Consider the following 141,711-nt stretch of genomic DNA (forward strand, 5'->3'; position numbering starts at 1 on the left):
CGTACCGTCTCGCCTCCTCCCGCGTGCGTCTGTTGCACCCGTGAAAATTAGTTGCGCGAGAAATCCACGCTAATGTCGGCTAATCGGCCGTAATCAGCCGTGAGAACAGACGGCTGTCGCGCGAGTCGAACGGACGAGTCGCCCAGACGCGTCCTGCTGGAGGGATCGGGACGGGTGGGAGGAGGGAGACACCTTCTCCTCGGGGATCGATGTCGCGATTCGATCGCGCGACGATCGACGCGCGATCGAGCGTCGATCGTCGCGCGATCGAGCGGATCCGCGCGTCGACGAGAGCGCGAGCGTGTAACCAAGAGACAAATTGGGACCTCGCGGCTTGACAGTTCCGAGATGTAAGTAGATATTGGCGGTTTGCTCGTGCCGAAAAATCTATCACCGCCGTGTCGACTCGTTGTTCGCGCGATCAGCGAGCTGAAACGGCACGTTCGAAACGTGTCCGTTGAATCGCGATTAATTGAGGCACCAATTGCGCATAGTTAGTTAACCTAGATTTTCGATTATGCGGTTAGGAAACGAGCGTTTGACGCGCGCCTGTGTCATGAGCGAGTTTAAATTTGGTAACTCGCGATAAAGCTACACTTATCGTGAGTGAAAATTCGCGAGTCGCGTTATGGTTAAACATGAGAAACGCACACGTGACGAGCAAATCACCGCTGCGTCGCGAATACCCGAATTGCGGTGTGTGACGTTCCCTTTCGTTTAGGAACAAACAAGGGACCGAGGAGGAGCGAGGCAGCGAACCCATCGATGAAGAGTTCTATGATCCTCACTTACATCGTGTCACTCACAAACCGGTGTCGTATGTTCGTCAACCTTTTCAAACTAGATTTATTCGTGGGAAATTTTCCCTCCTCTGCTGCCCGAGATGATTATCTCAGAAAATAGCGAAATTACCGAGGAAATCCTATCCCTCCTATCTTTTCCTTCTCTCCTTCTTTTCAATTCAGAGACTTTGGATCTCTGGCAAATTTGGTGAAAAGCGCGGCCGGAACGGGCCTGTTTGCCATGCCACACGCGTTCGCGTGCGTCGGCCTCTTCTTCGGGATCGTCGGCACGGCGCTCATGGGACTGCTGATAACCGGCTCCCTTCATCTGCTCGTTAGGATCCATCACTCGATGTGCGTTCGTCTGAAGAAGCCTGTCCTGTCGTACGACCAGGTGGTCGTCGCCACTTTGACCACGAGCGCACAGAAACCGTGGATCTCCGCGCGCGCTTCAACGTTCGTAATTTCAGATAAAAATCGCGTCGTTATTTCGCGCCGCAATAACAATCTACGCGAAATACGGTCTCAAGGCTCTTATCTTAAAATATAAATTATAAACGCCATTCATTTGCAGACTCATTGTTGATGTCGTGATGCTGACGTGTTACATCGGAATCGGTTCCGTGTACGTTGTCTTTATCTCCGGTACCGTGCAAGAATGTCTGAACAGTGAGAGAGCGGTCGGTCAGAGCTACTACGTTCTCGTAATATTTCCCTTCCTCTTTCTAATGAACATGGCGAGGAACCTGTCGGACATTGCGCCTATTTCCATCGCCGGGATTGTCTTGATCCTCGTAGCCGCAATTATCGGGATGGTTTACGCGTTAAAAGACGGGATTGGTGATACGTGGACCACGATCGGACCCAACATCAACTTGTATCCCAAATTTATCGGCTTGGTATTCTTCAGCTTGTGTTCGCCGGGAGTGGTGAGCCTTCTGCCGAATTCTGCGATTTCAAAAACGACTCCGCGATTGTATGACGACTGAGAAATTATTGTGTTGGTCCCTGGATGAAAGAATTAATTGTTCGTCATACGCGATAAGTGAGGTTACGTTTAATTTCGCGCGACAGATTCGCGGTTCTTAGCGGATCGTTCACGCTCTGTAGATACTGGCGATAGAACACAGCATGAGAAGGCCTGGGAATTATACGAAACTCTGCGGAGTCTTGAATTGGGGCATGGTGTTCGTGGTTTTGATATACATCTTCGTCGGTGTCGTCGGTTACTTGAAGTGGGGCTCCGAGTCGCTCGGCAATTTTATCCGCAATCATCCGGAGAATGACGGGTAATATTACGTCGTCGCGCCGATCGATCAATTAATACGTCAAGTATCTTAATTCAGAAAGAACTTGGGGGAGGTTGCGAAAGTCAACCGTGTATGAAGAACGTGGCATTTACCTTGTGCTTTTTACAAACGTTTAGAACGACAATAGCGGCACTGATAATGCAAATGCTGGCGATATACTTCACGTACGGGCTGCAATGTTACGTGCCTATTACGATCTTGAAGAACAATTACGTCATGCCGGCGATCGAAAGGGGCACGTGCAAGGGCTCGCCGTTTCTCTGGGACCTGATCATTCGTTTCCTCGTCACCTCCGTCATGTGTAAACGCCAACATCCCTCAGATATCTCTTTTTTTTCGTAAATCTCGCGTTCTCCTCTCTCTCTCTCTCTCTCTCTCTTCCGTATTTTCAAGGTAAACTCGTGCAAGTTCGACGGGTCGCGGCGGATTGAATCCCGCCTTTGTCCCGGAGCGACCAACTTCGCGAAATCGATCAATCCGTCCGATTACAGTTCGCTTCGGACCCAGATATTACTAAAGTTGGGGAATCCACTTTCGTGGAATTTGATATAGACGCTCAGTTTTGTCGGAGTCTCCCGTTCGACCGAATCGCTCCGCGGACGATCAGCCACCCCGACGACAATAGCCGCTCATTATTGCTATAATTTGCTCTGATCAATCCAATCGATACCGTTTACCCAACCACCTTCGCGCCTCGAAATTTCCCAAAATTTGCGAAACTCGTCGCGTCTCGCAGGCGTCCTGGCGGCGGCGATCCCGAAACTCGATCTGTTCACCGGCCTAGTCGGCGCAATATGCATCTCCGCCCTGTCCACGTTAATTCCGACCACCTTGTACATCCTCGTGCATCACGAGGATTTCGGGAAATATAAATGGAGGCTGATCTTGGGCGTCTTCATGTTTTCCGTCGCTTTCTTCGCGGCCGTGTGCGCCGTGACGACCAACATCATCCTGATTGTGAAATTTCTCAGATACGGGTATGATTCATCATCATTATGCCTCGAACGATTTTCTCTCAGTCGAGACTCAAGATGACACCTTAGACGCAAATTACTCACGCGAGCTGACGTTGCGTAATAATGATACAGTCGCTAAGAATGTCGTTTCGGTCGAGTAAAAGTTTACTCAGAATCGCGGGAACTTGAGACGGAAAATAAAGACCTCAATGGCTAACACTTTAAAACTGATCCGGAGACTGGCTCGCGAATACGGCTAATGTGATCGCGGTTACTTCGTCGCTGCGGGGAATAAAACCGCGTTAACGATCCTCCCTCATCCCCCTTTTTTCAGGGACTAAAGCCGAGGCGCGCGCGCGCACACGAACGCGGCGGTGTTATCTTAATCTAGTCTCTCTGTTCGTAGTCCGCAGCCCGATGAAAATGCCGTCGCCGTCGACTGGCGTTTTCCACTTTTGTCTTCGGGCGCGGCTAAAGCCGCCGTTTACGCGCGATTCAGCCTAATCGCGGCAGCGGCGACGGCGTGGCGGCGTTGGAAAAACCGCGAAAAAGGCGTGAAGCAGAGGCTTCACGCCTTTTTCGCCCCCGTCCCCCTGTCCCCCCTCCCCCCCCCGTCCCTCTGGACGGAGGGGACAAAAAGCGAGAAGAGAGCGGAAAAAGGGAAGAGAGAATATAGCGAGAGGAGAGAAGCGCGCGCGCGCTCGACGTATAATCGCGTCAGATCACCGAGGCGTCAATGGCTGCTGGGCTTATCACGCACACACGTGACGGATACGAAGATGAAGAGAACGAAGGGAGCAAAAGAGACAGATGGAGGGAGGAAGAGAGAGAGGTAAACAGAGCGGGAGAGAGAGAGAGAGAGAGAGAGAGAGAGAGCGAACGCGACACACGTGGAAACTGGCAGACACGTATCGACGTCGAATACACGACCGTGTGGGTGCACGCGAAGGCCAGGGGAACGGCGTTGTACAAACGGGGATGAAGGGTGGACGGGAAGCTTTCTCTCTCTTTCTCTCTGTCTATCCACAGGAAAAGGAACCAAAGCGGCGGCGGCGGCGGCGGCGGCGGCGGCGGCGGCGGCGACGGCGACGGCGACGAGAAGAGAGAATCTCTATATAGCGGGATACGGAAGGGTGCTTTCATCACATAGAGAGAGGACACAACCCCTTTTAGTGGCTAACACCGTGTCCCCGCTGCCCTCCACGTCCTAAACCCCCCCCCGCACCCTGGCCGCTCGTTCTCTCGGTCTCTCTCTCTCTCTCTCTCTCTCTCTCTCAGATTTGCCCTTACAGACTGCCTCCGCCTGGCCGCTCATCCGTTTGCCAGTTCAAGGTGGCTGCGTTCATTACCGGAGGATACACCCGGTATAGTGTGGGACTCCACCGAACCCGTCGGCTTCCCTCGTCGGCTTGTCGGCCAGCCCCCCTCCCACCCCTCGAGAATACGTCCCGGTTAATAATTATATTCGATAAATCGGCGGCGAGGCCGCAGCGTTGGCCGCGACGGCGAAGAGAGAGAGAGAGAATCGCAAAAGTGCTGGGTGCCGTTAAAATGAACGCCATCGGAGATATTTACGCTGACATTGATAACACGGAATGCAGATAATACAATAATTACATCAAACGATGGATTTTTTTATCAAACGTTTATCAAACGTACGTATATCTCGGCGTTCAACTTGGAACATCATCGTCCGGAAATGGCGCTTAACAGTCCAGTAGTTTAAGAATACTTGGCGTATCCTCTCCTCTCCGTGTTTACACCAAGGCCGCTACACCTGTTGGAACGTGCAAAGACAATCGCTAGAGCGCGTGAAAGTACCGAAGCGAAATTGGACGAGCACGTGCGCGTCTCTCTCACGAGCAAGTAATGACCCGCCGAACGAAAGGCCGTCACCGAGATTTTTCTTTCTAATTGGAACGAAAAAGAGCCGCTTCCGCGCGCGAAATTGCGGGGATTAACCGACGGCACGAAGCGCACGTGCACTTAAACAGCCTCTAATTGCTAAACCGGCAGGCAGAACTGCCACATTGAACGTTCCCCCGAGTTTCCCCGTTTTCTCGCCAGCGAGAAAAAGTCTTTTCTCCCTGTAGAAGCAGAAAATATTTACTTGATACGGATGAGAGAACTTTGTAGAAAAATAACACGATCATACAACAATTCACCAATTATTCCAGCAACCGATATAACGGGCAAAGAAAAATTTAGTATCAGGAAAAACATGACAGTACAATAAGTGGAAAAAGACAGGGTGACCGGACGTAGAAAATAATTCTTCCCCTTGAGAAATGCGAATATCCGGGGCTATTGTCGTATCATTAAATCTGTCGTTTTCTCGCGTCTCTCTAGATCGTTAAGCGTTTTTTCGCAAGTAGAACGCCATTCTCCAAGGGTAGAGTTTTCAGATTGAAAGTAGCAAAGGCATACTGATAGTCAAGCAGCCGCCTCGCAAGCTCTCGCGCGCACACGCGTACGTGTCGCGTCGTCAAGTCCGTGAGATCTCGCGGGAGCGAACAACGTGACGAGCGGCGAGAAGGAAGCGAAACGATCGAAGGAGACGGATGGTAAGACAGGATAAGCAGATATTAACCGGGTTCATGGAGGGTGCGACGTGGCGCGGCGCGGCGCGGCGCGCCACGGCGCGGGGTGGCGAGCGGGATACTGCGTAGCAACCAGAAGGGGTTTGCTCGCGGCTTTCCTTCCGCCAGCATCCTCCACCCTCGTGTGCGAAGAGGCCGAGGTGGGCCGCCGAGGTGATGGCGGAGAGGAGGAGGAGGCGCCTTAGCTCTGCCGCTTTCTCGCTGTCGGAAACGGGGAACCGGGCTTCCCTTATCTCGAGTCTGCAAGACTGCCTCCGGTAATACCGTGCGCCGCTGGAAACCCTTACGAGCGAGAACCCCGTGAAATATCGCTAAACGGCTTGGTACCCCTTTCCCGCTGCCTCTTCCACTTACCTTCGATCTTACCAACGAAGCGACGATCCACTCTCCCACCTTTTCGAACACTTGGCGCGGACGAGCGTCCTTCCACGCGTGCATCGGCTCATCCTGCCCCGACACTCTCCCGGTGTCCTCGTTATCGCCTCTCCAGGAAAGACTCAGCCGCTGGCTCAGACTAGGCAGCGCTGACTACGCGCGCTGCTCCGATAATGATGGATACGCCGCTGTCACGCGTCCGTATTATTAGTCTCCTTGCTCGCGTCTAATGACAGGCGAGGCTCTTTCGTTGTCTCATCTCGCTGGAATATCGCTGGAAAATTGGAGCGTAGAAAAATTGTACTTGTCACCGGGAAAATCACGCCCGTCGTTGCTCCCTGCGCATTTCCAGGTTCTCTGCTTCGTGGTTCGAAGTTGAGGCTTGCAGCGCGACGATCATTCGCGCGCGACTCGATGTCAGTAATATCCCAGGCGATTCCTCTCAATCGTTCGGATCCACGGCTCGGTATTGGCAAGACGACGAAAACGCGATGTCGTGGATTCTTCTACAGCGTCATCTACTGAGGAATCTTCGGGGGTCACATCGAGTTTAGATTTAGAGCCGCGCCGGCGGGCATCTCCTTGCGCGGGACGCGAAGGCAGGCGACAAGAAACCGGCGCTGCCGAGGAAACGAACGAGCGCGCTTCATTATACGCGACGCCGACACGCTTCGTTTGTCCCCGGAAGTTGTGCTTCAGGAGGGGCGACGTCGGCAACGTCAACGGGGCGGAGGGCGAGACGTGGCGGACGAGGACGAGGCGGAACAGAAGGGAGAGCGAGGTGTAAATGGGGAGCGGGGGCGGTGGGGACGGCTTGAATTAATACAATCACACGGGGGTGGCTCACCACTCGCAGTCCGTAGCGAGGGGGGTGAGAAGCAACGAGAGATAACCACCCCTTTGCTTGTCATCGAAATTATACGCTGCCAACACTCGACCTCGTTTACCATGCCATGACTTTCTCTCTTCCTCTCCTCCTCTTTCTCCATTACGCGGCCGTCTTGTTCGTCGTTGTCCTCGTCGTCTCGCACACGCGTTCCTTTCCCCGCTTCTTCCCGGACTGTGTATGTAGCAGATTTTCGGCATCCAGAGAATACACTCCACCTGACTCCGAGCCGTCGGGGTTATGAGTTTCGAAGCCGAGGATGCGCGTCGCTACGTAACGAACTGTGAGAACGTCAACGTCATTAACAAAGTTGCCATTGTCGCGACAGATTTTCGGGGGTCTCAGTCGAGTCCTCGAGGAGGGAATTAGCTCCAATCGCGAGTCGTGAGGAGAATAAAGAAATGCACCGATTACCAGTCGATCGATTCTCATTCGACTAAATACGAGATGGCCGTTGGCGAAGAATCCGTCTCCGACGTGGATAATCGCGCGCGAACATTCGCGACGAGCGACTCCGCGAACCTCACGGAGGAAGAAACATTTCACTCACCCCCCGTGGGAGAGCGCGCGTGGAATCGGGTTACGGGGGTTTTTAATAAAATCAGGAGCCTGGCGAGGCGTGCCAAATGAAAATATGCACGTTCGGCTAAGAGATTTTGCGGGCGGGGTGAGGCCTGCCCGTTTGTAAAACGGGGGTGCGACTCGATAACGATGGAATTCATCCATCCATCCATCCATCCATCCATCCACCCTGCGCGTCGCGTCGCGCCGCGCCGCGCCGCGGCACAGCACGGTACGGCGCGCTCAGAACGGATGGGAGAATTTTTTTCTTCCTTCATTTCCTTCCGCTCCCCTGAGCTTGTATCGTAATCAAGAAGACGCGGGGCGAATTAGCAATTCGATATCTCGCGCGAGATTTGCCGGGCGAGAGCCGGCCGGAGAGAATTTTCCGCGAGAGCGGCGGCGCAGTGTCCCATGCAACGCGCGCGAGTCCATCCAGCGAAGCTTCTTGAATATCCATTAGACATCCGCGTGCCCCGCGGCGCATGTCCCTTGATATATCTCGTCCTCACTAAAATAATAAAAAAAAATGTGCAAGGAAACATTTCACCTATGCAAGTGTAATAATCGCGCATCGAGCAAGTCTCACGAAGAAAACGCACGTTTTACGCGAGAAAAGCGCTCTCCCTGCCTTCCTCCTGTCTATCCATTGGACAAAGGATCTGTTTTCTTTCTCTATCGTAATCAATAGTCATACTGTCGGCAAAATACTCAGAAAGCTTTGCCCTGAACGATCGATCGGCATTTTCGTAATTTCGTGTCGCGATAATACGAGCCTCCGCGACTTCAACGCGGATTCAACACAATTACATCGTCCCCGACTTCGGGCCGATTTATCGGCAGGCTTTCGCGCGGCGATAGAAAATTTGTAGCGGGTACCGTCGTAACGGGTGTGCCGGTTGGATAACGGCTAAAAAGGCTTTCGCGCTTCGAAAGCATCCTTCCGGTTCCGACGCGCGACGCGCCGTGCGCTCCGTCGTCATTGTCGTCATCGTCGTCGAACTGTGTCACGGTGAAACCGTGTGCGGAATACACGGCGCGAAGTCGATAAACGTGACAAATGCGAGATATGGCCCCGACGACCGCCGCGCCGCCGAGGAAGAGGCGTCGAAGTTACGCCGCGAACACTTATGGGGTGCCGTTCGTTTTATGGGGCTCCTTATCGGCCCGCTGCCAGACCATAAACGCATTTTCGATGTATACAGCGCGTGACTCGTTTACGTGTAAGCTGTGTTTCCTTTTTTCTCCGCCGAGCACCCGCAACCACAACGGGAGCGAACCGTGTTGCATGCGCGTTTATCGAGCGCATCGCGGAAAACGTTTTTCGTTCCGCTACAAAAAACCGAGGAGAATTATATAAAATTTTGTTAAAAATTCCATTAACACGTATCCGGGTCGTCGGAGGGTCGAAGATGCTCGGTAAGTAGGACAATAGGACGATCCAGCGACAGTAGAATCAATCGCTGCTATTTCTGACATTTGTCACGTCGGGGCGAAGACATATTTTACAATAGAGTTTGGCGTAAATGCCGAAGCGACATTCGTAAGGAAATAAATGAATTTTTGGAAAGAAAAAAAAAGGAAAATTACTCAAGACACACGCACGAATGTTGAGTGGACTGTTTTCGCATTGCGCGCACTTGATAAATATCTGAGAAAATTCGCCGCGTATCTTCGTCGTAGCGATACATTCGTTTCCTTAATAAGGACCACGCGAAAAGCGATACGCCGGAGGGCTGAAGGGGTGGACACGTGGACAGCGCGGGAAGATCGAGCAATCGCGAGAAACGGGTTCTGAAGATTAGATACCCGTGACGGAAACTCTTGGCTTGACCTTTTTCTTCCGTCGTTTATATAGAACTCGATCTTCGAGTTTCACGGAGCTCATCAGCCGCTGCCGCCGCCGCCGCCGCCGCTCAGCCGCTCTCGCCGTCCCATTCTCCCCCTAGACATCGCGTCTCTCTTATCAGCGACCTGCAGGTTATCACTGGCGGTCGAAGGTTATGAATTAAAAGACGAAAAAAAAAAACGCGGGGAGCAGGGATAACAACCGCCATCGTCCTGTCGTCATCCCGGCCTCGAGTGAGCGGAGTGCGATCGCGACGCGGAGAACAGGGAGAGAATAGCAGAGAGACAGAGAGGGAGAAAGCCGTCTGTCGTCTTGTATATCTACCCTCGTACGGTGGAAATTTCGCTACGGGGGTGATTTTCTGCGGGGGATGGCCAGCCCCGTCCCCGCTTTAAACCTGATTGGATGCAGAGTTATCTCGCGTTGCGTTACTTCCGGATGATTGGTCGCTGCGGTCGTCATGACTACCTCACCGCCGCCGCCGCCACCGCCACCGCCACCACCGCCGCCGCCGCCGCCGCCGCCACCGCCGCCGCCACCGCCGCCGCCGCCGCCGTCGCCACCGCCGCCGCCGCCGCCGCCGCCGCCGCCGTCGTCGTCGCCACCACCGCCGCCACCGCCACGCGAGCCACCTCCGCGCAACTTCCTCCCCAGCTCCGCGCCTCGTTTTCCGCACCCTCGCGTCGTTCGTCTCGCTCTGTCCCTCGCGTGCAACTCTGTCGTTCTCGCTTCGCGTTCGCCTGCACACTCGGATAACGGGTTCGCGGTAGTGTGTGTACGTGCATGGGTGCACGACACAATCTTGCGCGCATAACTCTCTGCATTTTCGCGGAATCGCACGCGCGAGCAAAGGCCGCTTTTTATATCTTCCCTGGCCGCACGATGTAATGCTCGGGGTGCCGAATGTAATCCTGCGATCGTAATCTATGTTTAACTCTCGTTCAACTTTCGCGAGAATTAATTCTCTTCTTTTCTTTTTTTTTTTCCGCAATTTACTCGTGCTCGTTAAATCCGCGCCATCTTTTGGTGGGAGACGACTAGAGAGAAGCGTGCTAAATATCGTGCTCTCGTGTCGTCCCTCTGTCGACAGGACGAGAGAGAGAGAGAGAGAGAGAGAGAGAGAGAGGGGGGGGGAGAGGGGGGGGGAGATGGACCAGCCGTCCTCCGCGATTCTTCAGCGATGCGTGGGAGATGCGAAACCGCACCCAACGCGCGCGTGTACGCGGAAAGTAGCACGGTGCGGAAATCGCGCGCGGGCCATTGAACATTGGCGCGGCCTGTAATTTGGCGCGCGGATTAATGGCGCGTACGCCTCCGCCGGATCGACGTTCCCGTTTCCTCGCAACACCGTTCAGATGCTAACAACATCGGGCGGCAACACAGTTTGTTCAAACCGTTTGCGAATCGCCGCTGCTGAAGCGGTCCTAACGGCCCGCTTCGTCGAAAACAAAATCGACGATTACGAGAACGTGGACGAGGGGGCGGCTCGGGTGTGCGTGCGCGATTTCGGCGTATATGGGATAACGAGACACTTTTGCTCGGGCGATAAATCTCGTTGGCTCCATGAACGACTGCGAAATATCTCGCTCTCGTTATTGCTTCGGCTCCCTCGCGTATCTCGTAGCTGCACCCCTTCGGGCTTGGATAAGCTCAAGTAGGCAGTCCCGCGATTAGATAATTGAGCGCGTGACTTTCGTTTGAAACACCACCAGTCGACTCCTTGTGCGAAGTGTCGCAGACGAGAGGCTTTATCTCGAGAGGGTGGAGAAATCGGTTTCGGAAAACGATTCGAAGAACCGAAAGTCTCCCCCAATCGCCGACCAACATATAAGTTAAGGGGTTAAGAACAATCGTGCGGCCATCTCGATCGAAACGGAGGAACCGATGGAAGTCCAGGTGCGCGAACTCGTGGGATTTAACGCGATAACCCCCTCGCCGCCCTCGCTCTCATTGGGCTGCTAGAAATTGTGGCAAAAACAAACTCCACAGGAGGGTGGCGAGACGGCGACGGCAACGTCGACGGCGCGACGGTGCGACGAGGCCGATAATCGTCGCGAATCGAGCGTGGATAATGACGAAGAGAGGGCCCCGAACGATAAATCTCGGCGAAACGACGTGCCGGACAGACAATGGGTCGCCATGGGCGTGACCGGTTTGGGCCCGTTTCTCCTCTTCCATCGCTCGATGGAGATGTCAAGCTTTGTACGATTCGTCGCGGGCCGCTGTCTGTTCCCGCGCGCGCCGGACGTGTTTGTCGCGATTATGCGTGCGGCGCGTGTTAAGTGCGGCCGCGATGACTATTTCTTCATTGTTGCCAGCGGAACTCTCGAAAGCGAAACGAATGCGGCCCGAGCGCGATTGATGACTCGTTCCGAGAGCGATTCGCACAACATTCACCCTGACAACGCGGCTTCCTCGGGGGTGGGTGTGCGGAGGAGTTGCTTTGTTTCTTGTAAACGCGAGTGTCGTTTTCGACATTTGTACGTATAATTTTCTCTTTAATGGAGAGATCTGAGAATCTCTATAATTATCGCGAGTCGTCGATACGGGGGGGGGGGCGAAGAAGGGAGAAGGGAATTGATTAATGGCTTTTGTCTCGGCGATGAAATATTTATGGTTCCGCGATACCAGTGATTAGGAATTTGGGTGTTTTCGTCGAGTAAAGATCACCACTTTGTTCCATCTCGAGAGGACTTTTTATTTTTATCTAAGGGCTCAGTCGATCAGGGAATTTGCGGTTGAAAGAAAATGCGGGAAATCTGGGACACTGTAGATATATATACCGTTGATCCTTGAAAGTAAGAGGCGATAAGAATCGCCGGCTTTTCCATCCGCAATGTTCTCTCGCGCGACTTTACTTAGAGGATATATCCTTGCGCGCGTATCCCTTACACGCGCGCTCGCTGCGTAAGAGAATGTCACGGTGCTCGGTTTCATTAACGTCCGTCGAGTCACGAACTCGATCGTCGATCGGTTGTAGTTAGCGATCAAGCGTGGCCTCGTGTCGCCGTCACACTTATTTGCTTCGACACCTTTTTCGCTTGGCACGATTCTGTCATTGTCATGAAATGTAACTCGCACAATGTACAACTCGCGGCGCATATACTTGACGCCCAAAGTCGCGCCCGCAGAGCTAAAGAGCCCGAAGAGCTAAAGAATCTTACTCGTTGAGCGGTGCAGCCCTTATTCATCGTTGCGCAAAACTTACCTCATTCATCGTGAAGCCAAGCCCCACCTTTATCGCGACGTCTCGTTTTCGGGATAATTTCGCCGAGATAATTGCATGTGCCCTTATCGCGACCTGTTTAACAGGCAAAGATAGGAGCCGACGAGCGACGTTACGTGGCCGAAGAGTTGGAGTCGTCGAAGGGACGAGCCACCCAGAAGCGTAATATTACGCCGGGAACCCATAAAGCCTCCGCTGCTTACAACGAGACGGACGATGGATGGATCTCGTGGAGCGAGTCATAGGCATCCCGAGGCGCAAAAAAGTTTGCCGGAGAGTATTGGATGACCCGTCGACCGGTCATCCGCCAGACCGATCGAGATACTTTATACGGAGCCGCGCGATATTTTCCAAGCTGGCGACAGACGATGGACGATGGGAAATGGACCACCGTGAAGCAGTACCGAGGATCGGTACGTCCTTTCGTCGCGGAGGCTCGTCATACGATGGTATGTTTCATATGCAAAAGTGAATTTCCCTCGTTTAATGCGTAAACTACTATCAGACGCAGTCAGTCGTGAATGTAGAGCACTCTAATAACCACGATCGGAACCACACATCGGAATTGCGGAATATGCACAGAGGAAGAAGTGAAAAAAATACGCGGCAGTAATACCGATACAAAAGAGCCAGAGCAGTTTCAGCGAGTTTTTATCGATGGAAAATATCGTCAAAATTAATGGCAAAAAGACCGATCGCAGGGACAATAATTATATAAATTCGAACAATGGAAATTCCACATCGGGTGGGGGGGGGGGAGGACGGGGGAATATCAAATCTGTAATAATTTTATGCGAAATTTGTGGGCATTTAATATAAAACTTTAGGGAACGCGCAATCTCCAAGTCGCTTCACACGCTAGGCTTTTTCTTAGACGCGAGCAGACGTGTAAAAGCACCCCTTTTTAGCGAGGCGCAACGTTACCCTTTCGCCGTTGCGATTGCGGCGCATCGGGCGTCGTACGGCGCTCTTCGGCCTCGCGAACTCGCGCGGGTGAACGGAATCAAACGTAGCGTGAGAGGCAAAGAGCCGATATGAATCCCAAAAGTCTCCTTCTCGCCCATCGTAGGAACGAGTCGCTAATTATATCGCGCGAGGATCTCGAGTAGTTAGCACTGTCTCTAATTACATTTCCCGTCTCCTCGCGTACGGTCGCGCGCGCGCTTTGAAATTAAATTACTACATCGGCGGTGCGCGGCTTCCTCTTTTCTTCTCCTTTTTTTCTCTCTCTCCCCTTTTCTCTTTTTCTCTTTCCTCTTTTCTCTCTCTCTCTCTCTCTCTCTCTCTCTCTCTCTCTCTCTCTCTCTCTCTCTCTCTCTCTCTCTCTTCTTCTTCTCTTCCCTTTCCCATCGCGTAAGGGTGGAGAACGACACGTTGGTTCGTTTGAGGCTCTTCATTTCGAATTACGATGCCGCGCGCGCATTTGCCACCACTCGACACGCACACTCTCGCCTGGTTATATTCCTTCCGCGAGAAGGAGGATGAAGACGGCGACGAGGATGAGGAGGCCGACGACGTATTTACACGCTTACGTTACAGACTTGAGTCGAATGAGAGAGGGAGGAAGGGAGGAAGGGAGGGAGGAAGAGAGCGGGACTTTGACGCGTCGCATCTGCGGTTACCCAAGAACACCCCGCGGTGAGTATCGTGGAAATAGGCGGAGAACTTTACGTAGGCACTCTTAATCCCTTCGCACGCTGCGAAGGGTGCGGAGACACGTTCGGTAACGCGATTTCGAGTGGAGCCCGGATTTTAAATCTGGAACTTACCCATTCAAAGACACCCCCTCAAGCCCCCGTCGGTCCGTCTCCCCGCCTCCTTATTCCGCGCCTCACTCACGGGGTGAGTTGTCGTGATGTGAGCGTAGTTTGAGGTACGTTTGAACGCCGGGCGTTGATACTGCTCGCTGTTTATATCGGTATTTATCGCTCGAATTTTCAGACACACTCGCGATACTTTTTGTCACGCCTGTATTCCGTAAGAAGAATTTTTCATTGAAAAGAGGAGGATGAAACATGTATTAATGTACTCAGGTGAGATAAAAGGAAAACTTTCCGTTGAATATCAGCGTCGTAACAGCAGGGATGTTCTGCATGTTGTATCTACACGCCGATTACACGTGTAACCGTACGCATATTTAATCCCCATTACATTATCCGTAAGCTTGAGGGTCATCTGTGCGCACAAAGTAGCACGAGAAAAAAAACGAACTATCGTATCCGCAATAAGAGACGGATTAATACCCCTCGAGAAGGGGTACTCTCGATTTTAATCCTCTTCTTATCCCACGTGTTCTGCTTCCCTCCCTCCCCCAGCTCTCTCTCTCTCTCTCTCTCTCTCTCTCTCTCTCTCTCTCTCTCTCTCTCTCTCTCTCTCTCTCTCTCTCTCGTCATCTATCTAGCGGCGGACAATATGCGTGTCCTTTTTACTCTTTCGCGTCGTAACTTTGGCCGGACCTTTGTCATCCCCGACATGAATCCCACAACAGTGGCCGAAAATCTTCATTGTGATTTCTCGCGCGACGCGTCCGCCCCCTCTCGCGCGTGGAATCTCCCTTGAGCTTCATGTGGGAAAAACTCTCAACGCCGTTTCTTGGATCTAGAAAGCGACTCTCCCTCTCTCTTTCTCTCTCGCTAGCGAGCAAGCGACGTCCTCTCCTTAAGATTCTACTCGCGAGACAGGTGGCGGATACTTTGGCTTTTTGGCTACTCATTCCCGCACAATAGCCTGCGTCCCTCCCGGCCTCCCTCCCGATATCGCCGCGAGGTGTCCCGCACGCAATGGAATGGACGATGGAACGCGATCGCGGTCGCATTAAGGAGGCAGCAGGATCTTCGCGCACGTGAAACCGCACTGCATGTCCTTGTTGCTTACGTTTTTAATTTAAAAAATATTAGGCGGATGCCGATAAGATACGCGTGTATTTAACAAATCGTTCCGCACGCTCGAATGAACAGAGTACATATTTATTCTCGGGAAAGAAGACAGTACAATCCGATCATTAGAAAATTAATTTTCGTCGAACGGTTTTGAGGGAACAATTTTTGGCTCTCGTGCGAGGGAACGCGCATTTTCGCGTGGAATTTTGCGTGAACGTGTCCCTATTAAAATCTCGCGTGAATTTTGCGCGCTGCCTGAGCGCTTATCTGAGCGTTGCCGAAAAATCGTAATAAAGTTTGGGGACGCGACGGTACCCCATGCGTACTCCGGGGGCATCGAATAATGGGGTCTCCGCGTACACGGTAGTATCGGTATAATGGTGTTTCTCTTTCTCTCTTCCTCGCTCCCCCTAGCGGGACACAATGGGTCGGCCAGGTCAAGTGTGCGCACACTAATCATGTTCCTGGTCAGAGCGGAGGTCCGAAAATGTACTGACGAAATGCGAACTATGCACGAATCACAATGCCCGGCTCGCACTCTCGGCCAGATGCCACGGAGCATTCTGCGTGCTGCTGCCCTTCGGTCGGTATGCGAGGGCCCGGATGTTGGAACGCGTGTTTTCCCGGGCTACATATCGATCATCCTCGTATGATGCTGATGCCGTGGACTATTAGTGCATGTAGTTGACCGCGCTTCATTTTATGCTGAGCGCGATATCTCTCCGTCTTTTTTTCTCTCTTGGCGGAAACTGATGGAAATTTCGCTACGTTGTACCCGGAGGGGGGAGGGGGTAGTAACACGGTGGAGTGATTCCTGGTGGAATCGAAAAATTAATTTTCCGTTTTCCAGTTCCCACTTCTTTTTCTCTTTTTTTTTTTTTAACTACGTTGCTTTATTTTGCCAGATACCCGAAAAAGAACGAGAGAGAGAGGGAGAGAGAGAGAGAGAGAGAGAGAGAGAGAGAGAGAGAGAGAGAAAGGGAAGGGGGGTTCAATGAAAAATTCCAACAATTACAGAAACCGCGAGGGTGAAGTTAGGTCGCTTCAGAAATCGAGTTCGCCTCGGGATGAGAGGAAGAAAATCGTAAACGCAAGCGCGGTTTTAAGGGAAGATCGCGAAACGTAAACTCCGGAGACAAACGAGCCGTGGCCGAGGACGTTATCGGAGGTAATTTTCGCGGGGCTCGCGGTAAACTGCCGAAATGATGAATCGTGCCGTGGGGGCGGAGTGGAACGGCCGCGGCACGACGACGATACCGCCGGCCGATGCCGCCGTCGGTCGCGGCTGGGAGGAGACCGGTAATGTGTGAAATTTTTGAAAGCCACACGGTAAGCGCGATCTCTCGCTCGACCGTCTCGTCGACAAGCGGGGGTTCGGGTTAGGTGTGCGCGTTGCCCCGACAATTTATGGCGTTCTGCGTTTCTCTCCGTTACGCGCACGTACGCGTCCTCCTCTCCTTCACCTCCTCCATCACTACCATCACCAACACCACCACTACCACCATATCCTCCTCATCCTCTTGCATCGTTTCTGCCTTCTCTCTTCGTCTCTCGCCCTCGCGTTGCATTTACCCCCCGTTCGTCCGTTTCATCTCGCCCCCTTCGCCCAGCGTTCGCTCTCTGTCCGACTGCCGAAATCGCGTCAGCATTTAGCGAGCAGTATATTAGGCGAAATACAGGCGGATATCCTCTCACGGGCCATTACTGTTACCTTTGATCATCGCATGACCGGAGAGTGGTTAACGCTGCGTCATCAGAGCATGAATTTCTCTCTATCTGCCTGGTATAATTTACAATCCGCGCAGTAGCCCTCTCGCCGACCGAATCCAGACTCGCTCGGACTCACTAGACAGCCCATTCTCTCCTCCTCCTCCTCCTCCTCCTCCTCCTCCTCCTCCTCCTCCTCCTCCTCCTCCTTCTCCTCCTCCTCCTCTTCCTTTTTCCTTTAGCACCCCCGTGAACGTTTTCGTAACGATTACCGACGAGGAGGAAGGAACTTTTTGTTCCTTCATCGCCATATTATGCTAGCTAACATGCTCTCTCAATCTCTCGTATTATTGTCTTCGACCCATCGGTCGTGAGATATCTCGAGTATCATTCAGCTCTTTGACAAAGAGATTAATGATAAATTAAAAGATGCGACAGAACTGGCTAACTGCTGAATGCAATCTAGCAACAATTGAAGAAAGAAATTCTTTCGAAAAAGAAATAATTTTATGTTTGCTATATGTTGAGAACCATTTTGTTGATCTGGATCCCTAAAGGTTGTTTGTTAGGATATGGCTCATCAATCAATCAAAACTCATTAATTCTTAGAAATTTTAATGATTAAAAATAGGAAGAAAATGTCTAAGAATAAAGTACAGAGGGTTCTTTTGGCACCAAGCGGTCGCATTCGGTAATCCACCATCGCCACCACTACTACCATGCAGAAGTGCAAGTGCAAAGCAGGCACGACTGTCGAAAGTACACGGTGGTACATCGATAGTCTGATCGTTGACCATCGGCCGAATCTTTACGAGAGATGACTCGCTCCAGGTGCGCGTGGGCGCGGTGCGATGGGCAAATTTAAAGACAAACGGGCAAGTCGCGCACGCGATCGTTCGGGGTGGTTTCGGGCAGCGGGAGCAGCCTGTTGCATGCCCGGCATCGGGGGTTGCTGACGTCATTTCCACCACCGTGTTCCAGCCGAACGGGTGGCGGGTGCGGTGGGGAGACGAGCTAGCAGGGGCGTCGATGGTGGTGGGACAGGGGGGCAACGTAACGTTCGGAGGGCGTGCTTGACAAAGGCGTGGTTACCGTGTCCCCACCCAACAATAAACAAGCGACTCTGACGTTAATTTGTTTGTTTTGCCCTTCTCCACCTAGCTCTTTCTCGCCGCTTCGCCATTCTCCCTTCCTCGCTCGTGTGTCGCCGATTTATCTCCCTCTCTCTCTCCCTCCCTTTCTCTCTCTCCCTCTCTCTCTCTCTCTCTCTCGCTCCCTCTCTCGCTCTGTCTCTCTTTCTCTTATCTTCTCTTTCACTGCCTCTTTCTCCTTCCAACCTTAGCCGAGGTCTTTCGCCCCTTCTCACTTTTCTCTTCACCTTCTTCGGCTACCTGCTCGTGCGCTATCGAAGGTAGCCCAAGACCGCGAGAGTCCTACGGCTAACCGAGCCACTCCTGTTCTCTCTCACGGACAAGGAGTGACTCCGTGGAAACCCACGGGATAACTCATTGATCCTTATCGATCGATCGAGGAGAATGGAATGGATCGTGAGAGACGAATGGAAGAAACATCGACAAGTAGCTTTGACGCGTCCAATAAAGTGTTATAAATTTCTTAGCCGCAAATTACTCGCGTTGAGAAAGCCAGCGATCTTCTCGACCGCGACAGGCTTCACCTCGCGCAAACGCCGAAGTAGCGCCGGCGTTGGTACAATATTGGTAATATACAATATTGGTACAACGGCAATTGCGCAAGGCTACTATCGATTTTTCATTATTTTTTTTCAAAGGTAGGCGAGAAGTTCGACAGTGCAAATAGTGTTATCGCGATGTCGCACGAGGACAGATGACAGTCTGTCACTTCAACTTCGGCAAATACTTTTCCCTTCTGCTTTTCGGTTTATTGACTCCGTCAGCACGTGCCACGCTAGCCTCGTTTGTTCAAGTGGCGGTGGACAATTAGCGGATAGCTAGAGCGAGATACCGATAAGAGAGTGATTAAAAACGCTCGGCGAAATTAGTTGAATCGTTTTCAAAACGATCGACGTGCGCGCGATCGGCTTCATCGGTTTTATCATTTCTCACGACATGTTTATACTTTGTGAAATCTTGGAAGATGCTCGCAAAAGAGAGAGAGAGAGAGAGAGAGAGAGAGAGAGAGAGGGCAAGAGCGAGGGAACGTGCATCTCGTATAATTAATTCATTAAAGCGCGTTAATTAAACCGCAACGACCTGCCCTCTCGAGAACGGGACGCACAGCGAGAGGTGTAAACGAGGATAATTGTGTCTCACCTAAACGTCATCGTGCTTTTGTAGCGGGCCACCCTACCCGTATAAAATTGGTTGGAATCGATCTTAAGAGCCCTGCCCGAGTGCCGGAGGGATGCTCGGAAACGGGGAACGACTTGACCTTGGCTGGATTCACGCGTAGCTGAGCTAACGCAAAATCGAAACGCGTTACTTCCACCGCGTGGATCTCCTAAAGCCGGGTTCACATCGTGACCTGCAGCGGCTCTCCGGATTCTCGAATACACGCGGCGACTGTAAACGCGACGTGGCGCACGCGCGCGAATTCGCGTCTAGGATTGTCCAGGTGAAAAGCTCGCGAGGAGAGTCTTTCGTCGACTCTCCGTCGGTCATTTTCTCGTCAACGATCGCGACGCAATGAATCGCATGGAACGCGACGAGCTTTTGACATTCGATCGTTTTCAATCGCTAATATCGAAAAATTATTTTTGGCGAAACAACATCCTATCGCCATTCCAATTTAACGCTCACGAAACGTGATGAACCAGTAATGTTTCTCTAAGGTCTCTCTCCCGTTAATTTGCCAAGAGTTTATTCATACCCCATGTATTCCCATGTGCGTGGGAAACACGCACTCTTCATTTGGCTGCCGCGTTTGCAGAGTTCTTCATCGTGTCGCAAAGCTTGTTTTCAGCCGCGACCGCGTTATCTTCGCCAAAGTTCCCGCGAAGACAGCTTGAGCAAACTTTTCGAGTTCTTTATGCGTCACAAATCGCGCCAAGGCTGACCTTCGCGAACCGTTCGCGTTCTGTTTGATCAAACTCGCGTAGTAAGGTATTACACAACCGCGGCTTTGCGCCAAGTCGCGCGCCGAAGATTCGGCAGCGCGTATTTCGCAATGAAATTATCTATATTAATAGATCGGCGCGAACAAGAGGTCAGTGAATATCTCTTTGAACGCGATGATGTATCACTGCTAACTTCGCCGAGCGATGGATCGTCGCGAGACTTTCAATCGTGATCGTCGCTGTTTCAAGGCTTGAAATAAGGGATGCGAGTGTAGAATTGGGATTCAACATTTTATTTCGTTTCAACATAGAATAAGCATCATTAAGTGTGCCGATCTATGTTAAATTCTCCAGCCCATTGTCGTTTTCGTGTCGATGGACGTACGTGAGATTGTTCGCACGTTTTGACCGCGCCGTTATAGTTACTTGGCACTCGCCGTAATCTCTTAATTATAGCAACAGATGCTTTCGCTCTCGAGACGAGCGCTCCGACCCGACACCTTTATATCCTCGTTTCTCGAAACATTCCCTTCGATAAATCAATGTAAAAGCGCTCGCTCCACTTTCTTCGTACTACCCATTACATGCCTCGTTTCGCTCAAAGGCGACGTAAGTCCGGTTTCCAAGTTGCTAGGATCGATAACCACCACGCGTTCGCTTTGTATCCGTATCCGATTCGCATTCATAGCGCTTCGAGAACTGGACCCGCCGTGTACATCGCGCATCTCAAAGTAAACGGCTCGTGTCTTGCACCGTGCGCGTCTCTCCCTCTGTTTCTCTTCTCTGTCTCCCGTCTCATCTCATCGCTAGATATTTCCGTGTGAAACGAGCTTGCGGATCTACGCACCGTCGACAAGGATAGATGCATCCATCTCTCTACCCTCCGTCTGTCCCGTTTCGTCCCGTCCCGTTCTGTCCCGCGAGAAAGACTGTAGGGACACTACGCTACGCTCAGGCAGAGAGAGGGTGAGTCACCCCCGCGCGCGCGCTCTCGGCGTACTCTGGCGTGCATAACACCCACGGTCGCTCGGTCCACGCGTGACTAGATACCGCTTTGCACGCGAAGGGGACAAACGCCAATTATATTTTAATATCCCTCGGCAAGACGGCTTTCGAGCGGCGAAAATTCCGACGACGCGACGAGGCTCTCGCACCCGCCATCCCCGACTCGCCCCCGGTCGAGTCTCGGTCTCGTCAAAGTCAGGAGAAAGAATCGGAAAAAGAATTCGGACTCGAGAGGAAAAACTAGAGAAATAAGAATTATCGGAAATTCCGACGTTCGTGACTCCTCGTTCCTCCTCGTTCGCAATTCGCATTTTGGAAAAATCGAGACAGATCGCCCCGACTTATTTTACAGTGAAATTAAACTGGGGAAAATAATTCAAGAAAATAAAATAATTGCGAAAATATAAAGCTATTATTTGCTTTGAGAACAATTTATTTTTCAGGCGCCCTTTTAAGAGTCTCGCCAATATAAAATTAGGTGAGTCATCGCGAGCTTGAGAAAAGAAGTATCGTGTGTAAATTTGCTCTTGCTCTTTTATCCAACTCGCCAAGATTGTTTCAAGTAGGTGTGAAGATAATATCCGCAGTGTTATCTGCGGATAAGAGATATCAGCCGCGCTACATTCTCAATTAGGATGCAGGAGTGTACCGTAACGGATGATGTTATTTCATCCGTTTGACCATTGTGTTGCGATCCGCCTGTGAAGTTGCCTGCTCAATGCCAATGTTTCTTTTTCCATTTATTATACTCGAACCGCTCTTTCGAATTCGCCAGCTCCTCGATCGTTGCATTATTAATCTCGAACTGGATCCCACAAATACTTGTCACCGCAGCGTTATAGGAATAAAAATTTCCGTCCGAGTTCTTGGGTCGGTTTTTACGAAAATTTCAATTAATTCCTTTATATCGCTCACGCAATTTTTTTAAAGAAATTCTGAGTCATCGACGTCCGAGTGATGAGTACGTTTCAGACGTGCGCGATCTTCAACCCTCCGACTCTGACACCGGACCGAAGAAATGTTCTTTTTCTCTTTTTCTCTATTCTTCTCTCGCGATGTGAATGAAAAGAGGAGCGAGAAACAACGCAACATCGTCGTCTCGTCGTAGAGGTTCATCTCCGTCTGAAGCCGCGCGAGACTCGACTTGTCCCTTTTCCGTGCGGCTCGCGCACGTTGTCGAGTGTGCGCACTGCACGCATAGCACGCGCCCTCCGATGTACCTTCCGCACGGTTGAGCATCTCCACCATTCAGAATCGATGATGTCACGAAGCGGAGCCGGGATCCCCACCGTTTCTCGCGTTTTCCTCGTGGAGAGGGAAGCTGCACCCTCAGCCCATTGGTCCAAATCCAGTCCGACGTACCAACACGAGCCGCGGCCACCACGACGGCACGACCCAACGAGAGTCCGCGAGTCGGTGCGTGCCAGTCCGTGCGTGTGCTTTACCTAATAATATTTCCACGGCTAGTCTCTCCCGCTCCTCTCTTCTTTCGGCCGATACACGCATCTCGCACCCTCTCTCTCTCTCTCTCTCTCTCTCTCTCGCTCTCTCTCTCTCTCTCTCCTCTCGCTCTCTCTCTCTCTCTCCTCCCCCCCTCTCTCCCTCTCTCTCTCTCTCTCTCTCTCTCTGCCTCCCTCTCTTTACGCGTATACACATAGACACATACCTTTCTCTCTTTCGCGCTTACCCTCGTAGGGTTAGGCATCCTCGCGGTAGAAGCTTGCGTCGCGTCGCCACCCTCCTCTCCCGGAGAGATCCGACGGATCTCACGAAAGCGAGAGAGGAGAAGAATCACGCTGCAGAGCAGCACGTGTGCTGCAGTCGCGCGGGTCGACAAGCGCGCGCTTATAGTCATCGGCTCTCATCCGGCGAGGGTCATCGCGCCGATAGTCGATGCGAGTAATAGTTGTTGACCGTGCTCGAGAGACTGTCGCGAGAGCGTCGATCGAGGGGTTGCTTGGCGCGACAGGTTCGTTTAAGCGCGACCGGGCTGCTCGCGAGAGTGAAGGGGTGTCGGGAGAACGAAGTTGCGCGAGCTCGGAGCAATCGGCCGAGTCGGTCCAAGCTTGGCGCATCAACGCAAAACGGAGTGTTCAACCCCCGCGCGAGTGACTGTACGCGCGAGGACAGCACGAGCTCTCGAATAAGTCGTCGGCTCGCGAGTCGCCGGCACTGTGATTGGTAATACGCGAGGTGCGACGAAACAGCGAGATCCGCGAACGGATTCGCAGTGGTGCCTTTGCCGAGCGAGGACGTCGGTGGGAGGACCGACACCGTCGGCCGTCGGCAGTTCTTGGTACGTACAGCCACGTGCTTGACGAGTTTCGGTGTACTTTGCGGGGGCGAAAAGGTGGCTTTGACGGAGACGCGTTTTGCAAAGTTGAAGCACAAAGCCACTCCTTTCGGTTATGTCAGTTGGCGTCCTGTTTCCCACCCTCTTCTATCATGGTTTATCCGTTATAATCCCGAGGGAGGAATAGAAGGAGAACATTCAGTCCCTTGTACGAGATAATATATTTCTTTTTTTGGTTTTGTGCGAGAGGGTTAGTTTATCGCTATATGTCGCTATATGTCGCTCAGCGCGTCGGACAGAAGGGGATGAAAACGACCTCGGACAGATCTTTCGATCAGTTGCCGAATTTCGAGAGAAGTTAAGTTCCCGGTTTCACAGGAGATGAGTTTCTCTTTCGATCCATTTTAAATCACTCGCTCGTCGGAGAAGATCCCTCCATTGTTTATGTCTAGTTCCGCGCTAAAGGTGTGTGTGTGTGTGTATGTGTGTCGCGTGAACGTCGCTGAGTAATTTTCTGTCTTTCCCACAGCGAAGTTATACTCTGCTTCATTCGGCGTCGGCGTCGCATCCTCATTTTGTCTCTTTGTCGGAGAACCAAATTGCCACGAATAGGAACGGGAATGTATTAAGGGATGTTCAGCATTCAAAGTGAGATATCTTAGCTCGATTACGCTCATAGTGCAAATACGCCCGACTAATTGAACATCGCGAACATTAATCGCGCGTTGCAAACAAGCGAGCGAACGTTTGAGGATCCTATTGATTCGTCTTGCCGATTAACATAGTTGGTATCAGGCGAGCGCGCGGGGATGCGAATTGTACGCGCGTAACGCGTATAATGCAAAGCTCCAAGCACGGCAGTTTCTCACCCTCTCTCGCGAAACCTCGTCGTGTCGGAGACGAATGCGATTGAATAGCGCGTCGAATCTCCGCGTGCAAGTCTGCCTGCCTGCCTGCCTGCCTGTCTGTCTGTCTCGTATCAACGCGTTATCGTCATGGTACTCCTCCTCTCATTCGTCTCTTTCCCTCTGTTCTTCCTCCGTGTGTCTCCCACAGTCCTGCTATTATGGTGTAATTAGGCGATAGGCTTTATACGATTTACCGTGTAAAACCCGTCGGAGTGAATGAGCCCGCCCGAAGCGAATGCTGAGCGCACAAGTGTGGACGTCCCGCGGTGACATCCGACGCGCGCATTGTGAACGCTCCTTTCCAGCATCGTGACGGTTCATTGTAAGCGTCTCTCTCTCTCTCTCTCTCTCTCTCGACTGCTCTCCTCTCCTCTCTCCTCCCTTCTCTCCACTTACTTCACGTTGGATGCGAACGCGATTCTTTCTAATCGGGACGAATATATTTGCGGTTGCTAAATAGTCGGTCGTCATCCGAACAAAGTATAGCGTAAAACGTCCAAACTACCCCTCGGATCTCTGAGACAACCCCGTTTGAAAGTTTTGCCAAGAACCTCTTAAAGCCTCTTTTCGATGAGAAAAGCCGAGAGATGTATTTGACATAATTTTCTTTATTTCGAAGGAAATTTATTGTGAATATATCCTCAACTTTTACTGGCGAAGGTGTCACGCTTGGGAGAAAACAGACGCGCGTACACATCGGGTTATGTTTACTTAAAAAATAGAGACGCGAGATGGAAACGTAGAAGGAGATACAACTGTGTGTACAGTGGAAAAAGTATTTAAAGATATGAGAAAGGCTTTTTCTCTCTCTTTCTCTCTCTCTCTCTCTCTCTCTCTCTCTCTCTCTTTCTCAAGTGAGCTGAACGCGTCGTAAGGTCGAGATACTTCAGAGAACAGCATGGAGAAGAACGCGACGCGAGGCGCAGGCAAACGACACGAAAATCCGAGACGGAAAGCTCATAAGTAACGGCGAATTGTTACGAAAGAGCAGAAAATTGGCCGCTAACCTCCTTACTTTGCAGCACAGTGGCGCAATTGCATTGGATTGAATTGTATTATGTTTCGAAGGAAGCCTTCCGTAAGATCTATAACCGTTTAACGCCTCGTTAACTGTTCATTATTAACGTGCCGTTAAACAGGAATAGATCCTATAAACGACTCGCGCGCGCGCGCGTGAATTAACGTTGATCAATGAAATGCCTTTCGACGGTCTACATCTGGAGCGGATTGAGACATTACGGATCGATCGATGTCGAGGTCGAAACGTGTGACGAGGAAAGTATCATTAAGAGCGCGGCTTTCTGTCGCGTACTCATTAAAAAATCGCGGAATTTCTATGAAATTTTGCGTGAGGTGAGTCTCTCTCTCTCTCTCTCTCTCTCTCTTTCTCTCTCTCTCTCTCTCTCTCTCTCTCTCTCTCTCTTATCCACACACTGCAGATAAATATGCAGAGTTGTGAGCAAAGAGATCACGTCGCCGAGCGAAAATCGTGTGTTATATCACTCGACGGTAAATGCGCACATGAACTACATAAAAAAGGTAGAGAGAGAGAGAGAGAGAGAGAGAGATGCGAAAACGACAAAAGAGTAGGTGCCTCGAACGAAAATTAATTAGCACACGTCCGCCGCGTGCGAGCCGTGTTACGATAAAGCGATTTATCTCTCAATCGTCCTCGATTACGCGGAACATCGGCGTATACATCGGCGATAATGCAGATATACGCCGTGGTCCTCGTTCTTCGCCGGCGTAATTAATAATTAATGCACAAACGCGCGCGTGCACGTGCTCACGACGAGTGTAATCGCGGGCGGAAGTCACTTTATACGGTAGCGCGAGCGGTTAATGCCCGCGGGGGTTGGGCGTGTATTACGGGGGCGGATTTCGACGGTGTAGTCGCGGTAGCGACGGCGGTGGGTGCCATTAACAGTGTTTCGCCGGAAATGTAAAGCATAATGCGCCGGCAGCTCGTGGATATGGAACCTATTACCATCCGCGTGTATAATGCCTACCACCATACCCGTCCCCGCCTCGCCCGTCCGTCTCTGCCACCCCCGTGTTGCGCGCGTTGTGTCTCTCGCTGCGCGTTTGCAGAGCGTTCAAGAAGGGTTCAAACTTGTCCCGCGGCATCGTGAGAGAGAGAGAGAGAGAGAGAGAGAGAGAGAGAGAGAGAGAGAGAGGTGGGTGGAGGCGACGGTTCCTGTCCATGTCTCATCCGTGAAAGAGCATCATTTCCGTCGGTTCGCGACAAGGCAAGATTGTCATCGTCGCGACAGCGATAGCGTGTCCGCGGAATTCCGTCGCCACGACCGAATTTTCTCGATTCTCGCCGGTTGCTTTTCTTCCGTGAGAATTGCACGAAATGATCCGATGCATATTAATGATTGGGGTCTCCCAAGTTGTGGTTTTCTTCTACGTTGTCCTTGCTACGATTTCGAGTCAAATTTAACGGGAAATTTCACCTCTCTCTCTCTCTCTCTCTCTCTCTCTCTCTCTCTCTCTCTCTCTCTCTCTCTCTCTCTCTCTCTCTCTCTCTCTATCTTTCTGTCTCTGCAGTTGGACAGTCAAGATATCGGACATTGAAAATGAGGAAGAGAGACTATCCGAGAGGGTGGTATCTCCTCTGAATATTCGTTAAGAAAAGAATATCTTAACGCGATAAGAAACGACGATACGCAGTACATCATTCGTGCTCTTTCGGTACTTGAGCTGAACAATATGCGTACTAAAAAGAAAAGAAGCGCGGGAACTGCTCGAAATGCGGCTGTTCTGATGGCGATTCTGCGCGAAACGGAGTTGGAGTTCGAGTTCGCTAAATCGACAGCTTGGCGTCTTGCAAACAGAAGCGACGTGATCCTGTTTGCGCTCAGTCGGGCATAATCCGAAGTAATCCTCTTGCACAATATGCGAACGCGATGCGCTCTACCTTCGTTCTCGCTCTTACCCTCTCTCTCTCTCTCTCTCTCTCTCTCTCTGTGCCTTTCTTCCTTCCTTCCTTCCTTCCTTCTCATCTGTCTTTTTCTTATTTCTCCTCTATTCCCCTCCCCCCCTTCTCTCTCTCTCTCTCTCTCTCTCTCTCTCTCTCTCTCTCTACACATACACCCACTCATATTTTTTCGCTCTTCGGCTCTTTTCTCTCCTCTAGCTGTATCTCATCTGCCGTGTCGACGTCTTCGCGCGAAAGCGCGTAAAGCGCTTCTCTGTCGCAGCGCAAAGAGCATCGTGGATAATGAAAGGGAAAAAAAGGGGAGCATGTCTCTCTCTCGCGGACGCGTCGGCTGCCTCGTGTTAAATCACGTTGCTCGCGGAAGCGGGACGTCTTATAAACCTTTACATAAATTCGATTTGGCTGAATGAATCTCTCGCGCAAACGTTCCCGCGAAAGAGATCTCCCGGTTGAGCGAAGCGGCGGCTCCCTTTCGCTTTCGCTAACGAGGAGAGAAACGCGTGTTACATCGCGTGTGTCTGAGATATCGTAACTGTCACGAGCGAAAGACGTGGTGATGCACAAATTAAGCCACGTTGCGCGAAATGTGGAAGCGAGTGAGTTTTCGCCGGATTTCACGTTTGCGTTAAACGAGTTCCATTCGGCGTGATTTCAGAGTTGAGAATCTTCTCTCGTTCGGTGACGAGTGACGTAGTTCCCTTGATATTTCATATATAAAGCACGAATGTTCGATATTTATGCTCAACGGAAATCTTTCCGAATCAAGTGGAGCGTCTGCATATACAAAGCTCTCGGAAAAATTTCGCAACAATATTCTATGTTGCACAACGCGAACCACTCACGAGCTAAATTCACAAGCGACGCTCTGTAAATTTTGTAATTTCAGCTACGCGACGAAGTTGATTTTCGCATTCCGCGACTTTATCGAGCTCTCTTCACTTTTTTTGCGGATCGCTCTCCTCGCTGTATCGCTTTTCGTTGTGCGCGTTTCGCCCGTTGGAACGATACAACTCGTACGCTCTCAGGCGACTAACCCTTTCCGACACTAATTATCGCGCTTAACTCCATTTTCATCCCCTCTAGCAGCACGAGCTCGTTTCACCCTCTCTTTTTTTGTCTGCGGTAACGAAAGATACGGAGGGTGTTACGTTTGCGAGGTAGTTCGCATCTTCAACGAGCGCGATCCACGGTAATTAAAACACTTCACGTGTCGTCAATGTTGCGACGTTCAAAACGACTTGATGCGACTCTTGTTTAGGGGTGGTTTACGTTCGCTCGCGTGTACGCTCATACGACGATACAAGCGAGCTCGTTGGCGACGAAAGAGTAGCTGTGAATAATAATTAAGACTCAAACAGGAGGACTGCTGTATTAATTAACAGCCAATTTAAATAACGTCCATTAATCTCACGTTAAAATTGATCAATGTGTGATTCACTTCCCCCGTCGTTGAAATGCAAATTCCGTCAACGTAAACTCGATCTAAAGTCATCCCTCTAACTTCGTCAGCTATTTTTTTTTTTTTTCTTAATAACGCAAAGTTATTCGGCAGTGCGTTACGGCAAGACAGAGAGTTCGTTTTCAGTGATAACGACTCGGCGACGGAGATCGCTCGTGCTTTTATTTGCTGACTGAAGGCGACCACGCGACGCACCCGCAAGCGGCCGCGATATCCAAATGACGCGGATTTACACAGGTGCCGCGGTCGTACGAGCAGTTTTTCGAAATACGCCGGCAAATTGAACGCGACGTTAGCACGCGACGGACGTAACGCGGCCGACTCGTCGTCGTCGAAGTTTCCGCCGAGTGTCTTTGCGACTTGAGGCAAAGAATAGTTCTTCTCAATCGCGTTATTAATTGCTTCTCCGAAAGCTCGTTTCTTAGCGCGTTTTTGGCCGGCGCGGCGCGGCGCTTCGAAAGCCCGTCGTGTCGTGAATAGCTGCAATATTATTGAGCCGACGTCACACGTCGGACGGTCGGTAATCTGTTTGTCGCGAAGAGCGCTTTTCACGCGATTCACACGATTTTCTAACGATATCAATCATTGCGTGTTTCAGTGAACGAAAGTGTTCAAAGGCCCGAAGATTCTGCCTTCGCAGCAGCTGGGCGCTGCGGTCGCTCCATGGCCGGGCGCCACCGGCCTCATAGCTTCAGTCACTGCTGACGACATGGCACACAAAGGTAAGCTGCCTTGTCGCGCACGCAATTGTGCAATCGTCGAGTTTGTGTACGTCCGACCTGCGTACCAGAGACCGTCTTACAAATGTACACACCGCGAGGTAACGCGCGGCAGGCGTCGAAGCGTGCGCGTAACTTCGGGACTTCGAGCGGCACTATCGGATGATGAAAATCGTGAATTAGCGCAAGACTAATTTCACTGGTCGCACGGTTGGTTAATCGCGCAACGAGGGGTATCTCCTCGACCGACGTCGAGGTCTCGATGCCAAAAATACAAATAAAAAATTAAGGAACACGAAATTAGACGAGCTCGATAGAGCGGAACGAGGGAGCAAGTCCGTAACGTCTTCGAGACTGCGACGAGGAAATTGCACGGCGCGCGCGGATCCTTTGCTGCTTCCGAGGTGTATCGGAAGGGCGCGAAGGAACGTCCCTTCTTACGTTCATCGACCATACGTCATTTTCCAATCCGGCATTCCATTACCACGGGCCATCACGAGAACGATTATGGTAAAACCCTTGCGGGGGCGGCGGCGCTCCGTCTAAGGAGCATAAAACTTAACGGCCTCTGGCCGATGGCTACGAAATACCTCGGCGGCGTATAACCACCATACGTGCGACGAATTCTCTTCCCTTTTCCGATTGGTCGCTTTTGCATTAACGACACGGTCGCTCCTCATGCGGCTCGCGTGCACTCCTCCCCCGAGTTCGATCTGCGGGGAGCGACTACGATTTTCCTCGCGCTTTTCTCTCGCGACCCGTTTGACCTCTGCAGCAAGCGAATCGTCGCGAATCACGAGGCGTCTTGGACTCGCGTGAAAATGTCCTCGCGGGAAATTGCAAAACTTGGGAAAATGCGTATCTACCGAAATAATTAATGGGACATTCGAGGTCGCGAGAAAGAACGCTCGTCTCGATTCAGCATTTAGTGGATTAGGAAGGAAATGTGAGGGGTGCTGCACTTTTCCTATTAATTCGCGAGACAGAGGTCTCTCCCCCCGGCGAGCGTATAAACCATGTCCGGAGATATTATGGATAATTCGAATTCGAGTCCCGGTCGAATCGAAACGTCCGAGAATCAAGAGGGAGGCATTCGGTTGATGGCTAAGGCGTTTAACCCCATTAGTCCTGAATGGAATCTCTCGTCTCGCCCTCTTGCTCTCTCTCTCTCTCTCTCTCTCTCTCTCTCTCTCTCTCTCTCTCTCTCTCTCTCTCTTTCTCCTTCTCCTTCTCTTGCACACCCACTCCTTTCGCCCTCTACCCCCCCCCCCCTCTCTCTCTCTCTCTTTCTCTCTCTCTCTCTCTCTCTCTCTCTCTCTCTCTCTTCCTCTAACTTTCTGTCACTGGCGCTTCTCCTTCGCTCTCGCCCGCTCGAGCTCTCTTAACACAAGGGCCCGAAGAGGATGAGCAGACGACGTCTCAAGGCTTTCTAAAGCCGGCAACTTCTGCCTGAAACTGGCTGCTCACTTCACGTATTGATTTCCATTCTCTTACGCCTTCCAACGCTTCTCGCCCGCTCGCCGTGCGTCCTACGTTCCTTCCGCGAGGTCTCTCCTCCCTCTGCTGATCATAATTTCGGTCCTCCGACACCCCGCTGGTCGTTGTAACTGCGCGAAGATTCGTCGAGCTGAGAGAGGAAGGTGGACCAACGTGTCGCGAGCTAACTCGCTTGCTTCCCCTTCTACCGAGAAGCACATCGATGACATTCTTCAACTTTGCGAACGTCGCAGGAGTAAATGTACGCGAGTAGTCGGTCTTCGGATCAACTTGTCGCGTGGAAATTTCCGCAATTTCGAATAGTCGACGATCTCACGCACGGTTTTCACAAAAAAGTATCGAGTTCCGCTTCTCTCTCTCTCTCTCTCTCTCTCTCTCTCTCCCCTCTTTCCTCTGTTTTCGACAAAATGACAGTCTCGCCCGAGTCGAAACTTTGGTTACGTTAAGCCTACAAATTTCGTCCAACTTGGAAGACACTGTACAGGCTATTTATTGTTCTACCTCGACGCGATAAATGGTTCTTTAATGGCACAATCTTTCTCGAGATACTTCCTCGGTCTTTCAAATCCGACGGAATTTGCGGGTTTAATGTAGAACGAAAATTTCGACGACTCGCGGCCTCTGCTTGCAATACGTTTTGCGTAACAATCCGACTGCGTCCGGGATTAGTTCCCCAATCGCGGAAAAAGTTCGCGACACGGATTAAACACCGCGGCGGAATCCACAAGTGAGGAAGCGATCGGAGAATCTGCAGGGTGCTCGAAAATCCGCGAGTTATCTGACCGAGTGCGGCTCAGTGGGGTGTGTAGCGTTAAGTTGGCGTTAGCTCATCGAATCGCCCCGGATAGAGCGGCTCTCTCTGCCGCCGCCGTCTCCTCCGCCACCTCCACCGCCACCGCCGCCGCCGCCGCCGCTGCCGCCGCCACCACCACCACCGCCGTCGCCGCCGCCGCCGCCGCCACCGCCGCCGCCGCCGCTGCCACCTCCGCCAACGTCGTTGCGGTGCCAAGAGACGAAGGTTTGTTTTGATCGATCGCACGTACAAATCGTATTTCCGACCTCGCCTCGCGGGGATGACAAATCCGTCTTTCCTTATTTTCCCGGCGGAGTCGGCCGAGAGCCACGAATTACTCCAATAATGCTCGTCTTGTCTTGTCCTTTTCACGCCCGCTTTGCGCTAATCCGGCCGGGGGGAACTACGTCGAGTAGCAAACGAGGTGCTTATCTTTTTCATTACTTTTCGTCGGCGAGTAAGAGAGAAAGACGAGACGAGAGTAAGTTGTCGCTCGCCTCCCTTCTCCTGTGCGCGCTTTTTCGCGCGCGTCTACTCTCGTTACTTCGGCGAGCTGCGCGAACGCCGCGCGCATAATTGTCGTAGGGCTCTCATAAATTTTTTAGCCGCATATTTGCGGCTGAAACTTTGGCGGAACTGCGAAGCCGACCGGCGACGGTCCCGGTGAGATATCTACGAGACAGTATTTAACAAAGTTTTCACGATCGCGCGGGGTGGGGTTAACGCTTCAAACGTGTTCCGCAACTTTCGAACTAACGATGGTCTCTTAGCCGTAATTCCTGACGAGAGTTCCAAAGTTTGGCAAATCGTCGCGTTTCCGCACATTTGTCCTGCTCCGTCCCGTAAAACGAGGCGGCGCGCCTCCTCGTACTTATCGCGAGTAATCGCGCGAGTAACTTAGCGACCACATTTTCGAAATTACGCCCGCGATTGTGCCCGCCAGTCTCTTCCTGTTTATAACGCAAATAACGCTAGCTCGCACGTGCGTTCTCGCGCGACTTTTGCTTGCGATTATAATTTAATTGAGATGCCGGAGTTACGTATGATTGACTGTTGAAAGAACGATTTGGACGTTTTTCGCGGGCATTAGGAAAATTATGTCGTAAATACGCGTTGAAAATTACTTGCGATACGAAAGTTACAAAATTACAAAATATTGGGGCAAATGAATGAGATAGTAGCCGCGCGAAATGTTTGGATTTTCATGGCAATTATTTTCCTCTCAGCCATAATCGCGCACGATTCGATACACCGGTGTCACACACGCGTCGGTATATCGGTGTCAGAGCCTCGGCCGAATTTTCCGCCGGGAAATCCACTTGGTGACTTTTCGCCGAGCAGGTGGCGGGGGCGGAACGTCTCCCGAAGAAACCCGGAAGTTTGGCAAATCGTTCGACCTCCGCTTTACCGCGTGGAGTCGACTGTCAGCACGACATCTCGCCGACGAATCAACCCCCTCGTGCGGAGCCGCTTTTACGCGTAAGGGACGACACGACGGTGAAGGGTGGCGGTCGCGCGCGCGCGCGCGCGCGCGCGGGGGTGGCGGGGTGGCGAAATAAGAATAAGAAAGGATAGCGCCCGGCTCTTTTCTACTCTCTCGTTCTTTCTCTCGACGGGCGCGAGAGACGAGTCAAGGTGAGAGAGAAAGAGAGAGAAACAAAAAGAGAGCGCGGAAGAGAAGGAAGTATAGAGCAGGCGAAGGAAGAGGAGGCGTAGATGGAGGAGAAGGAGAAGCATTGATCGTTTCTGAATTCCGAGTAGATGGCAACCCCCGGGCGGTTCTTCACCCTCCGGCCTTTCTCCCTCGGAGCTTCAATATATACGTACTCGTCTTTCGTACGTTACCGCGGCGAAAGAGGAAGAGCAAAAATATGAAAACGCCAGAGAGAGCACAGGGGAAGAAGGCGATCGACGATGAGAGAGAGAGAGAGAGAGAGGAGGGAGGGAGAGGAAGAGAGAAAGAGAGAGAGCGAGAAAGAGAGAGAGAGAGAGAGAGAGAGAGAGAGAGAGAAGGAAAGAAAGCGCGAGGGTCGTGTCTCGGGGTGCGCTCTTTAAAACGGTTCTTGTGCTCGTCCGAAACAGATAGAACTTGTGCGCTTTTGATCCTGCCGCTTTCGCCTCGTCGACGACGGGCACATGCACCGCTCTTCTTCAATTAATTCGCCGTTCCCACGCGAGAAGAAACGATGTTTCTTCCGTTTGGCTGGAGCGTAAAATCGTCAAGAAACATCGCGCGGTCTTTATTCACCGCAAAGTTTGAACGCAAAGAAAGTCAAATGCGGTGTTTCGAATCGCGGAAGAATCATTTTCCGCAGCTGCGACAGACGTTTGGCGCGTCGCGCCTTCGTTTACGCGCGCGCGATAATTAACTTATCTCGCAACTACTCGCTAATGCACGCATCGCGCATTTACGATCCTCCGCGCCCTTCCCGGAGTACCGGATACTCCTCCGCTACAACGTCGTCATGGTCCTCGTCGTTGTCGTTTCCACTTGTGTCGCGGCGCTGGGAAACGCTGAAGATACGCGTTATTCCGGACGAACGAAACTTTCCTTCTGCCTCCGCCACCCGCCGCCCGTGGCGGAACCTCGGAGAGGGCGAGCGGATAGCCGCCGCCGCCGCCGGCTTTTACGGCTATCTATCGGAGCATTTCGTACGTGAACTGGATACGTGGTGGATTTTTCCCGGGTGCTCCGGCTCCGAGCGGCTTGCGCCACCGCGTTGGTACTGCGGATTCTTCGGGGCAGCCCCTCCCCCCCCCCGATTCGCGTCTCGCGTCCTCCACCACCGAGGTGGCCCAAGCGGCCACTCGCCAACCGAGATGCGCTGGCCACCCGCTTCTGTTTGAAGAGGGAATTTCACAGTCGAATACTCCCGATGCGAGACGCACAGTCCTCGCCCGACTATCTTAGCATCTCTTCTTCGCGGGGAAACTGCCGTCCGAAGAAGTCCGTGGACGGTCGCCCTCGACGATCCTGACGCTGGCGCTCAGACGATCCCTCCAAGTTGCGTGCAGTCGTTCGCAGCGTGGCGAAGCCGTAACGTCGCGCTAGTAGTTAAACATCTCGAAAGTTCATCCCGTTCCATATCGTCCGGGAATTTCCGCTTCCGCGAGAGCGATCGTCCATATCGTCTTCCCTTCTCGTCGGGTATTACCAGCGTCTCGAAATCCGGCTCGGGACGTCCGCAGCGAGATATGCACGCCTTTTCCCGCGTCTTCGAATTTTGAGGAGACTCTCGCTCTCATCACCTCTTTCGCGCGCTTATATTTATCTATTCTCCAATAAAAGAAAGTGGCAGCGAGACGAAGGCATTAAAGAGCCGGGAGCTCATTAACGCAGCGAAAGAAAAGAACGAGCAGCCCGACGACCCTAGCCATTGTCGCGACGCGAAGCTATTGCTATGGGAATTTCATGGATTTCCCGCGGCCGTCGCGAATAATGTCCCGATCGTTCCACTGATTTAATACCGGAGAGGCAGAGGGAAAGATAGATGGAGAGAGAGAGAGAGAGAGAGAGAGAGAGAGAGAGAGAGAGAGATAGATAGATAGAGAGAGGGAGAGGGGGAGGGAGAGAGAGAGAGAGAGAGAGAGAGAGAGAGAGAGAGACCAAGGCGGCGACGACGACGGAGCGTGCGCGATTGGATATTCTCTCTAACGGCGAGACTTGACCGCACTTTAGATTCTACCGCTGAGTTTTCACGAGTCCTTCGTGAAACTATTTGTTCTGGATGTTCCGCGCCGCTGAAACTGTTACGAAGCTCTCGCGACTGCGGTCCTTTCCTCTTTCGTCGATTTTCATGAGCCTCGGACATGTTGTAGGGTAACTCGAAAACGAGACCCGCGAATATTTTCGCACGCGCTTCGTCGTGGATTCTCGCTGGCCAGCAAACAAACCAGTAAAACCCGTAAAAAAAATTAGCCGATCTCATGATGTGAAAAGATATTTTTCACGTGCACGGAGAACCGACATGTTCCATACGACGGCACGCTGTGAGATGGTTGCTATTTAGGAGAAATTAATTTCCTTTAGCATCTCCCGCGGTACGTTCGACATACGCGGGGGCGAGAGTGAGCCAGACGAACGAGGCTCCGCGAGACGCGCGGTAATTGAGAAAAGCATTCGCCTCCGACCGGATATCTCGAGGATGTCTTAAGCCGTTAGGAGCTCCTCTCGCATTACTCATCATTCTCTCGCGCGTGGCCGCGCGCGTATGCATTATTCCGTCCTAACTATGTAGCTTCCCGACGGGGAAACAAAAAACTGTCATATAAACCGCGCCCTCTCGGGCTTGATGCCGAGGGTGACGGCGAGAAAATGGAGACGACGGTGTGAAAAGCTACCGCGTCGTCGTCGACGACGACGACGTCGGCGACATCAGCGGCGGCGACGACGGCGGGTGTCGCTTTTGTCCGACCTCGGGACGAGCTCACGCAGGCATGACGTTAATCGACGAGGAGACGAGCCTCGAGAGCGTTTGAGAGGGTAAACGCGGTTAAGCCAGCCTCGGGAAATTCCTTCGCGTTCCGTCGTCTTCTCCTTAGCGCGGCGAATTCGTTAATCGGCCTCCCCGTGAATGACGCGCGTCGTCGTCGTCGTCGTCGTCGCTCGGAACGCCGCGCGACTTGGGAACAGAAAGATCGTTACATGTAACTGATCGTGCGGGCCCAACGTAATTCGACAGCTACGCTGTCGTGTTGTCACACGGTCCACGGAAAACGCTTTTTTATCTTCTTTTCCCTTTTTTCTTTCGGCGCGACACGGAGGATGGGCGCGTCGGGGGATGCGTAAGGAGAGGAACAGCGTGCTAAACAAATATTTTGACAAATCGTAACGGGGGTTACGATAGGTCCAGGCCGCGACGCGCCGCCGGTGGTAGCCATGGGTACGCGAGCAACTGTCGACCTAATTTTCCCCTAAATGTTTCCGGAGATTACATCGGCTCACTATTGTACGTACCCCGTGGACGACGGCGTGTTCTTTCAATGGAGCCCCGTAAGCCTCTCGGAAAACGGATACCCGGCGACTTACTTTTAGCTCGGCTCGCCGGCTCGACGCGGGCGATTACAGCTTGCGCGATCGCTCGTTCTCGTAAGAAGTTTCGCACACGTCGTCGAATAATTTCTTTCTACGCGAGAGAGAAAGAGAGAGAGAGAGAGAGGGAGAGAGGCATATTTTTCTCGTGCGTCGCGTGGAATACGGATTGGACTGTTTCTAACCTGGCCGCGCGCTTTCGAGATCGTTTATATTTCCGCGACAAAAAACGAGACGCGGTCCGGTCTACGTGGAAAAATCAGAGGCGTAGTTTCCTCCCCCTCGCGCTATTCGCATCGCAACGCGACGCGACGAGGAAAACAAACAGCGGAGGGACAAGCGCGTGAAATGAGAAAAAACGCGCGCGGATCGTTAGCGAACGCGCGTTCGCGTTCGCCGCCGTGCGATAATGACGTCGTTCGGCGCACACCGACAGCTCTCTTTCTCTCCCCCGCCCCCCTCTCTCTCTCTTCCTCTCATTTGATTCCTTCGGAGAAAGCTTCATTCCTGCATACCTACGTGTTGTTAGCAGCACATCGGCGAGTACGAAGAGTTTAACGTTCGCTTCTTCTCTCTCCCTCGCTTGTTTCCCTGCTCCTCATCGTTGCCCGTCGCTCTTCGTCGTCCTGTCGTCCTCAAACGCGCGGTACTTGCGCGCCGACGGAAACCTTTTTTTCTCCTCCCTTTTCTCCCCGAAAAGGACTCGAGAGGTATGCCACTCCAGACTCTGAAGCGTCTCAGAGAACCGTCCACCCTCGCACAATAATAACGATTCCACCCGCACACCTGCTCGAGGCCCCTGACTGACTACCGGACCAATCTCCGAACCTGGCCCGCGCGCGACCCACATTCTCATTTTCATAACAAGGCCAAATAGGCCTCACCTGCTGCGATTCCCTCGGACGCGCGCGCTCTCTCGCTCATTCCCGGCATTTGTATCGGCACTTTCGCGCATTACGGCTGGATTGTCATGCAAAATTCGGAGGCGTCATTAGTGCCTCGGGAATACCTTCCCACGCGACGACACGACGCCCGAATTCGCTGATCAGCTTGATCACGCGTTCGCTCTTCCGCCGAGAACGCCAGCGAGCACGACGGAGAACGCGCAGTTGAAGCGGGAGTTGAAGAGCGCAATCTTGCTCGGGCGGGAATGTTTTTCCGTTTAATAATTTCATGCCGTACAACAGAGCGCGCAGACGCGTCGAATTCGCAGTTTAACAGGTTCGATCGAAAATTCAATTAGCCCTCTCTCTCTCTCTCTCTCTCTCTCTCTCTCTCTGTAGTAGTGTATTATTTTCCCCTGGCGACTGACGCGGCGTTGTTGTTTCCGCGACCGTCGGGAATTTGTTTATCGGTGGTAAACAGCCGCGTGTAGAACGCGCGGCTACGCGGTGTTTAATAGTGCACTCGGTGTCCCGTTTGCATTTCCCGGCTGGTAGATCCCCGCGTTAGATGTAGATCGCGCGACGACGGTGCCGCATTATTCCCACAGCTGATCATTCCGATACGTAGATCTAATTATGTCACAACCCCCATGGGCATCGCACTCCCATGGGAACAAGCGGTGCGCGACCACAATGCCGAGCAACCAGTCGATGTCATTGTGCACTTTGTACGATTGTGCCGTGCGCCTCTGTTAAAGGGGGCCCTCACGGCGCCTTATTTCCTGGTGGCACATGCGTGCACGTCGACCCTCGGCGCGTCTACCGCTCCTCCGCCGGACCCTTCGCGCATTTTTCGGTAATAACTGCCGAAAAAAGGGGCTCCCGCGGACGACGCAGCGTGGCGAGGATCCGTGAATCTCCCTCGTACGTCGATCGCGATTACGCTTTTTCCAGGCTTTCTCCTTCTCTCTTTCTCTCTCCCTTTCTCTCCTCTCTCTCTCTCTCTCTCTCTCTCTCTCTCTGTTTTTCTCCCGCTCTCGCCCTCCTCACGACTCGCCGAACGGCGCGGATTACATGGCCGAACACATGTTCGGCCACGATATTGTTGCCGCAAGTTAGCTTATTTAACGGAAATACCGATGGATGACCGGTATATATCGTGCCGAGCGCCTCCCAAGTTTCCGACTTGTTTGAAGGATAACGACATAGACGAGACGGATGTGTAGGGACAGGAACTGGAATAGAGAATGATGGTCCGCCACGAGAAGAGATTTACCTCGCCTCTGATCTGTACAACGCACCAAACCGAGAGGCGCAAGTTTCCTCTTCGGAATATATCATTGCATTTCGAAATTTCGTTAGAACTCGCTCGAAGAGAAAAGTTCTCGCAGCCGCGATAGAAGAAGCGCGCGACCTCCGCCTACGCCAAACACGTCACGTAGTTTCCCGCTTGGAAACGATCAAGCTTGCCGAAGCGAATCGGCTTCCTCGAGAGAGCACGCCGAACGTCGTCACTGTGTCATTAAATACGTAGCTGCTGTCTCATATGATTTCCGGGTTTGCCATCTTGGATTTGCTTCCGACGTCTCGTGAACATTCCAGTTCATTTCTTCGGGGAGAGGAACACCCAGAAACAGTTCCCGGGCACACGCGCAAGCCCGAAAGTGAAACGAAATATTTCTCCACACCGCGAAAGCCTGAAGTACCAAACAATCGCTACATTACTCGCTCCGGTCGCTCGCTCGTTATTCGCTCGTGTATCTCGCTGCTCGATATATCCGTCGACTATCCGTCGGACTATCTGCACTAGGCGGACACGCGCGAGGGGACGGCTCGGCTATGGGTAGTAACGGAGTTGCCCGCGGACGAGGCTGTGCCTCCTCATAGTACACCGTGCTCGTAGAGAAGCAGCGGCTCTGACAGACTCGTTGGCGCGGAATAACGCGTTTACGGGCTCTTTGTCCAGCCCGCTTTGGGCCACGGCCGTCTCGTGCGGCTGCCGCCACCGCCGCCGCCGCCGCCGCCGCCGCCGCACCGCGCCGCACCGCGCCGATCCCGATCTGCTCCCCGACCTTCCGCAGCATATAGTTGGCCTCCAGGTAATTGGATAATTCGACCCGGAAAGAGGAGCCCTCCACTTGCCAGGAAGCACTCACCTTTCCAGAGCAGAGCGCGTCGACTCGTGCGCCGGACCAGCGCCGCGGGGCATCGGTTCGCTCGTTAAGCGTTCAACAATTGCTCGCGAAACGACGCGTCTTTCGATCTGTGCGTGAAGCCGGCAAGCGGGAATTAGCGAGGTCTCCACCCGCTTGAATCTGTGCGCGTTCGTGTTCGCGATTACTAATGAGGACTCTTGTTTCTCGGACGGAACATTTTGCGGAACGTTTATTCAACGACGTTCATATTTGTATCATTCGCTTTTCAGAGATCAGTTTGGTTTCTTCGAACGAGGAAAGAAGAAACGATCGGGTAACTTTGACGCAAAGATGCGGCCGACACGAGAGCGATGGAATAAAACCATACAACTTGGAGCAATTTAGCGCCTCCTCCGCTTATCTTCGTCGCGTGAGTTACACGCTCAATTTGTCCGCTATCTACGGGCAACAATCGCCGGGTCGAAATCTCGTTAGCGTCTTAAAGGATGCAGTCCCACACGTAGACTAACGATGTCACGACGCACGGAATCATCGATGTGCTCCCTTGACCTCGAACAAGATTCTACATCTGTCCCGGAGAGTCGATTTTTCCCTCCCCCTCCATACAAATCGCTGATCGGAGGACGAATCGAGTTGTCAATGGGCGGCCATTAATAACGCTAATAACTGTCGGGAACACGTTTTCGGGGAAAAAAAGGCAGCCGTGCCGAGGGTACGGGAGACAGGCAGGAGAGAGAGACGGACAGCGAGGAAGAAGAGCGAAGAGGGGAGAGAAAGAGAGAGGCAGAGGAGTCGCTGCAGGTCAAAGCACGCGGCAGATTGGCTGCAAACAACGACACAACAAATACTCGAGTCCTCATTGTGCCGCTCGTCGCGCAGGGCAGCGCGTCGTGCAGTTCGCGTTCCCGATGCCGCGCCATGCGTACGGAAAAGCGGGCCGCACCCCGCGGTAAGGGTCCTCATTTTGAAAACATGTCCGCAACAATGAGGCCATTATGACGATCGTAGCCGGTCGTATTCATGCGGCGTGCTCTGTCTCTCTTCTGCTTCTTCTGCTGCTGCTACTCCCGCTTCCACTCTCTCGCCGCGTCGTGGTCTCTTCCGCCACTACCTGACGGTCAGTTGTTGTGAAGTGACCCTCGTCATGTCGTCCATGGCGTCTCAATACGCGTCGACGAGCGCGCGCACGAGAGAGAGAGAGAGAGAGAGATGCTCGAGCGGGGAGGATGAACAGAGATCACTCTCTCTCTCTCTCTCTCTCCCTCTCTCTCTCTCTCTCTCTCTCTCTCTCTCTCTCCCCCTCTCTCTCTCTCTCTCCCCCTCTCTCTCTCTCTCTCTCTCTCTCTCTCTTCTCTATCGTCGAGCGATTTCACCGGCACAAAATAGACGCCGTCGTTTACGATGACGCACACACTTTCCGCATTGTGCGAACGCGGCGTTTACAGCGAAACGCGAGAGTAGCCGACCACGTAGACGACGACGACGACGATGCCTCGTCGGGAGGCTTCACAGGTTAAGGGAAGCCCGGTCTGTATCGGTCGATCCCATAAATTAGCTCGAGAGCGTATCATTGACACCGTAAAGTCCACGGAGGACTTCATCGTGTGCTTTCCTTACCTATTCTTCGTGTCCGCTCCTTTGCCTCGTCTCGCGGCCTGTATCCGCCGCCTATTGAGGGCTCCTTTTCACGCTACAATTGAAACTGTAGAGTGGAAGTCGAACGCCGGCTAAGTGTCGTAAACACAACGCTTTGAGTAGCGGCGGGGGGAAGGTTTCGAGCGGAAAAAACACCGTTGACCGAATTCTCTGCAAGAATCAGCAGAGTTCTCGTTGAACCGTGCGATATCGTAGTGTGATATCGTAATTTCTCGATGGGAGGACTGCCGTCTCTTGATATTCTCACCCCGATCTCCGTCAATCGAGTCCACACACTGTTTCGAGCTCGCTCGATCAATGAGCTTCGCTATACGAGTGGAGAATTAACGACGAAACGTCATTCCAACGTGACCGAGTGGACGTTGCGTTTCATCGTCCTCTTGAGCGATTATCCTCGACAGTGGTGGGTGAGACACCTTGCCGAGCGCGAAACTCTCGAGCCCAAGTGGGCATCATCCCTTGACGCGCCTCTCTCCATCCCGAAGTTGAGGAGTCCAAAATCGCCCGAAGGGTGTTCCCCGTTGCGCCCCGCTCCGTTCATTCATCTTGCCGGAAGCATCTTCGCGAAGACGATCGAGACTCCCGCCACTGAGCACCATCTACCGACGTTCTTCGGGGGTGAAGTCGATTTTAATCGGCAGCCCTGAGCGTTTGCCGTCGCGCTTCGGACTTCGGACTGCGCTGTACCGCGACCGCGCGAAACCGCCGTTTGTTCTCGGCAACTCGGCAACTTGCGCGCAACTCTCGATACAACGATGCACAATGACCCGCGACAATGGCCATGGTCGCGCCGGAGCTTCTGGAGAGTGCGGCTTCTCATGCGCAGCGAAATCTAATCGAATCGTATGTACAAATCATTGCACTCGAACGCGGTAGAACACGCAGATCTTTATGATCCTTTCACGTGTCCACGCTTACGCTATTTAACTAAAAGATTACAAACAAGATAGTCTTTTGCGTATATTTTTTATAACAATTTAACATGATTCTTTAGCACATTAAACAATATGGAAACATGTAAAAAACTAAGATCGTCGGGGATCGTCTACGAGGTACAGAGAAAAAAGGGGTATACAGAGAGGGGGAAGAATAACGAAGTGACGAAGTCGTTGGAGAAAATCAAGATCGAGTGAAAACAGAATCGCGAGAATATTCACCGCTCTGATATGAAAGATCGGAACGGGGGAGAGCGAGTCTCGCGTGCAAGAAGCCAGGGAACCTCCTGCGAGCCTCCGCTCGTCGTAATTGATTACGTCACTGTTGCGAAAGGAAGGACCACCCCGGAGGTCGGCGGTGGTGCAGGGAAGTAGAAGCGGATGTAAGTCGGATAGGGTGAAGGAGGAGGAGGAGGAGGAGGAGGAGGAGAAGGAAGAAGAAGAAGCAGAAGAAGAAGAAGAAGAAGAAGAAGAAGAAGAAGAAGAAGAAGAAGAAGCAGAAGAAGAAGAAGTCGGACGGATGATGAATGTGCTGTCTGAGCCGTCGCGTCAGCGAGGCTCTGTTGCCCGTTTGTAAACGAGCTTCCCATTTTTTCGCGGCTTACACACGCGCGCGCTGCCAAAAGAGTATCAAACTGTCGGCGCACACATCCGAAAACACTTTGCTCATCGATCCTCGATTACCGGCCCGCCGATTAGGAGGACCGCAAAGTGCGGAAGCTCCTCCAACGGGAAATTGCAGGATCCTAAACGGCAGAATTGTCGGAGTACTCCGTCGAGATCTCTCTGCGACAGTAGCCAATAATAACGTATAATGCGACATTTGCGTGCATTTGCGTGCCTCTTTTAACGCGACTACATGGAAAACACGTTGCGTGAAGAGCAAGCGCATCTCGCTTGCTTTTTTTCGGATCTGGAATAGAATATTCGCGTCATCCGGTGAGTTCGCCTTGGATACGCTGGATCGATATCTAGGCGTCGATAGACGAGAAGCTGCTCGCTGAAAAACAGCTGTGTGTGTGTTGTATTATAATGAATCGATAGTCTCTCGTCGTCGTCGTCGACGTAGTCGACCTGCATTGCGTCACCACGTTCGTTAGCACAGAGAGCACAGGGAGCACGCGCGAGTCCTTGATGAAATTGTTGTCGCTCTGTAGACTCTGCGACGTGTTAAAATAGCGCGATACACATTCCAAGGCCGCCGACGGCTACCTTTTCGCGTCTAACCGCGCTCGGCCTACGCGACAACATTGTAGCAGTAACGTCGCTCGCGTTATTTCCACGAGCGTCGGCGTCGCGACGCTCTTTTCAACAAAGAGCCAATTTGACACTTTGAACGTGGCGAGCGAGAGAGAGAGAGAGAGAGAGAGAGAGCGGCTCGTGAAAGGAAAGAATCATCCCTCTCTCTAAACATCCCCATCCAAGCCAAGAATTATCGCGATTTGTTGCGACTCGCGCGACTGCGGGGTCACGGGGCGATTCTCAGGGCGAGAAAGCGAGAAGGGATCAAGGGGTGACGGCTAATGAAGACCTAATAAACGCCGGGCGCCGGGCCGCTCGCACAGCGGCACCCTTCCGGCCTGATATTTAATACAAACGTTACAATATCAAAACACGTCCTCTCGCACGCCGAATGCCCACTCGAGCTCACCCCTCGCGCGCGCGCGGTTAATACCGGCTGCCTTAAAGGTGGCGGCGTAGCCCCCTTCGGCTTGTACCCCTAAATACGAACCAACACGCGCGTACCCCAGAATCCGCGCTCGACCCACGGACGAGAAGGATGAGGAGCCAACTGTAATTCCTCGGTGCTTTCGTGTTCGTGTACAATAGACGGCGGACGATTGCGAGAGTGAGAGGGAGCGAGACAGAGAGAGAGAGAGAGTGAGAGGGAGCGAGACAGAGAGAGAGAGAGAGAGAGAGAGAGAGAGAGAAGGAGAGCAGAAACTAGCTCTCTAAAGACGCGCCAGTTATTTGCGCGAGTTATTATCGCTCGTTAAGGCGCGGCATTCGAAGCGTTTAACAATTTACTCGCGTTTCCCTGGCCGGAACGCGCCGTTCGCCGCGCCCTCCTTTTCGGACTCCATTTATTTTCTTTAATTCACTCCGCTCCGCTCCGCTCCGCTCCGCTCCGCTCCGCTTTTTGTCCGGCGATTTGCGAGCCGTGGCGGCACTATCGACGGATTCCTGCGCGAGCGAGCGAGAATCTCCGGCCACTTTTGCCGCGCTCGCTCGCGTTCCTTACGCTCGGTTTGTGCGCGAATCTAGTGGGGAAACACGCCGAGGAGGCGAAGTTCCAGGGAGGAAAGGAGAGCGCCGTGAGCGGCGGGTGCGTTGTTTGTGAAGAAAATACAGTGTTAATTCGCGTGGATCGCGACGCGATAGGTGTTGCGCGTGCTTCACGCGGCTACACAATCGCGCGGGGCTGTGTCCTTCTGTCTCTCGGCGGCGTTCACGCGAACGTGGAAGGCCCACGGTCGACAACCGGTGCGTAGACACACGCGAGAAATGGCTCGCGATTCTCGCGCGAGGCCCATTTTCGAAAGTCAATCGACCGTGAGCCCCCTTTTCGTCGATCGCGCGCACGCTCGTAAATCTCCCTTATAACCCTCCGGGTGTGTGCGCCAACCTCGACGCGACGCGCCGAATTAGCGACGACGAGAAATTTTTGACAACCGACGCCGTTCCTCCTACCAACGGACGTCGCTTCTCCTCGCGTGCGAGTGTCCGCGCGCGTTCGCAACATATTTTACTTCGCTCTCGGTGGCGATTTTTTTCGAGTCGACGCTTCCGACGCGTCCGCGCCGCGCTGCGCGTCTGTCCCTTCGTTGGCAGATCCGGCGAACAGCCGTGCATTGTTGTTGCGCAAGATCAGGGACTCAGTCTTCCGTGATGTGAAGTCGAGGAGGAAGGACAAGGTTTTGCTGTTGGAACATTCTAAATTAGCGAGCGTTTCCGACGGTCGACGATTGGATTTAATATCGTAGTGCGCGCGACGCGCGTTTCTCCGCCAGGGAATCCGCCAATGCCTGGTCCTGGCACCAGGTCCACCTATCTCTTTCGCCTTCTTTCACAAATTCTATCCGCAACCTCCTGCGCAACCTCGTCGCGGGAAGACGCCGAGATTTCTACCCCGGAAAAATTAGGGCGTGGCGCGCTCGCCGCTATAGGTGTCAGCTTCGGGTGGCAGCTTTGCGCGCGTCGCGTCCGTAGTCGCGGGAATATAAAATATCCGCGCTTTCTCGAAGAACACGACGGCCCGGGCATTCCTCTCCCCTCTTCTCTTTCTCTTTCTCTCTCTCTCTCTCTCTCTCTCTCTCTCTCTCTCTCTCTCTCTCTCTCCCTCTCTCTCTCTCTCTCTCTCTCTCTCTCTCTCTCTCGTGTGTGCGTGCATGTGTGTGTGTGTGTGCCTGCCTTGTCACTAGCACAATGAGTCGAAGATTATCTACGATGGGATTCGCCGACATTACGACGTTCGCGGCCAACCCCCTGAGCTCGTCCTCCACCTCTCCGTTGCACCCTTCGTCGAGCGTGTAGAGTCGGGGATGGAAGAAAGAAAGAAAGAAAGAAAGAAAGAAAGGAAGAACGAACGAACATACGAACGGACGAACGGACGAACCCGCCGTAGTCCTCTTCTCTCCTCTCGATTTTCCAGCATGAGCCAGGGGGGGGAGGCGGTCGCGGGGTGAAGCAGGGAAAATACATGATCTACGGCGACAGCGGTATTGTTCGTCGAAACGCGAAGAAGCCTCCGGAGGCGGTGGAGCGTTTGAATTTTTCACACCCCTTGGACGAACGTTCGAAGGGGGAGACGGGGAGGGATTATTTGTAACGTGTTGTTGGCCCCTGAATTTGTTGCTGACGCTGCTGTTAGTCCTCTCGTCGCCAGTGAGGTCTACCGGCGGGGCGATAAGCGAATGGAGCGTGTCCTATGTGTCGCATTTCACGCGGACTCTCGTCGTTGTTCGCAGGACACAGCGGGGTGAACCAGCTGGGGGGTGTCTTCGTCGGCGGCCGGCCACTTCCGGACTCGACGCGGCAGAAGATCGTCGAGCTGGCGCACTCGGGCGCGCGACCTTGCGACATCTCCAGGATACTGCAGGTCAGCAACGGCTGCGTCTCGAAGATCCTCGGCAGGTTGGTTGAAATATTGCTTGCTTCGTATCGCGCGTTCCTTCCCGCGAGTCTCTCGCCGCGCATCAAGTGGGTCGACATTGTGGGTCTTGCATGTTGAGGGAACTCGCGGACAACACTGAATGTTGTACTACAATATCGCGAGCGGTCCCCTCAATGGGCACCGGCCAGTGTACGCGGCTTCTCCAGATTGTGGCTGGAATGCGGTCGCGTATTCCTACCGTATTGTACCGCAAAATATTACTGTTGCAGGTACTATGAGACCGGATCCATACGGCCCAGAGCGATCGGCGGCAGTAAGCCGCGCGTAGCCACCGCGGAGGTCGTCAGCAAGATCTCGCTCTACAAGAGCGAGTGTCCATCGATCTTCGCATGGGAGATTCGAGATCGCCTGCTGCAGGAGGGTGTGTGCACAAACGACAACATCCCGAGTGTGAGTAGCTGTCGTATCTTCTCATTCTGCCGGCCGAGCGAGCTGCACTTTGTGTACCTCGTCGAATGCTCTCGCTCCGCCAAAAACGCGAGTTTGATAACCCCCGTGTGATAAAATGCCCGTCGAGATCATTCGAGATCACGCGATGCGATGTCGGTTGAATCGCCGCGGCGAATGCTCGCCCGGTCGACGATTACAGGCAGACATTACGGGTGACAGAAGTTCTCGTCGGAAGAATCGGCGTCGCGGCGCGGCGCGGCAGCGACGACAATGCAAAGCGCGTCGCAAAACAGCCGTAATGGAGCCTGACTTTCGGACTGTCGCGCGCGCGCGACTGCGGGAGGTGGAGAGGAGGAGGTTGTAAGCATTCGCGCGCGCGTGCGCAGGCGTGTATTGTCAACGCGGGAGCTTTGTCTACTTACACAAAACAGGACCGCATTTACATAGATAGCGGCGGATAGTCGGGACGCTCGTGCGCGGCGGGCGAGAGGGCGCAGGAGGGGGATGGAAATCAGTTTTCCGTGGGGTTGGCGGCTATACAGAGGATGTTTATGCGAGCCGATGGACTCGGGGGGCGCGCGCGCGCGCGCGAGACCAGGACGACGTAAACTCCACCCTCTTGTCGCGGCGCGCGCTGATGTTGTTAACACGAGACGGTTAATCGCGCAAACGAATGACGGACGATTTGGCGTTAACCGGTTCCGCCCTGGCGAGCTCCCCCAAACACGCTGCCAGCCGCGCTGCTCTTCTTCGCCGTCTCTCGCGGGCGCGATCAACGGGGTATCGCGTGCTTCATCGGACGGAGTATCGCGGTTTGTCGCGATTGTCGCGGTTCCTCCTCGACACTGGCAGCAAAACGCTTAATGTCTTCTTCCGCGGCCTGGCAGCCCTGTGTCACTTGTGAGCGTGCTTTCAGACGCGAGCGCTCTTCAGTTTCTCACGCGTGTTCTCACTCGCGTGTGACATAATTCGTACGTCGTTTCCACGCGGATATTTTTGTTGAAAAGGGAACGAGAGAGAGAGAGAGAGAGAGAGAGAGAGTTAAAACCGAAGATAAGTACGAAGAGGAGATATATCGCGTCGCGAACGTGACAGAACGATTCCTGCGGAATCAATTAAGAGATTGCTCGAGGACGACTGACGCGCGCGGATCAAAAGGAAATTCCCCGACGTCTTTCTCTCTCGCGTCTCTCTCTCTCTCTCTCTCTCTCTCTCTCTCATTCTCTGTTTTTTATTTCTCTTCTCTGACCTGAAGAAGGACCTGTCCTCCACCTCTCTTCCTCCTCCTCCCTCCCTCCCTCCCTCCCTCCCTCCCACCCAGTTCCTCAGCACCCTTCTCGCGTACGGTGTGTTCGGTGTTCTCGAGGCGGCGGGGTTGGTTGGTTCTTCCCGTGTACGCCGTTGCCATGGATATTTGCATGCGTCCAATAAACGGTGGCTAAGGGGCTCTCGACTCGCTTAGGGTAAAAAGCAAAAGAGGGTCGCTAAATTCTACCCTCCTTCCTTCCCTCCTGGCCCCCTGCGTGCCCCGCGTCGGCCTGCGCCGCCCTTCGCGTCGCTGCCGCGTCTCTTACTCGTCTTCCCTTGCCGAGCTGGCTGGCAGGCTGGCTGGCACCCTCGCGCCTTCGTAATAGCGCCGAGGTGTACCTAGCGCGAGCCACCCTCGCGGAGAGGCCTCGAGAGAAAGAGAGAGAGAGAGAGAGAGAGAGACTCGCGGAGGCAGGACGGAAAGGATGACGATGGAACCGAGGGCATTCTTATCGACGCGAGAGAGAAACGTGTCAAAGGCTGCTCGCTCGTATCTGCGAAAGTAAGAGAAGAGCGAGGTTTATCCGCGACTTTTTTCACGACGTGTTTCAGTTCCCTCCATAGTCTTTTCCGGAAATTTTAGTATCCACACGAAAACGAGCCTTCGTAGAGCTCAAGGGATGAATCCCTTGTCCAAATGATGCGTGTGACGTCGTCGTATCGGGAATTTCATTACCAGCGTTCTGCAATTCAGAAATTTTTTAGATATTTGTTTACATATTCCGCTAAGTTCGACCTTTTTTCTCGCTTTTACATTTTTCTCGCTTTTAACGTTTCGTTTAAATTCGTAGCTCCGAAATTTTGCGATAAGAAAAAATATCGCGGACGATTGGAATTGCACCGCGAGTCAATATATCTCGAGAAGACGTCCTCCCACTTGATGCTATTCGCGTGTTCACGCTAAGAAAATAATTTAACGCGAAATGGCAGAAGGAACGCTCGGGCGAGTGTGCTGCGATGTACGGCTGCGAGTCGTCAAAGGCGCCGCGTGACTTTTAGCATTCTAAGCGGTAACGAGGCGCCGACACAAACAGCGACGTCACAGAATTTCGCGTTTTAACAAATTACAGGAGCTTGCGGAGGACTCGGAGCGCCTCCGGGGGCGTTGGAGGATCAAAGCCGGCGCGTAATCCCGGCCGCGTCTGAGCATCCTGCGAGCGCTTCTGAACTTGTTGTGGGCAAGATTAACGTTTCTTTAATGGCCCGTGTAATATTCCATTACGTACAGTTCGCTCGAGAATTATTGCGCCGACGTCGGGAGGTGCAGCCTCGAACGAGCCGGGGCGCTGCGAACGAATACGAACGACGACGAACGATCAGAAGGAATTCTCGTCTCGCGGTTGAAATCACTTCGTCTCGTATCTCTCGTAACTCGAAAAATATATCGCTGTCGCGTCGGTATAAAGTCAACGCGTCAAATTATTTACGAATTGTGTCAATCGACAGATACGACTGCGAAACTTTCGCGCTCCGTTCACTCGCGTGCAAATTGTCAAAGAGCTCCTAGCGGATACATTGCAGCGGATTTTAACTTTTATCGTGTTCGCGACGCGAAACTATCGCGATTGCTTGTCGCGCGTGCATGCTCGTTGGAACGCGCCGAGGACTCGCAAGCGACAACGGTCGACGATATTTGAAAATTTGTGACCCGAAATCCGCCTCTCAGGGCGGAGAGCGCTCCAAGGTTTCTCTTTCGTTCGTTCTCTGATAGGGAGCGAAGTAACTCGCGAACGGGATTGATTCGAAAACGTTTCTACTCATCTGCCCTCCTGGGCCGCTTCGCACGTGTCCATTCGTGTGCGGCGGGGTGTGTGTGTGTGTGTGTGTGTGTGTGTGTGTGGTAGACACGGTGGAAGACCACGGCTCGACGGAAAAGAGAGGAAAAATGAGGGAAAGAGAGGAGAAAAATAAAAATAAGGAGAAAAGACAGGAGGAGAGAAGAAGGAGGTACGAACGGAACGGAGGAACGTATTCCAAGCGAGCCGTGGTGATTGGGGGAAATTTCATTATTCTCAGACATTACCCCCGTTATTGTAATGCTATCAAATTGGATACGCTTCGTACACCCTGCGGAACGGGCGGAATATCTCGGGCTCCTTCCTTTCGCGTCTCTTCTTCCTTCTCCTTCCGTTCCGCGGAGACGCTCTCGCAAAGGATGGAAGCTCTCTCTCTCTCTCTCTCTCTCTCTCTCTCTCTCTCTCTCTCTCTCTCTCTCTCTCTCTCTCTTGCCGTGTCGCGACTCCTTCGCTTTACCCTCTAACAGCTTTACCTCGATATATATTTATATACGTACCTTGTCCGATTTAGCTAAACAATATAACAGAGTGGAGAGATGAGGGGAGGTACACGCTTCGCGTGTCACGCGTTTCTCGCGTCGTCGACATTTTCCCGGGCGACGTTTTCACGGGAAGGACATGTCGTTCGGCCAGAGGAGAATCTCGCTGGATGCGGCGTTCGTCTGTTTCCCGTTTCCCTGTACGATCCGGAAGGCCGAACTCTTCGCAACCGCAGCGTCGGCGTCGGCCGGATTAAGCAAAATTACGCGAGAGCAACAGTTTCGCGTGCGAACGGGCGGCCGACCATTCGTCCTCTTTCGCGAAGTCGACGCGCGCGGAATTGCCGAATCGAGCCAATGGCTCGACAAACCAGTAAAGCCCGCAGGACGCGGAGACGGATTCGAAATGTCCTGCGGAGCGCCCGCTATCCGTTTCGTCGTGGAATACCGTTTCGGTCCCCGCCGGATTTGAATCTGGCACCCGGCGTGGCGGACGCGTTATTGGTTTACTCGCGCCACTGGCTCCGGGATGCCGACAGCGGCTCTCATTCGTCTGCCGGGCGCGAGAAGAATTCTCCGAATCGGCCGTCGAAATCGGACGTGAGTGGTTTCTCCAGATCATGGCTGGTATATCGTCGCCAGGTGGCAGGGAGGGGGGGGGGAAGAGGATAGGGATCGTGATTTCCGCTGTTTCTCTCATCTTGCCAATTTGCGAGACGTCTGGCTGCGCGTTTCTCGGGAACTACCCTGCGAAAGTCTCGCGTCTGTTTCGCTATGTTTCTAAAAGTTCCATTCAGCAGAATAGTGTAATTCACGGTGGTAAATCGTCAGTCAGCCGTCGGAGAGCTGGCTGGATTAGACTGTATTAAGCTGGATTAGCTTGGATCTGGCTGGAAAAGCGGAGACTTGCACGGCGCATTCGAAACGTGCGATTTCCATAGGCGGTAGGGTTGCTCTCGGCTGCTTGTAACAGGAGCGTCACTGCGAAACGAGATTACATTCGTTGATTCGGCCAGCCGGGCCGTGCGCGTCCATTCCGAGGGTTGACGTTGACATCTCACCCCCCATCGGGCGTCTCTGGGAATCACAGCCCGGCGCGGATCTTTCTTACGACGTAAGAAATTGGCAGCTTGTTAACCCGTTATTTACGATCAGCTTGCGACAGCTCGCGCTTGCGCTCGCGCACAATCGTTCTCCCTGTTCAAACAAGCGCCGTTTAAATCGACCATCGATCGACAGGCGCGTACATCGAACAATTCCAGAGGAGATTCCAGAGGAGAACACTCGCTCGACGAGGTCGGTCGTTGCGGCAATACGATTCTACGTTCGGAGAAAAAAAAAATACTCGTCGAATAACTCTTGCGAATAACGCTTTCGCTCCTCTTCCCTCGCTGCGATTTCGATCCGAGGACTTAGAGCGATTTTTGGAAACCGGCCTATTCAATCTATCCGACGTCCGAGTTTCGACGCGAAAGTGCGTCTCGATGACAACATTCGTCATCCGCGGAGAACCCGCTGTCAAGCGAGAGGAGCGCCGCTGTGCGCCGACGAGATTACATTTGTCGAGGTGGCCAGCACCGTCGTTCCGGCTGGTTCCAGGCAGTCCGACAGGAGGGTTAGCGGGAGAACGGACGAGGGGGGAGGAGGGGAGGTTGGATGTCAATGCCGCACCGCCACCACCGCCCAACCCTTTTAGTACGCGGAATCGCGCGATATACAGGCCGCCGGCCAGCCAGCCAGTCAGCCAGTCAGGCAGGCCCTCGCTCTCATTCCCTCGATCCAAGGGTGGAAAATCACGGGTACCACGAGAGAATCGGGATGAGTGAGGAAGAGAACGTGGAGGGACGGAGCGAGCAAGGGAGGAGGGAGATGGCACGGTTTCCCGAGCGGTGGCCGAGCGTGTCCCTGTAATTAATAGTCACCGACCGCCGACGGACGGACGGACGGACGGACGGACGAACGAACGGAGAGTCGAGTTTACACGCTGTATCCGCGTGTTGGAGCGAAACGTACGATTGTTTAAGCGAGTGGCCATCTCTGCGATGTCGTCCACCCCTCTGGAGAGACGAGCGCGCGCGGGCGCGAGTTTGCACGTACACGAAGGATAAAGCATCCTTCACCGGATTATAGTCCAGTTCGTTGCGTCGCGGAACGAAATAACAAAGTTTGATGAATCGATCGCGCGCGCGCACGCTCCAGCATTGCCAGGCTAGCGGGTAATTAGGTAAACGAGGAAAAATTAAGCAAGAGAACGCAAGATGTTGTCTTCTCGCGCCGGTTGTTCCCTCGAAGTACCGGGTGACCCTCGATGTCTCTGTTTACCTCCCCGAGAGGAATTGAATCGTCGTAAATCGCGCCGTTGACGGACTATTCCTACCTCCTATTTCGTTACGACGCGCACCGCAGTCGCGGAGAGATCCACGGCCGTAGGAAATTAATTCCACGGCGGCACCGTCCGCAGCCACCGACGCCGACGGGTCGGCTGATTAAAAGGAACCGTCGGAACTCTCTTCGCGCGCGCGCGCGCGGAAGAAAAAGACTTTAGCGAGCGGCAAAGATTCGTAGCGACGAGGGAGAAAGCGAGAGGGAATGCGGAAAGGTAGCGAACAGGCAAGGTTCGTGCGAGAACGGCGAACGGGGAGGGTGAAACGGGGTGAAAGGGAAAAGAAGGAGTGCCTGAGGAACGAGGGTTCGAGGGGGAGAGAGAGAGAGAGAGAGAGAGAGAGGGAGAGGAAGTTAGTGGCGGCTCGGTGAGAAATACATAATGCAGTAGCCGGACGTCTCCGACACCCCCTAACTCACCCTTCTCCGAGGCGAAGAAGAGGGCTGCTGCTGCTGCTACTGCTGCTGCTGCTGCTCCACGAGAGAGAGAGGGAGTATGTAGAGACCAGAATGAAGAGGGGTTGGCCGTGGCGGCAGCGGCAGCGGCGGCGGCGGCGGCGGCGGCGGCGGCGGCGGCAGTGTCGGCGGTGGAGGTGTGGGAGGAGGTGGACGGAAGGCCGGGGGTTGGTAGCGCGCGAGAGTACGAAGGGGTGCATTGATTTACGCGGCCAGGGCAAGGCGAGGGTGTCTCCAAGGCGGACGTGCAGGGGCCAACAATTCACTCGCCTCGGGTTCCAGGAACCATCCATTACTTCGGTTCTTCCGCTACCCCCGGGACTGTCTCTCCCCCGGCATTGTTGCGGTTACTTACCGCGTCCATCGAGAACGTAGCCATTGTCACGGCGAAGTCGCGTGCTCGCCGGCTAAATGCCGCTCGAGTCCCGCGTGACGTCACGTCAGTGACATCGATTCGATCGAATATTAGGCGTCGAGACGGTGTTTGCATTTCTCTCGTCAAAGAGGGGTCGATTCTCGGGATCTCGATTCGCGCGAGCTCGCAAACAAGGCGATCTGCTTGCAGAGAACGACAAAATCTCGGATGAAATTCTAGAGTCAGGTTGAGAGGGAGTCGCTGGAGGCTCAAGTAGACCTCGACTATTCATTCATTAATATTATCATTGATTATTAATATTATTCATGGACTACTATCGTCACACATCGAAACTCGACAAGGTCCAACCACTCGCGGCACTACTTTACGCCGACCTCTTCCTTCTATCAAACGCCGATAGAAAGGCTGTTCTCCGCGAGCGGTTCGCAACGACGACGACGACGACGACGACGACGACGATGACGACGAAAAATGTTTGTGAGGCAGGGACCGATCTCCGAGCGCGGGGAATAACTCTGTCGAAGCAGTTAACGTCATTTTAACCACCGACTGCTCTCGCAACCCTACACCGCGTTTCGCGTCGCTGTCCGAGTTCATCCACCGTGCACCGGCTGTCCCGTCCGATCAGACCGATCGACGATCTTACGCCCGGCATTCGTCGTCGACGTCCACGTCGTCGTCATCGTTGTCCTCGGCCCGCGTCCGAACGAACGTACGCTCGTGTGTACGTGAACTACGCACGGCCGGACGCGGCCGAAGGATATCGACTTTCAACCCGGTCGATTGTCCTCCGCGCCTTCTCTCGCCGGAGTCTATCGAACACTGAGATCTCTCTCATCTTCTCTCTCTCTCTCTCTCTCTCTCTCTCTCTCTCTCTCTCTCTCTCTCTCTCTCTTCCTCTCTCTTTCGTGCGCTCTCTCTCTCTCTCTCTCTCTCTTTCTCTCTCTCTTTCTCTCTCTCTCTCCCTCTTTCTCCCCGTGGCCAAGTTGCTTCTTTATTTTCCTTTTTTTCTCGAACCTGGTGCGTATGCCTTCCGCCTGTTACTCGTCGGCCACCTTTTCCCCGTTTCCCCGCGTCTCCTCTCGATATCTCCGCGAGCGCTGGATTCCTTCGGCCTGTCTCCGTCGTTCTTTTGCTCCGTGTCTTTACACCGCTCTTCTCAACCGACCGACCGACCGACCGATCGACCGACCAACCAACCGACCGACCATTCAATCGATCATCGTCGGTTTCACGTTAATCGTCGGGATCGTGCAATGACAGTCCGGTATCGGTTCCTCGTTAATCGCCGATGCTCGTTGAAACAGTGCGCGAAACAGCGCGAAATTGGCAATCCCCAGCGCTGTTTCTCTCTCTCTCTCTCTCTCTCTCTCTCTCTCTCTCTCTCTCTCTCTCTCTCTCTCTCTGAGACAGCAGGTAATCGCCGCTGTACAGTATGAAAATCGTTCATTCGTTCCGATTAGACGCGCATCATGGCGTCGACGGTACGCGTGGCGGGTTCGTTAAACGCTCGCGAAATCGGCCACGTGGCGAGCTCCGCGCGGAATTGGAACATCCCCTTGTCGCTCGCTTCAGGAACCATCGCTCGCCGCCCGCCATGTATCGAAGAATTTGAAGGAGCCGCTGTTGCGAGAGGGTGGGAAGAGGTCGCAAGGGGGTCGCAGGAGGTTGCTGCTGCTGGTAACGCTTCGTAAGAGAAAGAGAGGAGGCAATAACGCGCGCGCGACGCGTGGCGACCATCTACTCGGGCCACCCCCGTGTTCCATCCGAGAGAAAGAGAACCCCCGTCGTGCGCTGCTAAATACCGAGTGCCCCTCTCGGACGACGACGACGACGACGACAACGGCGACGACGGCAGCCACCCCTTCGCCGCCTTCGAGGTAGCCCTTATATCGCCGTGACCAAGAGCTACCCTCGACAACCGTGCCAGATTAAAAGCTGTGATTATACGTGGCATCAGACACCCTCCCCCCCGGTCTCTGCTGATTCTCTTACCCCCGCAAACCATGGACCGACCGCCCATGCTTCTTCCCCCCCCACCCCCATCGTTCTTCCTGTCTTTTTTCCGCCACCGCCGCCGCCGCCGCTGCCGCCACTGTATTTTGGAATCGCTCCTGCGCCACCCCGTCTTTCGTTCTCTCATTTCGTCTATCTCTCTCTCTCTCTCTCTCTCTCTCTCTCTCTCTCTCTCCCTCTCTCCCCCTCTTTCTCCCCCCAGGCTCTTTCCGTTTAAATTGCGAATACCGTGCGTTCCTCTCGACTTCTATTTAAATGTAATTTGTATCTTGCCCGCGCGACCATTCGACTCCTCTCTCGTCCTCCCTCGCATACTCTGCTTCCTACCGCTATCTGTGTGTACACGCGACCGCTCGTAAATACGCGTGTTTGGTCGATAAGCCTTTTTCCTTCATACGCGCTCTTGAAACTTTATATATTATCGAGCAGCTGCAATTTTTATCGCGCGTAATCGCGCTTTTATATATGCCGATTGTAATCTGTCTTCCCCCCCTCTCTCTCTCTCTCTCTCTCTCTCTCTCTCTCTCACTCTCACTCGTAGGATATACACAGACATACACAGACGTGAAATGTCACATGAGGTAAATAATTTCTACATCGCGGACTAATTAAAATTCTTCTTGTATATTTCCACTTGATTTACGTCGCTCGTCTCTCCCCGCGTCGCGCTAACCTTTCACTCTCTTCTCTCCGTCGTCATCGGGACGATAATATTCTGCCGCACCGGTGGAATACGGTGGAATACGATCGACGACAAGGCTAGGGCCGCAGCAAGTTTCTTGGCGGTCCGCGCGATAAATCAAATCGGCTATGATAACTCCTGGAATAATGGCTCGCGAGATAACGATACACCGGAACGGGCGGAACCCCGTCTCCGTCTCCGTCTCCGTCTCCGTCGTCTGGAATTGGCTCGGATACTTTGGCGTCTCGTTCGCACGTTACGCTGCTCCACTGTGTCTCAGAACTTTTGATTTAGTAGCTAATGGTCATTGCGTCTCCCTCGCCGCGCGTTCTAATGAAGAATTTCAGCCTGAGAAGAGCGCGTATGTTGCTCTTCGTTATTTTTGCGCATTTCTGCGCGGAATCGCGGAGATGCGCTCGGAACGCAAAGTTCAACGACAAGTTTCACGTGTTTATTTATCACTATCGAAATTTGCAAGCCCGCTCTTCACCTCACCCCTGGCCTCCTTTCGAAAATTCTCACGAACGATTCGCGAGCGAGTAAGATGGAGCGAAACGATCGGCGATCTTGGAGATCTCGCGATATTCACGCCGCACAGTACTATCGATCGAAGGGACGCGCGGCGATTTGCGTTATTCACCCCTCTCCCGGAGGTGCGACATGAATATTTCGAGTTATCAGATCGTATTAACCGGGTCCCCGCTAACGCGGCTGTCACAGACTCGCATAATAGAGACGTCAGCCGTACGATCGCCTCGCACAGCGTTTTTTCTCTCTTCCCGTCGACGATCTCTGTTCCCGGCCTCGGCGGGGAATTTCCCACGCGAACCGGCCCGCCGATTCGCTCTCCGCGCGCGACGGTGGATTTGCGAAGGGTGCGGAATTTATACCAGAGAAATCTCCGTGTCGCAGCGACGCGTGGCGAGCCTGTCGCTGCACTTTTTCAGATCCCCGAATCGGTCACGATCGTAATTGGCAATAATCGGCGCGAAATTGCGCGCTTTTCCTCGGCAAACACCAGCGAGACGCGACGCCCTCGAGGACGGTGCGTCGTTTCGCGCTCTCGATCGAGCGGATACTTGTATCGTAGAAATTGACGTTGGCTCGCCGTTGGATCGCGCCATAATGCCTTATTAAATCGCGGCCACACGAAGAGAACGAGCCACGGCGCAGTGTTGCGCCGCACACCGTCATTATTTCGATAGAGGAAATTCACAACCGGTGATTTCGCGGCTCGTGCGAGGTCGCGCGTCCACCTCCGTTCTCTCTCGATCGAGCCAGAGGGGTGGCTTAATGACAGGTTGTGGCATTTTGCTCACTTTCGACTGGCGCGTATGTTGCATGCGTGCGACTCCAATACGCGCGGGATGTCGCCGGCACGTGCTGGAGTGTGCGTGTGTGTTCTCGCGTCCCCGCAGCTCTCGTTTCAAATAGCAAACGCATACACGTACGCATGTACGCGCGTGGGCAAGGGAGAAGCGAAAAGGGGGAGAGGGGAGAGAGGGAGGGAAGAAGCGCAGAGATACAATGCGCGAGCAATGCTAGTCCCGATTAACGCTCCGTGTCAATGGAGATTGTAGATTTCGTGTCGCTATGAAAGCCGATTATCGCGGCTGTAATTCGTCGCGCGACGCCCTGCTCGTGCTTCTTAGGACGTCGCGTCGTGTCGGCCGTCATTTTCCGGCATTTCGTGCTGTTTACTGTGATTCATCATTTTTCACGTTCTTCCGGGGAAAAAAAAAAGCGGCAATTTCTTCTTTCCAAACGAGAAAGCAGCCACACCCTTCGCGAGCGTATTTGAAGCGCTGAAACGCTCGCAGCTGCATTTGCATCGCCTCCGAGAGCAGCGCGCGACCTTTGAATAAGTTTTATGAAGTGCTGCTGATTACGCGTGTCGAATCGGCCCGGCCATTATCTCCAGGATGTTTTCGCGATAATAAAGCCGTGCTGTATGACGCTCGTTCGGGAGAACCCCAGGATAACGGAAGTAGTCTGAATGGAGAGGAGCAGAGAGAAAGTCGGGGCACCCCCGTGCTCTTCCGCTCGCTTCACGGTTAACACCCTCGACTCATACATACATATGAACGAGAGTGCCGGGGCAGGAAATACGCGACTACCGCGAATAAGCACTCGTAAAAATTGCACTCGCGCTCGCGCGCGTTAAGAGATAATATACGCGCTATTACGCGGGGGGTTGCGCGTCATTCGTGATATCTCACGACGACGCTCTCTTCTACACCGCGATGATTAAAAATCCTCTAGCGAGAGCGCCGGCGAGAGCGGATTTCAGCGAAATACCACGGCGAGAGACGGGTCCGGTAATTTTTCCAAACTGTGAAAGAGCGACGCGCGCGCGCCGGCCAGCGACGGACGACCGCGAGAGATCGTTAACTCCGGTGCGGCGGAAACTTGATTTTTTGTCAGCAAAGTTAAATTAATTAATTTCGACGCTCTCGCTAGATTAACTCGCCCCCTCCCCTTCCCCGTCCGCCCCCCCCCCGTCTGGCAGTCGGTAAACAGCCGCGTGCTGAAGAAGGACGAGACTACGAATGACGGATGACACAACATTCGCGCGGAAAGATTTTCTTTCTCCTTCTCTTTCTCCGGGATGCGAAGTTTGCCGGAAGAACACGGCGGTGTCGTGTTGCCCTCGCGACAGGAAAGCTCCCCCCCCCCTGTCGTCGGTAACTATCGCCTAGCTGCCACGTGAGAGCAATATTATGACGTCTCTATCCAGCACCCTCTTTAAGAGTTCGGCCACCCTCGAGCTCTTCACGCTTCATGCTAATTTCATCGATCCGATGCCTCGGCTCTTCTTCCTCTCTTCCTTCTCTCTCTCTCTCTCTCTCTCTCTCTCTCTCTCTCTCTCTCTCTCTCTCTCTCTCTCTCTCTTTCTCTCCCTCTCTCTCGCGAGCGCGCACCCACCGCGTTTTAAGCCCTCGCCGCGTGTCCGCTTTTGTGCGCGCACCGCGCGGATAAAGGATAATATCTATGCTCCTTTTATGCTATTCGCGTATCGCATCGCGCGCGACGTGCAACCGTGCAAAAATGTGTCGAGGACCCCCATTGTCGACGACGAGCTAATAAAACGCGCGACAGAGTCCTCGCCCCGCGTTATCCTTTTCGAGCGGAACCTCGGCGCTTTCGGGCAACGCCGATTTAATTCTTGATCTTTCCTCTCGCGCGCGTTTGCGTTTCCTTAAAATCTCGTGTACGACCGCCGCTTGAGCCCCTTGTCCCCTTGGACTGGAATAGAGATAAAAAGTAAAAGGGGAAAGCTACGTGTATCGCGAGACCCGACGAGACTCTTCCGTTAAGAACAAGTCAGCCCCGAAGGCTGACAAACTGTCATTAAAATTTCATGCGGAGGAACGTACGCGGGACTAGCTCGGCTGTATAGGTATGCGCACGGCTCTCGTTCTTTCTGCCCGTCTCGGTGAGATCGGGCGAAGGAGGAAGTGTCTCCTCGGTACTTGTAGCTCGTGGTAGTTTCGCGAGTGGCTGCCTCGCAGGCCACAAAAGCGCGGGCCCATTGTGGTATCGATTTCCAAGGCGCAACGATCTCTCCAGCGGAATAATAATGACGGGGGTGACACACGTCGTAAATATATCGCGCGCAACGGTCGTGTAGCGCGGCGAGCAGCGCGATATTTGCGGTCGACGTCAATCAAAAAACGGTCAAACAGCCGTCGGACACTCGATGTCACGCGAGGCGCCGATTGTCCTTTGACAGGCAGCCGTCGGCCGTCCGGGTTCCGGCTTTGTCGCCAAGTGCCGTCTTTGTGCGCGACAACGACTTTTCATTGTGGAATCGGCTTTGACATCGGCCAACTTCACAAGCGCGGCCTGGAATCAAGCCCGAGGAGGAGGTGCTGCTGCGTCTAATCGGCAAGATTGCGCGGATTTGCCGACGCGCTGCCGCAGATGCGCGTTAATCAGAGTATAGACGCGAGCAACCCCGGCCGGACGCACTCGAGTGCGCAGCTTCGTTTGTTTCTTTAATTATGAGACGAATTATTGTCGAAAATATCGGGCATCCATCGTGAGTTACCGACATGGCTGGCGACGAGGGAGACGAGGAGACTGACGAGCAGCCAGACCTCGGAGAGATTTCCGACATTTCTTCTCGAAGCGCGATGATCCATCGCGCGAGCGACCTGAGCATTTTCAAACTCATCTCGCCGTCCGTCACCCCGCCCGCGATCTATTTCGGATTCCCCACCTCCGCGTCGCGCGGAGCTTCGTTAATTCGCTGACGAAACACGTCCGACGTTTGAATCTTCGGAGGCATGTTTTGGACATCCGTGGATGTCGAGGACAAGACGAGGGGAGAGTGCCGGTGACGTCTCTTTCGCGTCAGCGGCGGAGACACGACAAGATCGTGCGACTGTGGCGGCGGCGGCGGCGATGGTGGTGGTGGTGGTGGTGGTGGTGGTGGTGGTGGTGGTGGTGGTGATGGTGATGGTCGTGGTCTCTTCGTGGGCGCCGAGGGGGATGACGCTCCGCTACGGTGGTGGGTCCGAGATGTCAGCTCGTTTCAACGCCGTGGTACCTTGACACCGGGTCTAACAAACCCCGGGGAACGAGTATCTCCTATGACCGATCCAGCGTCCCGTCGCCAGCCGGCGTCCGATTTCGCGCGTGTCTCGTTCCGTCTACCGATACGCCGCGCTCGCGAGCGCGCGATCAAATGTAACCGCGATGATGATCACGACAAATTTCTCTCTACGAAATGTTCCTCGTGTCTGGATTTAGTGATGATGACTTTAGCTGTTTGGCTGATTTAATAAGCCCGAGGTAGCATTAACGAAAAGATCGTAAGACATCTTCTTTGTTTGGAAATTTGCCGGGGAAATTATCGTTAGAATTACGATCGAAAGCAGGCATCCCGTGTGCACAACTAGTACAGCTTTCAAACGCGATGGTACATCTCGCATCGGCCATATTAGCTTCTCGGTCGAGTGAATTTAGTATCGAGGATTACGCTTTCGCGTACTCGTCTTATTCTCGATCTTCTTAACGACGAGGGTAAGTTTGAATTTCTCCACTCGACGTTTTATCGCGCCCTTAAAATGACGTCGCTCAACGCGACGTGCGTGGGATAATGCGAGGGAGGGTGCGGGGGAATAAATTGCGGAACTATCGGCAGCAGGAGGACGTATCGCTCGAGTTTCGTGAGAATTCTTTTACGGCACCGTCGGGATTTATACGAGCTGTAAGTGACAGAAGCAACGAAGGCAGAGCCCGCAGAAGAAGACAAATAAAGGATACGAAAATAAAAAGAGCGACCCCGTCTCGGGAAGCTCGTAAATTCTTCTTCGCGCCCGTAGATATTTCATCGCATTCGGATTCGCGTTGTACGTGTCGCGCGCAAAAGACCCGGGTCGTTCGTGCGTCACGTCGCGCGCAGATATCAACTTTTAATTTTGCCCTCATTCGAAAACCGCGAGCACGGTCAAGTATACGAAATTATCCGCGGCAGCAAGAAGCGAGTTAACAGGGAACGTCCTTTGAAAAATCGAACAACGCGGCTCCTACGCGGACTCACTCGCGCCTTTCGCTAGGCAAAAGTGACAAAAAAACCGATCGAAACGTCCGAGGAGATTGATACACAAAATCAAGAGACAGCGATGTCGCTCGTCAATGATTTTCCACTTGATCGTATCGTACAAGTGTACCGCAAGCTTCCTAAGAAAGCTCGGCCTAAGAATCCTCGTATCGGGCGACGATGTGACGATGCACACCGTGGTGTTATCAGCGCGCTTCGGTCGCGACGCGCACTTGAGAGTTACAACGGCGCGAGCGCGGATTTCGGTGCGGCAGCGTTAATCCGCCGCGCCGCGAACGCGAGCGTAAACGCGAACGCGAACACGACGCGAAAGTGCGAGTGCGTACTTACGTCGGCAGAAGCCAAGTCCCCTTGGAGTGGCGCGGAGACGGATATAATTGAAGGCGGAGGTAATTAACTCCCTCGTGTAGCGGGCGCGCACCGTCGCGCCGCGCCGCGCCGCGCCGCGCCGAGCCGAGCCGAGCCGCGCCGCGCCACGCCGCGCTGACAGCCGCCCGCCGCATCGTTTTAATTACCGCTCTCGTCGCATCTCATCGGGCAGAAGCGCCCCGCGCGTTTCCCACCCTCTACTTGCCGCGGAATCTTCAATTGTACGCCCTCCCGCGCACACTTCGTATTTATAATAAATCCGATACCGCCGGGAGAGAGCGAGAGGGAGGGAGAGCCACTCGGCTCGAGATCTTCCGAGAGGCGTCCTCCGGAAATTCGCTACGCCGGCAAGCGGGAAATCTGCGTGAAAGTTTCGCGACGCGTATGATCGAGCCGTTCGTAAAATCTCACGCGAGAAGGAGAGTAATTGGACCGTGCGGCGAGGTGTGATTAGACGATTCGAACGCAGCGGCGCTCCGTAGACTTGCGCGAAGGGAACGTCGGGCTGCGAAATTAAACGAGTTCTCGTTAATGACAGATCAAACGAGTTTCGTTCCGATGGAATCTTCTCGGTCGGGGGGCTGACCGTTGGTCAGCAATTACACGAGCTCATTGTTCCCTGATATTTCATTTTCCTCGCATAAAAAGACTCCTCCCCGTGCGCGTCCCTTCCCGTTGAACGTCTCACGAATTCGGGGCGCGCCCATCAAAGGGTGAAGACGCGCAGGGTGCCGCGGCGGGCGCGTTACCGCCAGCTGTGCGCTCGCGCATAATTACATCGAGTCTTGCTCATCGGCGCCGGACGTGTTTGGCTTGCAGGTGTCTTCGATCAACAGGGTACTGAGGAATTTGGCCGCGCAGAAGGAACAGAGGCAACAGCAGCAACAGCAGCAGCAAGGAGTGGGCGCTGTGGGGGTTGGCGTCGGTGCCGGCAGTCCGGCGGAGAGCGTTTACGATAAACTCAGGCTACTAAACGGGCAGACCACCGGCTGGCCGCGTCCCAATCCCTGGTAAGAGCTAAAGATTCATTCATCGGCGAGTGCGACTCGCGAGAAGAACGTATTATTTGCGCGAAATTTGTGCTTTGCTATCGCGTGAGAGCGCTACATTTCGCGCCCGCATCTGATTTTTTCGGCTTTTTCATGCTTTCATATTTCTCTCTTCTCTCTTCACGTGCAATGATGATTTGCGTGATAGTTTCATCGCGCAAATTGCATTTCGTCCTTCGCCGCGGCGGCAAAACTCGCTAAAAGGCGGTCGTTGCACTTTAGGTATCCGTCGAGCGCGGGAAGCCCGTTTTCCTCGATACAGTCCAGTTTGAGTCCGAGCCATTGTTCGTCCCTGCCGCCGGACCCGGCGGACATACTCCACGCGAAGAAAGGTAAGTCTGCTGAGGGAATACGTTTCGCAACAGTTACCGCGGCGGAACACCGCCGCGGTTAGATAAGCAGATATACTCGGACGTTGAGCGGAATCGCGAGAGATTGCGGGTTAAAGTGGCGTTTAGAGCTTTTGTTCCACACTTTCGTGTACACACACGCTGAAAGCCTTCGGCAATTGTTGGCGCACGATATTCCAACGTCCTCTCCCTCTCTTTTCCTCTTCCCCTCTCTCTCTCTCTCTCTCTCTCTCTCTCTCTCTCTCTCTCTCTCTCTCTCTCTCTCTCTCTCTCTCTCTCTCTCTCTGTTCCTCTTTGTCGGAGCGTTAGCGCGAAACGCAAATACGTATGTGGCGGAGGCGGAGTGGCCACAGGCGGCGGTACGGGGGTAGCGTTTTAATTAATTAATCTGTCGGGCCAAACGATACTAATATCAATGTAATTCCGTCGGTGGGTCCCGCGGTTCGCCACATGCGTGTGTGAAACGCTTTTCCGGTAATAATTTTCCGGTAACGTTTAAGCGCGGCCTTCGAAACGCGGAGGAACAGAGAAATGCGCTGTGAAACCGAGAGAACGACCGAGAGAGAGAGAGAGAGAGAGAGAGAGAGAGAGAGAGAGGGGGGGGGGAGGAGAGAGAGAGAAACAGAGACAGAGACAGAGAAGGGCAATGAGCAGCTAGGGGATGAAAAGGGATACGAGAGGAGGTTGCGCAGAAACGTGGTTGCAGTCGACCGACCAACCCATGCGAAACTACTCCGCCACCGACGGCGTATTCTCCCCCCTGCTTACCCTCGCGCTCGCGTTCTCTTTGGCGGCACATCAAACGCGCGATTTCTTTCCCTGCGTTTTCCCGCCGACACCGCGCCGCACCGCGTCGCGACGCTCTGTGCGACGCGGGGTGCGTCAGACGCAGCGAAAAACAGTTCCCTCTATTTTTTATTTAAAACATACGCCGCTCTCGCCCCGCGAGAATCCGCTTTCTCGCCAGCCGTGAGAGAAGATTCGCGACTGTCCGCGGTGCGCGACGGGGTGAACCCGCGCGTCTGTCCGCCTTTGAGAACTTTTTCGCGACATCCAACAATTTGCTCTGTCTTCACACCTTCGGCGAGGCAAATATCATCGGCCGATCGGATCGATCGACCATCCCCAAGCCGATTAATTGCTGTTACGTTAATATCGCAGCCGAATGAGCTCTTCACCAACGACGGTTGCGCGATCTCGCGTAGAAAATATTACGTGTTTCTGCGGACGCGGAATCCTCGCGCGCGCAGGGAATATTATTTCGTGTTACCACCCCCGGTGGCAGAGGGGCGGGAGGTGGGGGGTACACAATCAAATATGGTAACTGTTGCGAGCGCTCAACCGCATGCGGGCCCCGGGGGCCGGATTATCGGTGCGTTGCTGCGGGGGTGGCACCGTTTATAGGATAACCCGTGTCAGGAGGGTTGTTTCACCCCTCCGTCCTTGCCGCCACCCTCTCCTGCGCCTCTCGTCGTCATCTCGCGCTCGTTCTCTCTCTCTCTCTCCTCTACGACTCGCCCTACCGCCCTACCGACGTTTCTCTCTCCTTGAGCTCTATTTCGCTCGCGTATCCTCCCTAAGTATCTCGACTGTTGTCGATGTATCGGTCGAAACGGAAGACCCAACGACGCCCCCGGCCAATCACGCAGCGGCAGGCAACAGCCACCCCCGACCTTTCCCTCGGGAAAGCAAAGCGAAAGCAGATTACGGCGCAATCATCGCGCGAGCTGCAGGCGCCGGTTGTTCCTGCTTCGTTCCTTCTCTCCCTCTTTCCTCCCCGCCGTGAAGGGGTGAGATTTCTCGATCTGGCACTCTGCTCCACATCGCGCATCTTAAATCTAAAAATCTCTCATTCCCCCTTCGGAAATTCCGCTGGAAATTTCGCGCGACGCGAAATATTCGTCGCTCGATGCCTTGATGCTGCAGCAACTTTGTTGATTATGTCGATTTCTTTGTTTTTTAATGTTTAAAAATGTTCTTGTCAAGATTGTAAAGATGTATGTTTTGTACTTGAAATTCTTGATAAGTATTTTCGCTCGTAAAAAACGGAGGATACTTCTTCGTAGCATCGAGAATTAAACTCATGGACGCCTTACTGTCAATCGGAATGCCGGCTCTCTCTAATGAGTCTGGCGACGCCTTAATTAACTGATTGTCCGCAACGCGTGTTAAAAGCGCCGACCCTTCGCCGCTTCGTCGGCGCTTCGTCATGTTCTAGGCATTCCCTTACGTACACGCGCTCCTCAAAGGGAGTTATTTATGTAAGTCTTCAGCGTCCCACGGTTCTCCGGATAATGTCGATAGCTTTATGTCGAGGGTAGAGGGAGGAGGATAGTACGTCGTCGTTTATCACACTTTCTTCGCGCTTTCTATAAAGAGTTCGCGATAAAGAGAGCCGCCGGAGCGAGGGTACGGATGTACTTTTCCTTTTCTTATATTTCTACACTTTTGTCACCGGCGGCAAAAAGCGCCGCCGTCGCTGTCGCCGCTCCTCTCCTCGCTTCTTGCGTCTCTGCGTCGACGCGTTGCGGAAAATAGAGCAGTAGAACAAATTTTTCTCGAAACAGTTGCGACACCCTGAGAGAGAGAGAGAGAGAGAGAGAGAGAGCAAGAATCGTGCTCGTTTCAGAATCGTGCGAGATTCAGAACAATTTTGTCATTGGAGACAAGATTTATGACAATAAGCTTAAAATTACACGGATTTCTGCAGACGAGAATCAAGTTCGAGCGGGCAAAGCTTAACCGATTGGCTTGCTGCGAATTCACTTGAATTGAATCGCAACAGTCAGTTCGTGTGGTCTCTTAAGACATTCTTCACTATGAAAGTGTTCAGTCTTCATTTTCGTAATGGATCGGCCCGCTTCTCCGATATCATCTCCGATATCGACGGGACGATCAGATGAATGACGATATCGGCGCGCTGTCGCAATCCTCGCGACGCGGCGCGTTGGAACATCCCCCGAAATGTCGTCGGTTAGCTTAGGTATCATTGCGCACGACATAGTCCTCTTGTTGTGTCGACGACGTCGCTGGGGTGTCTGGTGAGACTGATCCACAATGCACCCCGGGGTTGCATTGTGCCGCGTTGTGCGCGCGAGACGAGACGACGTAGAGGCATGCAGAAGAATTTCAGTCAGAGGGTGGCGAGCACGAAACAGGCAGATAAGGGGGAGGGTGACGAAACTAGGAGGAGCGAGCAGAAGAAAAAGAAGAAGAAGAAGAAGAAGAAGAGAAAAAGCAGCCGGGGAGATGGGACAAAGACAGACGAGAGGTGGAACAGACGGGAGCACGGAAAGAGTCTCCGTCGTGATCGACGCGAAGGGGGTTTGGGTCGTCGTTGCAGCATTGTTTTTTCACCTCCGGACCTCGGAAATGGGCGTCGCGCCGCGGAGGAGACGCGGCATCTCGCGAATGCGTCTTCGCGATCTCCGTGCAACACCGATACGCGCGTCGTGTGTGCCTACATGGGTGCGTTATCGGCGAAGCGCTTCGCCGAGAGGGTGAGAGCGACAGTTTTCGCCAGCGACGTGACGTTACCGTTGGTCCTCCTCGTGTGGTCGGTTCGCGACTCGTTGGATCCTTTCGGTTCCAAGGATTCATAAACGATCTTTATGTAAAACGAGAAGATACTTCATAATTTCATTGATCTTTAGCTACCTCCGATCCCGATAATTTTCCTAATTCTCTCCCATTCGATCCGAACATTCTAATAAGCCCAATTCCGACGCTACTCGTGTCCTCAACTGACAGATAGGGTGACTTGGTGAATCCGAAGGCACCTCGCGCGGCATTCGGTTACTCCACTTCGCGATCGCGGTGGATTAACAACGCGCTTTCATCAAGAACACCCTCGCGCTCGAGAAGACCGCCGAGTCGCGGTGTCTCCCTTGCGAGTGCCTCCTTCCGGGTTTTCTACGTCTGCTCATCGAAGACCCGTGTACATTGAGCCCGCCGCGGCGTATTCGCCGATCTCCGGTCGCGACACAGAGGTAAAACAATATAATGGCTGCCTGCTGCGACCGAGGCTGCCACGGGACCGAGGGTGCACCGGCGGCGCATTATTGTCGACCTCTTTATCTCGCGAACCCGATCTCTCTCGCTACCCCGTTCGTCATCCCTTTCGCTGTCTCCCTCTGCCAGTCTCCTCCGCATTTCTTTCCCGATCTCTCTGCCGCTGGGTAGGCGGGATAGATAGATAGATAGAGGTACGCAACGCCGCAACGCGATGCGACGGCTTTTATCATCGACCGGCACAATGCGGTCTCCGGCTACGTTCTGCTGCTGCTGCTGCTAGTTGTTGTTGTCGTCGTCGTCGTCGTCGTCGTCGTCGTCGTCGTCGTTGTTACTATCGTTCTTCCAGCAGCAGCCGGAAGAGCCGCGCCAATGCGGCTCCTCACCGTCATTCTTCGGTCCGCGTAAACGGCGCGCGAGCTCTCTTGAAAATTGCATGTATTAATCCTTTTGACCCTTTGACGCGCGCATTTGGAAATCGAATCCACCGGAGCGAGAGGGAACAATTGTTATCTCTAAACAAACGATCGTTATTAACGCAACGCACACGCGCACAAAGGGACTGAACTTTGCTGTTATTACCGGTGGCTCGATAAATCGGGAAGAAAAAAGCGGAAAGAGCGCGCTAATTGAATAGCTGCGCGAGAGCCGCGATATTCGCGGCCGCAAATCTCTCTCGCCGGAGAGAGAGAGAGAGAGAGAGAACTCTGTGAAAAATGTTGTCCGAACACAACGAAGCGACGACTCGACCCGCGTCTTCCACGCATGCTGCGAAAGCTACATCAATTAACACCACCGTCTCTCCTGGAAACGGACTTTCCACCCTCGCGCTCGCCGCGATCCTGTCTGACGCATCCTCCGCGAGGCACTACCCTGGCCTCGATCGAAGACCTCCCAGACGCCACTGCATTTTTACGATCGCGTTTGAAATTCGATAGACCGAGATTTCGCCCTGGCCAGGCGTGATGGCCTCCCCTGCGACCCGGACGTATCGGCCGTCATAGACGAGCCGCTTCGTTCTATTTCAGGACTCGCGCGCTGCTCGATACGAACCACCCCCGCGCACCCCCGTGCGCACCAGAGCATTACGTGGGTGACGTATAAACAGGAATATTTACGAGGCTATCCCCTCTCTCTCTCTCTCTCTCTCTGTCTCTTCCTCTACGATGTATATGTACGGCGTGTGGTACACGTGTTGGTGCGGTGCAACGATGCAACGAGACGATGTACTGCGAGAGAAAGAGAGGCAGAAAGGATGAGAGAGAGAGAGAGAGAGAGAGAGAGTGAGAGAGAGTGAGAGAGAGAGAGAGCACACGAGAGAGAAACTCTATGCATTGGATTCGCAGGTCAGTGGGTTGTCGCGTCGCGTTTCATAGCGTCGCGTCGCGCCGCGCTGCGCCGCGCCGCGTCGCGCGTCACTCGAGCCCGGGTGTCACCGCGGCTCGATTTATCGCGTCCGTCAATCTACGAAGGCTGACCTCTCGTCGAGTCTCGGATTACCTACCTACCTACCTACCTATCTACCTACCTATCTATCTATCTGTATCCGCGGCGGCTTGGCAGGCGCGTCGCAACGCGCGCATGCAACCCGCACCCTGTCCCCTTTGTCTTCCGCTTTACCTCCCCGCCGGAGAGAGAGAGAGAGAGAGAGAGAGAGAGAGAGAGAGAAACGGGGAGAGAGAGAGAGAGAGAGAGTGTGTATTGCACGAGAGACGCACGCTCGATAGAAACCGAGATGGCCAGTCGTTTTGCATTATGCCACAGTTGAAAGCTCGCGGCTTCCACTCTCGACTCGGACTTGTAAGAGTCGAAGCTATTCCGCACCCCGACAATTTTGTCGAGGAGGGAGAAATTCCGTTTCGCTTCGCGGAGCTGGCTATAATTAGCGTAACCGCGCTTTTTGCCGGTGCTTCGCGTAATCACCGCAACTTCCTCGGGACGCGGGAGCATAAAATAAAAAGAAAGAAGAAAAGGTAGAGGGCAAACGCCGAAAGTCCGAGAGAAGCGAGACTCTTTTCGATCCAATTTAATTAATCAAGCTCGCCGATCGGCGGCGGGCTTTTTGCGTGTCGAGCGTACGCGCGCGACCTTAATTTACGCGAATCTTTATTTATACGGTATTGTACGGCGGATATACGCGGTGTAAGCTGCCAGGAATGAATTTGCTTAAACGACGGAATGAACCATAAATTAACGCAGCGTGACGTTTAGATTCCGCTGACTAAAGGTGTGTCGATTAATAATGTACAGCGGAGCTCTATCCGCTTCTCTCTCTTTCTCTCTCTCTCTCTCTCTCTCTCTCCCTCTCTCTCTCTCTCTCTCTCGTCCCTCTCTTCGCCTCTCCCCCTCCCCCCGTCTCTCTCTCTCTCTCTCTCTCTCTCTCTGCCGCGCCGGTTGCACAAATTCCTGTTGAGATTTGCGTATGGAAAACAATACGCTGATCCTCCCTCCGCCATCGCATCCGAGATAGTATTCGGAGGTAATCCCCGGGATCGAATCGTCATAATCCCCTTTGTGCCCGATATTTCACTGTGCAAAATCGTCGGTGCGATATCGACTCTGCACCGCACACTCGCGACTGCGATACAACAAATTTCGCTTGTCGGATCGAATTCGCGCGAAATTTTGCGGCGAAACGATGTTTTAGAAAAAAAAAAACAAAACCAAAAGATATTAAACCGTCGCGCGCACTCGCGCGCGTGTTTTTCCTTCGTCTCCAACCCTCCGTGCGGGATTAACTTTACGGATATATCGGGGATTTGTACCTAGCTTTTAGCAGAGAAATTTTACAGAGAATTTGTTAGTCGAACCGTTTACAGGATGTGCCATAATAAAAATCTAACGAGCAGAGAAAAGTCCCTTTCTCGTCGAAGATCGACTCCCCTCCTCTTTTCTCCTTACCTCATTTTTTTTACTCTCTGCAGAGATATAACTATCGATGTAAGAAGCTTTTGCTCACTGACTGTCACCGATCGATATTGTTCTGATCGGCAAAATGGCTATCACTGATCAGCCTGTATCGTGTACCGACCACACGTACCAAAGGAGAAATAGAGAAAGCTGGGCAATGGTAGCGAGAGCGTGTGGGAGGGTGTCTTCCCCCTTCGGTTTTGTAATTCCTGCGTGTGCAGCGCGCAAATCATTCCGCTCGGACCGTTTGCGGTCTCGCCATTACGGACTTTCGACCGCACGCGGAAACCGCGTTCGAGAAGAAATTCTTTCGATCGTGCCAGTTCGCAAAACATGTAACGGAATCTGGAGATGAAATTCCTTCGAGCGCGCGGCGAGAGAGCGCAGATGCGCGAGTGGTGCGACGGCCAGCGTCGCGCCCCTTCGCAAATTCGACGCTTCCGCATCGATAAAAGCTCCGGCTGCTTCGAATTCTGCATTAAAATCGGCGCAATGGCGATCCGCCCTCTCGTCATTATCACGACGCTCTAAAAAAAAAGTTAACGAAACGTGCGAGGAAAGAAATGTCATAATGATGTAATTTGATTGTGAGATACTTTCGTGAGATACTTTAGGAGATAACAATGAGGTGTTTCATTCAGAAATCAAGCAAAACGATCGTAGATTCCCCTCGATATCTACAATTCTGTAGCGATACGCCGTTTAACCCGAGCTTGGCTCCTCATTTTCATTCCTTGCGACTGATCGTCCTTGCGCTCCGTCGTTTACCGATGTATTCCTCAACGGAAGGCTAACGGAGGGTTAACGGGGTGAGTTCCCTCTTTCTCTTTCTCTCTCTCTCTCTCTCTCTCTCGCTCTCTCGCTCTCTTTCTTTTTCTCTCCCTCCCGCTCTTCTTCAACTCCGTCCAACCTTGCGAGTATCCGTCAACTCGCCGTCGTCTATCTGAGGGGAGGGTAAACGCGTGAGAGGGTGACAAAGCGGAATAAGGAACGGGCCGATAGCACCGATTTATCGATTTTAACCCCAAGGTGTCGCGCTTACGTCGAGGCGACGCAACTTTTTTTTTTTTATAGATTTCCAATGAGTCGTAAGAGACTGAATAAAGAGACGCTAATTGCGGCCGCGGCGGACGCCTTTTTCTCTCCCCTTCGTGCCGCCTTCGCTCGGTAGGCCTCAGCATCCGGTGCTTCGTCGAGGAGGCAGGAGGGGGAAGGAGGTGACGCCTGAGAGGGTGACAAAGTGTCTCAGCAGCCGCGAAGAGAGGGCGGTCAGGGGGCAGCAAGGCGGAGATCTCTTTCCTCGCTCGCTACTTCCTTCGACCCCTCGACGAGACACACGGGTAGGGTTGACTGATCTGCCTCGTAATGCCAATCGATATATACACTACACACAGAGAGAGAGAGAGAGAGAGAGAGAGAGAGAAAGAGAGAAAAAAGCCACCCCCTGGTGTGCTCTTTTAGGCAACGTTCACACGAGCGAGTACCTACTCGCCCCGCGGATGCGACTGCGAGATGAGGGTAGCAGGCGGAAGGGGTGAACTTACATACGTGACGAGTATATGAATAATGCCCGAGTACGTGCCTCTTTCACGCTATAGAGCTTCCTTCGCGCGGCCTGTAATCCACGGCTGAACTCGCGGCGAAATTTTGCCGTTAATTCTCGGGGAAATATCGCGAATCAAGAGAATCGTGCTGTTTCGAATTTACATTAGCCGAACTTTCTTCTGCAAGCTCGGTTACACCGACCTCTCCGTGAGTTTAATTGTTCGTACGAAAGTGAGGCAAATTTTAGTCTTACGGGCACATAATTCCAACTTCCACATATATATTCGTTTTTTCATATTGCGAAAAGTATATAATAATCGCGGACGGAGTTCTCTCGTCAAGAATTCGAGAGCATTACCCCGCCTTAAAAAACGAGGAGATATCCGCGAAAGGAGGAGAGAGATGCGTTTGGTATAAAGGGCATCGAGGTCTAAATTCCACGTTTTCACGGGGTTAGGTGGGCGGGCACGTTTGAGCCAAACCGCCGTACCTCCCCGCTTTCAGACACCCCGTATAAGAATTCGACCCCACGGTAAACGGTGCCTTCGGAATTCGTTGCAAGTCCCTCTCGGTCGAGAGAGGCTCGTTCGCAGTTTCACCGCGTCTCTCGTGACGTCGAAATTTGATACGAAGATGCATTCGGCTTACCGAGCGTCGTCGAAAATAAACGAAAGCGTGAGAGATACACGTGTTTGCGGAAACCCGTTGAAATTGCGGTCGATGCGGTTGCTCTCGGGAAAATGTTGCGACAATAAGAAATTGAAAATTTCGAAAATCACGTACGAACTAGACATTAGTTTTTCTTCTTATACACATGTAACAGCGGTGGAGTAATATCGTGTTTAGGCACGCAGGAAAAATTTTCGTCGAAAACGCGCGCGAATCTATGATCGAGAGGAACATTCGGTGGTGTGCCAGACTGAGATGGAAAAGAAGGGGGAAAATATGCTGACATATGGTCATACGTAGTCGACGGGCGATGAATTACGTAAGATCGCCGTGGCTCGCCGATCAATCACCCACAGTGTTGCATAATGTTTCAGCATTGCGAAGTCACGCTTATCGCGCGCTTACTCGTCGATTGAATTATGGTGCTCGCGCACGCAGAATTTCATATGACTCCATTTCGCGATCGACCCAATATTAGCCGCTCGACGGAACGTGACGGTACACACAAGCCGTGTTTCTCGTTCTGTCGAAAACAATCCGAGTCGCGGAGGAAATGTCCGCTTACGGTAAGCTGCCATCAAATCCGCGTGTTTCGTCGCGCGTGGCATTTAGTTTACTCGCGCGCACTTCATTTCGCGGAGTGGACAAATCAGTCCAGACAAGCTTTTCATCGTCCCGCGACGACGGAGGAACAAAGAGGCGAGAATCAAAGTTTTTAATTCTCACACCCCGCCGCTAGCTCCGACCGAAACAGCTGATATCTACAGAGAGCTCGCTCTGCGTGAAATACCGGCCGGCTCAGCATACAATATCCGCGGACAGCCCTTCCCTCCCGCCGTCTCGAATTCCTATTAATTCGGCGATATTAATCAAAGAGCGACTTCTCTTCGTCAGAGCACGCCTCATTGTTTTCGGCCAACCCTCCCGGCCGGATTCAATATCGACATGTCCTGTGACGCAATGCGCGTTTACTCGCGTCGCGTTGTCACGCACACAACCTGCTCGGCATATAGCGCTCGGCGCGTGTACGCACATACATATCTCCCCCCCCCCGCGCGATACACTCGGCTCTCGCTCACGGTGAAAAGTGCGGAGGGATACGCCGCGCGACACACAAGGAGGAAGGATCACAAAGGCCGGGCGTCGTCGTCGTCGTCGTCGTTGCGAGCGAGCGAGCGAGCGAGCGAAAGCAGGTGCCGACTTCGAAAGAGCCGAAAAGAGTTCGACGTGCTTGTCGACGGGGGATCTCGCCAATCATCGCCGATGGCACATGGAACGCATATACCCGACGCTCGCGTATTTTCCGTTCTCTTTCCCCCGTTTCTCTATTTTTTATTGTTGTCTTCGCGACCCTCCGCGCCGCGTGGGGTCGCACACGGGGAATCCGCGCCGAGTGCATCCTCGAGCACGAGCGAGGAGCGAGGATGAACGAATTGATGAACGATGTGGAAAATCTTCGGAAACGAATATCGCTCAGTCCCACAACGTACATCCCGTAATTCGCACAACGAATGTAGGACGAGACAAATTTTTTCCTTTTTTTTTTTTTCAGCATCACCTTTCTTTCTTTCAGATCTTTCATCGCGCGATACTTCCTTATGGATTATTTCTAAAGCTGATCCTCTTGTATTTCATCACGATAATCTCCCGCGGGAACGAACGGTTTACGCGAGTTCGTTCGCGAGCTGATCGTTTCTCAAAACGAGCGTGCGCGAAACGTTCACGAGCCCTTCCTCCTTGGCGAGCCCTGAGAACCGACGAAGAACCATCAGCTTGGCTGCGTTCCCACCGGCGCCGCGGGAGCCTCCCGCTATTTTCTTAATCTGGCAGCGTGCACGGGCCGAAGAACAAACGAGCTCTCCGGCCGCCGCGCCGGTGTGCGCGCGCGCGCGAAAATACACGCGAGTCCGAGAAAAAGCCAACCCCGTGGATGGCATTCGATCGTGACCTCGACGTCTGCCTGCACCACCACCACCACCACCACCACCACCACCATCGTAGGGCCAGATGTCACCCCACATCCACTGTGACTTCCACAGCGTCTTTTCTTACCTACCTATCCTACCCTACCCTACCCTACCCTAAGCTACCCTACCCCTCCTCCCCCCTCCGCCGTCGCGGTTTCTCCCTCTTTGTTCTCGTTCCTTCCAATTCATTTTTATTGACTTCCCTCTCCTCCGTCTTTTCCGTCGCGGTTCTCTCCTCAGGTGATCCGAAATTATTATCGTCTCACGGCTGATCCGACCACGCCGAGTTCCCGCGGCCTTTGTTCCTTCATGCCGCGGATCAGCACGGCGAGCGACGAGTTCTTTTCACGTCGCCGCGTCGCCTCCACGGCAGAGTATAGGCGCGGCACGAAGGAGAGCGAGTGCGTGCTTGCTGACGAACAATATTGTGAAAATATCCGGCGGAAATTATGCACTTTTACGTATGCCTATCGTATCAGCGGATCTTTAGTCTTTCTGTCGAGAAATATATGAAACTCGACACTTCGGCATTCGACATCGCGTTAATCGCGGAAATCGCTGTTTCGAGGTAATCGACGGCACTTCGCGCCAAGTCAAAGGGAGGGGTGAAAGACTTGCTTGCGCGTGGGGTGAGAGACGCGCGCGCGTATTACGTTCCCGCAGGATTATGAAAGTTAATCCTCCGCCGTCGATGTGCCCCGTGTGTTGCTAACGCGGATCAAATTATACGAGAGAGGAATCGCGAAATATTATCCAGTTGCTACGAGGCTTAGGGAAAATCCATTTGCACGACGATGTAATTGAGTTTGACGAAAAAATTATGGAGGCAGATTTTCCATTTCGATACCGCGCGCACGGGGATTATCTGGGATTGTGCCGGGATCGCGAGCACGTCCCGGAAAAGATTGGACATTTCGCGCAGATCGGACGTAGCGCGAACACGTTAAGTTTAACGACTCTGATGTAAGAGCGCGCCGGAACGGGTTTTCTATTTATATCCTTAGTCGCGTTGGCGGCTGTAAAATACAAGATCGCTCGCTTCCTCCTCGCTGCGACGTTAATCGAAGAATATCGCCTCTCGCCGACGATATCAGCCGACGCTTTTGGGACACTCCGTAAATCGAAGTCGACCGTCTCGATAACGAAGGGTTAAGAGCGTAGCGGGGGAGAGGGTGAGCACGCGGTGATTCGTGGCGGGCCGAAATCGCCGTGGAAAAACGAGGCGTCGGGGCGACGAGATAGCGACGAACGCCCCGTAAGAAGGACAGAGAGAAAAAGAGCGGCTGCGAGAGAGGCGGTTGCAGGGGGAGGGAAGGGAAAAAGGAACGGCACGGCGGTAACTTCCCGAAAAATTAATATCCCGTGGGAAGGAGGGTGCACCGGCTGCTTGACTCTCGGGGACGCTTCCGCGCGGAGGAGCGAGAAAACGACGGATGGCGGCGCCGACGCTGCTGATGGTAGTGATGGTGATGGTGATGGTGGTGGTGGTGGTGGCGGTGGCGGTGGTGCGAGAGCGAACCGAATGGAAAGCTGGCGAAACTTTGTTTTCCGAGGCGATTCTCTCCCGTTTCGAGCGGAAGGAAAAGCGACAGAGGAAAGGGAAGACGAAAGCAGGGAGTGGCGCTCGAAGAGTGCAGGCCGAAGGCACGCGAAGGGACCAGACTTGGCACTCGCGAGCCAACTTCCTGAAGAAGAGAGAGTCGTCGTCTACGTGCCTCAGCTCGTAGTCGCGCGCGATCGGTCCCGATCGGTTCGCCGCCATTACGCTCCTCCAACGATCGGCTCGACCGGACGGTGGAATTTAATTGGGCTTGTGACCGCTTGACCGGATTAATTAGTCGGCCGATTGCGTTCGTCGACGAGATCTCTCTCTCTCTCTCTCTCTTTCTCTCTCTCTCTCTCTCTCTCTCTCCCTCTCTCTACTTCTCTCTTTCTCTCGGTCTCGAGAGGATGTGTTCGTGCTTCTTCGGGCTATTTACCTCCGGGCCGCCAGAGGGTATCCCTTTGTTCTCCGTCGGACTTAGGCACTACTAAATTCTTAAGAGAGGTTTGTTGCCGATGGACCTTAATTAAAAGTTACCGCTAAGCCGGATCGCGTAATTAAGCTCGATATGGGATACCTTGGAGGAGAACGTGCTACTTGGGCTGGTAGTTTTCGTGGTTTTTCGGACGTTAATTCTCACGCGATTCAATTTAGCGGGTCCTGACGTTTTCATCGCGCATTTAATATGCCTCCGATCGAGCGAGTAATAAGTAGAATGGGCGACTCGACATTTCGAAGGAACGTTCACTGAGAAAAAGATTTCTGTTTTGTCACACAACGAAATCTTGAGCGTTTGTACGGGGAAGAAATCAAACAGTTACGCAACAAATAATTTTTCGTTATTTGTAATTTTAGCAAATATATACTGCTGGAGATGCAACAGATACATTTGTCCCCATTGTAAAATTGTTAGTTGGAGCAACAAATCATAAGTAACAAGTCATTTGTTACCACAACGGCGTCACTTGCTGTCCCACACTAACAAACCATTTGTTGCGGTTACCGGTGTTTCGTTAACCCAACAAAATCTTTTTCCTCAGTGTTCCACTGTCTGCGGATACGAAAAAATTTCACTCGCGTGTATTTATTCGTGACTCTTCAAGAGTCACATCACGGTGCTCGTCCTGGTCGAAGAGCTGAATTTCTGCGAGTCGCGCGAGACTGCAAAATTGGGTCTCTCGTTCGCACGGAGTGCGAACATGGTGCGATCCGAAGGCGCGATCCTCCGAGGGACGCTCGTACGATCGTTTCATCGGGATTTTCGTATTCCCTCAAAGCGAAGCTACAGGCCACCGGCAAAGAACATCCAAGACGCGCACGGGTTGTCGCAGGATAAGGCGAGAGAAGAATAGGGAGGCGCGGTGTAACGGAGTGCCGGGACGAGAGGAGGAAGTGTTTGAACGTGGGTTAGAACGTGGTCGTAGAATTTTGGGAGAATTCTGACGAGGGATTGGCTGCGTCGGAGTGAACTTATGAAACGCCCAACCCCGTCGGTTGCGCGGAGCGAGATATTAAATTTCTGGAATTTTGCGGTTAGGCACGTCTACATGCCGGCGGGTTGCTCTCTCTCTCCTCCTCCCTCTCTCTCTCTCTCTCTCTCTCTCTCCCCCCCTCTGTCGGTCTCCCCCTCTCTCTTTCGCCGATACGTCCACGTCTACGTTCGCGATCACGTGCCGAGGAAAAGCCCGCTTTCGTTGCATTCCCACCGCGAGGGACGAAGGGTGGAACGATGCAGGATACGAAACAACCCTCGTGCGCATGAACGTTCCGTGGAATCATCAAAATTATCAAATCATCGACATCACAACGATCGCCGCTGCTACTCCCTCGGGTGGATCGATCAGCACCGTGGCGATTCCAAATTTACGAAGAAAACACGAAAATCGAACAGCCACGAAAGCGACGCCGCGATCGCCGAAGTAGATAAAGTCGGAGCACAGGCAGACACACAAGTCAGTTTCATTACTATCGACTTTATTGTCGTCGTCAACTTAGCTTAACCATCAGCTTAACTCATCAATAAGTTACGCGACATGTACAACGCAACATATCTGCGAAGCGCACAGTCGAGCGAAATCGTGTCGAGGGTGTCGTGTTTCCGCGCGGAGGGTCCCCGGACGATCTACTGGAAGGTGAGGAGGAATCTGGAGTCGCCGGCTGCCGCAGGTACTTGATAGTTCGCCGTGTAGGTGGTGTAGGCAGCGTTCAGAGGGTTGGCCAACGGCACCACGCTCGAGGGGTTGTCGTACTGGTATTGCACTTGCGCTGCCACCGGCTCGATCTCGAGTTTCTGCGGCTTGCTGTTGGTCGTCTGCTCCGCAGGTGCGACCGCGGCGACCGGCGCGACGGACACTTGCAGGCCAGCCGGTACGATCTGCAGCTTCTGCAGCGGCGCGTACGCGTAGATCGGTCCGCGAAGGGGCTCCACGTTCTCCGCGCGGATCTTGGCGAAGTACTTCATGGCCTCGACGTCTTGACGACTGACGTATCGCACGTGCTGAAGACGGCCGTCGGGAAGAGCCACGTAGTACTCCCCGGTCTGCTGCGGTTGCTGCTTGTCGTCCTGCTCCTCGTCCTCGAGCTCGTTCGCCGCGTTCGCGGCCTCGGGCTGCGACAGACACGATGCTTGTTCGTTTGCTTGTTTTTATCAATGAATATTTATCCTCTTGATTTTATTGGGAATTCTCGTGCTCGCATCTACGCATCTATTCCCTCGGGTATACCTGTCAGCTTCACGGAAATGCGAGATTCAGCAGAAAATGAGCAGTGATCAGAGTTCGAGGTATCCGCGAGGCCGGCGACAAGCGATGCCGCGACCACTGAAGTAGATGAAGGAGGAACGTAGGCGGACAGTTTCATTATCCGCGACATCACGATGTGAACGGGTTCACGTTAAGAGACGCAGACGCAAATAAAAGTCAATTCGCCGAAATTAGGTTCTCCAGCGAGGTACGTCGAGACTCGCGTCGAGTATCGCGAGGCAAAAACCGCCAAAGAAATTTGGCGAAAAAGGAAAAAAAAAAGGTGGTACACTCGCCAGACGAGTTCCCAGCGTGCGAACCGCCTCGCGCGGCGGTACGTATGTAAAGCGAACCCCATTCCGCGGGCGAACCTCTGCCGACGGCGGCGGATTTCTCTGTTTTATTCCTCTTTTTCCCCGCCAATGCCGCGCCAAACAGAAGACGATGGAAGCTCGTCGCGGACGACCTCGAGCGCGCTTGAATCACGGTTGAATGCGTTACGGGTTGTGTCACGCCGCCTTCGAATTTGGTACGGACGCGCGCACGTGCTCGACGCCACGATCGAAAGTAAACGACGTCTCGAATACTAATGTCGTTAGGACAAGCCGCGGCAGACGGCGGGAGGAAAGCTGAGGCGCCCGAAGACACGGGAAGAGAGAAGCCTCGGCCCGCGCGCCCGCCGTGCGATTTAAATTCCGCGACGCGGCCTCCGCGCCCATCGGCTCACATGCCAACTCGCGGTGCTCCAGTGCGCGGTGTTCTCTCTCTCCTCGGGACGAGATGATAAATCTATGTTTACGTAACGCGTCATGCGAAGCCGGGCGTTCAACATCGGGACTTGGAACCCGCACTTCGCAATTGTTTCCCTCGCGACTCGCGGGCGATGCCGAAACGACGGCCGGCCACTCCGATGCGATCCGCGCGCGATCGTCGGCGTGCCAGCATCCGCGATTCATTCTGCAGATTAGAACGTTCCCCGAACCGTTAAATGAGTCGAGTAGCTCCAAATCATCAGAGGGCTTCACGTCCATCGGACAGACATTCCGATGCCAACGCAGTCGACTCTTCTCGAATGAGACTCGATCGTTCGCAGCGTTTTCTCCCTTGCGATTTCGACATTTCGTCCGTCTGATTGTTCGGTATTCTCGCTAGAAAATTCATACTTGGCTCACCTCCGATGAAGTTATGCCTTGAACGGTGGATACCTCTTCGTCATCGTTGCTGGGATTCTCGGTCGTCGTAGACTCCTCTGGTATTCCGTATTCCCGCTGAGGACCGCTCGGAGCTCCGTATTGCTGCTGCGGCGTAGCCGGTGCTCCGTACTGTTGCTGAGGCGCAGTCGGCGCTCCGTATCGCTGCTGAGGTTGCTGGGCTGCGCTCGGTGCTCCGTATTGCTGCTGAGGTTGCTGAGCCGCACTCGGCGCTCCGTATTGCTGCTGAGGTTGCTGAGCCGCAATCGGTGCTCCGTACTGCTGCTGAGACTGCTGAGCACCGGCGAATTGTCTTTCCGGCAAATTAAAGGCCGGTCCCGTCGGTTTCCAGCCGGACGCGGCATAAGGAGCGTTATCGGCCGCCTCTTCTTGCTGGCGAGTGAAGTAATATTGTCTTTGTTGCTGATACTGCGGGCGATACCTCGGCGGCTCGGCGAGAACCACGGCCGCCAAAAGGGCGATACTGACGAGTACCTGTTTTCCGGGAGAAACCGAGCTAATGAATCGTTTGGTTAATCTCAATTACAGTCAGGTCTATATTATCCGCGAAAAGTCGAGCGATGTATATCTCTCTTTCCCTCTCTGGCAGCCTCTCTTCTTCGGAAGAGCCGCAATCGACTACGGTCGTACAGAAAGCGAATAATGAATCGGCGAATACCTTCATCGTTGTAGGAATGGTTAGCCGGTTGTGTTGTACGAGCTGACTGATTTCCGATGCCCACCGTCGCTGGATTATATACACGGTGTCCCGTATGCGTTCTGCATGTCTAAGGAGGATCCACGAGCGGGGAAGCGCGGCGCGTTCGACGCGCTCGGCGGGTGACATTGGCCTCCTAAAAGACTGATGAATCCCCGATCATTGTTGGCTCATCATCATCCGGTCGCGGCGTTCACCTTCGTCTTTGTCGGCGGAGCCGAGCGGGCGGCTTTTCAACAAAAGCGACGCTCTTCAATGCTCCGTCGCGCCGCTCCGGCGGCGGCGGTGCCCGACGCACGACGATCGACTCCTCCGTCTTCCCCGGCTTCACCGAACTCTCCGCCTTTCGCGCTTTTTCGCGCATTGTGCCGGTGTTTGCCGTTCATTTCGGCGGCACGCAAAGCGAAAGGAGAGGTTTGCGCTCCTGTCCTATCGACGATTTCATTCAAAGAGACGAACGCGCGCTCGCATTCGCTACACCCGGAGGAGCAGCGACTTTTACGCGTCGTGTCGTGGCGAAACGCGTAAAGACACCTTGGACTGTGCGTTCACACGCGACGTATTATTAAGATCCGCCTTACATAACTCCGTTACATGATTAAATTACACGAGAGCGCGCGGTTTACCTCGAGAGCGACTCGGCTCGAATTCCGAACGCCGAGAAAATTCGACTGGAGAATCGCGTGTAAAAGAGAGCAAAGACTTGAAAGTGTCTCTCGTGTCATTCGCGTCGCGCGAGAGACGTCTTGATATTCTCCGTGTGCGCTCATTATAATTTACACAACAGAATGCAACGCGCGCGCGCGCGCGCGCGTTCATAGACGGATACGCCTGTTGCCGAACTCAGCTCGACAGGTGTGTGGAAGCGCTCTTACTTTTCGGCAGCGTTCGTCTAAGAAAAGCATCCTCGACACGTACCATCCATCATCGATGGCGTGCCTCATCGTCCGTGACCATCGAGCGACTCATCGGGTAGTTGTCATATTTCACGGGTCGAAGCAAGGCCGTGTTGTGAGCGCGACGACGATTACGTCGACGTAATTTTAACTCCGGCCGTGCCTCGTCAGCGAGCGACCGAGCGACGTTCGTGCGTGGCATGCGTGGCCACTCGTCGCGTGTCACTCATTCCACGCACGGATTTCTTCGCCGGCTGGGGGAAGGCGGCGCGTGACGATGATTCGCACCTTAATCGAATTCACCGGCGCGTGCCCGTTCTGACCAGCATCCGAGAAAACGGGACCGTCACCCCCCGCGTGCACGCCGACCCAATACGATGCACCAGGGTCGCGCTCGATCGATCGCCGATAGCTCGGAATTTATAATGATCGATATCTTCGACTCGGCTCACCTCACCTCATCTCACCCCGCTTCGCCTCGCCTCGCCTCGCCTCGCCTCGCCTCGCCTCACCTCGTCTCGTCCCGCCCGGTCAAGCGCGAGAGATGTACGTGCACATACGTGCGTAAAACGAACCCCTGCGACCAACGGTGTATGACAACGACGCAGCTCGTACGAGAAGAGGCTCTTAGTCGCGCGATTGACTCACCTCTCGAATCCATCGCGTTTCGAAGATTTTCCTTGCGCTACTCTACTCTAGTATCAGGAACGTGGATGTATTCTTACACATCTCCCTCCCAGTCTTCTCCACTATCGCCCGGTACGACGTTACTTGTCGCGGTTGTAAATAGATCCCGAACTACACCTGGAAACTCGGAGGACATCGACTAGGAGTTCGCGAGACCGCGGAAATCGCGAAACGCGCCACTCTTTCTCCCTTTCTCTCTCTCTCTCTCTCTCTCTCTCTCTCTCTCTCTCTCTCTCTCTCTCTCTCTCTCTCTCTCTCTCTCTCTCTCTCTCTCACTCACTCTCAGACACGACGCGAAATAACGCGACTGTGCTGCAGAGGGGTTGACGAGGGGGTCGCGAGCAGGGGGTTGAGGGTACAACGGGGGCCGCGATCGGTGGTAGTCGCGCCGGGCCGAGAGCGGCAAAGGAGAGGGACGGCATGACGATGGTGGAGGGGTGGCCCGGGCAAAGCAAATTATTCACACTCAAACGACTCCATTTCAATATCGGGCCGAAGCCCAGGGACAAAAGAAGGGCGAGATGCCTGTCTCCCTCCTGCTTTCGCTTTGCGCCACGCTGCTGCTGCTGCTGCTGCTGTTGCCGCCGCCGCCGCCGCCGCCGCCGCCGCCGCCGCCGCCGCCACCGCCGCCGCCGCTCACCGCTGCTCTGATGCCTCTGTCTGCAGCCTGCAGGCTTAACTCTCTTCTCCTCTCTCGCTCTGCGCCCTCTCCCCTATGTCGTGACCCTTTTCTCTCTCTCAATCTCACTCTCTTTCATTCGCTCTCTTTCCATTTCTTCTTTCTCTCTATCTCCGTCTCTCCCCATTTCCATTTCTTTTTCTTCTACTTCGAAAGAACGATCTCTTGCTCTTTCTCTTTCTTTCTGATCGTTCTGCCCGCCTGTGTACCTTTGCCTTCCTCCCTGTTCTTTCTTTCGTTCTGTCATCTGACTCTCTCACGGCACATCGGCCTCGATGGTGGAAAACGCCGAGAGATGATACGCCGTGGAGATTCGCGGCGCCTCGCGACACTTTTCGCGCCCGACACTTTCGACACGGCTAGTTCGACCTTTGCGTCACTGCAGCGACATTTGGCCTCTGCGTTTGTTCGCAAGCAACACGCCTTGCTGGAGTAATTGTGCACGCTCGGCTATCTTTCGTGGAAGATTGTTTTCCCTAATAATAAGATAGCGCATAACTCGACGCGAGACCAACTCGCCAAGTGCCGAAGAATTTACACGGGAGCGATCAGCGGCGCGTAAATCCGTGTTCTTAAGAGGGACCGAAACAGAGAGGCGGGAAGTCGAGACCCTGGGCGGCTGAAAGCGGCCGCGCGGGTTAAAGCGAAACGTTCGCGAGGAGGAGTAGAGTAAAACAGAGTAGAACAGAGAGTAGAGTACTAGATATTTCTTTCCAAGAGAGAGAGAGAGAGAGAGAGAGACAGAGAGAGAGAGAGAGAGAGAGAGAGAGAACGAGGGACGAAGAAATAGCGACGAAGAGGGAGATAGAGTGAGAGGAGAAGGAGGAGAGAGTCGACGGAGGGCACACCAGGTTCGAGTCTCGTAATTGAATATATTTAAGCGCGGGAGGGACGTTTGTGCGGATTCTCGGCTTACAAGAACCCCATGCCGTGGTAACGTCTGCGAGTAAACTGGATTAATCGTCTATGAAGGGAGACCGTAACCCCGCCGCATTCGTTTGCAATCAGATCCCTCCGGGGATCTGAACTCGAAACAACGTAGCCCGAGCGCGCGCGCGGCCTTGTTTCCACTGCAATTTTATATCGATCACCGGCGAGCAAACAGGGGAAGATCGCGTTGTTGCAAACACGCCGCAAGCGCGGCCGGACGCATGCCGCGCTCCGGTTTGAAACCGAATCGCGGCGACGCGACGTGAACGAGCTGAGAGCACGACACGCATACGTCCTCGTCGGCGTCGCTGCCTCGTCTGATTTACAGACGCGAGGCGAAATTACGAGTCGCTATAAAGCGCGACATTTCTTCGCGAATCAGTCGTAAAAGACGATTTCGCAATCGTGCGCGCACGATCGTCGCGTTCTCGTCGACTCACAATGACCGAAGCGTCTTTTTTCGAACCGCGACGCGTCATCCTCGCGGAGAAATGAGCGACTCGCAGCGCTGCACGCGCGTCCTATTTGGATAATTACGCGTTTAGCGACGCATCCGTGAGCAAACTCAAACGCAACGCAGCGCTGTTTTCTCTCCTCTCGCGATCCGCGAATTTAACGAGATGGGGACGAAGCCTGAATCCATTTCGCTCCGAGTGAGTGTGTCACTTCTCACCCGCTCATTCTCCAGATTGAACAAAGATTCATGCGCGAGACGCTCCGAGGCCGCCACCTCGCTCGCTCGCAGAGTTTTGAAATGAACGATCTCGCGAGCGAGATCTTAGAATCTTTCAAATGTCCGTCACCGAACCGTAGACGTCGTCACCGTCGGAGCGGAACCGACCGACGCTCGTCGACGCGGGATTTTACCCGGGCGCGCTGCTGTTGCACCCTTGGGGACGCGGCACGGGGGTGCGTGGCGGCGCGCAAACTGTTTGGCTACCAGTTGCGCGCTCCCAGAAGGCTCGTTTTGCAAGTCGTAAACGAATTAAGGCCTTCCACAGCGCGCGTCGCATTCAGCCACCGGGGAGGAGTTACGAAACCGCTTTTGATTTACATTCCGGTCGCTCGCGCCGCGTGTATGCGCGCGCGCGCGCGCGAGCGACTTGTGGCATCGACACGAGATCGCTCGCGGTCACGTCGATTAGCAACGACAGTCGGCATCGGGCACTCGTTATCCTTGTCAGCGGCGGAATAGATCGTGAAACAAAAGTCCAGCGGCGCCGAGATCGCGCCTGTTTTCAAACAGCAGATAAATCTTGCACCATTTCCGGCCACGCTCTGTAGCCGCTCTGGTAGTTCGGCACAGTTTCTGCGACTTTAATTGATTTATAAAAAATACTCAAACATAATGGAAACTTACGGTGACTCTCGTAACAGAGAGTCGTCTGTGTAGACATTAGGTCGCAGAAAAGTGTCTCTGTCGGAAAATTACGCGGACAGAATTGATGAACGCGCGCTCGGCATCGGGCACGCGAACTAGTCGATACCGACGACGACGACGAGAAGACATCGTCGACATTGTCGACCCAACGAGAAACGCGTGAAGTCAATGTTTGCCGGTTTAACCAACTGTGCACAGGCGCCGTGGAGTTTGCCCGGCGCATTAGCGCGCCTCGAAGTTCAACCCTTCGCTCGTTTAATCACTCTCTATCGCGGTACTTCCGTCCTTACGTCGTCGACAAAAGAAGAGCGAGTTCTCTATCCGCGTGCGACACGACGAAAGCTCTTCACGTAAAACATACATTTCTCCTTGCAATCGGAGGGAGCGCATTGCTTATGCACTTCTTTTTTTCATCTACGCTTAACAGTCGAGTCTAGAATATCCCTCGAGCTCGGAGCTTGGAAGTGTCTATTTAAAAACTACTACGGAGGATTTGTGAAAAATTTGTCGGAAAAGGCTGTGATCGAAATACAGACTACGAAAATCTTTTCAAGATAGCTCGTCTCTAATCTAATCGCGGCAGTTAGGGGCCACGGTAAAATACAGTAGACTGTGGATGGAATATTTCATCGGATAGGTAATGATCCTCACCGCGACTTCCTGCGCAAGATAAATGTTCAGATTGAAGAAGAGAGGGAGAAACGACTGCAAAACTTGCCCAGAGTCCATCTCGATCTGCAGAGTTCGTTTCTCTCTAATTGATGAGTTCACCGTGTCCGAACTGTCGCAAAGCAGCGCGCGGACTAGGAGAAACTATCAGCCGCGTTGTTCCGAGATTCGCGGGTAAAAGCCTCGTGGAAATCGGGAAGAGAGGAGGAACTGCGCTGCGTCGCGTAAACGGAGTTTAACCGCGTATCTCGCGTAGCGGCGGGAAGAGCGAGAGGAGGAAGAAGGGAAACGCGGCAGGCTCGAGGTCGGGAGGGAGGAGCAGGGAGAGAAGAGGGAAAAGGATGGGGGAGGGAGTGGAAGTCTCGAGGCGAAACTTGCAAAAGTACATCGCGGCTCAAGAGGCCGGAAGTAATCGCGCGAGTTCCGTGCCGCGCGAGATCCGCGTTATCGCCGAGCGATTTCACGGCGTTTAGTGGCTGGCGACCGTTGTTCCGCCTGGCGCGTCGAATTAAAAAAAAGCGAATTAGCGTGGCCCCGCCTCAACTGCCGTAACGACCCCGAAAAATGCGCCCCGTCGACGACGAGGATGTCGTCGAGGTGTGATACGGCGACTTCGCGTCGCGGTAAATCCTCCGCGCGGCGCCTCAGGATCCTCTCTCGATCGATCCGCGGCATCCGCTTCTCCTTAACGAGGGTACAATCGGACTATTTGAACCGAATCACTCCGAATCGCGCTGATGGCTCCCGGAATCTTCAGCCGCGATTTCGCGCGAATTAATCAGATTTGCCGACGGATGTAATAAAAAAGTTCCCGAGGAGAGGCGCGTCGGTAGATCGTGGAGGCGTTTGATAAGAGGATTTGACGGATTCGAGCCAGCGCGGGAGATTTAGGGGTTCGCAACCGAGAAAAGATGACTCGAGAGGGCGAGAGACCACGGTGGAGGAAGAGGAGACGTTACAAATGAATCGCGTAATAACCTCCATAGTCCCTCTCCTCCTTTCCTTCGTCGCCCTCCTTCCTCCTGTTCTCTCTCTCTCTCTCTCCCTCTCTCTCTCTCTCTCTCTCTCTCTCTCTCCCTCTCTCTCTCTCTCTCTCTGTAGGAGCTGCTTATGTATTCCGGCGTACGGCTGGTTGCACCGCCGCTAATGGAGTTTCCAATATTTTCCTTTCCGCGTTGCCTCTCTCGCTTCTCTTTGCCTGGTTTTACGCGCTTTCCATCCCGTACCGGCCTCTCTCTCTCTCTCTCTCTCTCTCTCTCTCTCTCTGCCAGTGTCAGTCCGCTCGCTTGATCGATTCTCGAACTCGCCTTCCCGCCCCTCGCGCGCATCCCTTTACGTTTATCCGACATCTGCGTTAGTCCGCGAGGTCCGCTCCGACGTTCTTTAACCCTTTGATGCACCTCCGGGTGTCGAGATCAGTACGCGAAGGCTTCGTGTAATTCTCTCAATGCTCGAGGAGGTCGGCTTATCGAGACTCACGCGTGATTGCGGATCGCGCGTTCAACGAACAATACGTAACAATATCCGTTCGAGTAACTTGCAAATGAATAAATTGAACAAGACAGTTTTAGAGGAACAATGAGAGGATATTTCCGGTCACTCTTGCAGTCGGAGTCATCGGGACGAGTTTCGACGGGAGCTCATCGGCGCGACACGACACCGAGAAGTCATTCTGATACCCGATGTCGTGTGAGACGATCGACACCACCCACGGAGACGTGGCAAGTTGATATCGCGTCATTGAGGAGATTATCGCCGAAAAACAGAGTTGGCCGACCGAGCGGAGGGTTAAACGCACGCGAATAAATACGGTAACGGACCCGCGCGCGCCACAACCCCTTCGCGTTCACGTATCACTGGCTAACCCGGTGCCCATATTACCGCGCGTTCGCCAGCAGTTTCGCGCGTACACAGGCAGCTCTCGGTACAGTCACGGTCCATATTCCAGCGCTTAGCCTTTAATCCAGCTCGGGGTCGACACCTCGTTTCTTTCCGGCCATTTAACACGGCTGGAAAGCCGGCCCTGGCCGGAACTCGTCCGCCGTTGTTGCCCGCGAGCGCGCGCGAAGAGCGCGTCATCGACGAGCGGCTGGTGCGTATCAACGACTCTTCCGCGACGCGACTTTCGTGCTGCGGCAACAATTCCGTGCCGGTCGACGCGAAATGATTCCATGTAGCTGGCTGTTCGACACCCTCGTCGTCCGCTGCTCTCGTCGATTCGGAATCTAGAATCTGGACCGGTACGGAGGCGAGGACAAAAAAGTGAAATTTCACGCCGACGGAGTGTGGAGAGCTGGCGATGAAACACTAATTTGACTTCTGCCTCCGCGAAGAGATCCTACATATCGCGGAGAATATTCGTGTTTCTCAGGCAGAGATCGAGATCGCGTCTCGACGTCTTGATTTTCCGCCTTGCTTCACGCTCTCTCCCACCTCTTCCTTTTGAGCGGATAACGCGATGTAATTTCGTTGTCGTGCAACACTTAGCATGCAACATTTAGCATCTTCCGCCGAGGGATGAGGGGCGGGGGGCGGGGGGAGGTGAGACACCGCGCGCGCGAGACTCTAATCCACGAGATACATTTATCGGCGAGTTCGCGTTCGAAAGTTCCGCTCGGCGCATATTCGGCGTCAAGGGAGACGGGAGGAATCCAATAAATTTGTACGTGGGATTAGGCATTAGGCCGAGCCAGATTATACCTCTTATTCCTATCCGCTCTCGACGATACGATAGCAATCTCACAGTAAGGGAGAGAGAGAGAGAGAGAGAGAAAGGGAGAGAGGAGAGAAATACTCACCCTTAGGCCCCTCGCGGTGCTGCCTCCGTCCGTCGTCTCTACATCGTCGTTGGGAAACGACGGGGATCCCTCGCTAATCCCCGCGATCCTTTTCAGCCTCGCTATATCGATAGAAGTCGAAGTCGTTCCTCGACCTTCCTCGTCCCCGACGCGACTAATGAATCCCGTTTACGCTAAACTCGATGACTAAAGTGCCGGCTGTAATTAAAACGAGGCGACACGGGCGGAATTTTTGAGTGGACCGGGGAAAAGTGACTTTCCCCGAGAAAATATTCATTGCTCCCCGCCAAGTTAATCGTTATCCTTGAACGATACTACGCGTTACTCTCTTTCTCTCTCTCTCTCTCTCTCTCTCTCTCTCTCTCTCTCTCTCTCGCACACACAATAATTTGAGCAATTTTTCCCGAGGTAGGTCGTCGATAAAAATATCTAATTGCGTCTGCAAGATATACGAGGGCAGTCTGAAAAGTTCTCGGCCTAACAATGAAAGAAAATTTTTTTTGCCGTGAAATATGTTTTATTTTTCAATATAATCTCCTGAAACTTCAATACATTTATTCCAACGTCTTTCCAATAATTCAATACCATCATTAAAGTGTGATTCCGGAAGGTTCTTTTCGCTCTGGTGTATAGTGGTGGATCCAAGTTTCATCAACAGTTATGAAACGACGCTTGAAATCCATTTTATTTTGCTTAAAACGATTAAAATGTGCCAAACACGCTTGAGAAATACGCATTCGAAGGCGTTTTTGGTCAATCGTTAGCAAATGCGGCACCCATCTTGCACAAAGCTTTTTCAACTGGTGCTACTACTCGAATGACTTGACAGATCGAATAAAATTTTACATGGGTTCGTATCAGGGATGCCACTTTCCAATACAATTATAGTTTGACAGTTTCTAATGCCATGTATGTGTCAGGTCGAGAACTTTTCATACTGCCTACGTATTAGTTCCAGACGCAATTAAGGGCGTTAGTAGTCAGGCAAACGCTGAGATCATTCTCGGCTCGTCGCGCTCCGCGACTATTCCTACAACGCGCTGTCCCTGATCCTTCTCGAATCTGTCCCTTCCCGCCCCCCTCGCGCCATTTTTACGACATCTGGATGGCCGTTGCTAACGCATCACGGTCGGCCATTGTCGCCGACTGGCTTTTCTAGTTGGGTTAAAAACGATAATCGCGATGCCGAGGGGTGCGAGGTGTCACACCGAAACGAGGTGGAGCCCTCGATCTGTTCTCTTCTGCCTCGTCGTGCGTCGCGCGCACCTATAGCGTCACAGCCGAGGGGAGAGCACACGATGTGTGCTCCTCTCTCTCCCTCGTCTCTCTTCCCCCCTGTCTTCCATGTCGAGGCGGTAGGAACACGCTAATAAAAATGCGCGAAAAAAAGGGCGGCCGCGGTCGGCATTACGCGTTATTAGTCGGGCCTCCCCTAATAATAATGGCCGTCGGACTTTCCGCGTCGACGTTGACTCTTATTCGGCCGAGTGAACATCGCGCGACGCACGTAACATCTGTATCATCGCTGCCATTCTGTGCGCCATTCGACGCGCAGTGCATCTGGTGCCTGTGAAGACCCTGGAAGACCCCGAAGCTTCCCTTCCCCTCCAGACCAGCGTCGCGTCCCTCCTCGCCTCGTGCATTTGGCTTCGGCGTCCGTAAAATGTCGCTTATAGGCTGGACTACGCGCCAATCTCGTCATCATCGAGATCGAGGCGGACTCGTGGAGAAACGACGCGGTGGGAGCCTGCGATCGTCTCCGTCGCAAGCCGTGAAGCTGACTTGGAGACTCGAAAAATACGCCGAGTTATCGAAAACGAGCGCGCGCTGTGTCAAGATAGATTTTAACACGCACCGTCTTGCAGAGCGTCCGGAGAAAAACGTCTCGTCTAGGATACTCGGAGATTTTTCTCTCAGACGATTTCTCCTTCAGACGCTGACAATGGCCGCGCGCTGCAACGACCGCGGCTACCCTTCTCGAGAGTAATTACACGGAACGCGGAAATAATAAACCGCTAATTCCTTCACCTCGAACGCACTCCAAGTATAATTTAAGTACAAGCACGAGCGCAGCAAGGAGGAAAGAAGAGGGTGCAGGGTGGACAAACGCGCTCACGCGTGCCTCGATCGCCGAGCGCGCGGCGTCGAGAGTGCCCGAACACTCCTCTTCCTCCTCCTCTCCTCCTCCAGCTCTTTCTCCTCCTGGTCGCACACGAGCCCGCGAAAATGTTCCGTCCCGGAGGGAACGGGCCGCGTGTTAATCGCACCTCGGCGACGCTCGAAGCTCCGCGAGTTGGCGGCCACTTTGCGCTTGCCACTTTTGCGCTCGTCGCGCGCCGTTGCGTTATTCGGCCGCTCGCTTCGAGAGGGGCCGAAGGGAGGCGAGGAACTAGGCTCTCTTGGTCTCCTCTCCTCGTGATTCTCTCCTCCACGGCGACAAATGGTAGTGCGTGCGTGGCACGCACGAGTGGCCCGCTCGCACCGTTTAACGTCGCGATTCACCGGGTAAGTGTATCATTGTTTCCTGCGACCATCGAGAGCGAGCCTGATTGACGCACGCATTTGACCTCGCTACACTCAGCATCGCGGTCACGAGGGGGTTGGTAGACCCGAAGCCTGAAGGTCCTCCCTTGCCGCGTGTTTTTCTTTTCATTCTTTCGCTCTTTCTTCTTTTTTAACTTGTCGTTCGAGTGACTCTCGTGGAGTCAGGAGGGCACGGGGGTAACAGAAACTTTCGAGGGAAGAAGAGGGAGAGAGAGAGAGAGAGAGAGAGAGAGAGAATTTTCAGCGATCCTTCTTCCTCTCGCGCTCCGCTCGAATCGTTTCCCCCATCTGGGATCCTTTGTTTCTCCCTGTGCTCTTGTTATTCTTGCTGGCTGGCTCTCTCTCTCTCTCTCTCTCTCTCTCTCTCGACGATCCTTCCGAGCCGATCGCGCAACGATTGAAAGTAAACTACCGATACCGCCCGCCACAATGCGACCTCGCAATAGCGCGGTATTGTCGCGACCGCACGAGTGTGTTCGCGAACAATATCGCCCGCTCTCTCTCTCTCTCTCTCTCTCTCTCTCTCCGTCCCTCGTCTATCGTCTATCGCGGTCTTTAAAGCGTTTAGCTAAGTGCACCACCAAGTCCATTATCGGCATTAACGGAGACTCCCTCCCCTCACTACGGATCGACTCTGCGAGCGTGCGCGCGACTTCTCGCGAATTTTACTCGGAAAGACTCGCGATGCATTTTGATTTTCGCGATCTTTGCGATTTCAGGCGAAGAGGGAGAATCACGGTAACCTGACGTACGCTATCTTCCGAGAGAGCTGCGACGTACTCTCGATGGGGGCCGAAGTAAATTAATAATTTGACTCTCTCTCTCTCTCTCTCTCTCTCTCTCTCTCTCTCTCTCATATATCGTGTACGTTTGCTTCAAGAATACAAAAATCATCGCCAACTTGGCAAATATTTTTATATCATATTACAGCAAATACCGATAAAAGTACTCGCTGTATCTCCTTTCAATTCGCGAAGCGTAGCTATTTTCGTCTTACCGCGTCTTATCAAGACCGTCTCATCTTCGCGTCTCGGCGTCTCGAGTCACGTTTTCGCGCTGAAACCCGACTCGATCGCGCGTCGATGATCTCGCGTGCGAGAAAAGTGTCGCGGGAAATACCGAATGCACGCGACGACGCCGGTAGATTAAACCTCGAGCGTAGTTCCGCCATCATGCTCGAGCGCGCGGCAGCCCCCGGTTGGCGGATAATTCGTTGAAGGAAGATGCGAATGATCTGGTTGGGGGCCAGAAACGCGAGGGGTCCGAGGAGATGAGAAGCTGCCTGGAAGGCGCGGATTCCCCTCCACGAGCAAAATGATCCCGCGTTTAGCTCCTGCCTTCCGAACGTTCTTTAGTACGAAGATGAGAGAAAGAGAGAGAGACTCGGGAGGGTCCTCTCTCCACCCCTCGCTCTTTCGTTCTTTGTCTTCTCTTGCCCTCTGTCTCCGTCCGCCTGTTCATCCATCGCGTCTAGGTCGTGTAGACAGATTTGACGCTGTGACATTCTCGGCATCTTCGACATTTAGAGCTAGGCTTCATTAAAGGATACAAGCAGGTATCCGGGCGATTTGTTGTTGCCATTACCGGAGGGGTTTGGGAACGATAATTCACACAACAGCCCGTCGAGCGGCTGGAAAACGTCGCGAGTTGTCAATCAAATTGATCGCCTTCGGCAATTCACGTTGACCGAGTATGAGGATTCCTCGGCCAACTTGCGAATTAATCGACTAATTAGCAGTTTAGCGGACGATATCGAGGCGTTATCGGTGAGTCGGTATATCGCCGGCTGTAGTTTCAGGGATCCATCGTTTAATTTACGATGAAGGGAACAACCTCTGCCGGCAACTTGACACTCACCATTGTCGCCACCGCGAGTAATTGTTTAACGCTCGAGGGAAAGTAGCGTCGTCGCTGAACGACGCAAAGATTTTTATTCGGCAGTTTCACCCTTCCAACTTGGCGTCGTCATCGTCTCCTTCTTCGTCGTGAGTTCGCCGGCAAGTTTCTCTCCCCTCGAACGCCCGTGTACGCTCTCGCGCTGAGCTCCGCATCGGCGTTAAATTCGCGCGAGCGAAGAGCATCGCGTCGAGAAACGACGAAAGAGGCGGCGGCGGCGGCGAGGGCGCGACTCGGCCGTGATAGTAAAGACGGGAGCATCCAGCAACCGCGGCAAGGAGAACCCGAACTTGCTCCCCGAGTTCTCCGGAAGTGCGGGAGCAAGAGGGGCCGAGGGGGATAAGGCGGTTTTAATTACCGCTTAAGACACCCTCGTAGCGTTAACCCCGCGTAGATACTGACGGAGAGGACCGCCGCTGCCACCCCCTCCGCCCTCTAAAGATATCGTTTGCAGTGCACGGTTACGAAGGAGCAATTCGGGGGTGGATAAGGAAGGCGCGCGGAAGAGAGGATCCCAGGGCGCAGGGGGCGCAGGGGGGGGAGAGAAGAGGCACGGAGAGAACTTGTACGCCAACGTCGCACTCGATTCTCGAGCGCGCGGGTAAGTTTGAGGCAGCCAACCAAACCTGCCGAGTCGTGAGAACTTTGCCGCTACCAGCGTGGCCGTCTGCCAGCCAGCTTCCTCGAGGGCGAATCCTCAGGGGGGATGGAGGAAGGGGCGGGAGGGAGGGGCTGGAGATGTATCCCGAATTTTGTCGCTTACACGACGATTATTACGGGCGTTTTCGTTGTACCTGGCTTCCGCCCGCGCCGGCAAGCGCGCTCCCCGCGAGATCCGGCGGTTCCAATCGGAGGGTTACAATCGCTGCAGCTACATCGGTATCGATGTACTTCTGACCGTACACGTGTCAATTTGTCGCGTCCGGCCGACGACGAGCGGCAAGAGCTGCGCTCGCGCCTATATCGCGTGCCGCGCTAACCAGAATATCGCCAGAGTTCATACGTGGAGTTCATTATTTCTCGCAGCTGCCGAGATCTTCCAAGATCGCGCGTTTCTCTCGCGCGTCTCGCGAAGCAGCGGCGTGTCTCAGCGCCGTCCGTATTATTTTCAGTCAAACAGAATCACGCACGAGACCGTCTTCCTCGAGATACCGTTCGCCGCGTCGCCACCGCCTGCGACCTGCGACTCTGGAGATCGTGCGCAGAGCGTAGAATTACGTAAAATACATGAAATCGAGCCGATGACGGCGACATGCCACGTGTCGCCAGACACCGAGCTCGAGCTTCCCCCCGGCGCGCGGCGGGGAGAGAGGTGGTCGTCGCGGAATGACAGTGGCGTATCTCGTGAGGGGGTGGCCGGCGACTGGCGTCGGGACGCCCGCCGTCTTATCGGGCACCCCCTTGCCTCTGGCCCGCTTCTCCCGCTCGTCTCTCTCTCCACCGTCGTTCTCTCCTCTCTCTACCTTGCGCCTCCGTCCCCTCGTCGCGCGCCTCGTCGTCGAAGCAAACCCGGTGACGCCTCGACGCGCTCACCCAGAAACCGACGATAAGGTTCACCCGCCGACGCCTGCCTATACCGTTACCGTTCGTCGCCCACATACGCACATGTACATACAAAGGGGGAGAGAGAGAGAGAGAGAGAGAGAGAGAGAGAGAGACATACACCCGTGCGCGCACGTATACGAGGAACGCGTGTAGAAATTGATATAAGAAAGCCGGGGTGAGCGCACCCGCGAAACCCCAAATCGAGCGTCGCGTTATCGCGCCCGCTGATATCGATAACGCGCCGCCGATTTCTCCTCGTCGTCGCGTCGAAGTCGTCGGCAGCACCCTCGAGCGGCGTCGACGCTCTTCGTGATCGCGCGTTAATAACGCGCGCGCACTTCCGCCGCCGGGGATGATGACCGTTTGAAAGAGGCGAGAGAAAAACCTAGGGGGCCGCAAACTCGCGTTTGTCAATCGAACAACTTGTTCGATCATGTCGGCCGCAAGTGGGAACGACGGCCACTTGAACGTCGCGAAGTGAGACCCAGCTCGGAGAGACGCGCCTTCTCCGCGGTTGGGGGTTGACGCGAGAGCGCGGCGGGTGCACGCTATCGCGTCTAGTAATAGTCGCTCGCGCGAAAGACGTTGATAATGGTGTACTGTGCGTTTTATTGTTGCAGTAACCGAGCTGGAGGGTGGCGCGCACTCGGACGAGACGAACAGCGGGGGTGACAACAGCAACGCCGGCAGCGTGTCGGGCGGCGCCGACGACGACCAGGCGCGCCTACGTCTCAAGAGGAAGCTGCAGAGGAACCGCACGAGCTTCAGCAACGAGCAGATCGACGCGCTGGAGAAGGAGTTCGAGAGGACGCACTACCCGGACGTGTTCGCCAGGGAGAGACTCGCCGGCAAGATCGGCCTACCCGAGGCGCGAATACAGGTGACTATTCGGTAGTGTGCGAGAGCGAGTCGTTGCGTGTCGATCCCTCGACCAAGGATCGAGCGGATCCGCGGGATCGATCGCGTGGCGATCGAGACTGTCGAGTGAGCGCCGAGAATGACGCGATTTCTTACGCTTGTTGAGACGCAGTCAGCCGCAAAGTAATGAACAAACGGCCAATGTCCAACGGCCTGAGTCACGCTGAACGTCACTGAGAACGAATGAAACGAACGATTATGAACATCGTCGACATCGGAAGATCATCGTCACTCTGATCCACAAGAGGATCTCGATCGTCTCGCTCGATCCGAAATTCACGACTTTCTCGAACGCTGACTCGATGTTGTAGTCGCGGTTGCAGAGAGACAATGGTTGGCAGCTTTTGAATGAAAACGGTGTTTCTCATCTCTCGCCTCCTTTGCAATCGACAACTCTCGCGGTTGCGGCAGTTGTCTCGTCGCAGCTTTTATCATTTTCACCAAATGACATCGCCGCGTGCATCCGTTCTTATCTCATCGACTTATTCCCTTCATCACGAAAACCCGGCCGTAGAAAATCACGGAGATCGACAAAGCTCGATTCGATATGATGAACTCGCGCGGATAAATCGGCGCTAGAACGAGTTCTCCGCCGCGTGCACGAAGCAACCGTTGCAGCCGACACGAAAGTTCCGTAGCCTAGCGATTGACCTGTATCTTCGTCTGTCTTCTCGTTCACTAACTCAGGTCTGGTTTTCGAATCGGCGGGCGAAGTGGCGACGCGAGGAGAAATTGCGCACGCAACGGAGGGACAATCCGCAGCAGCAGCAACAGCAACAGCAGCAGCAGCAACAGCAGCAGCAACAGCAACAGCAACACACTGCCGGCGTGAGTCTGGTGGCCGCTGGTCACCCGACGCCGCCGCCGCCTTCGGGGATACTTGGTGGCCAGCCGCCACCGCAGGCACCACCATCGCCGCCGAGGATACATCACGGATTCGCGCCCACTGCCGTCTACCCGGGCATACCCAGCATGCCTGACTCGTACAGGTGAGAGCGAGGAGAGCATCGGCAACCCGCTGCGAGAGGTCGGTGCGACCATCGAATCTGACCGTAAAGCGGTACTCGCGTCGTACACATGAAAGTCGATAACGCATAGATCTCAGGCTACTGATCACAAATTTTCGTTCTCTATAAAATCCAACGGATGAAACTCTGCTGCGACTTTAGCAGGTTATTCGGTTTTCCGAATGAAAATATGCTCGTCGTGAGAAGTAAAGTTTCCAGAAACGAGCGTCTCTTCTCGCGATATCGAATGGAACGGACGATCGAAGTAGTGAATGCTAGCGGATGTTAAATTAAGAAAGATCACGACTCTATACAGTCCTTTACGTTGCAGCCCGATGACGTCGATGCCAAGCTTCACGATGTCGGGCGCCAGTCAACAGAACCAGCACACTACCAGCAGCATGTCCTCGCTGTCGGCTGGCGGCGGCATGAGCCCGATGGGCATGACCGTCGGCATGACCGTCGGGCCCAGTCCAGGCGCGTGTCTTCAGCAACGGGACAACGGCTACTCGTGCGGGGTCGCGAGACCACCAAGTTACGAGCCCCTGCACCTCGGCTACGGCGCCAGGCCGACTTGCAGCCCGACGCAGCCTTACCACGCGGCGGGTCTCAATCAGTACAATCAGAACGCCAGCTCGACCGGTGAGTGTCTACCGCACTCACTGCATTCGCTGCTTGCACTCTAGCCGATGGACTACTACTACGGCTACCATGGATAACACGCTATCGAGCTCGCCGGTAATGGATTACATACGCTTCTGCCTCCACCTTCTTTCATCCTCCTTGCGAGTCGAACGGACACCCTTCGCGCGCGTGCAATTCGTGATCGCGGGGACTCGTGGTCTCTTCTCGTGGATATCAATGAACTGGGTCTCGCGGTGTTGGCGAATTATAAGCTGAGTGAGTTGTTCGTATTCGTGGAGGGTCCGTCGAGAGATCAGTAGCAGACCGTCGAAATGCTCGGTAAATCGATGCGCAATTTTCGGCTAATTTGCAAGCGCGAATATGTATGTATAGTCTCGTTAATATTTCACCTAGTCCTCTGGGTTTATATCGCTCCCTTCATTCCTTTGAACGGCGCTGAACCGATGAAATACGTTTACGATAGAAATAAGTTGAGGTTTTAGTGCGAACGAGTCGCGAGCGCTGTCGCTGTTCTAGTACGAAATAACGTCTCCGCGCGTTAAGAAGTCTAATTGACGCGGAATTAAATGTCATCGAGAGGATACGCGGGCATGATGGAGTCGCGTGCGAAGTGTTGTGCGTTCATATTTAGTCGGCCTTGCTTCCCCGATCTCGAGCTCGTGGAATTGCCTGAATTAAAATGTCACGAATTCTCTTCTAGGTCTGATATCACCCGGCGTGAGTGTGCCGATCGCAGTACCAGGTCAACCGGCACCCGACATGGCCGCGCAATATTGGTCGCCGAGGCTGCAGTGACCGTGGTGGTCGTCGACGTCGACCTCGTCTCCGTAGACTTGAGCTTCTTCGTCTGCTTCCCATTCTCTGCGGTTTGCGCGCAAGCGAGCGAGCGATCGAATGAGAATAGCGTGATCTCGAAATCTCGAGATTTCCGCGCGTTGCAATCGTCCGTCAATCGAGGCGGACTGCCGTGTCATTCCCGTTACTATTTTTAGGTTTCCGGTTTACCGGAACTTCGCACGGAAATGAGTTTGGTTTGTTCGTCTGTACGCATTTATCACTTTCGTTTTTTGCGAGGCGAGTGCGTCGAGCCAGAAGGTTAACTTTGTCGAACGAGTACATCATACTAGATTACAGGCGGAGATTAATCGATTTCCGTGTATAGCCGCGAATTTTACAACCGTCAAATTTAATCACCGTGTTCTGATACTGGGAATTAGCGTCCTCACGCTTGCAATTAATATCCTCCTCGATCGCGTCTTTTAGTTATTGTCGGATTTCCGTTATTCACCGTTTCGCTTTCGCCAGTACGTCGGCATCACGATGCACAACCAGATGCTTCCCGTCTTCATTTCGACGCTGCACCGAGATTCGAATAATATGCAGAAATAGTGAGACATCATACTACTTGTTAATACGAGTCAATCAACTCGTGTTCTTCATATGACACGTTGACACGGCTATGATCGGCATGATGTCATGTACAAAATGTCGTCCGCGTGTCGGCGCCTCTGCAATCGCAAATTCATTTTCATTCGTAGCATCATTTTTCTGGCCGTGATATTTTTCAAATAAAATCGAGGTTGATACATGTGTTTAGGAAAAAAAGGAGAGAATGAAAGAGAGAGAGAGAGAGAGAGAGAGAGAGAGAGAGAGAGAGAGAGAGACAGAGAAAATTGAGAGATAAAAAGAAAGAAATATGAATCGTCGGCAATGTGCAACTCATGTAAAAAATAAATTAGCGTGGAAAATCAATGGGAAAGAATCGTGCTCCTGAGAATTTTCGCGAAATTTTTCTTCGCAACGGTTCGTAGATATAACTTCTGTAGAAAAGTCGAAGAGAGCGAAAGAGAAAGAACGAGAGAGAGAGAGAGAGAGAGAGAGAAAGAGAGAGAGAGAGAGAGAGAGAGAGAGAGAGAGAGAGAGAGAGAGAGAGAGAGAGAGAGAGAGAGAGAGAGAGAGAGAGAGAGAGAGAGTATGTGTGTGTGTATGTGTGAAAGAAAGAGAGAAAGAAAGAAAGGAAAAAATAATTTCTAAGTCGGTATTACGTTATTATTTATACTCGTGTAACGAACGGAGCCAGGAGATAATAAACGTGAGTTTGTTGTGTGTATATCGTAAGAATATCGACGGTCATTTATATATATATATATAAATATATATAAATATATACATAGTTGATTCTAATTCTCTAAGTAACTGAAAAAAAATCAATTTGTTCTAATTTATATCCGGTGCAAGGTCGAAAAAGAAAGTGTGAGACAGAAAGAGAGATAAAGATGGCGGGAGAGAGAAAGAGAGGGAGAGAGAGAAAGAGTGAGAGTGAGAGTGAGAGAAAGACAGAGAACGAGAGAGTGAAAAATAAAAGATAAATGACCGAAAACGCCGATTGTGATTTCCCTTAGGCCAGGTATGTTAAGCGTACGATTATGCATTCTAAATAAATAGTGTGTGCATTTAAACAAGAGTTCTCTTAATATCTATTTTCTATTTGAAACTTCGTTTACATGATTTTAATAGTGTTCACTTTCATAACGTTTTTTTAATAACGTAACAAATATATATAAAAGTAAATTAGCAAAATTTTTTCAATGAGAAGAAATAAACAGAATTCAATAGCCTATAATTTTGACTGTAATAATGTGAAAAATGATGATTCAAGAAGTATTTTATAGTTTGGAATTCTTAATTTCCAAACATATTTTTATGTATAAATATTATTTATTTTTCACGAAATTATAGGAATAAAAATAAAGATCTGCTAAAATCTGTAAAAATTTATGAAATTTGTCGGGTTGCATTGTGTAAACAAAAACGATATACAAATATTACTTAAATAAAAGCAGATTTTTTTCTTTAATTTGCATATCTACAGAATACAGTGTGATTCTTTTCCATGGAGCTATTCAATCGAAGCAGGAACCATCCACTCAGCTTTGATCGTTCATAAAAAGGAAACGATACGGTGCACAACATTCATTAACAAATAAATAGATAGCTAAAAGTTCTGTTTTTAAAGTGTGTCCAATTTTTTATAATATAAATCATTTTTTCATGTGAAGTATTAATCAGAAAACGATACTGAAGATTGAACAGTCGTTATTTTTAATTTAATTCAATGTTTCTTAGTAATAAACAATAGTAACGTTATGGATTTAATGTGACGCGAAAGTAGAGATTTACAACTAAAATATTTTTCAAACCATCTCGTTATAATTTTTACGGCCATAATTTTTACGGAATTTACAGCCTCTTTTTTATTTTTTTTGGTAACGCAGGGGAAATCCATCATGGATACCCCCAACCCTTTTGGGGGGTCGGGCGTTATGTCAGACTCCTACTGACTAAAACCCCTGCGGGATGTCTACCAACCGGACCGTGGTGGGGGGAGTCAGGGGAATTACTCCCGTATTCCCTCCCCGACGGAAGTTACAGCCTGTCGAATTTAACCTATGTTGAGTGTATAAAATCATGGTTGATCAGACTCTGAGTTATACTACTGGAGAAATAAAAAGACGTCTGACTTCATTGTTGAGTCGTATCACGACCTCGCTTCGAGCTTACGACAAGTGGCGGCTCGTAGCGGAGATTCTGGAACTAATTTATGTCGGGTTAAAAATTAGCGGGTCTAAATTATACTAGGATTTTTAGACCCGTTATTTTCAAGCTGTGGGCGTCGATAAAATATGGTTCGAATCTCGACTAAAAATATTAATTTTCACCCGAGACTCAAACCACACTTTACTTTATGGAGGTCGATAACTAACTAACCATCTATTGGAAAAATAATGGATTTCTTTTTACTACACCTGATATAACGCTAAAATGGTATTTCCGGTATTTCTGAAGATATTTTAAAACGGACAACGAGGTTCGATAGAGAATCGTTTATACCTGTTTGTACTACGTTGTGTTTTTCTGGTTTTGCATCCACTCCACATCTACATCCATATCGTTTTTTTTCGTCTTTTTGCGTTATTCATTGTTTTTCTGTATTTTTCTTCATTCTTCAAGGTTCTTCTGCGTTTTGTTGCGCTTTTCTGTGTTTCTCTATATTCGCATCCACATCCACATTACTCACATCCACATTAATGGATGTTCTTCTCTCTGCTACGACACTTCTCCAATCATTCGTTTCAGGGCGCGCTCATTCGTCAAATTCTGTAATTAATATCTTGACAATTATTGCGAATCTCGCAAAACGGTATGGGACTTTTATATTTGTTTTAACCCAATCTACCTTCACACTTCAGGTTGGCAGCTAGTTACCGGACACCCTGTATACAATATATATCGTATAAAATCTGTATACAATATATATCGTATAAAATCTTCATAATATTAATCATACACAATCTCAATTCTTTTTCTCTTTTGCATATGTTAACATGTTAATTTATGTTACAAATGTATAATAATGTGCGAGACTGTGCCTGTCAAGTACGCTATTATGGTTGTAACACGGATATAAACCGCCTGAAAGTGGATGTAGCACGGACTGCCACCACATGCAGATTTTATCGCCGAGACTTGAAAGTGGGTGTAACATCGTAGTTCCCCTGTCAAAATGGATGCAACTGGCGCTCTTTCCCAGTGCGGAAAGTCGGTGTCGCCGAAAACACTGTGTTGGCCGGTCTCAGGTTTCACTCTGCTCAACATAGACTAAATTCAACAGGCTATAACTTCCGTAAAAATTATGATAACGAGATGGTTTAAAAAATATTTTAAAGCTATAAATCTCTGCTTTCGAGTCATATTAAATGCATAACGTTACTATTGTTTATTACCAAGAAACATTGAATTAAATTAGAAATAGCGACCGTTCAATCTTCAATATCATCTTCCGATTAATATTTTATATAAAAAAAATGATTTATATTATAAAAGATCCGACACATATTTTAAAAACAAAACTTTCAGCTTTCTGTTTATTTGTTAATGATTGTTGTGCACCGTATCGTTTCCTATTTATAAACGATCAAAACTGAATGGACGGTTAAAATGGCTCAACTGAATATCTAATTTTAGCTGAAATTCAAACATAATTTAACTGCTTCCAAAAAATTTAGCCGATAATAAATCAGGTGTTTCTTGTAAATTTTTTAGTATTGTATTCGATAATACTTGTCAAATTAGGTAAAATAAAATTACTAGCGAATTTTTTCTCGCACTTAAAATGTTCCAAAATAATTGCTTTTCAGTTTTACAGCGGTATCTTTATTTCCAACCATTTCCAATGAAGGGTAAATTTGAGAATTGCGTCATTTTACGTCACTCAATGAGAACTGCACATCAAATGCAATTCTAAAAATTTACAAAAAATGTCTGATTTAGTTTCAGCTGAATTTTATACAATGGCTCAACAAGAAACAATCACAATGAAATCCATAGATATGCAAATTAAAAAAAGAGAGCCTTATATTTTACGGAATAAATAGAAATATAACCAGGATCAGTGTACGATATAAATGGGAGCAGTAAAGAAACCATTACTTTGAAAAAGTATAACAATCGTATATTTATCTTGACTTAATTTTCATTTGAGAAGAAAGACACTGTATATTTTATACGTTGAAACTAGAATCCTATTGCTGTTTGTCAGTGCGCGATTAATTTCGGGATATTTAATCTTATCTATCTACAACCGTAAAATAAGATATTGCAACAATTTGTTACTTCAATATCGATTGATTTATATTAACTAAATATATAAAAACTTACGAAAAGACATAATATTTCACGACAATAATGTGCATATACTTTTGTGGCGTATCTCCTACTTCTGTAAACTCAATTAAAATAACGTTCTGATATAAACGAAACAGCGTTCACAAGATTATTAGATTACTATTTCAAATTCTCTTCGTGTTACGAACGGTACATATCTATTCAATCCACGGAATTGACATCGAATAGTTATCTAATCACTTGCAACAAAACGCACGTCATTTTTTTTTATCGACTTATAATTTAGTGATCATATCTATCGGTATCTACAATATAAACGCAATAATTGTTATTTACATAAGACAGTGGGATAGTTGATTGCAATCGACGTTTAAATCTTCTGTGAATTGTACAGCGCAAGATTAAAAGAACCGTGTTATTTACGCAAAATCGCGTGAAGCTTAAAAGAATCGTGATATTTACAACATTATGTCATATTATACATTTCCTAGCATACGGACAATGTATAAAAGTTTGGCATCGAGTTAAGCGCACGAGAGTCTCGTTTCAGAAACTCACTGTGATTCTTAAAATGCGTACACTAATATGTAACATATATTATGTATATACTGAGCCATGATTTTCTTGAGCAATATCACGAGATTGAATTGATCCGAAACGTATGCGATAATACCTCTATCTATTTGCCTATTCTCGCGATATCTCGCGATATCTCGCGAAATGTAGCTACGTTTCCTTCGGTATATACATCCTAAAGCTGCAGATACGATACTTTCAATCAACCTCGCAACATTTCTCAGTTTCCTTCGTATAATTATAACGTCTCCATTCTTTCAATCGAGAACGCTTTCGCTTTCGAATCGCGCTATCTTACTGACAAATGGCGTATTCGAATGCCATGGATTTTGACTCACCCTGAGATCGATTAAACCCAAGTTCTCTCGAATATGCACCGGTGTATGCTTTATGATTGACTGATAGAGCCTTGTTACGCTATTAATCGACCCCGTGGAGTGAGTTAAAATCCAAGCTACTCGAGTACGTCATAACTTTTTAATGGCTACCTTAGGAAATATACAAGGTACGACGATAAAAATAATAAAAATAAAACATGTATAATCTCTTCCTTCGCTCGTTGAGCGAATGACGAGTTGCCGCACGACCTGGTATTCGCGTTTGTTCATTTACATCGCATAATAACGCCGTCGTACGGTCATCGCTCTCCTTCGGCATCCGTCACTATAATTTACTGTCGTTCAAAGGACTTTGCGATAGTGACTCCAGCCGCCCGCGCCATTTCGTCCCAGTGCGCGACTGTTGAAGGCTGCTATACACGAAGTTACCTGAGCGAGAAAATAAGATACGACACAGCGCAACATAAGCATCTTAACGCGACGAATATATAGCAACAAATATACGCCGTTAAATACCGCGGAAACATTGCGATGCTTATGTATAGCGGCCTTCAGCGAAAGAGTATCACAGAAGACGAACGTTCTACAATGCTTGCAACTCCTTCTCTTTCCCTCTTCGGCCCTCGTAACTTTTCTATCACTTTTCGATTTCTCTCTTTTCGTTCTTTCTCTCAAATGTGAGAGTACAAAGAGTTCTCACGTCGCATTGAGGCCAGAAACTAATCATCGATAGTACAATCTGTACTACACCTCCCTCTCCCTGACATATGCAACCTCCCTTCTACCTTGTACAATGTATCATCGTGATATGTCTACATAACGCTAGTTATGTACAGAATGCGTACAATTTATACTTGTCTACACGAGTAACTCATCTATGTCCTTAATTATATCCTCGGATGTCGCGTCTAGCCTGATGTACTCGTCAACCGGGCATTCCTCGTTCAGCTGCTTATTGTTGAACAGTTCGTTGTTCAGTTGCTCGTCGCTCAGCTGCTCGTCGCGACGTTCCGTCTCGTCGCCCTTCTTGTTCACCGTGTCAACACGCGGTTCAACCACCGTGCTTTGTTTCAAGGACCTTCGCAGTTTCACCGGAGCCGTGGATGGCTTGAAATCCGTCTCGCTGACCTTGCGTTTCCCCAACGGGGACGTGAGCGTCTGGCCCTGCTCAGTCGGCTTCTCCGCTGCTTCGGCCGGCATCGCGACCGTCGTGTCCTGCTCGCAGGAGGAGCTTGTCGGCATTTCCGTATTCTCTATATACTCCATGTTCTTCAATGTACGTTCCGTATCCTCCGTAGATCGAGACGAAGTCGAAACTTCAGCTTCGACGGCCAGTCTCTCCCTCTCTCGCCTCTCTCGAATCTCCGCGAGGGTCAGGATCTTGAAGTCCATGCTCTTCTCCGGCTGCTTGTCTTTGGCGTGCAAGCTCAGCAAGTGCTTCCTATTGTGCCAGTTAGGCTTGGTCGCGGGCGTATCCATCTTGTGTTCGTAAGCGTAATAAGCCGCACTCACCGCCTGGACCTCCTCCAGACGCTTTTGCTCGACACTGTCGCAGCAGCGTACAGCGGTCTTTTGCTTGATCGGCGAAAACATGGTCTCGTTGTCGGAATCTGAAAGAGAAAGACGTTAGGAACAGGGTAACAGGAGGTGCGAATTTCCTCGTTCTTTCATAAATAAGCGACGCTTCCCCCTCGGCGACACTCCGATGGTGCGTCATCGGTCAGGGTCGCCGGACGACTAGGTGTCTCGCCTCTCGCGTCATTCTCTCTCTCTACCCCATTTTTTTTCTAACAATTGTTACTACACTGCATTGTGTTGTACTCTCTCTCTTTTTTTATTTTCTTAATCGTACGATCGACTTTTCCCGGACCTCTCATCGAAATTGTCAGAGTTTGGGATCTATACCGCGCGTATTTACTCGGATCTCCCTCGCTATCGATCATGACCCGACCTTGAATACGTCTCAAAACGACAACTCGCGTCTCATCGCTTCAGCAACACGAGAGATCTTAATCGTCCGATATGAGAGAGCCGTTTGGACGAGCACGTGAGAAGCGTAAGAAGAAGATGATAGATCTGCAACTGCCATAACGTTGAAAACGATGCTAAAAGGGCATCGCGGATTCGATTCGAAATATAACAACTGAAATATATTTCGCTAAATACAGTAAAGCGACTCCGACTTCTGTTCTTTGGCAGAAGCGGTTTTCGCGGAAAAAAGAGAGAAAAAATGTTCTCGTTCTTAGAAAACCTCCGTCGATTAAATTGGAAAATTGCACGTGTTACGCGACACGAATAATTCGTCGGTATTATTCGTCATTATCGATGAAGGAGCGTGGATGAAATGATCGAACGAGGCTGCGTTCTTGCTGCGATCGTTGCTGCTGCCGTCGCTGTTGCTTGTTGCTGCTGCTGGAGAACGCTTCGAGATGCTCCGATATTCGCCGTTTGGCGTCGATCGAGAAACGGGTAGAAGAACGCAAGAAGCGCGGGCTTGCCTCCAAAACGGACATTTTATTTTTTCCATATCACACTTTATCCGCGCGTAAAATGAGACGGACGAGAAGTCCGACGGAATGCCGAGAGTGAGAAGAAAATTGCAGACAAGAGGAAACAGACATGCGTTGCCTCAAGAGGGTTCTGGTCGAACCGATCGAACACTTGCCAATTGGACAGACGGTGTATCGAAGTCGCTTGTATTGTTTACCGAGTCGAATCGGCAGATTTAAGTTTTCGCTCGAGTGTCGGAGAACCGCAGCGTCTGAAGATAACTGGTGCTTCTTACACACAATTGAAGCAACGTGGCGATGTTTGTACGCGACGCACGAAGTGTTTCGAATCGCGAGAGCGAGAGAAGAGAGAGGGAGAGAGAGAGGGAGAGAGAGAGAGGGAGAGAGAGAGAGGGAGAGAGAGAGAGGGAGAGAGAGAGAGAGAGGGAGAGAGAGAGAGAGAGAGAGCGAGAGAGAGAGAGAGAGAGAGAATTGTATAAGCTTCCAATTTTAGAATATTTTCTACTTCTAGCGATTAACCCTTCTACACCTATTTAGACATATACATATACATTAGACAACACTCCTCTTACAAAGATATACCCCGCACTCACATTGATATACATATACATAAATAAAAATGGCACAAAGCGCGTGACAAAGAAAAAAGAAGTCTGATCTGACCGGCCGTATAATTTCCTCACAGCTTGACGCAAGCCTTCCCAACGTTGGTTTTGCCTAGAGAACAGATATGAGCGATAAGGATTCGTGTCCCGGTGGTTCCTTTTCCTCGACTCAAGTGTTCTTGAGCTTGCCTTCTGCTGACAGCCTCGTACGAAAGACGCGTGCGTCTCTCTTTTCCCGTGATTACCATCATCGCGAAGCGATGACCGCTGATTGTGAATCGATAAAAAAGTATACTCAGATATACAGAGTGTCTTCGCTTTCAACAACCGGTTGAGCTTCGCCAAGCGAGCGGAGACGGCGTGGAATTTTGTGTTCCCTTCCGATGAAATCGAACTCGCGCTGCGAACGAAAGAGATAATAAATGTCTGGTCGATCCTGCGAGAGTCGAAACCGAGAAACACCCTGTATATTCGTGTACATACAGATACACAGATATATCTACTCACATTTCGGTATCGACTTCTACGAGGAGGAGAAGCTTAACATCGTCGGGATGTCCGGCGTCGGCGAACGATCACGCTTGGCCCGCGTCTTTCCCGCGTCAGATGTATCCTCTGAAGGTACATGCGATTTACCTTTGCTCTTGTTTCTATCCGCTTGAGGTCGGCTTCTTCACTAATTTTGATTTTGGCGATCGCGAAATCGCAAAATCGCGACTACGCACCTCGCCGTCCTAGCGTCGGCAGCGACTCGATAAACTTGCGCGCGAAACTTCACATTCTGTGCATCCTTCGTCTGACACGATACTAACTTCGACGTAACATGCGCCGGAACGGACCGAAACATTCGTTTGTTCTTCCGCTCTTTTCGTTTTATTAGCGTGATACGCGCGGAAGAAAAAGCGAACCCTCCACCGAATCGTCCTCGATCTCTCGCGAAATCGTAAAAATGCACGTCCGATCGCCATAATCGTAAAGCACCCTCCTAGGCGAGAAAAGCCTTACAGCGTGGAAATATGTAAACAAAGGAAACGCCACCGGCAAGAGGCGAGAGTGTCGGCAGGCATCGCGATAGAAACGTGAACGCGAAAAGTGCTCGATCTGCTCGTCGTCGTCGTCATCGCGACGCGACGCAAGGCGTCCCCCAAGAACAAGAGCGAAGTGAGCGAGGTGGTGTCGAGGTATCAAGTTTATTGAAATCCAGATATCATCTCAATGAAAAGTATTAATTTTTCCATTCGCTTACATCGATTCATATAGTTAATTGCGCATCGCTTACTTTAGCATAATCGATCTTTCTCCTCCTCCTTCGCGTTCGGCCGCGGATCGGCCGAGAGAGAAAAGGCTCTTTCGTTTTATACTGGTTTTTTTTCTTTCGTTCCTTCCTGCCCCTTCTTTCTTTCCGCCTCCATTCTTTCTATCTTTATCGCTCGCATTCGAGACAAGAGAAGCGGTACGAACACGCGCGCACGCTTTTGCGCTTTCACGTCGGATTGACATAACGATATCGCAGGTGGCCATCGTCGACACTCACGTTCCTCGAGAGAACGAACTTCGGTCTTCCTTGACGGTACACCGGAAACGTTCTCGACTTCCGAGAGAGAGAGAGAGAGAGAGAGAGAGAGAGAGAGAGAGAGAGAAAAGTAATGATAGAGAGCGACAGAGAAACAGAAACTCCCGCGATCGCGACGCGTCTCGTCCGCGCTGCGGACTTTTGTTTCGTCCACGAGACAGCAGGACGATCCCGATTGACCGGATCACCAAGTTCGACGTCGGCCCCGGATCGTTACGTCTATCGCGCACAGTTGAAAGATTCGTTGCACAGTCGTGACGGGACCGAGGCCCGATATCGCGACTACAGACGCAGCGTGGCAGGGTGTGGCGTAAACACGGAAAAAAATTAACGAAAATAAAAAAACAAAGAGAAGGATGGGAGAGAAGGAGAGAGAGAGAGAGAGAGAGAGAGAGAAGAAGAATGCAAAAGAAAAACGGGCCTCGGTCGCGCGCACGGCTGAAGAAAAGGAAATGCGCGAGACAATCATCAAGGGAGATCAAAGGACGAGAAAAACGCACGGATATACAAAGTAAAAGCAACCATCCGATGTGAGAACGATGATGAGAACGATAAAAGAGGTCGTTAGCCTCGCTCGTTTTGTCTTTCTCTCATTCTCTCTCATTCTCTCTCCCTCTCTCTCTCTCACTCGTTACATAGTCGCGACTACGCGCTAAATTATCGTGTAATCTGTACATGTGTATAAACAATTCATCAGTAATCCGTAAAGAACAAAAACGACATTTGATTTCGTTTGCATTCTCAAACGTACACACGTCCTCCGTCACGGTCGAGAGCGACGTGCTGAGAACTCGAATGTATCGGAGTTTGCCGAACGAAAGTAATCACACGTGTTGATTCGCAAAGACGAAAGATCTCAGAACTGCCGACAGGAAATCAGGATACCTGAATCCTAACTCGACTTGAATCTTTGCTTCCTTATCCACGATTAGTGCATGTAATCAGAGAAAACTTGAAAAACCTAGAAAACAGCTGTGTTACAGCGAAGTTTGACACTCGGCGCCACTACCGAAACGTTCGAGTTTCGAGTCTGCGCCAATCGATCGGTCGATTGAACTATCGAATAAGAGAGAGGGAGAAAGAGAAAGATGCGCTTCGAATACGTGAAAAAGACTGAAACGAAAATTTCAAACTAACAAGTTCCTATAATTCCTACATAAGAAAAAAAAAACAATCTTGTAAAAAACACGTGATGTGATAGCGAAGGGGGCGAGCATCGCGGTTTATGCGCGCGATATATCGTTTCCTCTTCAAATAATTTATATATGTGTATATATATATATATATATATAGTATATAATATACTTTTGCTCTATATTTTCATTTTTGTTTTCCGACGCACGCACAGAACGCACTTTTCCATGCGTGCACGCGCTCACGCACGCACGTTATCTGCACGATGCGAGTAAGCTGAAAGCGCGTAACAAGCCATGACGATGTAGGAAGAACATGTCATACTCGCTGTCTCGGAAGTGCGGCGCTCGAAATGTCCGAAGACACGCGCGTTCGTCCAAAATATGAATTCCATCAGCCGAATCGCGTGATCTCTCCGCGGAGCATCGCGCGGGGAGAGACGCGCGTTTCTCGCGAGAACGCGCGTCTCGCCCATCGCATCCACGGGAAAAAGAATGAAAAAGGAAGGAAAGGAGCGAGACAACGAGTATCGCCCGGGCTCGTAACAAACGCCTGTAATTAATCTACAGCCGTGTGGACTCACGCGGACCGCAACGATCGACGTGAACGACGACGCGCGGTAATTCGCAGCGCAACGAGCGGTCAAACGCAAGCGATGAATTCGCGCGCCTGCACGAAACGAAGTTATCGAAATATCGTCGTCGATCCCGCGATCCTGCGTTGATCCGTCGCGGCTCTCTCTCTCTCTCTCTCTCTCTCTCTCTCTCTCTCTCTCTCTCTCTCTCTTTTTTGTGATGCAGTTTAACTATAATTTGCCGATAAGTGCTAGATATGACGGACGCACACGATCATACGACTACTTGTCCTTTCGGAACGCTACTCTCGAATGAATAGAGCCCTTCGTCGTCGAAGGGCCAGCGGAAGGATCCACGGCTGCGGTTCTCTTGTACTTTGCGCTATCGCCTCTATCACACTATCCGCTCGCACTTCACGCACACTGTCTACCACAGATACGCATCCCCCTTCCCCTCCCCCCCCTCTCTCTCTCTTACTTTCGCGCGCGCTCTTTTGCACTCTCACTCACTATTATTTATTATGCACAATAATTCTGTTAATCCCGCCGCGGTCTTCTCGTCGATTCTCCCTTACGTGCGCAGAACGCCTCCGATCTTTCCGCGCTCTCACGATCATCTCTTTCCCTTTCTTGGAAGACCTGCGCGTCGTTCCCGATTTTAAAAATGTAAACGCACCACCTGTTTCGCGCATCCGTGAAAGTATAACGTCTCTACCCGGATGATCGTATCTATCCCGTCTCGTTTCTCTATCCTGCCTGTGTGAAAGACCCCTCTAAAACGCAAAAGATAACGTACACGATCATGAGAGAAGCCAGGTATCTCGCGAACGCAAAAACGGACCGCCGACCTCCCGTACGGTTGAAGGCACAAAATCCACGCCTGCCTGAAATACACGCAATTTTACGCGGAGAACCGTCAAGTAGAAACCAATACACAAGTATTCCAAAAAAGGCTCCTGCCATCCCTATCTCTCGACAATGATCTCATTGATAAATATCCCTAGCAATTAAATATATATATATGCATGTGTGTATGTATATATATATACTTTATATATATATAATATATATATATATATATAGATTATTATGCCATAAGAAAGATTATTAATTTCCTATTTGCGTATCTCGCACGGAAATACGCACAAGTGTATGATGTATACGTGTGTGTGTGTGTGTGTGTGAGTGTGTGTGTGTATTCGAAAAACGTGTTCGAATGACACCTTCTCGTTTTCCTTCCTCCCTCCGAAATTTCCCCAAAGCTACACACGCGCGCGACTTTTGTACCACCCTCTCCCTCTCGCTTGTTCTCTCTATCTTTCTCATATACCATCTCGTGCAATCGCTCCAATAATAAACATCCGTCTGTGAAAGATATCCCTCATTGCTTCCTTTTCCTCTCTTTCGCCGATGTACCATTGTAAACGATGAAACTCTCGCGCTTCTTGTATCTTTGGGATTATCGGGTTTTTTTTCCTTTTTTTGTTTCTTTTTTTCTATCATACGCACCGTTGATTCGAAAAAAGAAATCTGCTATCGCAGAGATACGAAAGAAACGCTCGCCGGACCGGTGGTGCCCTCCGAAAATACAATTTACGTTATCTCCCTTCGCGCTCTTCCCTGTCTCATTTGACCGTCCGATGTGATTTATCGCTATTGCAAAAGAAAACCGGAAGGACAAGGAAACGTCCCGTATCTCCTTTCTACACCCTACACTATATATATAATATATATACTTTCCACGAATATAAAATTTTTCATCTCACTGCATGATCAATAATAAATAAGAGCTTCCTGAACCATTCGCTGCGAAGCCCCCTTTATAGCGGGTTGCGAACCCGCAGGATCAAATCGCACGATATACTAGAAAAGTTGAGAGTTAATATTCTATTCATCATACACACAGAAACTCGTCAAACGCGAATCTGCCGTGGCGAGCCTGCTATTTTCAATTCTTACTTCGATTAATATAGACGACCTCGCGTTTTTTTTTTCGTTTAACATTATCATCACCACTATCATCATCATCATCATCATCATCATCATCATCATCATCATCATCATCATCATCATCATCATCATCATTATCATCATCATCATCATCACGTAGAAAGCAAGCTTCTAAAAAAGCCGTATTTTATTGAACACTCCTGTAAAACGTCGAGAAATGTCGCGTTTGGCTTACACGATTTAAACTACTACTTTTATCGTTTTCTGTTGTGTTCCGTTTGTTTGCTTTTTTCCCACTCATTTTTCTCCTTGCATTATTTAACTCTTTGAATTCCTCATGAATGCGTAAACGTCCGAGACGCACTCGTAAACGCGATCAACGTGAACCACGGAATAATCTCCGCGCAATTATCACCCGTTGAATTATCCGCCCGTTCCGTGTGACGTGCCGTGTACGCACCGCATAATTCCGTGTGCCGTCCTGAAGTTCTCTCGAATTCATGTGACAAGCCAAAACATATGAAGGCATTATTATTATTCATGCACGCGTAAAACACAAAGCTTAGGAATCTGTTTATCTCCAACGCGCGTGGGGATTCACGCACGAAATATTATTCTGTTAAACCCCTTCCTCCCCTTTCCTATCTCCATTCTAACTAAGTCACTCTCTCTCACTCGCACATACTATCCCGCCCTGACTTTCTCTCTCGCTCTCTCGTTTTCTTCCTCTTCGTCTCTGTTCTCTTTGTCGTTTCCCTAACCGTAACGCGCAATCTCGCTATTAACACGGCACGCGATATCAAGAAGAACACACGCACGGCCATATCGGTTTGGAGAGAGAGAGAGAGAGAGAGAGAAAGAGAGAAAGAGAGAGAAATATTCGAATTATATTTTCTACCATCCGCAACTCTGCACTCATCTCAATCTGAGAATGTGACCGACGAGACAATGTGCGAGTTTCCTTTCTGTTTTTCATTCTTTTTTTTTTGTTTTTTCTCTTTTCTTCCGTCTTCTTTGCTCTTAACAAGACAGAGGTAATCGGCTAACCCGATATTTTTTTTTTCGTTTTATATTACATAGTATATAATATTTTCTATCCTTTCGATCGGCCACGCCTGGAGCATAATATAAATTCGCATCTGAGAGATCGCGATATTTAAAATAAGCTTTCCAAGCGCTGCTGTGGCGATTATCTCTCGTCGAAGACGCAGAACGTAAAACGGGCAGAATTCATTCGCCGTGATATAAGTATTTGTTTAACATTAAATGCTATCATTCTCTCCGCAGCTAGGAGCAAGGTTCTGTAAGTGCAAAGAATTTTTGTGTGTCTCCCTCCTTCCCTTTCTACCTCTTTCTCTCTCTCTCTCTCTCTCTCTCTCTCTCTCTCTCTCTCTCTCTCTCTCTCTCTCTCTGTATTTACGTGATTTGTTATATTGCTGTTTTGTGTGTGTATGTATATGTGGTGTGTATGTGTGGTGTGTGCGGTAAAGCGGCAACCCATAGCTATCTTCTTCTTCATTTAGCACAGTATTTATTTTCGCAATTTTACAACGTGCCGTATCGTCGTACATACTTAAACCTTTTTCTACCGATCACACTGCAGCTGGAGAAAGATAGCCATAGGCGGTTAGAGGGCTACAGGCAAAGTTTAGATATAGCAGCCCCTGGAAAAATTGATATTCACTGCTACAATTCACGTAGCGACACAAGAGTGTGCAAAAGTTTCGATTAAGTTTCGCGCATTTGTGCTTTGATGATTGCCGATAAAAATGTCCGCTAAATGCCAATTTGTGAGAGAAGTGACGATTCGAAAAATCTAAATGTTGCATGTCATCCCTCTTCCCCGTGACGAGACACGAGTACAGAATGGGTGTAAATAAGTCACACAAATGTAAATGACGATTGTCGTAATAAAAGAGAACAAATGTTTGATGATATACTTGATGAAAAAAATGATCGACGAGAGTCATCACGATCGTTCGCGATCAAACGACCGGGATGATTGTCATCTTTACAGCTTACGACAGTGGCGTACGCGCGAACATTACGCACTAATTGCACCTCATCAAATCGATCCATCGTTTTACGAAATAAGTAAAAAAGTGGATGCTGATTAAGTATCAGAAATGTACTAATGTATATTTAGCGCCGTGAATTAAATAATATGCTAAGATCAGCACAGGGCGCGCTTTTTCCTCATTATTATTATATATATGTATATGTATATATATCTCTTTCGCTACTAAGGAAGCGTACACGTGTCGTTACACAATTTTACGTGCAGAACGATACTTTCGTGATAACTCATCATATTTCGTGCTGAATGCGTTGAAATTATCTTTTATCGTACGCACGATATAATCGACAGAGAACGATCCTTGATGTTTCTCAATCGTTCGTAAATTCTTCGAAAGTATTCTTCTGTGCTCGGTTGACGAACGAGGGAAATCATATATATGTCGCATTGTACACGTAAAAGCTACAACAGTTTCTCGTCGACCTTAGAATCTCCTATACGACGTTATGCCGAGGAACGGAAAAGGAAATCTCGAAGTTTGAGGCTGCGGAGTTTGCTGCGTGTGAATCGGAGAATAAGAGGGTTGCTGAAGGAGCGGGGAATTCTGTTGATTTTGCAGCGGCGACAGGGACTGCCCGGAGGAGTGAGAATGTAAGTTTTGTTGATGATGATGCGGATATGATAACGCGTGATGGCAGGGGGAGGACTGTGAGTTTTGCACGTTCGGTGGTGGGACGTTTAGATTATTCGTGACGCTGATGTTACTTGGGATGTTGAGGCTGTTGGGATTATTTGGAATGGTCAGGCTTTTCGGCATACTGAGCGCATTCGGGAGATTCATATTCGTTTGCAAGCTAGGCGGTAGAGAGAGAGTAGCTGACGTAAGATAATGTACGTTGAAAGATGGACGGGGGGGCTAGTAAAGCCTCATACCTTCTTCGAATTTAACGATGAGAGGATCGACGGCCGGGCTCCCGATGAAACTGCCAGCTTCACTGCTGCCTCTACCTTGGTCTGATTCAGTACTACTGCCGTCATATTTTGTGTCATCTGTGCAATAAGAAGAAAATGTAAAAAATGTGGTTTGCACGTTAAGTTTGAGATAGACCATCAATGTCAAGAGAAATAAAATAAAAAAAGAATGGAATGGAATGGAGAAAATGAAATGAGCAGACCTTTACCTTGACGGCTCAACCACTCCTGATTTGGAGACTTTGTTGTTACTTCTGTCTTTACAGGGTTGATAGGATTATTGATGGTTCGTGCATTCTTATGCAAGAATGAACAGTGCGGCTTCCTGCATCCTCCGGGTTGTGTTTCCCAGTAGCATGGAATTGACTTGCGATTTTTCTAAAAATGACAATGACATTAATATTAGTCATTCTTTAGAATAATTCTAATTACTGAGTTGAATTATGTCATCAAATGGAATAATTTTGTTCAAATTTTAATTGCATTATCAAGTTCAATACAATTAAGCATTGTCAATGCATAAATACAATCATGTCATATAAACTATATCATTCATTATTTCATACTTAATTATAAAGACTAATTTTATCATAAAGTCTAAAAAGAAATAGATATCACACAAGGTTATTCAAGAAAAGCATTTACCTTCAGTTCCATGTGTCTGAAATTACAATGTTCGTTGAGGCAACTGCCTTGCTGCCAGAATGTACACATGGTTTCACAACCTAAAGCCGATGGTTCGTGTCTAAAGGGACAAAAATCTCCCTGCAAATGAAAGATCATGCAATAAGATATAAATATTTAATTTAATCCAGATAATTTAATTCCAGATTTTTCAAAATATTCGGTTTCATTTAATTTCATTTAACTAAATGTTCATAATAATAATTTATAAGAATAATGTAAATGCTTGCAGTGCCAAGATATTATAAATACTGCAAGTGAATGCAAATCAGCTTATACATGCGCGTTATTAAATGTTTAAAATATTACAGGTATCATCATTACTCATTTCAATGATAGAGTTCGTTTACGAGCTTAACACTGGCAAAATATCCGTACAAACATTAAGCCCGTTTTTCATAATTGTACAATTAAATATGATACGACATATTCGCGCCACAAAGATAATTATAACAATAGAAGACACACTTGCAACAGTGAGAGATGTCATGCACAATTAGTTAAATGAATAAAAATTCAATCGCGTGTATGCGTTCGACGATAACACGGACTTCTCGACTATTATGGTTTGCAAATTCTCGTCAACATGATTTCAAAATGGCCGACCTAACCTCGGCGGAGCGTACGGATAACACGAGCAATATGGAACTATCGTACTTCATATTTTCAAGATAACCGAAATCAGCAAGCCGCTCGATAAGAACGTGCTAGAAAGTAATTCTATTACAATGCAAGTAATTCGCTTACCTTCTTACACGTGGAGTAATAGAAAAAGTAGCAGTCGGTGTTCTTGTGATTGTGCTCCATTTGTAGGAACTTGTAAAACGACGAGTGATCGTGCTCCTTGCTGCAAAATAAAAGTTCAAACGGATTTTAGCTGGATAATGTGAATCGTGACGATGACGAATCGGCCGAATCGTCGCGAACTAGTCGCACGCGTCAGGCGATTCAACGTGGAACACACACATCACCATTTCGTGCGAAACATGGTTACGACTCGACAACGCAAGATAGACCTCGCTTTTCTCGACGCTCCTCGGCAAACAGGCGCTCGACACAGAACGTTATGGTGAGATCGAGGCCGTGTATGCGTTCAAAACAACGGTTATTCGCGAGCAGCCGTGACGCGCCGACGACATTGACGAAATCGCTACGATTCGTACCTTCGTTTTTTCCACACGTTGCTCGAGGCGTGATGGAAAGTTTACTAACATTCAGCCGCGATCCCACGGTGACTCCTTTCTTACACACGTCTGCTCAGCCGCTAGGTCACACTTCACGACACGCACGCACGCACGCACGCGCAATTTGCCGATTTATAAACGTAAAATCGAACGTAAAACAGATCCGTCCCGATCAGTTGATCGCGACCATCAACGCCGGTACCTCGATTCGTTCGCTGCGCAATGTAAAGTACATTTGTGGCTCCCCCCTTCAATATTCGCGTAACCTGTTTGCGACGCCGGAAATTGCCGACGTCTAAGAGAGCGCTCGAGTCTAACAGGAAGTAAAGGACAGTACAAAGGTTAGAAGTTTGTAGTGGAGCGAAATTTGAAAGTTGAGAATTGTCACTCCAAAGCATAAACATAAAAAAAATTCAAAATTTTTCTTCAATGATTAAGATATTTGTTTGTAAAACTTATTTCTCTCTCTCTCTCTCTCTTTCTTTGTACTTCCAGGGGGGAGGAGAGTACATTGCTAATGTCACTTATAAGATAGCACATAAGCATCTAGAGGAAGGAACCGCTTTGCTCTTTAAATATTACGGAGTCAATTCTATGCGACTTTGCGACTTTGTAATATAACTTTATTGAGAAAGTGATATTCATTCTCTTTACATTGAAAAGATGAAATTACATTTTGGCCATCGCTTCTTCCAATTCCACAAAGAAAAAAGCTAAAGATATCAATCATTGAATCCTTATAATCGTCGCCGAATTGATAATAATAACATTATCATTATAAGTCTGAAAAAACGAATGTATACATATATTGCTAAGTTCTTAATATCATGTAATTTGCTTATCCGTATCACGATATCCGTCGAAATATTCTTTGTAATATTTCACGTTAATATTGCTGAAATAAATCTGTTGATGATTGACAAAATATGCATCCTTATACACATCCCACTAAAAATGATAGTTGTAACAATAGTTGTAAGATTGTGGTTAAATACACCATCGTATTCACAACGTGAATTACTCGCGATACTTAAGTAGCAATCGAAAGCATATCTCACAACAAAAACTATGGAGAAATAGCGAACACGGCAAATTCTTACATTAACTCCCTATACTGTCCATAAATGGACTAGGAAATTGCACAACCCATACTTGGAATTCTTAGCACTTTGATATTGAAATGATGATCTTCAAATATGTACTATACTCTCGCTAATATATAAAATAGGTTCATTTCGTAAATTATGGCTGCATCGTTATTTCAGATAAAGTATCACATGGCCACTGACATACGATATCAATTTACGAAATGGGACCGTCACTCATGCATAAATCGCATGAACGTGCTCTCTCTCTCTCTCTCTCTCTCTCTCTCTCTCTCTCTCTCTCTCTCTCTCTCTCTATCTCTCTCTCTCTCTCTCTCTCCCTCCCTCCCTCCCTTCCCCCCTCTCTTTCTTTTTTTATATATATTTATATATATATATATATGCAACATTTTTTTTGGAATCTTACTAACTAGAGTAACTAGTATAAAGTTACATAATAATTAGATATGGAATTAAACGCGCCTCGAAAAGTTTTGTCTGTTCTGATATAATGTTAAATTTAAAAAAATATATATGTATATATAAATCCGAAACACAGTACATGCAGCTAAAGTAAAGTTAACAATAACACATCAAAATTGAACAACAATTAATAAGAATATAATTTTAATCGGGATGTGATACGACTGTCTAAAACTTAAACGTATGTCTTACAGAAACCTTAAACAATTAGAAAAACTTAAACTATAATATATGTTCCAAGTTGCGATGTTATCCATTATTTTATATAATCATTATTGTTTATCACATTCAACTCCCTAAAGTCTGTATTGCCGATGCGGTAATATATATCATACGCATGCGATAATAAAATAAGTATTTATAAATGTATAAAGGAAGAATTTGAGTTTTAAATCGTTCAGAAACAATTCCATTCAATATATGCCTAAGCGGATAATACAGTTATACATAACTTTTATCTATTGAATATGTATATTTGGTACTAAGCTTTCATGTAAATATACAATTAAAAAAAAAATGGAAGAATCACCAAGCTTTTACTTAAATTTAAAATAAACGTAAGAAATATATATGTATAAAACATATGTGTATGTAAAACACTTATTATTATTATAGAAATATATATACCTCTCAAACTAAATGTAAAGATTGAAAATGATTTTAATATCACTCTAATATGGAATAAAAAAAGTTTTAAACCTAAACATTTCAAAAAAGGAACCACAAGCAAACTTTAGGAAGTTGATTTAAGCCAGACTTTGAAAATAAGAGACACATTAGCATAATTAAACCGCAAAAAAATATCCCTGCAATATAAAACGTCGTCAGACTGTATATAAATATGTTACACACACACATAAGCAAACCCTTCATTGTAAGTGTTCATGATATGTGTATTATAAAAGTTCATCCCCGTATCTGATAAGTAACAAAAACTGTAATATATATTAATCTTTCTTTCTGTTTTCTAGGTTTTGTATATGTTATGCAAGCTTCTGGCCGCGTTGCGTTCACTAGTCAAATATATTAATCGCGTAACTGCATCGTCGCATACAATTGCAACATCATTGCCACATAGACGCAAATTATCTCACACGATGCGTACGTCGCGTGCGCTTGCGACTTTCGCAATAATCAGAAAGTATTTGCCAAGGGAACGCATCGTTCGAAGCTGCATATCTAAATGGAAATGCGTATCTATGAAACATCGTATTTCAGATGTATATTAAGAGCAGAAGATTTCTACATTATGAAACAAATCCTAATTGCATCGTGTATTCATACATACGCACTAAAAAAATACTTTCCATTTGTATAGGATCGACCAGCAATCCATCGTAGAAATTAAATCTATCGAAATCAAACCCTAAGGAAGCTATAGTCTTCGGGACCTGGATTGTAAACTGAAAAATCGTACACTCTCTGATGATCTTATTAAAGGAGCGTTCTTTGCCGATCGTAGTACAATTCTTTTCGTTAAAAATTCATTGTCGATTCGCCACTTCTAACGTTTATACAAATTATCCCGAGGACACTAATGCGACTATTGTATAGACCAACATCTCCAAATTTTATACAGTCTTATTGGAACGTGCGTTCCGCACATCACCATATATTATTATTTGTAATTTTCATCGTTTGATGAATCGTTAAATCAGTCATACAAAATTATGTTATACGATATCGTGCGACACCACCAGGTCAATTCCCATTTAGACAGTCTATGTCTATCCGTAGGCTCAACTAGTATATTACTAAGTTACAATCATATGTTCTAATTCATTGTGCTTCATGATATACTCTTACGAATCGGTACATCTATGAGAATGATGCCAAAATATAGTTGATCGTAAAGTCAATCAATATGTATTGCAATGTCCTGACTATCGCGCACTACTTAATCAGTATACGTACATAGGTATCCTTCTGATATCCTGGCACGAAATTTCGATCGCTAGATTTCCCATGCGTTGCAGAAACATAGGAGAATGTAAAATGTATATACCTTAATTTTCTTCAACATACGGGACACTCAATCTAGCTTGAAACAAATCCTCCTTTCAGTTCGCCTAAAGTTATATAATGCTCTAAGACCATTGCTTCGCTTCCAGAAGGATAAATATGTTACATAAGCACGTATGTATGCATATATGTAGATGTGTAACAAAATGTACGTGCACAATATAATATATACAGTCGTACGCAACTTTCAGCCACGCGATTGCTATTCATAAAACGGCAAACACACACACAGATAATCTGTCACTCATTAGAAATTCACATATCACCGATTATCAATTTAACAGTAGAAAGAAACGCGCGCTAATATTGCAGTTTATTATCGCCTTGTACTCGACCGCAGTAAGAAAGTTAACATTCTCCACTCAAGTTTCACATACGTAAGTTCGCGTATGCGATTCTTATCACTTTGTTTCAAGCAATAAAAGATCTAAACGGCAGTTACTAGCGTAATTACGGCAGACAAGAGTAATGTGTCTGTGAAAAACAACTATAGACCTTCTCACACGATGCTTGCAGAGAAAATTAAAATCGAATAATTTCTTGTTAATAATTGTAATGCTGAAATTTCGTAATATCAGTATTTTTTTTCCTTCCTTTACTAAGATGGATGTTAAGTGAATGAATCTTTTGTTTTACGCAAATTTATCCTAAGTTTATCAAAACAAACGTTTTCTCTCTTTTCATACCGGATATAGAAAAGACAACCGATTAAGATTTATTAGAACTGCAACACTTAGAACAATCGAAACAACTGGTATGCTATCTCTTAATAGACCACGAAGCTCTATTACTACCTGCAGGACCGCTTTCCATTCTTTGATTTCGCAGCTCTGTTATGGTTTCGTGTAAGATCCTTTTTTCTTCCAAAAGATTCGCGATATCATTTTCCGCGGTGTTCAAGCGAGATCTTATTATGTCAGACTCCTCTTTTACGCGCATTAATTTCGCATTTTCTTCCGATAATCTTTCCAAAGCTCCCATACGGCGTCTCAACTCTTCATTATCTAGTCTCAGTTGTCTGCTAGATTGTCTCAGTGCATTCAATTCCACCTCGCACTCTGCATTCTTAAGAGTGTTATTTCTATCGCCCGATAATGCTGTACTTGAATCTCTCTCAGCCACCATAGTTACTAAAAAAAGAATAAGAAATCGTTGTATAAGCCAATTGCAAGTTGCATGAAAAGTTTATACAGAAACATACAAACATAACATGTTCAATTTATTTTAAGATATAATAATTATAAAAATTTATAGTAGAATATGTATACATTTTTTACACTGATATTACATATTGTGCAGAAAACAGGGATTAAAGCCGATATAAGAAAAATATTCTTATTCCTATTAAATGTTCCAATTTCCCACGATTAAAAATTGACTAATTGAGTAATCGATATCCAACACTGATATAATCAAAAATATTTAACAACGCGTTTCCCACGAATAAAGATATGTAATATCTGTGTAGAAACTGTGTACAGAATGTGAAATTATTTCGATAATCAATCCCTGATGGATAAACAAACTAGAGCTAAAACTTTTTATAACGCACACTGTATATAAGTCTATTTTAAGCGCGCACTATAAACATAATGTTGACTAAATGATGAGTATATGAGTGAATAATTTTAAAAATATTAACGTATACGCAATATAATGCAAATAATGTTGTTATATGAAGTTATATGTGCAATGATCTAAAAAGTGTAATTACTTTTAATTTTTTATAATTAAGATACTCGTAAATAAGATAATCATATCAGTAAAATAACCGATTCAATGAAAAATAGAACGGTCAAATATTCATATGGAATCGATACATTTTTCTTCGTCCACTATGTAAAATTATGATTCACATACTCGTTTAAGTGTGCATGTCTCTAATATATTCTATCTATATCGAATATATCTACATATCGAATGATGTCACTTTAAGCGGTGCAATAATCATAAGCAGCAAAATCTAGGGCTACCTGGCTACGTGTGTTATATCAATGCTCACATTCGAAAGGCCGCCTGGGTGCACAGAACAATTATGCAATATGTAATATTAATTACTTTCCAACAGAAATCTGCCACTTGCGCAATGTAAAAAACCTATGTATAATATGACAGATTACAGAAATACATGTATATTTACAGGCGCAAGAACGATGTAACTAAGTTCAAAAAACCGGAAAAAAAAAATCAACAGCTCGGTAATAAACCGCAAGTGGCAGAGAGAAAAAAAAGAAAGAGAGAGAATGATCGCGACTCTCTTGAATAACATTACTTACCGATGGGTTCAATGTGAAATACACCGCTCGTGTCCCGCGCTACCCTGAGCTTGGAAATATTCAAATCTATTGGGATCGGACCTGGGGAAGTTATGTTATTTGGCGGACGATCTTCATTTAAACGTAATGATATATTTTCTAAGCATATCTGAAATAAAATAATAATGTGCTTGTAATAAACTGAAACGGTATATTCTCATATAAAGAGGAGATTGCCATCGATCCAAATTCGACAACTTTGTGAATATCTAATATATATATGTATATACCTGCATAGGAATCGGCTTAGGTATGATCTCGTCCTCCGCTAAATCCGCTAAACCCGTCACCGAGCTCATCGACAGCGTCATTGCTACGTTAGCGACTTTCATCTCTAACTTGTCCTCGAATAAATTCATAACACTCTCTTTGTCATGCACATTGATGACGGACGTACAGGTATCTTGCTCAGGCAATCTAGTGCGATCTTGAGATGCTCGCTTACTACTGTCGCTCGTGTTTTGGCTAGCGCCCGAAAGCTTACAGGAATCCTCCTTATTTTTCAAATCATGATCCAAACGTAGTTTAACGCGTGATCTGCAGTCAGAATCTGATGGCAATTCTACCCAGCCTCGTGATCGCGAACTGAACTTGGTCTATTAAAAAACAAAATACGTGAACGTATTAAACGTAACATTCTTGAGAAACTACTTAATGTATCTAAATATCTATTTTTTATCGATTTTACATCACTGCTTAAAATCGTAAAACTATGTTGCAGAATTAGGCAAAATAATTTATATGCTGGATGATTATGACAAATTTCATGTACGTGAAGTGTGAATTGTAAATAAATTGGATATATAAGTATAAACCTCAATTTCTTTAACTTAACAATATATTTAAAGACGTAATTTAATTCGATAATTACGTGAGAATCGATTCTTAAACTATATTAATATAAGAAACTTTAAGTGCCAACCTATTTTGTGTTAAAAGATTTACCATGTCAAAATTGTAGAAAATATTTAAATGCAAAAGCACACAAGATGCGCCGAAAGCAATTCTACATGGATTCTAATATTTAAAGCTTTGTTATTAACTTCATCTATAAAGCAAGTGAAACGATGCGTATATCTACAATGTCTAACATATACTCAAATTTAGCATATTATAATTTCTTTACCGCAAATACTATAATGCAAGCTTATAATGTTCAAAACAATCCGATATCATGCCATGATATAGATATCTTGTTATCATAACCCAGTTAATGGAAGTTCTAAAGTTAGATTTGTTAACTTTATAATATACAGAAATAAAAAAAAGTTAAACTGCAATTTGCAAACTGTAAGCTATTTCTAATTTTAATAATTATAACGATAATTAAATCTGACTAATCGTATAATGATTTTATCAAAATAATTAAGAGAACAAGAATAGAAAGACATCGAATGCAATCCTCTTGCTTTAAACAAAGCGTAATATCACAAAAGAATAATTATCATATACATATACGAATTACTATTTGCATAAATACATGTTTGTCTGGCTGGCTTCTCTCATATAAAAATTGATGTCTATTAATAAAAATAGAGAACGTGTAATTATAATGAGAGAAAAAGAAAATACATTTTAATTAATCAAAAGTATCAGCATTTTATATTGACTTTAGAAAATGTCCATCAACAGAATGCCTAATAACAATATAATTTTACTTAGTAACAACACATGCACATTTTCGGTAGTGTCTAAGATTAATAAAATGTATGAATATTTTGCCAATACCTTTCTTTTGACCTGCCACAAGTGCCACATAAAAACATTCACAAGAGAAGGAGAGACGCAGGAGAGGCATGCAAAAAAAGTTAAGAGACAAAAATTGTATGAATATACATTTATAATGTCAACTGGTTATAATGTAAAAACCAATGAACAAATTACTGCAAAACTACTCAAGTATTAGTTGCTTATGCACAAGTAACTCGCTATTCCAAATGTATACTCTAAGTATGAAAAGGTTTACTATGATTAATAAATCGCAAAATATTCAATGCTTTCTTTTCCGGAGATTGTGCGCGTGGAAAAATAATTTTATTACAGTTCGAGAGAGAGAGAGAGAGAGAGAGAGAGAGAGAGAGGAGAGAGAGAGAAGAGAGAGAGAGAGAGAGAGAGAGAGAGAGAGAGAGGGAGAGAGAGAGAGAGAGAGGGAGGGAGAGAGAGAGAGAAAGAGAGAGAGAGAGAGAGAGAGAGAGAGAGAGAGAGAGAGAAGAGAGAGAGAGAGAGAGAGAGAGAGGAGAGAGAGAGAGAGAGAGAGAGAGAGAGAGAGAAGAGAGAGAGAGAGAGAGAGAGAGAGAGAGAGAGAGAGAGAGAGAGAGAGAGAGAGAGGAGGGAGGGAGGGAGGGAGGGAGGGAGGGAGGAGGGAGGGAGGGAGGGAGGGAGGGAGGGAGAGAGAGAGAGAGAGAGAGAGAGAAGAGAGAGAAAGAGAGAAGAAAAAGAACTCAAATATTATCATATTAATTCAGATATAAGAGAAAAGAAAGAGAGAAAACAAGAAAAAGAGAAGAAGAGAAAGAAAGAAAAATTTACTCTGGATATATAATTTAGGTTACATCTGAAATATACTTTGAATCCAGATATTGCTAAATTGACTTAATGTCCTGAATAGTATTATAGTATCTCTGGAATAGTATTAAGCTACACTGTGTGAAAGTAATTAAAACATAACGTCATAAGAAAGGAAAAAAGAAAATATAAATTCTCTTATTGCAGCAATACAGTTAATAATAAACTTTGTTCGTCCAAAAAGAGCAAAATTGTAATGTAGTAATATACATATGTATATGTTTATATATATATATATATACACATATATATATACATATATATAAATGATAGATAGCGTAACGTATAAATATACATATATATATTTTTTTGTCATAATTAATACATCAAATTTTTCTGACTCACCTGAAATTCGTCCCAAGGAATGGATGAACATTCATCATTATCTATGTTAGAAACCTGAATCTTAATAGCGGACGAATAGCCACAAGACTGTTGTATAAATTCAACTTTTGACAACTTGAACGTTACCATAGAAACCTGCGAAGCGAAGGCAAAAACACAAAATGTAAGATTCTATTCCAATTATGATAAATTCATTCATCAATGTTACACAGTACTCACCAAATCCTTCCTTTTACATACACTGTCCATAGATTTTTCACTTTGTGTATCTGGCGTTTCTTCTACGACTTCAGTAGCCTCCTCTACAGCGGTTATCCTAATCGTATTATCGATGCCAAATGCGTCTGTCTTGCCTTGATCCTGAAGGTTCACCAGGACATAATTTTCACTATCCGAACTAACGTCACTTCTCATGGACACCGTATCGCTACTACCATCTTCGGGGGAGGCCTTCAGAGCAGAGTCGATCGACGTCATTAGATTGCTGAATCCCTTTTTCATGGACGAGAGACCGACGTTGAAATTATTTGGGATAAAAGGCGTGTTGGAGGCTGAATCAGATTTGCTCTGCTTCTGCGTAGCTATTTCTGCCGATTGTCGGAGAGCGTCTATGTCAACTGGAAATTGAATTTCGCAGGACTCAGGAACAGCCCGGATCACGTTTGCTGGATCGTAGTTGCCTTTTTTCGTTCCGTTTTGTTTGAAAGTAACAACTGGCTGAGTTGGCACGGAATGCGAATAATCCATCGACAGCATCGACGAAGCTTCGCTCTGTGGCGTTTCCACGTCGTTGCTCGTGTTCATCCTCTTAGCATTATAATCAACACGCGTACTTACTTGGCTGGTGTGCCAAGTAAGTACTGATGGACCGATAAAATCGTCCGCTATGCTGGACGAATCAGGAACAACGGATTCTAAATCGCCGCCGGAATTCTCTTTACCGGGTGTGTGCGACGGCATGACGAATGTCACTTCTACTTGCGGTATCAACGCGCCTATGACCAACGACCCGCCACTTTCGATCTTCAAAATCTTATTCGAGTCCACAGCCAGATATGTGGCCATTTCGGATAGTATCTCCGACAACCTGAGCAAGAACAGATACTGATAATGATTTATCTGTACGCTAACTAAATTGCTGATGTACGCAAGACCGTGAATATCGGCGGCCAAAGGCTTCTCCGTAACCGATGAATCTGTGGTGAAGTGACACCACAATGTTAGAGGGAACGCGTCCAAAAATGGTACGGGCCGATTCTGGCCAACAGCCCGTGCTCCGAGAAAATCGCCCCATACAGGTTCCAGGTTACAGCACCACACGTCTTTTGCCTCTGTCCACAAAAGCTCTCGGTTCAGCTGACGAATCAACTCGTTTACAGAATTGCTACTGAAATTGGGCGGTATTTGCCTGATATTGTCAGTGCCTGAAAGAGATATATAAGAGTAATGAGGAAGATCTATTAAATTCACATGTACTGTGCATGAGACGGTTACGAAATAGTAAACTGTGTACCTCCGCAGTGCGCCAAAAATTTTTCTGTTACCACGTGAAAATCTCCCGATTTACTAGGAAACTCAGCGCCGAAGAACATTTGTCCCATCTGAAATGCATTCAGGCACTGCGCCAAATCTGCCCTGGAAGATCTCTCTGTTGATCGAACGTTCGTTATAGATGCTCTAGAAGTTTGAAGATGCAGAGATTTTGGCCTATCTTTTTGGTTTGGGTAATCTTGCTGACTTTCGAAAACTATCTAAAATTATACAGAATCGATGTTACTAAGGTGAAAGTGTAACAATATGCAGAGTAAATTAAGTATTATGCGATAATATATGTTAACTTACTCTTGGTAATATAGCCTCTATCTTTACGTCGAAATACATTAAACGTGCAGAGCTGTGTGACAGCTGCTTGTCCTTTCCCATAAGAGAATAATGAAGATTCAATGCGAAAGAGTTAAACCAAAGGCACGAGCAGAGGTCGAAGTTCACTTGGATAGGATTGAGCTGTACGTAAAATTTAGGTGGTGGCACTGAAAAAAATGATACATAATTTTATTTAATAATAATAATAATAATAGAGTTATTGTGTAAAATAAAAATGCTTGCAAATATATTTTTACTTACATGGAAAAGTAATGTCTCCGGGATAATAGTAATAAGTGAACTCAGCATGGAGTATCGTTACCTCCTCTGGAAGACAGAATCTGTCACGGTCGCCTGAACAAAAATTTTATTCAAATGGATATAGCTAAACTTTTCAAAAGTAAAGAAAAATATCTGATTCCTAAGCAATAGAAGTGATACTCCTATCTATTAATTAATAGGACTTCATACATGCCATAACAATTTTTCTCATATTACAGTACAACTATCTAGAGCATTAAGATAACATTTTTTTCGATATATAATTTAACTTCTACGAAAAAAAATCTAGTTGTAATGCAAGTGATATGTAATAACAATATTGTCCTAGATAAGTCAATAGTTTGGTAAAGTTACGATGCAGGAGAGACAGTCTGCACTGCATTCCGAGACGCTGCAGATCAATTTTAAATTAATTAACATTTTGTATAACACGAAATAGCACAAATAGTGGATAAATCGAAAAATAAAAAACAATTTGTCATATTAACTTACGCTAGGATTTTAAGTGCAACGTTACATTAACACAAGCACAAATTACAGCTACTGATCTATTGTACCTGGTGTATGCTTCTTCCTCGTTTGAGCTGTGCACAATTGTCACAAATAAAATAATTATTCATAAATTTTAAGAGACATAACGTATCTCATTAAACAGCAAGCCTGATAAATACTTAAACGTCTATATTATATGTAAAGTGTGTAATACCTGTGATAAATTCTTTGGGTATCGGATTACGCGACGTCGTTGTCACTTTGTACAAAGTAAAGTCGTCGATCCTGATGATAATACACGTTGTCATAAGCTTAGCAAGTTGCTCCAAAACATAATTCTTTACTGGATTACCACTTGGTTGCGATTTTTTCTGCTCAGACATCGTTACGTTTGTATTCTGCACTTGGTTACTTTTCTCCAGATTTTCCCCAAAACCTTTCGTACCGCTACCTGTGCCAAATAGGATAATATACAAATGTTCATATCGATTTACACGTATAGTTTTATATTAACAATTCGCTAATATATGCAAACCTGTGATGTTTCCTTGACTTCTTGTCAACGGAGAGTGTTGCGTTCTACCGGAATCGATAAGATCCATAAACTGACTTCGGAACGAGCTTAATGATTGCTGTAACCACTGGCTATGAGGTGTGGCGTTTTCTTTATATTTGGCCCAATGTTTCCTATCCGCCATTGCCAAATGATATGGATAATAATCAATTTGAAATTTAACTAATGAAATTTGTAGCGCACCGCCATCCTTAAGATCAGGATGTAAAGATCTACCTCCTATTTAAATAAAATATAAATATTATATATATGATAAAGTATTTTAATATGTAATTTAAGCACATGCAAATATAAATTTCTTCCAAATTTACCGCCAGCATCATCACACAAGTGGAGATCAATACGTTGAGAAAGGAAATGATATGACGTTTCTACAACATCGTATCTCGTAAATATCTTCGATATCGTTGTATTACATTGATTCTTCGTTCTACTTTGTTGAGATATCTGGGCTTGATATTCTGGTAAAACCTTGAATCATTGAAAAAATGAATTAATAAAATTTTGATTTATAATACCGCAAAAACAAAAATCAAGTGAACTTGATACAAACTTCTAATTTCCTTGCGGCTTTTGTTTTCCGTTCGAGAATGGTAGCTTTCTCAATAAGACCACCTAAAGAGTCAATGAAGTGGAGTGCAGCTTTTAATTGCGAGTCTGTTAACACCCACAAAAGATCATCCAGAATAATAACTAGCCTAGAACCCATTACAAAGCAATCTGCAAGAAGCACTTAATTCAGTAATTGTACAAACAATACATTGGTCAACATTTCCCATCCAGTACAAACCTGATATTCTTTTCTTTATAGTGATACGACACCTAGCTTGGTTTGTAAGTAACCGAAGTGGTGTTAGGTTCTTGTCTTTAGTACTTTGGGCCTCTATTCTAAGAGTTTGCCATTCTAACTCTTTAAAAATAAGCAATTGCCCTCGATCGGGATCTTTTACTCTAGTGGTTCTGAGATCACATCGCTGCCATGTAGCTGACTTTGATTCTACCATAATTCGATTCATCTAAATAATGCAATATAAATTAATATGTGGAGAATAAAATCTATTTGGAATTTTTAACTTACTATTTTATAAATTTGTGTATACTTTGTTGTATTATTTTACATATTACATACACATTATGATCAGCATAAATGTCACATACCTGGACTGAGGCAATAAATGCAGGACTTTTAAATGTAACCAACACAATATTAACAGCAACTGTTATTCCATCAATTACTTTATGTATAAAAGAATATTTTGCAGGCCCTGCATATGATGATATACCCTGCGGGGAAGACATACTTCTTAAATCTTCACATGTTTCTACATCTATATGAACCTCATCCAAACTCTGCAAATAAAATATTTTAATTGTATTATTTATGTAAGTGACGAATAAATTTAGTATATAAATAAAAATCTAGTATAACTTCATATATATATATATATATATATAAATTTTGTTTACCAAAAAAATAGGAACACTTTTTAGTTTGGTCCATTGTATACGAAATGAAACTTTATTGCACCAAGCATTAGTTAGTCTTAACCATGATGGCAGCTCTAGTAAATCTGTGAGGACTATTTCATCAAGTTCTAAGTTTGTCAGTTCTCCTTCACCCTTGAATGTGCTTAAATTGATTTTATCAGCTGATAGATTTTTGGTGAACCTACAATGTTTATACATTAAAGACTCAATATGCACATAATCATATATTATTAATTGCCACACAATAAAGCTAGAACAATTGCTAGAATAATAAAGCAAATAAATTTTCTATTAACTTCATATTACTTAGTTAATAATGATAGATTAACACATGATATGAATTTCTACATAAAAAACATTATATTATATGTGTGCGACTAATATAAATTATAAATAGCTTTTGCTGATTTAGCCAAGATGACTTGCAAAGATAACTTTCACCGGTAAGTAAAAGCAAAATAAAACCATCTATCAGTGGAATATGACCACGATTCCTCAATTACAAAAATGGAAGAGAGAGTACTTTCTCTTCCAGCTGCTATTGTAAATGTACCCAATAAATTATTCACACCAAACAGATGGAAAATATGTGATGCTAGTACTTAAAATAAAAAGAGTTTAGAAAATAAGGAGATCTAAAGAAACGCAAAGCGTGACGTGAGCCCACTTATGCAAAAGGGGTGGTGCATTTTTTCCAGAATATCACTAAACCAAGAAAACATACGTCTAAGTTAATTAATCGTGATCAAGCAAACGTACCTCGACAAGTGTTTCAGCAACTGATTTTTGATGATCGAGACCATCTTTTTGATCGCTACGGTGATTCTAATTCTTGCGGCTAATACGTATTAACATGGTTAGTTTGACACCACATATTTACGACGGCCCACAGAGATTTCTACTTATGTGTGTGTCCACGAATGAAATGATCTCTCCCCACCTTCTCAGCGCGGAATTTCTTCCACGAATTGTGCCGCGAAGTTGCTTATATTGTGCAGAGCGATTCACGCATGCGTCTACTTGGGATCGGCTATTGACGGTATACCGGGTGTCGACGTGAGGTTATCTTTGATTCCGTTTCGATTATACGCGGTTGCATCAAAGTTTTAGGTAATAAGTTTGGCTAATATAATTTCTCATCTTATTTGCACTATAAACGAAATGATAATCAAAAAAGTAAAGCAAATTAATCGATCAAATTTGTCTTACGATATGCAACACGTTATTAATGAAAACTGAAATCAGTCTCAAGCTATTCAGACGTGCTCTCGGAGTGCCATTAGGTCTCTTTTCTTTCACGAAGGACTTATGAATTAGTGCAATAAATTGAACTGGAATATAGTATTATTTATTATAAATTTTGAAGAGTCTAATTGCAAAATCCGACTAAATGTACTCTGTACTAAATGATTGGAAATGATGCAAGGAAAGCATCAAAAATTTTTGCTGGGAGAGATATGTCTGTAAAGAAAAAATATGAAAAATTGCAGATACCATGGAAAGTGTAGCCCACCTACACTGGCTTGACTTATCTGCTCTTGCGTCCATGCGTCCATACGGTCCATATATTATTACTCGTGTTCATGTTAAGAAAATGAAAAAAGATTCTTTGGTGTTCGCTAGATGCTTCTTGGACAATACATAATTGATAATACATAATTGTTCTGGAATGGGTTTCTTTTTTTATTAATTTCTTCGTGATACACTATATGGTTTGAAAAACTTCTAAATACATATTTTTCATTTTGTCTTTGAAAAAGATTGTTGTAATATACTAGCAATATATTATGATCTATGTTGCTATTAATATAATCAAGCAAATATTAAGATTTTAGTGGTGTTCTCATAGTGGTATCTCATTTTGTATTTACATACTAATATACTTTGCTAAATTATATTGTGTAATTTGGAATAGTTTCTCTTATTATCAGAAACATATATGAAATTAAGAATAAAATATGTGGCAGAATAGATATTGCTCTTGTTGTAACAGCAATAACTTATGTGTAAATGTACTCTCTATGTCTCTATGTTTACAATGCATGGTAGTTACTATAAATATTTTAATAAAATTTCGACAACAGCACTGTGGTCAGCCTTTGTTGTATGCAGCAGTATAGTCCGATTATCCTATAGTAAATTTTATTAGATTACACATAAATATAAATTTCAATGAAATACTGCAATTTAATTATGTGTAAAGATCTGCAATCTTATTATGCTAATCTTATTATGATAAGTATACAGGCTCACTTTTAACTTATGATATGGATTAGCGCCATGCTTAAGAAGCTCCTCAACTATGGCAGTATGACCAGCAGTACATGCAAATGAAAGAGGAGTGTGATCAAAAACTTCTTCTTGATGATTAATATTGGCTCCCTTTGAAATAAGATATTTAACTGTACTCAAGTGACCACTACGACAAGCTATCATTAGTGGAGTTATACCATGCTTTATATTGTATTCCTGCAATATGAACATGACAAAAAATATATTTAAAAAATACTCTGCTGATATTTAATTGAATGAATAGTATAAAGGACCTATAACAATTTATGTGCAAATCTTATAACACATATTTGATATTTGAGTTGAATTTCTAATTAGAAGAGAAATTAAGAGAATATTCTATTCTAAAGAATAATATGAATAGATTGATTTCATAAAAAACCAAATATCAATTTGTTTTGTTTAAATTTGTTACACTATAAGACCCACTTTTATAAATTCTTTATACCGTTTATTCGATCGCAACGTAAACTAAGTAATTCGAATCAAAAATAAGATTTGTCTGAAGTACTAAGTAAAATGATATAAAACAAATTCTTTGCAGGCTAGTTGTTATTAAAAATTTGTAATCATCAAAAATTTAATGTACCAATTCGGCTCCAAACTGAAGTAAAAGATCAACCACGTCAGTATGACCATTTTCACAGGCACAAGTCAGTGCTGTTTCTCCTGTTCTTGTTTTAGCTTGAACCTCTGCCGCGGTATTCAATAAATGTCTAACAACATCTAGGTGTCCGTTATAAGAAGCATCAATTAAAGGATTAGACAACTGGATATCAGCACTTGCCATAAGTAAACAAGTAACAATATCAAGGAAACCGTAGTTACACGCCAACGATAGTGCCGTTTCCCCTGTTTGTTCAGCTCGTGCATCGACGTCTGCACCTATTTTTAAAAATTTATGAGACACACTTGTTCAATTATCGAATGATTGGGACAATATTGTATACCTTTACTTATAAGTAACTCTATCATTTCCTTATGACCTGCACATGCTGCTAGCATCAATGGTGTATATCCCACTATGTTAATTTCTTCTATGTTCGCCCCTTGATTAACCAGAATTTTTGCAATCTCAACATGACCATTGCGAACTGCTAATGTTAATGGAGATTCATTGTTGTCGAGTGGCATATTTATTCTGGCACCAAAGTTTAACAGCACTTTTACTATTTCTATGTAACCATGCATCGATGCTATCATAAGTGCTGTCCATTTTTCAATATTCTTATGTTCCTGTAATATAAATAAATATAAATATAGGTGTGCATATATATATGTGTATGATGATAAAATTTTACATATATTAAAGTAAAACATTTCTCGCTAATTTATACAGTTTATATGATATATAAAAATATTAAAAAATTACAAATGGTCTTAATTATTATATATAGTTTCTAGAACAAATAATAAAAAAGTAATTGTACCGTATCTGCTCCAGATTTTAATAATATTTCAATTATCGTTTTGTGTCTTTTCAAACATGCATATGTTAATGCAGATTCTTTATTTTTATAATTACAAGCGTTAATACGTGAACCGTATAATAATAAGAGCTGGACAATTTTAATATTTCCAAATTGAACCGCTATCATTAATGGTGTATCACCTTGATAATTTGCAATTTCAACGTTCGCTCTGAGAAACAATAAAGTTTGTACAGTGGTGAGATTTTTACGTTTACACCCGAATATAAGCGGTGTATTCCCTATAATAAAAAAAGAGAAACTTTTATGATGATTTCGTCTTTTGCTGACAGTGTGTTAAGTAAAATCCAAAATATTTGTACACAGAGATAATATATTACATACACAATTATGTCGTAAACATTATAGAAAGTTAATAAATATATGTAAATAACTAAATAAATATGTGTATAACTTTACCTGTAGAATCATCCTGAATATTGATATCAGCACCATTACGAACAAATAAATATATGAGCTTTGTATCTCCTCTATAGGCGGACTTGAGTAAATAGTGGTAGTTGTTCAAGAAGTGGGAATTGAAAGTGTTAGTATCTATATATATTTCATCCATATTGTATTCTTATATCGGTATCCTGTACTAAGTAAAACTATTTTATTGAAAGAAATCGCAATACATAAATTTTATCAACCCATAAAATTTCAATTTAACTTTCTTACTGTATAAATAATGTATAACTTATAGGTACTGTAACATAATTTTACGTAGATCAATTTATTTTGTTCATATCATATACATGCTAAAACTAAGTCACTGTTTATTAATCCACAAGCACAACATCAATTTATGATAGAGTAATATGCATGATACTATGTCTCGAATTCGTTTAATATGCAAAACATTAAAAAATAAGTTATTATATATGTAATATAATAATATAATAAATAAATTATATTATTATAATATATATATATAACATAATAAACTAATATATATATAATTTAAATAATAATATATCATTGATAAAACAATATAATGAATTCAGTAAAATTAATATTCAAACATAAACGTAAATAATTTCAGTGTTAATTTCTGCCACTATGTTCAGTTCTTGTTTATATCTTGGTTCAATTTAATTTCTTTTTTTTCTACGATAAATTATAGTTATTTAAAAAAATAATTATTGATATATTAAGATTAATTACACGCACAAATTCAGTTAACTTGATATTATATATCATATACATTATACAAGGATGTATATTTTAAAGACTATCACGATCGAAAATTGATGAGTGATCTAATATATATTTCTTATCGAGAGAATAATATTTGATACTACTGAGTAATAGGTTTTAGAAGACGAAATGGAAGGTCAAGAATATAATCTGGGAATAACGATATATGTTTGTTTACTAACACCAAGCATTATTACTGTTACTATCGTATAAATAATAGAGAACTGGAACAATCACTATTGTCTCCGACTGCGCGTGATATTTAAAATATATCTCCTTATATATAAGCGATACGGTATATAGTTACGGTGGCAAATGTATTATAATCACGTCTATGGCAATTCAAAAATAAATATAACACGCAGCATATGATTATTGATTACATCTTATATTAGACACACTTTAAATTGAAATTTCATTATAAGCCAAGCTACATTTTTTTTGGTAGTAATTATAAATGCGATACTGCATATTTGCACTTGTATATATATATATATATATATATATATATATATATATAAAATATATTAAATATGCAAATTATTTTATATAATGTGTCACATATACGTGATACTTATTTCTGGTGAAACATTGGTGCGTCATATATGTATGAAATTGGTAGCTAATACATTAAACAAACTTAGACTCTATTTTATGTTACCACTTCTTCATCATCTATAGTTATACTTGAAATTATAATTTAACAAAGTGTCCTTTCAGAATCTTTTATAACATGCATATAACGTTATTATATACATATATATATATATATACTTTAAATTAAAAACAAATTGGTTGCAGTTGATACTATTGTTGGTGATACAATGATTTACACACAGACGCAATATTAGATTTTTACACATGTAATGCATGGCGGTTATTGCAAATATTGTAATAATATTTCGATGACAGGACAGTAGCCAGCCTTTGCTGTGTGCATGAGTATAGTCTGATCATCCTATAATATGTTTATTTATATTAGATGTTTATTTACAATTATATTATAATAATTTATAATATGAAGGGAATATAAATTTCCTGCAGCTTCCATTACGATATTGTAATTGTGCACATAAAGATCTGCAATCAAATGTTATTACTTCAAATATACAGGCTCACTTTTAACTTATGATGTGGATTAGCGCCATGCTTAAGAAGCTCCTCAACTATGGCAGTATGACCAGCAATACATGCAAACGAAAGAGGAGTGTTGTTAAAAACTTCTTCTTGATGATTAATATTGGCTCCCTTTGAAATAAGGCATTTAACTGTACTCAAATGACCACTACGACAAGCTATCATTAGTGGAGTTATACCTTGCTTTATATTGTATTCCTGCAATATAAACGTGACAAAAAATATATTTAAAAAATACTCTGCTGATATTTAATTGAATGAATAGTATAAAGGACCTATAACAATTTATGTGCAAATCTTATAACATATATTTGATATTTGACATTGAGTTTCTAACTAGGAGAGAAATTAAGAGAATAACATTTTATTCTAAAGAATAATATGAATAAATTCCTTGATTTCATAAAAATCAAATATTAATGTGTTTTGTTTGATTTTGTTATATTATAAGATTTACTTTTATAAACTCTATACCGTTCATTCTATTGTAACGTAAACTAAATAACTGATAAGTCAAAAATAAGATTTATCTGAAGTAAAGTGATAAAGACAAATTCTTTGTAGTCTAGTTGTTATTAAGAATTACAAATTTGTAATCATCAAAAATGTAATATACCAATTCGGCTCCAAATTGAAGTAAAAGATCAACCACGTCAGTATGACCATTTTCACAGGCACAAGTCAGTGCTGTTTCTCCTGTTCCTGTTTTAGCTTGAACTTCTGCCGCGGTATTCAATAAATGTCTAACAACATCTAGGTGTCCGTTATAAGAAGCATCAATTAAAGGATTAGACAACTGGATATCAGCCCTTGCCATAAGTAAACAAGTAACAATATCAAGGGAACCGTAGATACACGCCAACGATAGTGCCGTTTCCCCTGTTTGATCAGTTCGAGCATTGACATCTGCACCTATTTTTAAAAATTTATGAGATGTATATTTATTCAATTATCGAATGATTGGAACAATATTGTATACCTTTACTTATAAGTAACTCTATTATTTCCTTATGACCTGCACATGCTGCTTGCATCAATGGTGTGTAACCCATTGCATTAATTTTTTCTATGTTCGCTCCTTGTTCAATCAAAAGTTTTGCGATCTCAACGTGACCATTGCGAACTGCTAATGTTAACGGAGATTCATTGCTATCATGTGGCATGTCTATTTTGGCTCCTAAGTTTACTAATAAACTTGCTATTTTCACATAACCATGCATCGATACTATCATAAGTGCTGTAAAATTTTGAGTTCTATGTTCCTGTAAGAATTAAAATTATTAAAATATTGAATAGAGAGAGAGAATTTTTTTTTCTCTTTTTCCTTGCCTATCTTTACGATATTACATATAATTCCTATTTTCTAAGATTTTATATTATAAAATTTAAATAATTAGGAATGATTTTAATTAGAATATTCTGCCTTATATCAAAATTGTAGAAAAAGATCATTCATACCATATTTGCACCAAATTCTAATAATAATTGAATTAATTCTTCATGTCCGTTCAAACATGCAAATGTTAACGCAGATACCTCGTACGTATCAGTAAAATTATTGACCTGTGCACCATGTTCAAGTAAAATCTTGACAATTGTAATATGTCCATGATAAACTGCTATCATTAAAGGTGTATAACCCGTCTTGGTTACATATTCAATATCTGCATTTAATTGTAGTAAAGCGCAAACAACATTAACATGTCCATGTGTACAACCGTACGCAAGGGGTGTATATCCTATAATTATATATAAATAATTAATTATAACAGTTTTATTTTTATCAGTTTAATATTACATAACTTTCAAAACATTTGCATGTAAAAACAACATATCAAACATACAATTAAGTCGAAGACATAAAGTTAATAATTATATATCTATAATTGATATATAACTTTACCTGATTTATCCCAAATATTAATATTAGCTCCAAGAGCGATTAATCTGCGTACGCGTTCTTCATTTCCCTCATCAGCAGCGGCGTGTAAAAAGTTGTAATCGTCCAATATATAAGAGTTGATAATACTAGGTTTCCAAAATGTTATAAGTGATATCCAAATCTATATAAACAGATTTTATATAGTATCTGCTGTGGACTCTGTCAGCAGTTTATTAGCAGAAATACAACATGATTTGGTGGCAGAATATTATGACGTTCACATATATTCTTAATCAAGATTAACATAAATATTTCAGTATATATCTCTTACTGTCGGGATCACTCCATTTTGCGCCATTTATGTGCTGTACTATAATCGTTGAAAATAAATTACTATTATATTACATTACTATATATTACAATCACTGCTTACATCATTTACTTTATATAACAATATTGTACATAGCAGAAAATATATTTTAAAGGTTGTAAAATGTTCACACAGACTGATAATCGAGATAATATATTTGTTGTTGAGAGGATAATAATATTTGACATTAGTAAACAGTCAAACCGGCAATGTTAGATCAATATAAAAATGTGAAAATAACATTGCTCTTATTGAATGTTATTATTCCTTGGATAGTAAAATATTGGAACTACATATATTTTATTAGCCTATGTCTGCAATGCACTTTATATTGCAGCTTTATTTTTCATATAAATTATACGACACCGATACATAACTAATTTGCTCGTGTTGCGAAATATAGTCCATATTGGATATTTCGACAATATGTTTTTTCTCGAAAACATGATCTGTCACTTATGTAACTCGATCTTATGGGTCAATCAGTAATATCTCGGATATATATAAACACAAATATAAAAATACTAATTTTTATATTTCAGATTTTATTTAGGAGATTGTCAAAAGTACGTTTACATTATATACGTAGCATAAATGGAAAAAAATTATTACATTAAATAATATATTTGTTGTACATTGTTTTTCAAAATATAGAATAAGTATAAATTATTCTGATAAATAAAACAAAAATAAACATAAAATAATTCTGATTTTAATCCCAAAGAATATATAACGGTTATTTGGAAAATATTATTTTTATCTTTGCTATAAAAATTGCTCAATATCTATTTCCATCGAGGAACACGGAATATTTAGTTCAAACTTTGAAAGCACATCAGGATGTAAAACACCCAGTTTTCCTATTATTTCGCCATAGCAGACAATTTCTGCACATCGTTGAGGAAAATATGCTGGATCTATAAAATCAACAATATATCTTTATTGTTTAAATTTCATCTTTTTGTGTTTATTTGAAACATTTCAGTTTCAAGGAAACAACATATCTTACCGTTAGCTGCACGCAAATAATATCCATTTTCATCTTTATTAGTGCTCCATGGTACTTCTAATACTGTCATCATTCTGTCGATTAATCCGTGAATAATTTCAAAACCAGCTGATTTGTTAGCATACACTGCGCATAAACGACGATTATTACGTGCACCGACATCCATTGTATCATCTCGCAATACCACATCGGAAACCTCAAATATTTTATGAGGCAGAGGCATTTTCTTATTTGAACATATCGTTTTGAGTAATCCCGGTAAAAGGGTAGTGCGCGCAACCTATGAGATTAAGATATACACTTATTAAAATATTTATGTCTACTTGAAAGCCGTTGAATGTATTGGTCGTTAAATATATGTTGGCTTGGAACAACATTAATCGAGAATGATTGTATTAATTGCTTTACCTGGAATTCCAACGTTTTTGGATTGGATATATGTACTGCTGGTATATCTTCTATCTTATGACCCAATTTATCAGCTAAATCTTCACGCGAACACTGTACAATATTATTGATACATATAAGACCAAAGATATATAAAAATCCATTCACAATTGATCGATTTTTTAATACGTACCAAAGAGAAAGTCAGCGCCTCTGTGAATCCAGCCTGTGCTAACTCTATACGCATTTGGTCAGTAAGTTTATTGAGCGGCAACTATTAAATAAATGCATAAGACGTGTATCAATGTGCTGAACTATTCATATCATACAAAGAATTATATTCGAGGTAAAACTCTGTACATCTCATATTTACCTCTGCAGCAATTGTCGACATGTGCGGTACAGTTTTCTCGATCTCATTATATCCATAAGCGATGGCGATGTCTTCGTAAATATCACAATGATGTATCACATCATGTCTCGTAGGTGGTATCTCCACGTCCAATTTACAATGATCTTTTACAGTAGATTTTAGAGACATCTTTGATAATAATGTTGCAATTTGTTCTGGCGTCTCGCTACGTAGATCGTATCAAAAACATATTGTACTTATTTTTCTTGTACAAAATATCAAAACAGTTATCTTCTCATTTTTAGCAATTACGAGTAACATGTATTGAAAAAAGGTATAGCTTACTTAATACCAATATAATTTCTTGCTTTTTTACAATCGATTTCTTCTGTGCGGTATTTCAAGTCTGGATAATAGAAAGTTTGTTTATTGGGATACACTACTTCCACAATTTCAGCTGTATATTTTGTACTGCAATACTGACTAAAAGCACAGACTACAGTGTCCAGCACTATTTTTGCCTATGGAATTTTATAATGTATAAAATTAAAAAATTTACTATCTTT

General features: G+C 48.3%; 8 protein-coding genes across 22 annotated transcripts in view; 2 read left to right on the plus strand and 6 right to left on the minus strand.

Annotated features, from left to right (window-relative positions):
• Nucleotides 1-1,023: 1,023 nt before the first annotated feature.
• On the plus strand, nt 1,024-3,187 carry LOC105181915 (proton-coupled amino acid transporter-like protein CG1139). Its single transcript, XM_011139001.1, has 6 exons — nt 1,024-1,238; nt 1,357-1,711; nt 1,893-2,071; nt 2,209-2,393; nt 2,829-3,069; nt 3,181-3,187. The coding sequence occupies exons 1-6, from the start codon at nt 1,024-1,026 to the stop codon at nt 3,185-3,187; spliced, it is 1,182 nt and encodes a 393-aa protein (XP_011137303.1).
• A 19,595-nt stretch (nt 3,188-22,782) lies between these two features.
• LOC105181854 (paired box protein Pax-6) lies at nt 22,783-99,381 on the plus strand. Of its 7 annotated transcripts, none has more exons than XR_003112693.1 (11): nt 22,783-23,466; nt 29,373-29,496; nt 46,415-46,580; nt 46,824-47,010; nt 63,263-63,453; nt 63,715-63,824; nt 94,071-94,217; nt 95,782-96,041; nt 96,767-97,068; nt 97,418-97,824; nt 98,432-99,381. XR_003112693.1 is itself a non-coding variant. In XM_025297404.1 (11 exons), the coding sequence occupies exons 2-11, from the start codon at nt 29,484-29,486 to the stop codon at nt 98,524-98,526; spliced, it is 1,782 nt and encodes a 593-aa protein (XP_025153189.1). In that variant the 5' UTR covers nt 22,783-23,466; nt 29,373-29,483; the 3' UTR covers nt 98,527-99,381. The 7 variants fall into 7 exon arrangements, 6 of the variants coding, with proteins under 6 accessions (XP_025153189.1, XP_025153192.1, XP_025153190.1 ...); XM_025297404.1 differs by having other exon boundaries at nt 97,418-97,728; XM_025297407.1 differs by having other exon boundaries at nt 96,794-97,068; nt 97,418-97,728.
• LOC105181853 (mediator of RNA polymerase II transcription subunit 15) lies at nt 78,191-82,918 on the minus strand. The gene is made up of 3 exons (XM_011138889.2): nt 81,098-82,918; nt 80,401-80,913; nt 78,191-79,095 (listed from the first exon to the last, which is right to left on the minus strand). Exons 1-3 carry the CDS (start codon nt 81,263-81,265, stop codon nt 78,610-78,612), a joined length of 1,167 nt encoding a protein of 388 aa, XP_011137191.2. The 5' UTR covers nt 81,266-82,918; the 3' UTR covers nt 78,191-78,609.
• A 5,216-nt stretch (nt 99,382-104,597) lies between the features above and the next one.
• LOC105181851 (zinc finger CCCH domain-containing protein 11A) lies at nt 104,598-117,715 on the minus strand. Of its 5 annotated transcripts, none has more exons than XM_011138888.3 (6): nt 117,562-117,715; nt 117,097-117,196; nt 116,311-116,430; nt 115,869-116,043; nt 115,627-115,743; nt 104,598-105,940 (listed from the first exon to the last, which is right to left on the minus strand). In XM_011138888.3, exons 2-6 carry the CDS (start codon nt 117,154-117,156, stop codon nt 105,189-105,191), a joined length of 1,224 nt encoding a protein of 407 aa, XP_011137190.1. In that variant the 5' UTR covers nt 117,157-117,196; nt 117,562-117,715; the 3' UTR covers nt 104,598-105,188. The 5 variants fall into 5 exon arrangements, with proteins under 5 accessions (XP_011137190.1, XP_011137189.1, XP_011137187.1 ...); XM_011138887.3 differs by having other exon boundaries at nt 117,513-117,703; XM_011138885.3 differs by lacking the exon at nt 117,562-117,715 and adding an exon at nt 117,321-117,508 and having other exon boundaries at nt 115,875-116,043.
• A 1,999-nt stretch (nt 117,716-119,714) lies between these two features.
• LOC105181850 (UHRF1-binding protein 1-like) lies at nt 119,715-132,157 on the minus strand. 5 transcript variants are annotated; one of them, XM_019840779.2, is made up of 19 exons: nt 131,807-132,157; nt 131,027-131,228; nt 130,718-130,909; nt 130,350-130,575; nt 130,113-130,279; nt 129,871-130,030; nt 129,521-129,778; nt 129,200-129,436; nt 129,051-129,077; nt 128,473-128,565; nt 128,191-128,378; nt 127,862-128,099; nt 126,568-127,772; nt 126,349-126,483; nt 125,167-125,178; nt 123,669-124,034; nt 123,400-123,547; nt 123,097-123,139; nt 122,061-122,253 (listed from the first exon to the last, which is right to left on the minus strand). In XM_019840779.2, the coding sequence occupies exons 1-19, from the start codon at nt 131,848-131,850 to the stop codon at nt 122,238-122,240; spliced, it is 3,957 nt and encodes a 1,318-aa protein (XP_019696338.1). In that variant the 5' UTR covers nt 131,851-132,157; the 3' UTR covers nt 122,061-122,237. The 5 variants fall into 5 exon arrangements, with proteins under 5 accessions (XP_011137181.1, XP_011137183.1, XP_011137182.1 ...); XM_019840780.2 differs by having other exon boundaries at nt 122,196-122,253; nt 123,126-123,139; XM_011138879.3 differs by lacking the exon at nt 123,097-123,139 and having other exon boundaries at nt 119,715-122,253; nt 131,807-131,850.
• Nucleotides 132,158-132,535: 378 nt separating this feature from the next.
• LOC105181914 (ankyrin repeat and KH domain-containing protein 1) lies at nt 132,536-138,716 on the minus strand. Its single transcript, XM_025297388.1, has 10 exons — nt 138,604-138,716; nt 138,125-138,407; nt 137,762-138,057; nt 137,325-137,343; nt 135,229-135,390; nt 134,770-135,050; nt 134,290-134,575; nt 133,929-134,224; nt 133,301-133,516; nt 132,536-133,177 (listed from the first exon to the last, which is right to left on the minus strand). The coding sequence occupies exons 1-10, from the start codon at nt 138,604-138,606 to the stop codon at nt 133,100-133,102; spliced, it is 1,920 nt and encodes a 639-aa protein (XP_025153173.1). The 5' UTR covers nt 138,607-138,716; the 3' UTR covers nt 132,536-133,099.
• Nucleotide 138,717: 1 nt separating this feature from the next.
• Nucleotides 138,718-139,461, minus strand: LOC112588222 (BRCA1-associated RING domain protein 1-like; the record flags this gene model as incomplete). Its single annotated transcript, XM_025297389.1, has 3 exons — nt 139,359-139,461; nt 139,049-139,208; nt 138,718-138,884 (listed from the first exon to the last, which is right to left on the minus strand). Coding segments are annotated over exons 1-3 (354 nt in total), but the record flags the coding sequence as incomplete, so codon positions are not given.
• A 627-nt stretch (nt 139,462-140,088) lies between these two features.
• Nucleotides 140,089-141,711, minus strand: part of beta-PheRS (phenylalanine--tRNA ligase beta subunit) — a 4,337-nt gene continuing 2,714 nt past the window's right edge. The window contains exons 8-13 of the mRNA XM_011138878.3: nt 141,491-141,666; nt 141,167-141,371; nt 140,987-141,067; nt 140,815-140,907; nt 140,407-140,686; nt 140,089-140,314 (exon numbers count right to left, since the gene is read on the minus strand). Coding sequence (XP_011137180.1) covers nt 140,163-140,314; nt 140,407-140,686; nt 140,815-140,907; nt 140,987-141,067; nt 141,167-141,371; nt 141,491-141,666 — 987 coding nt within the window. The 3' untranslated portion in view covers nt 140,089-140,162. The remainder of the gene's footprint in view (nt 140,315-140,406; nt 140,687-140,814; nt 140,908-140,986; nt 141,068-141,166; nt 141,372-141,490; nt 141,667-141,711) is intronic.

Source organism: Harpegnathos saltator, unplaced genomic scaffold, assembly GCF_003227715.2.
Source record: "Harpegnathos saltator strain DR-91 unplaced genomic scaffold, Hsal_v8.6 scaffold175, whole genome shotgun sequence".
NCBI lineage: Eukaryota > Metazoa > Arthropoda > Insecta > Hymenoptera > Formicidae > Harpegnathos > Harpegnathos saltator.

Excerpts from the sequence above, each read along its gene's own strand:
- LOC105181851 (XM_011138884.3), bottom strand. Across the intron at positions 116,044-116,310 it reads TCAGACACATGGAACTGAAG|AAAAATCGCAAGTCAATTCC; the intron begins GTAAATGCTTTT and ends TGTCATTTTTAG. Across the intron at positions 105,941-115,626 it reads CATCGTTAAATTCGAAGAAG|ATTCCGACAACGAGACCATG; the intron begins GTATGAGGCTTT and ends TTTCTCTTTCAG.
- LOC105181853 (XM_011138889.2), bottom strand. The coding sequence starts at position 81,265 with ATGTCACCCGCCGAGCGCGTCGAACGCGCCGCGCTTCCCCGCTCGTGG. Across the intron at positions 80,914-81,097 it reads CCATTCCTACAACGATGAAG|GTACTCGTCAGTATCGCCCT; the intron begins GTATTCGCCGAT and ends CCCGGAAAACAG. Across the intron at positions 79,096-80,400 it reads AAGGCATAACTTCATCGGAG|CCCGAGGCCGCGAACGCGGC; the intron begins GTGAGCCAAGTA and ends TGTCTGTCGCAG.
- LOC105181914 (XM_025297388.1), bottom strand. Across the intron at positions 135,051-135,228 it reads TATTCAGGATGATTCTACAG|GGAATACACCGCTTATATTC; the intron begins GTAAAGTTATAC and ends TTTTTATTATAG. Across the intron at positions 134,576-134,769 it reads TAAAATCTGGAGCAGATACG|GAACATAAGAATATTGAAAA; the intron begins GTACAATTACTT and ends TTTATATTACAG.
- LOC105181850 (XM_011138879.3), bottom strand. The coding sequence starts at position 131,850 with ATGGTCTCGATCATCAAAAATCAGTTGCTGAAACACTTGTCGAG. Across the intron at positions 130,576-130,717 it reads CATTTATTGCCTCAGTCCAG|ATGAATCGAATTATGGTAGA; the intron begins GTATGTGACATT and ends TGCATTATTTAG. Across the intron at positions 123,548-123,668 it reads CTAAGCCGATTCCTATGCAG|ATATGCTTAGAAAATATATC; the intron begins GTATATACATAT and ends ATTTTATTTCAG.
- LOC105181854 (XM_025297404.1), top strand. Across the intron at positions 63,825-94,070 it reads CATACTCCACGCGAAGAAAG|TGCACGGTTACGAAGGAGCA; the intron begins GTAAGTCTGCTG and ends TATCGTTTGCAG. Across the intron at positions 97,069-97,417 it reads AGCATGCCTGACTCGTACAG|CCCGATGACGTCGATGCCAA; the intron begins GTGAGAGCGAGG and ends TTTACGTTGCAG.
- LOC105181915 (XM_011139001.1), top strand. The coding sequence starts at position 1,024 with ATGCCACACGCGTTCGCGTGCGTCGGCCTCTTCTTCGGGATCGTCGGC. Across the intron at positions 1,712-1,892 it reads GCTTGTGTTCGCCGGGAGTG|ATACTGGCGATAGAACACAG; the intron begins GTGAGCCTTCTG and ends CACGCTCTGTAG. Across the intron at positions 2,072-2,208 it reads AATCATCCGGAGAATGACGG|AACGACAATAGCGGCACTGA; the intron begins GTAATATTACGT and ends ACAAACGTTTAG.